This window comes from Manis pentadactyla, chromosome 4 (assembly GCF_030020395.1).
Source record: "Manis pentadactyla isolate mManPen7 chromosome 4, mManPen7.hap1, whole genome shotgun sequence".
Taxonomy (NCBI): domain Eukaryota; kingdom Metazoa; phylum Chordata; class Mammalia; order Pholidota; family Manidae; genus Manis; species Manis pentadactyla.
The window spans coordinates 120161034-120301808 of record NC_080022.1 but is presented as its reverse complement, the minus strand read 5'-3'; the positions used below and the strand labels follow the sequence as shown (position 1 = coordinate 120301808).

Below are 140775 nucleotides of genomic sequence, written 5' to 3'. Positions count from 1 at the left end.
GAATTTAGCTAACAGGTTGTCAATTTTGTTGAATTTTTCAAAGAACCAGCTTTTTGCCTCAATTTTTTCTTTTTTTTCCTATGTTTTCTACTTATTTAATTTCTGCTCCAGTTTTTATTATTTCATTAATTCTGTTCATTTTACATCTAGTCTGTTCTTTTTCCAGTGTCTTAAGGTGGAAGGTTAGTCATTGATTTGAGTTCTTTCTTTCTTAATATAGGCATTTACAGCTATATATAATTTTTATAATTTAAATTCCCTTTAAGCACTGCTTTAATTATAAATTTTTGGTATTTTGTATCTTTATTTTCATACATCTCGAAGTATTTTATGATTTCCCTTTTGATTTCTTCTATAATCCATTGATTACTTAAGATTGTGTTGTTAAATTTCCACATATTTGTGAGCTTCCCAATTTTTTTCTGCTATTGATTTCTAATTTAACTCTGTTTTGCTGGGAAACATAGTTTGTATTGTTTCTGTCCCTTTACATCTTATTTCCTTAGCCCAATTATAGCTTTGCTCTCACCTACCTCCTTTGCTGTCATTGGCAAACATACTGCACACATTAATGTACACATGCACATTTTTATATGCTATAGCCCCAACAACACAGGGCATACATATTATTTTATATAATTGCTTTAGAAATCAGTTAGGAGAAAATAAGCACTTCTACTATCCTTTATAATTACATAGTTGCCTTTAACTACTGCTGTTTGTTTGTTTTGTGGATCCACATTATGATCTGGAGTCACTTGCTTTTATCCTAAAGAGCTTCCTTTAGTATTCCCCCTTTCTTTTTTTTTTTGTAGAAAATTATTTTTTATTGAAGGGTAGTTGACACACAGTATTATATTACATTAGTTTCAGGTGTACAACATAGTGATTCAACATTTATATACATGATAATTCTAGGTACCAGCTATCACCATACCAAGTTGTAACAGTATTTTGACTATATTCCTTATGCTATACATTACATCCCGGTTACTTATTTATTTTACAATTGGAAGTGTGTACTTTTTTTTTTGTGAGGGAATCTCTCATATTTATTGATCAAATGGTTGTTAACAACAATAAAATTCTGTATAGGGGAGTCAATGCTCAATGCACAATCATTAATCCACCCCAAGCCTAATTTTCGTCAGTCTCCAATCTTCTGAGGCATAACAAACAAGTTATTACATGGAGAACAAATTCTTACATAGTGAATAAGTTACATGGTGAACAGCACAAGGGCAGTCATCACAGAAACTTTCAGTTTTGCTCATGCATTATGAACTATAAACAGTCAGTTCAAATATGAATACTCATTTGATTTTTATACTTGATTTATATGTGAATACCACATTTCTCTCTTTATTATTATTATTTTTAATAAAATGCTGAAGTGGTAGATAGATATGAGATAAAGGTAGAAGACATAGTTTAGTGTTGTAAGAGAGCAAATGTGGATGATCAAGTGTGTGCCTGTAGACTATGTGTTAATCCAAGCTAGACAAGGGCAATAAAACATCCACGTATGCAGAAGATTTCTCTCAGAACAGGGGGGGTGAGGTTCTAAGCCTCACCTCTGCTGATTCCCAATTTCTCACCTGATGACCCCCCTGCGACTGTGCCTGTCTTAGGTTGTTCCTCCCTTGAGGAATCTTACCCGTCTCTGGCTAACCAGTCATCTTCCAGGGCCATACAGGGAAATGTAAAGTTGGTAAGTGAGAGAGAAGCCTTATTATTTGAAAGGTTAGCTTTTTACTTCTTTGCATATTTATGCCCTGTGGCTTCTATGCCCAGCATTTGTCTTGAGGTGTCTTTACCACGTGGAAGAATTATGATACTCGGTAAATTCGACATGTGGCACAAATTCTATTTAAGGGTTGTAATTAGGTAGGAAGAAGAAAAGCTATAGAAGTAGCAGGCGGAAGAAAACCTGGGAAGATTGATTATTTCTTTGACATATCTTCTTGTAGAGTAACTTCAGCATGGATAGGTTTTAAACTACTAATTAAATTGTGCGCACACATTAACATAATAGGAGTACACTTATGTAACCAAAGCATACCTGTAATTACCAGCCATCTCCAGTGAAACCAAGAAAACCAGTTAGGCACCTTAGGCATTTGTGAAAACTTATCTATGATATGGTAGATATTGTCCAACTGAACTTGAGCAGTCTGAGAGAATTCAGATAAATTAAAACAACCAATTCCTGGGGAATGTTCACATCCCATATGTTCTTTTAACAGTAAATAGTGTGTGGTTGTAAGATTTTGAAGTGCTACAATTTGCACTTCTCCTAATTCTTGATTGAGTTCCAACAGTATAGATCCAGTCAAATTTTTTCTTTTACTGTATGCACAGGCCAGCTTAGATATCTCCTTCCTCATTCCCATGGTAGGTCCAGGAACTGGTGGGATGAGTGCATCTACAGTTGTAGCAGTGCGTGGATCTTTGTTGGGGTTTTTTGCTGATCATCTTCTGGCATGAGTCTTCCAGAGAGTGCTGATGTTGGAAGTTCTTTTTCATATCATATCTTAGTTCATTTTCGGGGTAGCCCAATTAGGCTTTGATCCTCTGTATAAATACAAACAGACCCTTTGCCTACACTTTTTTTTTTTTAGATAATTATTTTTTATTGAAGGGTAGTTGACGCACAGTATTACATTACATTGGTTTGAAGTGTACAACACAGTGATTCAACATTTATATACATGATAATTCTAGGTACCAGCTATCACCATACCAAGTTGTTACAATATTTTTACTATATTCCTTATGCTATACATTACATCCCGGTTACTTATTTATTTTACCATTGGAAGTCTGTCCTTTTTTTTTTTTCTTCTATTTTTTTTTGTGAGGGCATCGCTCATATTTATTGATCAAATGGTTAATAACAATAAAATTATAAAATTCTGTATAGGGGAGTCAATGCTCAATGCACAATCATTAATCCACCCCAAGCCTAATTTTCGTCAGTCTCCAATCTTCTGAGGCATAACAAACAAGTTCTTACATGAAGAACAAATTCTTACATAATGAATAAGTTACATGGTGAACAGTACAAGGGCAGTCATCACAGAAACTTTCAGTTTTGCTCATGCATTATGAACTATAAACAGTCAGTTCAAATATGAATACTCATTTGGTTTTTTTTTTTTGTTTGTTTGTTTTTTTAATAATTATTTTTTATTGAAGGGTAGTTGACACACAGTATTACATTACATGAGTTTCAAGTGTACAACACAGTGGTAGAACATTTATATACATAATTCTAGGTTCCAGCTATCACCCTACCAGGCTGTTACAATATCTTGACTATATTCCTTATGCTATACCTTACATCCCGGTTACTAATTAATTTTACCATTGGAAGTCTGTCCTTTTTTTTTTTTTTTTTTTTTTTTTGTGAGGGCATCTCTCATATTTATTGATCAAATGGTTGTTAACGACAATAAAATTCTGTATAGGGGAGTCAATGCTCAATGCACAATCATTATTCCACCCCAAGCCTAATTTTTGTCAGTCTCCAATCTTCTGAGGCATAACAAACAAGTTTTTACATGTAGAACAAATTCTTACATAATGAATAAGTTACATAGTGAACAGTACAAGGGCAGTCATCACAGAAACTTTCGGTTTTGCTCATGCATTATGAACTCTAAACAGTCAGTTCAAATATGAATACTCATTTGGTTTTTATACTTGATTTATATGTGGATACCACATTTCTCTCTTTATTATTATTATTTTTAATAAAATGCTGAAGTGGTAGGTAGATACAAGATAAAGGTAGAAAACATAGTTTAGTGTTGTAAGAGAGCACATGTAGATGATCAGGTGTGTGCCTGTAGACTATGTGTTAATCCAAGCTAGACCAGGGCAATAAAACATCCACGTATGCAGAAGATTTCTCTCAGAACGGGGGGGTGAGGTTCTAAGCCTCACCTCTGTTGATCCCCAATTTCTCACCTGATGGCCCCCCTGCGACTGTGCCTGTCTTAGGTTGTTCCTCCCTTGAGGAATCTTACCCGTCTCTGGCTAACCAGTCATCTTCCGGGGCCATACAGGGAAATGTGAAGTTGGTAAGTGAGAGAGAAGCCTTATTGTTTGAAAAAGTTAGCTTTTTACTTCTTTGCATATTTATGCCCTGTGGCTTCTATGCCCAGCATTTGTCTTGAGGTATCTTTACCACTTGGAAGAATTATGATACTCGGTAAATTTGATATGAGGCACGAATTCTATTTAAGGGTTGTAATTAGGAAGGAAGAAGAAAAGCTATAGAAGTAGCAGGCGGAAGATAACATGGGAAGATTGATTATTTCTTTGGCATATCTTCTTGTAGAGTAACTTCAGCATGTATAGGTTTTAAGCTACTACTTAAATTGCACACACACATTAACATAATAGGAGTATAGTTACATAACCAAAGCATATCTGTAATTACCAGCCATCTGCAGTGAAACCAAGAAAACCAGTTAGGCACCTTAGGCATTTGTGAAAACTTATCTATGATATGGTGGATATTGTCCAAATGAACTTGAACAGTCTGAGAGAAATCAGACAAATTAAAACAACCCATTCCTGGGGACTGTTCACATGCCATATGTTCTTTTAACAATAAATAGTTTGTAGTTGTAAGACTTTGGAGCGCTACAATTTGCACTTCTCCAAATTCTTGGTTGAGTTCCAACAGTATAGATCCAGTCCAATTTTGTTGTTTTACTGTATGCACAGGCCAGCTTAGATATCTCCTTCCGCATTCCCATGGCAAGTCCAGGAACTGGTGGGATGAGTGCATCTACAGCTGTAGCAGTGCGTGGATCTTTGTTGGGGTTTTTTGATGATCATCTTCTGGCATGAGTCTTCCAGAGGGTGCAGATGTTGGAAGTTCTTCTTCATATCGTATCTTAGTTCATTTTCGGGGTAGCCCAATTAGGCTTTGATCCTCTGTATAAACACAAACAGACCCTTTGCCTACACTTTTATATGCCCTTTATACCCTTGTGTAGAACTCGTTGGAGGTTACCACACAGGAACTGATCTTTTTTTTTTTTTTTTTTTTTTCCTATCACTAATCTACACTTACATGACGAATATTATGTTTACTAGGCTCTCCCCTATACCAGGTCTCCCCTATAAACCCCTTTACAGTCACTGTCCATCAGCATAGCAAAATGTTGTAGAATCACTACTTGCCTTCTCTGTGTTGTACAGCCCTCCCTTTTCTCCTACCCCCCCATGCATGTTAATCTTAATACCCCCCTACTTCTCCCCCCCTTATCCCTCCCTACCCACCCATCCTCCCCAGTCCCTTTCCCTTTGGTACCTGTTAGTCCATTCTTGAGTTCTGTGATTCTGCTGCTGTTTTGTTCCTTCAGTTTTTCCTTTGTTCTTATATTCCACAGATAAGTGAAATCATTTGGTATTTCTCTTTCTCCGCTTGGCTTGTTTCACTGAGCATAATACCCTCCAGCTCCATCCATGTTGCTGCAAATGATTGGATTTGCCCTTTTCTTATAGCTGAGTAGTATTCCATTGTGTATATGTACCACATCTTCTTTATCCATTCATCTATTGATGGACATTTAGGTTGCTTCCAATTCTTGGCTATTGTAAATAGTGCTGCAATAAACATAGGGGTGCATCTGTCTTTCTCAAACTTGATTGCTGCATTCTTAGGGTAAATTCCTAGGAGTGCAATTCCTGGGTCAAATGGTAGGTCTGTTTTGAGCATTTTGACGTACCTCCATACTGCTTTCCACAATGGTTGAACTAACTTACATTCCCACCAGCAGTGTAGGAGGGTTCCCCTTTCTCCACAGCCTCGCCAACATTTGTTGTTGTTTGTCTTTTGGATGGCAGCCATCCTTACTGGTGTGAGGTGATACCTCATTGTAGTTTTAATTTGCATTTCTCTGATAATTAGCGATGTGGAGCATCTTTTCATGTGTCTGTTGGCCATCTGTATTTCTGTTTTGGAGAACTGTCTGTTCAGTTCCTCTGCCCATTTTTTAATTGGGTTATTTGTTTTTTGTTTGTTGAGGCGTGAGAGCTCCTTATATATTCTGGACGTCAAGCCTTTATCGGATGTGTCATTTTCAAATATATTCTCCCATACTGTAGGGATCCTTCTTGTTCTATTGATGGTGTCTTTTGCTGTACAGAAGCTTTTCAGCTTAATATAGTCCCACTTACTCATTTTTGCTGTTGTTTTCCTTGCCCGGGGAGATATGTTCAAGAAGAGGTCACTCATGTTTATGTCTAAGAGGTTTTCGCCTATGTTTTCTTCCAAGAGTTTAATGGTTTCATGGCTTACATTCAGGTCTTTGATCCATTTTGAGTTTACTTTTGTATATGGGGTTAGACAATGGTCCAGTTTCATTCTCCTACATGTAGCTGTCCAGTTTTGCCAGCACCACCTGTTGAAGAGACTGTCATTTCGCCATTGTATGTCCATGGCTCCTTTATCAAATATTAATTGACCATATATGTCTGGGTTAATGTCTGGATTCTCTAGTCTGTTCCATTGGTCTGTGGCTCTGCTCTTGTGCCAGTACCAAATTGTCTTGATTACTATGGCTTTATAGTAGAGCTTGAAGTTGGGGAGTGAGATCCCCCCTACTTTATTCTTCTTTCTCAGGATTGCTTTGGCTATTCGGGGTCTTTGGTGTTTCCATATGAATTTTTGAATTATTTGTTCCAGTTCATTGAAGAATGTTGCTGGTAGTTTCATAGGGATTGCATCAAATCTGTATATTGCTTTGGGCAGGATGGCCATTTTGACGATATTAATTCTTCCTAGCCACGAGCATGGGATGAGTTTCCATCTGTTAGTGTCCCCTTTAATTTCTCTTAAGAGTGACTTGTAGTTTTCAGAGTATAAGTCTTTCACTTCTTTGGTTAGGTTTATTCCTAGGTATTTTATTTTTTTTGATGCAATTGTGAATGGAGTTGTTTTCCTGATTTCTCTCTCTGTTGGTTCATTGTTAGTATATAGGAAAGCCACAGATTTCTGTGTGTTGATTTTGTATCCTGCAACTTTGCTGTATTCCGATATCAGTTCTAGTAGTTTTGGGGTGGAGTCTTTAGGGTTTTTTATGTACAGTATCATGTCATCTGCAAATAGTGACAGTTTAACTTCTTCTTTACCAATCTGGATTCCTTGTATTTCTTTATTTTGTCTGATTGCCGTGGCTAGGACCTCCAGTACTTTGTTAAATAACAGTGGAGAGAGTGGGCATCCCTGTCTAGTTCCTGATCTCAGAGGAAATGCTTTCAGCTTCTCGCTGTTCAATATAATGTTGGCTGTGGGTTTATCATAGATGGCCTTTATTATGTTGAGGTACTTGCCCTCTATTCCCATTTTGCTGAGAGTTTTTAACATGAATGGATGTTGAACTTTGTCAAATGCTTTTTCAGCATCTATGTAGATGATCATGTGGTTTTTGTCTTTCTTTTTGTTGATGTGGTGGATGATGTTGATGGACTTTCGAATGTTGTACCATCCTTGCATCCCTGGAATGAATCCCACTTGGTCATGGTGTATGATCCTTTTGATGTATTTTTGAATTCGGTTTGCTAATATTTTGTTGAGTATTTTTGCATCTACGTTCATCAGGGATATTGGTCTGTAGTTTTCTTTTTTGGTGGGGTCTTTGCCTGGTTTTGGTATTAGGGTGATGTTAGCTTCATAGAATGAGTTTGGGAGTATCCCCTCCTCCTCTATTTTTTGGAAGACTTTAAGGAGAATGGGTATTATGTCTTCCCTGTATGTCTGATAAAATTCCGAGGTAAATCCATCTGGCCCGGGGGTTTTGTTCTTTGGTAGTTTTTTGATTACCTCTTCAATTTCATTGCTGGTAATTGGTCTGTTTAGATTTTCTGTTTCTTCCTGGGTCAATCTTGGAAGGTTATATTTTTCTAGGAAGTTGTCCATTTCTCCTAGGTTTCCCAGCTTGTTAGCATATAGGTTTTCATAGTATTCTCCAATAATTCTTTGCATTTCCGTGGGGTCCGTCGTGATTTTTCCTTTCTCGTTTCTGATACTGTTGATTTGTGTTGACTCTCTTTTCTTCTTAATAAGTCTGGCTAGAGGCTTATCTATTTTGTTTATTTTCTCGAAGAACCAGCTCTTGGTTTCATTGATTTTTGCTATTGTTTTATTCTTCTCAATTTTATTTATTTCTTCTCTGATCTTTATTATGTCCCTCCTTCTGCTGACCTTAGGCCTCATCTGTTCTTCTTTTTCCAATTTCGATAATTGTGACATTAGACCATTCATTTGGGATTGCTCTTCCTTTTTTAAATATGCTTGGATTGCTATATACTTTCCTCTTAAGACTGCTTTTGCTGTGTCCCACAGAAGTTGGGGCTTAGTGTTGTTGTTGTCATTTGTTTCCATATATTGCTGGATCTCCATTTTGATTTGGTCATTGATCCATTGATTATTTAGGAGCATGTTGTTAAGCCTCCATGTGTTCGTGAGCCTCTTTGCTTTCTTTGTACAGTTTATTTCTAGTTTTATGCCTTTGTGGTCTGAAAAGTTGGTTGGTAGGATTTCAATCTTTTGGAATTTTCTGAGGCTCTTTTTGTGGCCTAGTATGTGGTCTATTCTGGAGAATGTTCCATGTGCACTTGAGAAGAATGTATATCCTGTTGCTTTTGGATGTAGAGTTCTATAGATGTCTATTAGGTCCATCTGCTCTACTGTGTTGTTCAGTGCTTCCGTGTCCTTACTTATTTTCTGCCCAGTGGATCTATCCTTTGGGGTGAGTGGTGTGTTGAAGTCTCCTAGAATGAATGCATTGCAGTCTATATCCCCCTTTAGTTCTGTTAGTATTTGTTTCACATATGCTGGTGCTCCTGTGTTGGGTGCATATATATTTAGAATGGTTATATCCTCTTGTTTGACTGAGCCCTTTATCATTATGTAGTGTCCTTCTTTATCTCTTGTTACTTTCTTTGTTTTGAAGTCTATTTTGTCTGATATTAGTACTGCAACCCCTGCTTTCTTCTCACTGTTGTTTGCTTGAAATATGTTTTTCCATCCCTTGACTTTTAGTCTGTACATGTCTTTGGGTTTGAGGTGAGTTTCTTGTAAGCAGCATAAAGATGGGTCTTGCTTTTTTATCCATTCTGTTACTCTGTGTCTTTTGATTGGTGCATTCAACCCATTAACATTTAGGGTGACTATTGAAAGATATGTACTTATTGCCATTGCAGGCTTTAAATTCGTGGTTACCAAAGGTTCAAGGTTAGCCTCTTTAGTATCTTACTGCCTAACTTAGCTCGCTTATTGAGCTGTTATATACACTGTCTGGAGATTCTTTTCTTCTCTCCCTTCTTGTTCCTCCTCCTCGATTCTTCATATGTTGGGTGTTTCGTGCTGTGCTCTTTCTAGGAGTGCTCCCATCTAGAGCAGTCCCTGTAAGATGTTCTGTAGAGGTGGTTTGTGGAAAGCAAATTCCCTCAGCTTTTGTTTGTCTGGGAATTGTTTAATCCCACCGTCATATTTGAATGATAGTCGTGCTGGATACAGTATCCTTGGTTCAAGGCCCTTCTGTTTCATTGTATTAAATATATCATGCCATTCTCTTCTGGCCTGTAGGGTTTCTGTTGAGAAATTTGACGTTAGCCTGATGGGTTTCCCTTTATAGGTGACCTTTTTCTCTCTAGCTGCCTTTAACACTCTTTCCTTGTCCTTGATCTTTGCCATTTTAATTATTATGTGTCTTGGTGTTGCCCTTCTTGGATCCTTTCTGTTGGGGGTTCTGTGTATTTCCGTGGTCTGTTTGATTACTTCCTCCCCCAGTGTGGGGAAGTTTTCAGCAATTATTTCTTCTAAGATACTTTCCATCTCTTTGCCTCTCTCTTCTTCTTCTGGGACCCCTATAATACGGATATTGCTCCTTTTAGATTGGTCACATAGTTCTCTTAATATTGTTTCATTCCTGGAGATCCTTTTGTCTCTCTCTATGTCAGCTTCCATGCGTTCCTGTTCTCTGATTTCAATTCCATCAATGGCCTCTTGCATTCTATCCATTCTGCTTATAAACCCTTCCAGAGTTTGTTTCATTTCTGCGATCTCCTTTCTGGCATCTGTGATCTCTTTCCGGACTTCATCCCATTTTTCTTGCGTATTTCTCTGCATCTCTGTCAGCATGTTTATGATTCTTATTTTGAATTCTTTGTCAGGAAGACTGGTTAGGTCTGTCTCCTTCTCTGGTGTTGTCTCTGTGATCTTTGTCTGCCTGTAGCTTTGCCTTTTCATGGTGATAGAAATAGTCTGCAGAACTGGGACGAGTGACGGCTGGAAGGACTTCCCTTCTTGTTGGTTTGTGGCCCTCCTCTCCTGGGAGATCAGCGGCCTCTAGTGGCTTGTGCTGCGCAGCTGCGTGCAGACAGGGTTTCTGCTTCCTGCCCGGCTGCTATGGAGTTAATCTCCGCTGTTGCTGTGGGCGTGGCCTGTCTCGGGCAGCTACTCCAAAATGGTGGAGTCGCGTTGGAGCAGGAGCTGCTGGGAGGCTATTTATCTCCGTAAGGGGCCTCCCTGCTCCCTGCAGCCCAGGGGTTAGGGTGCCCAGAGGTCCCGGATTCCCTACCTCTGGATTAAGTGGCCTGCCCTGCCCCTTTAAGACTTCCAAAAAGCACCCGCCAAAACAAAACAACGACCACAGAAAAAAAAACAAGAAAAAAAAAATTTTTTTAATTAAAAAAAAAAAAAATTTTTATTTAAAAAAAAAAAAAGGTGGTCGTTCGTTTTTCTTTATTCTCCGGTGCCAGCCTCAGGCCTCTGCTCACCGGTCTTTCTGCCCTGTTTCCCTAATATTGGGGTCCCTGTCCCTTTAAGACTTCCAAACAGCGCTCGCCAAAACAAAACAGCAAAAAAGCAAAAAAAAAAAAAAATGGTCGCGCGCTTTTCTTATGTCCTCTGTCGCCCAGCCTCCAGTGCCTGCTCACTGTTCTTGCTGCCCTGTTTTCCCAGTATCGAGGGCCCTACACTCTGGCCCGGATGGCTGGGGCTGGGTGTTCGGCAGCCCTGGGCTCCGTCTCCCTCCCGCTCTGCCTGCTCTTCTCCCGCCGGGAGCTGGGGGGAGGGGCGCTCGGCTCCCGCGGGGCCGGGGCTTGTATCTTACCCCCTTCACCAGGCGCTGGGTTCTCTCAGGTGTGGATGTGGTCTGGATATTGTCCTGTGTCCTCTGGTCTTTATTCTAGGAAGGGTTGTCTTTGTTATATTTTCATAGATATATGTTGTTTTGGGAGGAGATTTCCGCTGCTCTACTCACGCCGCCATCTTCCGCCCCCCCATTCCTCATTTGGTTTTTATACTTGACCTTTGCCTACACTTTTATATGCCCTTTATACCCTTGTGTAGAACTCCTTGGAGGTTACCACACAGGAACTGCCTTTTTTTTTTTTTTTGTTATCACTAATCTACACTTACATGACGAATATTATGTTTACTAGGCTCTCCCCTATACCAGGTCCCCCCTATAAACCCCTTTACAGTCACTGTCCATCAGCATAGCAAAATGTTGTAGAATTACTACTTGCCTTCTCTGTGTTGTACAGCCCTCCCTTTTCTCCTACCCCCCCATGCATGCTAATCTTAATATCCCCCTACTTCTCCCCCCCCTTATCCCTCCCTACCCACCCATCCTCCCCAGTCCCTTTCCCTTTGGTACCTGTTAGTCCATTCTTGAGTTCTGTGATTCTGCTGCTGTTTTGTTCCTTCAGTTTTTCCTTTGTTCTTACATTCCACAGATAAGTGAAATCATTTGGTATTTCTCTTTCTCTGCTTGGCTTGTTTCACTGAGCATAATACCCTCCAGCTCCATCCATGTTGCTGCAAATGGTAGGATTTGCCCTTTTCTTATGGCTGAGTAGTATTCCATTGTGTATATGTACAACATCTTCTTTATCCATTCATCTATCGATGGACATTTAGGTTCCTTCCAATTCTTGGCTATTGTAAATAGTGCTGCGATAAACATAGGGGTGCACTGATCTTTCTCATACTTTTTTTTTCCTGGATAATTATTTTTTATTGAAGGGTAGTTGACACACAGTATTACATTAGTTTCAGGTGTACAACACAGTGATTCAACATTTATATACATGATAATTCTAGGTACCAGCTATCACCATACCAAGTTGTTACAATATTTTGACTATATTCCTTATGCTATACATTACATCCCGGTTACTTATTTATTTTACAATTGAAAGTGTTTATATATATATATATATATACACACATATATATATGTACATATGTATATATATTTCTGTGTGTGTGTGTGAGGGCATCTCTCATATTTATTGATCAAATGGTTGTTAACAACAATAAAATTCTGTATAGGGGGGTCAATACTCAATGCACAATCATTAATCCACCCCAAGCCTAATTTTCATCAGTCTCCAATTTTCTGATGCTTAACGAACAAGTTCTTACATGGAGTACAAATTCTTACATAGTGAATAAGTTACATGGTGAACATTACAAGGGCAGTCATCACAGAAGCTTTCGGTTTTGTTAGTGCATTATGAACTATAAACAGTCAGTTCAAATATGAATATTCATTTGATTTTTATACTTGATTTGTATGTGGATACCACATTTCTCTCTTTATTATTATTTTTAATAAAATGCTGAAGTGGTAGGTAGATACGAGATAAAGGTAGAAGACATAGTTTAGTGTTGTAAGAGAGCAAATGTAGATGATCAGGTGTGTGCCTGTAGACTATGTGTTAATCCGAGATAGACAAGGGCAATAAAACATCCACGTATGCAGAAGATTTCTCTCAGAACAGGGGGGGTGAGGTTCTAAGCCTCACCTCTGCTGATCCCCATTTTCTCACCTGATGGGCCCCCTGCGACTGTGCCTGTCTTAGGTTGTTCCTCCCTTGAGGAATCTTACCCGTCTCTGGCTAACCAGTCATCTTCCGGGGCCATACAGGGAAATGTGAAGTTGGTAAGTGAGAGAGAAGCCTTATTGTTTGAAAAGGTTAGCTTTTTACTTCTTTGCATATTTATGCCCTGTGGCTTCTATGCCCAGCATTTGTCTTGAGGTGTCTTTACCACGTGGAAGAATTATGATACTCGGTAAATTCGACATGTGGCACGAATTCTATTTAAGGGTTGTAATTAGGTAGGAAGAAGAAAAGCTATAGAAGTAGCAGGCGGAAGAAAACCTGGGAAGATTGATTATTTCTTTGACATATCTTCTTGTAGAGTAACTTCAGCATGGATAGGTTTTAAACTACTAATTAAATTGTGCGCACACATTAACATAATAGGAGTACACTTATGTAACCAAAGCATACCTGTAATTACCAGCCATCTCCAGTGAAACCAAGAAAACCAGTTAGGCACCTTAGGCATTTGTGAAAACTTATCTATGATATGGTAGATATTGTCCAACTGAACTTGAGCAGTCTGAGAGAATTCAGATAAATTAAAACAACCAATTCCTGGGGAATGTTCACATCCCATATGTTCTTTTAACAGTAAATAGTGTGTGGTTGTAAGATTTTGAAGTGCTACAATTTGCACTTCTCCTAATTCTTGATTGAGTTCCAACAGTATAGATCCAGTCAAATTTGTTCTTTTACTGTATGCACAGGCCAGCTTAGATATCTCCTTCATCATTCCCATGGCAAGTCAAGGAATTGGTGGGATGAGTGCATCTACACCTATGGCAGTGCGTGGATCTTTGTTGGGTTTTTTTTTGCTGATCATCTTCTGGCATGAGTCTTCCCGAGAGCGCTGATGTTGGAAGTTCTTTTTCATATCGTATCTTAGTTCATTTTTGGGGTAGCCAAATTAGGCTTTGATCCTATGTATAAACACAAATAGACCCTTTGTCTACACTTTTATATGCCCTTTATACCCTTGTGTAGAACTCATTGGAGGTTACCACACAGGAACTGCCCCCCCCCTTTTTTTTTTGGTATCATTAATCTACACTTACATAACGAATATTATGTTTACTAGGCTCTCCCCTATACCAGGTCCCCCCTATAAACCCTTTTACAGTCACTGTCCATCAGCATAGCAAAATGTTGTAGAATCCCTACTTGCCTTCTCTGTGTTGTACAGCCCTCCCCTTTCTCCCACCCCCCTATGGATGCTAATCTTAATACCCCCTTTTTCTCCCCCTCCCTTATCCCTCCCTACCCACCCGTCCTCCCCAGTCCCTTTCCCTTTGGTACCTGTTAGTCCATTCTTGAGTTCTGTGATTCTGCTGCTGTTTTGTTCCTTCAGTTTTTCCTTTGTTCTTATACTCAACAGATGAGTGAAATCATTTGGTATTTCTCTTTCTCTGCTTGGCTTGTTTCACTGAGCATAATATCCTCCAGCTCCATCCATGTTGCTGCAAATGGTAGGATTTGCCCTCTTCTTATGGCTGAGTAGTATTCCATTGTGTATATGTACCACATCTTCTTTATCCATTCATCTATCGATGAACATTTAGGTTGCTTCCAATTCTTGGCTATTGTAAATAGTGCTGCGATAAACATAGGGGTGCACTGATCTTTCTCATACTTGATTGCTGCATTCTTAGGGTAAATTCCTAGGAGTGCAATTCCTGGGTCAAATGGTAAGTCTCTTCTGAGCATTTTGATGTACCTCCATACTGCTTTCCACAATGGTTGAACTAACTTACATTCCCACCAGCAGTGTAGGAGGGTTCCCCTTTCTCCACAGCCTCATCAACATTTGTTGTTGTTTGTCTTTTGGATGTCAGGCATCCTTACTGGTGTGAGGTGATACCTCATTGTAGTTTTAATTTGCATTTCTCTGATAATTAGCGATGTGGAGCATCTTTTCATGTGTCTGTTGGCCATCTGTATTTCTTTTTTGGAGAACTGTCTGTTCAGTTCCTCTGCCCATTTTTTAATTGGGTTATTTGTTTTTTGTTTGTTGAGGCGTGTGAGCTCTTTATATATTCTGGACGTCAAGCCTTTATCGGATGTGTCATTTTCAAATATATTCTCCCATACAGTAGGGTTCCTTTTTGTTCTATTGATGGTGTCTTTTGCTGTACAGAAGGTTTTCAGCTTAATATAGTCCCACTTATTCATTTTTGCTGTTGTTTTCCTTGCCCGGGGAGATATGTTCAAGAAGAGGTCACTCATGTTTATGTCTAAGAGGTTTTTGCCTATGTTTTCTTCCAAGAGTTTAATGGTTTCATGACTTACATTCAGGTCTTTGATCCATTTTGAGTTTACATTTGTATATGGGGTTAGACAATGGTCCAGTTTCATTCTCTTACATGTAGCTGTCCAGTTTTGCCAGCACCATCTGTTGAAGAGACTGTCATTTCACCATTGTATGTCCATGGCTCCTTTATCAAATATTAATTGACCATATATGTCTGGGTTAATGTCTGGATTCTCTAGTCTGTTCCATTGGTCTGTGGCTCTGCTCTTGAGCCAGTACCAAATTGTCTTGATTACTATGGCTTTATAGTAGAGCTTGAAGTTGGGGAGTGAGATCCCCCCTACTTTATTCTTCTTTCTCAGGATTGCTTTGGCTATTCGGGGTCTTTGGTGTTTCCATATGAATTTTTGAATTATTTGTTCCAGTTCATTGAAGAATGTTGCTGGTAGTTTCATAGGGATTGCATCAAATCTGTATATTGTTTTGGGCAGGATGGCCATTTTGACGATATTAATTCTTCCTAGCCACGAGCATGCGATGAGTTTCCATCTGTTAGTGTCCTCTTTAATTTCTCTTAAGAGTGACTTGTAGTTTTCAGAATATAAGTCTTTCACTTCTTTGGTTAGGTTTATTCCTAGGTATTTTATTTTATTTTTTGATGCAATTGTGAATGGAGTTGTTTTCCTGATTTCTCTTTCTGTTGATTCATTGTTAGTGTATAGGAAAGCCACAGATTTCTGTGTATTGATTTTGTATCCTGCAACTTTGCTGTATTCCGATATCAGTTCTAGTAGTTTTGGGGTGGAGTCTTTAGGGTTTTTTATGTACAGTATCATGTCATCTGCAAACAGTGACAGTTTAACTTCTTCTTTACCAATCTGGATTCCTTGTATTTCTTTGTTTTGTCTGATTGCCGTGGCTAGGACCTCCAGTACTATGTTAAATAACAGTGGGGAGAGTGGGCATCCCTGTCTAGTTCCAGATCTCAGAGGAAATGCTTTCAGCTTCTCGCTGTTCAATATAATGTTGGCTGTGGGTTTATCATAGATGGCCTTTATTATGTTGAGGTACTTGCCCTCTATTCCCATTTTGCTGAGAGTTTTTATCATGAATGGATGTTGAACTTTGTCAAATGCTTTTTCAGCATCTATGGAGATGATCATGTGGTTTTTGTCTTTCTTTTTGTTGATGTGGTGGATGATGTTGATGGACTTTCGAATGTTGTACCATCCTTGCATCCCTGGGATGAATCCCACTTGGTCATGGTGTATGATCCTTTTGATGTATTTTTGAATTCGGTTTGCTAATATTTTGTTGAGTATTTTTGCATCTACGTTCATCAGGGATATTGGTCTGTAGTTTTCTTTTTTGGTGCTGTCTTTGCCTGGTTTTGGTATTAGGGTGATGTTAGCTTCATAGAATGAGTTTGGGAGTATCCCCTCCTCCTCTATTTTTTGGAAAACTCTAAGGAGAATGGGTATTATGTCTTCCCTGTAAGTTTGATAAAATTCCGAGGTAAATCCTTTTGGCCAGGGGATTTTGTTCTTTGGTAGTTTTTTGATTACCGCTTCAATTTCATTGCTGGTAATTGTTCTGTTTAGATTTTCTGTTTCTTTCTGGGTCAGTCTTGGAAGGTTGTATTTTTCTAGGAAGTTGTCCATTTCTCCTAGGTTTCCCAGCTTGTTAGCATATAGGTTTTCATAGTATTCTCTTATAATTCTTTATATTTCTGTGGGGTCCGTCGTGATTTTTCCTTTCTCGTTTCTGATACTGTTGATTTGTGTTGACTCTCTTTTCTTCTTAATAAGTCTGGCTAGAGGCTTAACTATTTTGTTTGTTTTCTCGAAGAACCAGCTCTTGGTTTCATTGATTTTTGCTATTGTTTTATTCTTCTCAATTTTATTTATTTCTTCTCTGATCTTTATTATGTCCCTCCTTCTGCTGACCTTAGGCCTCATCTGTTCTTCTTTTTCCAATTTCGATAATTGTGACATTAGACCATTCATTTGGGATTGTTCTTCCTTTTTTAAATATGCTTGGATTGCTATATGCTTTCCTCTTAAGACTGCTTTTGCTGCATCCCACAGAAGTTGGGTCTTAGTGTTGTTGTTGTCATTTGTTTCCATATATTGCTGGATCTCCATTTTGATTTGGTCATTGATCCATTGATTATTTAGGAGCGTGTTGTTAAGCCTCCATGTGTTTGTGAACCTCTTTGCTTTCTTTGTACAGTTTATTTCTAGTTTTATGCCTTTGAGGTCTGAAAAGTTGGTTGGTAGGATTTCAATCTTTTGGAATTTTCTGAGGCTCTTTTTGTGGCCTAGTATGTGGTCTATTCTGGAGAATGTTCCATGCGCACTTGAGAAGAATGTATATCCTGTTGCTTTTGGATGTAGAGTTCTATAGATATCTATTAGGTCCATCTGCTCTATTGTGTTGTTCAGTGTTTCTGTGTCCTTACTTATTTACTGCCCGGTGGATCTATCCTTTGAGGTAAGTGGTGTGTTGAAGTCTCCTAGCATTGCAGTCTATTTCCCCCTTTAGTTCTGTTAGTATTTGTTTCACATATGCTGGTGCTCCTCTGTTGGGTGCATATATATTTAGAATGGTTATATCCTCTTGTTGGACTGAGCCCTTTATCATTATGTTGTGTCCTTCTTTATCTCTTGTTACTTTCTTTGTTTTGAAGTCTATTTTGTCTGGTATTACTACTGCAACCCCTGCTTTCTTCTCGCTGTTGTTTGCCTGAAATATGTTTTTCCATCCCTTGACTTTTAGTCTGTACATGTCTTTGGGTTTGAGGTGAGTTTCTTGTAAGCAGCATATAGATGGGTCTTGCTTTTTTATCCATTCTATTACTCTGTGTCTTTTGATTGGTGCATTCAGCCCATTAACATTTAGGGTGACTATTGAAAGATATGTACTTATTGCCATTGCAGGCTTTAAATTCGTGGTTACCAAAGGTTCAAGGTTAGCCTCTTTAGTATCTTACTGCCTAACTTAGCTCGCTTATTGAGCTGTTATATACACTGTCTGGAGATTCTTTTCTTCTCTCCCTTCTTATTCCTCCTCCTCGATTCTTCATATGTTGGGTGTTTTGTTCTGTGCTCTTTCTAGGAGTGCTCCCATCTAGAGCAGTCCCTGTAAGATGTTCTGTAGAGGTGGTTTGTGGGAAGCAAATTCCCTCAGCTTTTGTTTGTCTGGAAATTGTTTAATCCCACCATCATATTTGAATGATAGTCGTGCTGGATACAGTATCCTTGGTTCAAGGCCCTTCTGTTTCATTGTATTAAATATATCATGCCATTCTCTTCTGGCCTGTAGGGTTTCTGTTGAGAAGTCTGATGTTAGCCTGATGGGTTTTCCTTTATAGGTGACCTTTTTCTCTCTAGCTGCCTTTAAAACTCTTTCCTTGTCCTTGATCTTTGCCATTTTAGTTATTATGTGTCTTGGTGTTGTCCTCCTTGGTTCCTTTCTGTTGGGGGTTCTGTGTATTTCCGTGGTCTGTTCGATTATTTCCTTCCCCAGTTTGGGGAAGTTTTCAGCAATTATTTCTTCTAAGATACTTTCCATCTCTTTTCCTCTCTCTTCTTCTTCTGTGACCCCTATAATACGGATGTTGTTCCTTTTGGAGTGGTCACACAGTTCTCTTAATATTGTTTCATTACTGGAGATCCTTTTATCTCTCTCTATGTCAGCTTCTATGCGTTCCTGTTCTCTGGTTTCAGTTCCATCAATGGCCTCTTGCATCCTATCCATTCTGCTTATAAACCCTTCCAGAGTTTGTTTCATTTCTGTAATCTCCTTTCTGGCATCTGTGATCTCCCTCCGGACTTCATCCCATTTCTCTTGTGTATTTCTCTGCATCTCTGTCAGCATGTTTATGATTCTTATTTTGAATTATTTGTCAGGAAGACTGGTTAGGTCTGTCTCCTTCTCTGGTGTTGTCTCTGTGATCTTTGTCTGCCTGTAGCTTTGCCTTTTCATGGTGATAGGAATAGTTTGCAGAGCTGGGACGAGTGACGGCTGGAAGAACTTCCCTTCTTGTTGGTTTGTGGCCCTCCTCTCCTGGGAGAACAGCGACCTCTAGTGGCTTGTGCTGGGCAGCTGCGTGCAGACAGGGTTTCTGCTTCCTGCCCGGCTGCTATGGAGTTTATCTCCACTGTTGCTGTGGGCATGGCCTGGCTCGGGCAACTGCTCCAAAGTGGTGGAGTCACGTTGGAGGGGGAGCGGCTGGGAGGCTATTTATCTCCATAAGGGGCCTCCCTGCTCCCTGCAGCCCAGGGTTTAGGGTGCCCAGAGATCCCCAGATTCCCTACCTCTGGATTAAGTGACCCGCCCTGCCCCTTTAAGACTTCCAAAAAGCACCCGCCAAAACAAAACAACGACCAGAAAAAAAAAAAAAGAAGTGGTCACTCGCTTTTCTGGTGTCCTCTGGCGCCAGTCCTCCAGTGCCCGCTCACTGTTCTTGCTGCCCTGTTTCCCTAGTATTGGGGTACCTATCCCTTTAAGACTTCCAAAAAGTGCTCGCCAAAACAAAGCAGCAAAAAAAAAAAAAATTGGTCGCTCACTTTTCTTATGTCCTCCGTCACCCGGCCTCCGGTGCCCGCTCACTGTTCTTGCTGCCCTGTTTCCCTAGTATCCAGGGCCCCCTGAACACACACTGTGTCTGCACTCTGGCCAGGATGGCTGGGGCTAGGTGTTCAGCAGTCCTGGGCTTTGTCTCCCTCCCGCTCTGCCTATTCTTCTCCCGCCGGGAGTTAGGGGATGGGTGCTCGGCTCCCGCCAGGCCGGGGCTTGTATCTTACCCCCTTCACCAGGCGCTGGGTTCTCTCAGGTGCGGATGTGGTCTGAATATTGTCCTGTGTCCTCTGGTCTTTATTCTAGGAAGAGTTGTCTTTGTTATATTTTCATAGATATGTGGTTTTGGGAGGAGATTTCTGCTGCTCTACTCACGCTGCCATCTTCCCATCTCTCTCCTTTAGTATTTCTTACAGGGTGGGTCTGCCAACAACAAATTCTCTCATTTTTGTTTACCTGGAAAAATCTTTATTTCATCTCCACTTTTGAGCTATCTTTATTGAATATAGGATTTTTTGTTGACAGCTTCTTCTTAAAGTGCTTTGAAGTTGTTATCCTGCAGCTTCCTGTCTTCCATGGTTTCAGCTGAGAAATCAGCTGTTAGAATTATTCAGGTTCCCTTGTATGTAGTGACTTCCTTTTTCTTGCTGTTTTCAAGACTTTTCTCCTTATCTTTGACTTTCATTATTTTTGCTATGTTGTGTCTGTTTGTGACAATCTTTGTATATATTTCACATGCAGTTTGTTGAGCTTCCTGGATATGTCAGTTAGTGTTTTTCAACAAATTTGAGAAATTTTCTGCTACTATTTCTTTGAATATTTTTTCTTCTCCTTTCTCTCATCTCCTGCTACCCCATCATGTAAATGGTGATGCACTCTATGGTGTCCCAGATTTCTCTGAGGCTCTCTTCATTTCTGTTCATTTTTTTCTCTCTATTCTTCAGTTCGCATAATCTATATCAAACTATATTCAAATTCACTTCTTTCTTCTGCGAGTTCATGTCTACCATCAAACAAAATTCTCCCAGGTAAACTTGAAGATCTAATTGGCTTTATTAAGTGATTCATGAATTGGGTGGCATCACTTCTAGCAAGTAGAGATGCTCCAAGGAATTGTGCACAGTCAGAGGCTTTTCCCTACAGGATTCGGCAGGGGTGGGAAGGGGGAAGTTATTAACAAAAGAAAAGAAGGAATTGTTTCAGTCAAGGGTCCCTTTGCCTTAGGTGGAAGAGCAGGGGTTTTATGCAGATTGCCTCACTAGTGATCAGGAAATTCCAGACTGATTGCTTTAAAATTCTACTCCTGGGAGAGGTTGAAACTGTAACTAAGCCACAGTTTGGTGATGTGGTCTAGCAGAAGTGACACAGTGTTCGCCCTGTGTCTTTCATTTTAGCAAGCTCTCTAGTGAATTTTTAATTTTAGTTATTTCCAAATCCATCACTTCATAACTTCCATTTGGTTCTTTTTCATAATTTCTGCCTCTTTATTGATACTCTCTATTTGATGAGTGTAACTCTGGGGGGAAAATCCTGGGGCAAAATATCTTTGAAAACAGAATCAGTCAAAGGGAGAATTAAAGTAGGAGAAACCCATTTATTTCTTACAAGCAGTTGTCCTGCATCTCTCTCTGGACCCAACCCTGCTGCAGAAGAGAGCTCCACCCAACCTCTCCCTCTAGATATGCCCTTGCTTGCCCTTGAAATTACCTATTGATATAGAGTTGCACTAAGGCCAGGCCAGAGATTGCACTTTCACCCACAATGAGATATGTCATCCTACCTTCCTTTACTTCTTTAATCATGGTTTCCTTTAGTTCTGTGAATGTGGATAAAATGAGAGTTCCTGTGGCCGGGATTCTCATCTGGCCCTGGTTGACTAGCTCACTGCACACCTGTGGGCAATACATGGCTGTTGACTCTATAAAAAGAGCTCCGCCCAGTACTCTGAGCACTACATGGTGGCAAGGCTGCAAGGCTGCAGGAGAGCAGAGCAGAGGCTGGAGTGGTGGCAGCAGCGAGGACAGAGGCCCAGAGGATGGCTGTGTGGGATGACTGTGCAGAGAGGCCTGCAGGACGACTGAGCAGACAGAGGGGCCCAGAGGCAGAGACCGGCTTCCTGCATGCAGACTTACTCTGAGTGAATGGGATTTTAGTGACTGACCTTGTAAAAGGAATGCAGGAAACACCCTAAAGTGAGAACCACCCAGTTTCCATAGAAAATACTCCAGGCTAACATTCCTGAACTCTGCCCTAAGCGAGATAACTAGGAGTGGGCAAACCCCTGGGGGACGAAACTCGTGATAAGACTTAAGGAATGCTTGTGCAAAGGTCAGGCAAATGGCGTGTCCCCGTTTCAATTTTATTGGTTAAAGTATGGGATGTGTTTTAAATTCATTGGTTGAGGTAATGTGTGGGCTTTGGTGCAACGGCTGTGAAAATCCTATATAATCTATACCTAAAGTTGCTTGGGGGTTGGCAGCTCGGACTCGACCTGTGTGTCAGGAGAGGTGCTGTCAGCCCCAGCTAGCTGGCTGATTAAAGACTTTGCTTGGATTTACATCTCCGTGCCCATGTGGTTTGTTCTCTGGAGAAGCCCCGGAGTCCTGGACCCTAACATTTTGGGGGCTCGTCCAGGATCCGAGCGACTTCCTGGAGAACAAGGGATGGCTGGAGGCAAGGTCTAACTGTCTGGACGAGGCAGTGTAATTCGAGGGTCGCCCCCTTGTGTCTGCATAAATCCAGTATAAAGCGGGAGTCACCATCCCGTGTCTGGTCTCGGGTTAGTGATCCCGAGCAAGGAAGTCCTGGTTGGTAGTCCCGGCCCCCAGGTTAGTGACCCTGGGTGAAGCCCAGGTAACCAATCCTGGCCCTAAGGTCCGAGTGATTCGGCCTTAGGAAGGGAAGTCCGATCAGCAGGAACCTGGCGCCCGAGGAGGAAAGGATCGAGCTCGTCAACCTGTGGCAGTCCGAGTGGACGCCTTTCGGGAGAATCACGAGAATTTTTGAGGATCCTGAGAGTGGTGAGTGTGGTGCACACCAGAGTGAGAGAAGGACCGGTCCGAGCGAGTGCGATCAAATGTGGTGTGTGTGTTTGGTGATATTGTTGATTATTTTATTGTGTTTTGGTTTATATTTCTTTTTGCGCTTTTCCCTTTAAGTTTTTCTTACTCTGAGGCTCTCCTGTTCCTGTTCTTTCCGTTCTTCCTTTCTGCCACTAAATCATTCCCCTGCAGGCACGGGTCAGGCAATTAAGAGCCATTAGGGCGCCCGCCACTAGAAGACTCCCGTGACAGGATAAGGGGGTCACAGCCGCGAATCCCAGATAAATTCGCATCCCCCACAGAAGAAAAACTGTGCAATGACAGGCACCCGTTCACAAGCACATACACCAGTCATCTTGTTTAAACTGGCACTTCTACCTTTCGCCTTTGTCTTCCTTGTATCATTCACCATGGGCCAGACTCAGGCTACTCCTAAAGGTAGATCCTTTCCCACTTTCCGAAGGTCAAGGAACAGGCTCTAAACATGAGTCTTAGTACCAAGAAAAGTAAGCTTGATACCTTTTGCTCAACCGAGTGGCCCTCCTTTGGAGTAGGCTGGCCAACCCAGGGATCTCTTTCCCTGGACCTTATTGGCAAGGTCAAAGCTATCATCTCCCGGCCAGACCCTGAGGGCCACCCTGACCAGCTTCCCTATATTCTTGTCTGGGAAAATTTGGCTAAAAATCCCCCTTCCTGGCTGAGGCCTTTTTTGGTGGGGAAATCTCACGCTGACCCACTAAAAACCTCTGTCTTAGTTGCCCAGGAAGATCTAAAACCCTCTGATCACAGGGCCAGAAACCCTGTGCGCCCAAGTGCACCGCCTGTTCTCCCTGACAGTTCCCTCTTCTACCCCACTCTGCCGATTGAGCGGCCACCCCCGTATGCAGGAGAAGGGGGTGAGGCTTCCAGAGTGGTAGAAAATGAGGTTGGGGAGTCCAGCAGGAATCAGGCAGTCACAGCCTCCTCAGACTCTTCAGCAGGAGAAGGTAGGAGGCCGGAAAGAGCTTCCTCATGCTCTCCTGCCCTGGCCCCATGTTGGGCGCCAGGTAGAGCAGGAGGAATGCAGTTGAGGCCTCTAGGGGCAAAGGAGCAAGAAGGGGAGGCTCCCTCCTCTACCTCAGAAGAAGCAGTGCCTGTTCTGCACGTGCATGCCATCGGTGCAGGCGGTCTGGGCGGAGGTCAGCTATATCAGTATTGGCCCTTTTCATCTAGTGACCTTTATAATTGGAGGACTCAGAACCCTCCCTTCTCGGAGGACCCTAAGTGTCTTACAGGTCTGGTGGAGTCCATTATGTTCACCCATTGTCCCACATGGGACGACTCTCAGCAGCTGCTCTGCACCCTCTTCACAACGAAAGAGCGAGAGTGCATCCTCAATGAAGCCAGGAAAAATGTCCTCGGAGAAAATGGAAGACCTACTACCCTCCAGCCTATCATTGATGAAGCGTTTCCACTTACACGCCCAAACTGGGACTTCGGGACTGCAGAAGGTAGGGAGCGTCTCCGGGTCTACCGCCAGACTCTGATGACTGGTCTCCAGGCGGCCGCCAGACGGCCCACTAACCTAGCTAAGATAAAAACTATTGTTCAGGGGGTAAAGGAAAGCCCGGCCGCATATCTGGAGAGGCTGTTTGATGCTTACAGGCAATATACCCCCATAAACCCAGAGGCAGAGGAACACAGATCAGCTGTGGTCCTCTCATTCATCAAGCAGGCAGCCCCCGATATCCGGAGGAAACTCCACAAGCGGGATGACTTAGGAGAGATCTCTATTAGAGAAATGCTGCAGCAAGTGGAGAAAGTCTTCAATGCTAGAGAGACTCTGGAAGATAGGGAAGAAAGGCTGAAAAAAGAGAAATGGGAAGTGCAGGAGAAAAATAGGAAAGAAGACAGAGTTTCAGAAGAGGGAGAACAAGAAGCAGAGAGAGGAAATGGCTAGGATATTCTTAGCCGGGGTGAAGGGGAGCCCTAGATCACCTCGAAAAAAGGGACCCTGCCCATCTCGGCTAGGATGGGATCACTGCGCCCTGTGTAAGGGTTATGGGCACTGGAAGAGAGAGTGCCCCAAAAGGAAGGAACAAGGAGGAGGGAACCCCGTTGAGACCCTACACTTAGGAGAGGAGAATTGACGGGGACGGGGCTCAGCACCCCTCCCCGAGTCCTGGGTAACCGTGTGTGTGGAGGGGACTCCCATTGGGTTTATGGTAGATACTGGGGCACAGTATTCAGTTCTCAACCAAGCCCATGGTCCCCTAAACCCAGGATGCACGAGTATAGTCCAGGGAGCAACTGGGTCCAAGAAATGTGCCTGGACTACTAACAGAAAAGTGGACCTAGGAAGGCATCAGGTCTCTCACTCATTCCTGGTCGTACCCGAGAGCCCTGCACCGTTGCTGGGCAGAGACTTATTAACCAAAGTTGGGGCGCGCATCCATTTCAAACCCGAAGGGATAAAGATCATGGACAAAGAAGGGCAGCCCTTACAACCTGTGCATGTGCTAACCCTCTCCCTAGCCGATGAGCACTGCCTGTTTCAGGCAGATCAAGAAAAGGGGGGCCAGGGAGAAATGGACTCTTGGTTGCAGAAGTTCCCTTCTGCATGGGCCGAAACCAGAGGAATTGGTCTCGCCAAACATCTGCCCCCAGTTGTTGTTCAGCTCAAAGCCACGGCCCTGCCCATCCGAGTCCGGCAGTATCCAATACCGGAAGAGGCTAGGAAAGGGATAGCACCCCATATCCACAGACTGTTAGAAGCCGGAGTCCTTAAATCCTGCCAATCTGCATGGAATATGCCCCTGCTTCCAGTAAGGAAGCCTGGCGGCAGAGAATACCGACCGGTGCAAGACTTGCAAAAGGTTAATGAAAGGATCGAGGACATCCACCCCACAGTGCCCAACCCTTACACCCTGCTCAGCCACCTGCCACCCTCACATGTGTGGTATACTACTCTGGACCTGAAAGATGCCTTCTTCAGTATCCCCCTTTCTGAAGTTAGTCAGCCTTTGTTTGCTTTTGAGTGGCAGGAACCAGGGGGAGGAAGAAAAGGGCAGCTTACCAGGACCAGACTGCCACAGGGTTTCAAAAACTCTCCCACTTTATTCAATGAAGCCCTAAGCCAGGACCTGGAGCCCTTTCGCAGGAGCCACCCCCGTGTGACATTACTGCAGTATGTGGATGACTTGTTGCTAGCCACAGAAACCCGTGAAGAGTGCGAAGAAGCCACGGGGAACTTGTTGGCTGAACTAGACGAACTGGGATATCGAGCCAGCGCCAAGAAAACCCACATCTGTCAAAGGTCAGTGATCTACCTGGGGTGCAAAATATCTAACGGAGCCAGGTGGCTAACACAGGCCATGAAGTGAACTATTCTGACTATCCCTGTCCCTTCCTCACCCTGGGGAGTGAGGGAATTTCTTGGTTCAGCCGGGTTCTGCAGGCTCTGGATTCCAGGGTACGCAGAAATAGCCTGACCGCTATATGAGATGACCAAAGAAGGGCCGGGCTGGCAATGGACTCAGGAACAACAAGAGGCTTTTGACAGACTAAAAGAAGCTCTCATCCGGGCCCCCGCCCTATCTTTGCCAGACCCAGAAAAACCCTTCATCCTGTTTGTAGATGAAAAGAAAGGAGTGGTTAAAGGAGTCTTGGCTCAGCAGCTAGGCCCATGGAAAAGACCTGTGGCCTATTTGTCCAAGCGACTAGACCCAGTGGCCTCCGGATGGCCACCTTGTCTGCGTATCCTAGCAGCCATTGCTCTACTGGTAAAAGAGGCAGACAAGCTCACTTTTGGCCAGAACTTGAGGGTAACAGCCCCACATACTGTGGAGGGGATTCTCAGGCATCCTCCAGGAAAATGGATGACGAATACAAGACTCACCCACTACCAAGGACTCCTACTAGACTCTCCACGAATTGTCTTCTCCGACCCGGTGACCCTAAATCCTGCCACCCTTCTGCCGGACCCAGATCTGTTGACCCCCATCCATGACTGTAGAGACATCCTCTCCGGAATTATCCAGATGCGAGCAGACTTGAAGGACACACCATTACCAAACTGTGAGCTAAATTGGTACACAGATGGGAGCAGCTTTGTACAGGAGGGAGTCAGGAGAGCAGGGGCAGCGGTGGTGACCCACGAGGGAGAAGTAGTCTGGAGCGCAGCCCTGCCCCCTGGCACCTCAGCACAGAAGGCGGAACTTATTGCTCTTGCTGAGGCCCTGGAGAGAGCAGAAGGCAAGCGGGCCAACATCTACACAGATAGCAGGTATGCCTTTGGCACTGTCCATGTCCACGGTGCCATCTACCAGGAAAGAGGATTCTGCTCCGCGGAAGGAAAGGAACTGAGGAATTTACAATAAGTCCAAAGATTACTAGCTGCTATCGAAAAACCAAAGGCAGTAGCAGTTATACATGTACCGGGCCACCAATCAAAAAGGACACCTGAGGCCATCAGCAACAAACATGCTGATGCGGAAGCTAGGAGGGCGGCCCACGCGGACTCCCTTGTACTTGCAGCCCTCGAGATACCCATACCTGAACTACCTGCCCTGCCACCCAAACCTGAGTATTCCCCTCAGGATCTTGAGTGGATTAGGAAACAAGTCTCGGGTAAAGTGTTTGAAAAGAGAAATTGGAGTAGGGACCAAGAAGGTAGATTGATCCTGCCAGAAGCATTAGGACAGTACATGCTTGCTAATCTGCATAAGTCCACCCATCTAGGCTGGAAAAAACTGCTCAGCCTTTTCCAGTCTGCGCAGTTGGTGTTTCCCCACCAGAATGAGGCAGCTCGTCAGATCACGAGAGAATGCAGCACCTGTGCAATGCTGAAACCAGCCCCAAAAGGGCCGCACCCAGCAGGTACTCGGGAAAGGGGGAGGGCTCCCGGGAGGAGCTGGGAAATAGACTTCACCGAAGTAAAACCAGGGAAGTATGGGTACAAGTATTTGCTAGTTATGGTGGATACCTTCTCAGGGTGGGTGGAGGCTTTTCCAACAAAGCATGAGACCAGCCAGGTGGTAGCAAAGAAAGTAATTGAAGAGATCATCCCCAGATATGGGGTCCCTGAAGCCATAGGTTCCGATAACGGCCCGGCTTTCATTAGTAAAATCCTGCAGGGATTAGCCCTGGCTTTGGGGTTAGATTGGAAGTTACACTGTGCTTATAACCCACAAAGCTCTGGGCAGGTAGAGAGAATGAATCAGACCTTGAAGGAGACCCTTTCTAAATTGGTATTGGAGACTGGCGGAGATTGGGTGACCCTCCTTCCCTTAGCCATCTTCTGCACTCGGAACTCCCCCTATGTACGTGGTTTAACTCCATTTGAGATAATGTATGGGGCTCCTCCACCCATAACTCGGCGAGTGCAGCTTCCCAGGACAGGGGACCCAGCCCCTGACTATCTGAATGTGTTGCAAGCTCTCGCTAAAGTGCAACAGGAAATCTGGCCCCTGATTAGAGCATATTATGAGGGCAGGAAGACTCCAAGCCTGGAACATGGCATAGTCCCAGGGGACATGGTGTGGGTCAAGAGACACCGAGTGAGGACACTCGAGCCCAGGTGGAAGGGGCCTTACGTTGTATTGTTTACCACCCCCACTGCTCTCAAGGTAGATGGTATCGCTCCCTGGGTACATCATACCCACGTTCAGAAGGTCCTGCCTCATAAAGACCCAGAGGCCCGCAAGGAAGAGTGGAAGGTGCAGCAGCATCCTGTGAACCCCCTAAAACTACATCTAAGCCGAAAATGAAGGGGATTCTGCTGATAAGTGCCTTAGTCATCATCCCCCAGCTCGAAGGCACCAACCCCTCTCAGCCATGGGACCTGACCTGGATGTTAGTTAACGGCGCAACTGGGGAGGTCATCAGTACCACAGAACACAGTGCACCACTTGGAACCTGGTGGCCTGACCTGTTTTTCTGCCTTCGATGGATCAACCAAGGTTACCAGACCCTTTGGGGGCTGGGGCCCTACGCCCCTCCGGCTAGCGCCCAGGGATTTTATGCTTGCCCGAAAGCAGGTGAAGGAGAGTCATGTGGGTGGGGGCCCTTCTGGTGTGCCAGATTGGACTGTGTAACCTCGAACGATGGGGGTCAGAAATGGCCAGTTACAAAAAGGGATGCTGTCAAATTTTCTTATGTCAACCAGAACATCCCACGTCACATGCCCAGGGACAAGGCTTGTGACCAGGACCGGGATTGGGTACGAATTCAATTCACCGAGATGGGCAAAAAGACTGAGGTATCGCGTTGGATAAAAGGGCTAACATGGGGGATAAAGTACTATAAATCTTGGGGACATGAGGAAGAAGGCTCAACCCTCACCATTAAATTAACCGTGTCAACTCCCATGCCAGCTCCCAACGCTGCCATAAGTCCCAACCAGGTTATAACTCCCCAGAAACCTTCACACCAGAACAAGGACCTGGGCCAAAAAGATGAGAAAATGTCGACCAGAACGCTGGCCTCAGAACCCATAAGAGAACTGGGTCCATCGACCTCTGAGTTAGGAGCCCAGCACGCTCCCTCTGGGTTAGATAATCCCATGTGGGAAATGGTGCAGGCAGTAGCAGAGACTCTTAACCATACCACTCCCTCCCTCATCGATCCCTGTTGGCTATGCTACTCAGGTTCACCCCCCTTCTATGAGGCAATTGGGATAAATGGCTCCTACACTATCAGCAACTCCCATCCCACTTACTGGGACGGGAAACCGTGGGGACTTATGATCGCTCAGGTTGTAGTCGCTGGTACGTGTGTAGGCACAGTCCCGACGGCCCAGATCCAATTATGCTCCTCCTATAATAACACTACGTGGGAGCAGGACAAGTGGATTATACCCTCCTCGGGCTGGTGGCTCTGCTCCAAGACAGGCCTCACTCCAGCCCTATCTACCCTTGTGTTCCATGCTAACAGTGAGTTTTGTGTGCTGGTGGCCATTCTACCTCGCCTAATGTATCACTCTCATGAGTCTTTCCTTTCTGATTGGGAAGAACGGCCGAGTTCCGACCGGGAAAAGAGAGAGGTTGTTACCACCTTGACCACTGGGGCCCTCTGCACCCTAGGGATGGCAGGGGCAGGCACGGGGGTCGCAGCCCTTGTAACTTGAGAAAAGGGGCTCACAGCCCTGAGGCTGGCTGTCGACAGGGACCTAGAACAACTTCGACAGACAATATCAGACCTGGAACAATCCCTTACCTCCTTGTCAGAGGTGGTCCTACAGAACCGAAGGGGCCTGGACCTCTTGTTCTTAAGAGAAGGTGGACTGTGCGCAGCCTTAAAGGAAGAATGCTGTTTCTATGTAGACAAAACAGGTGCAGTAAGAGACTCCCTGGCCAAACTGAAGAAAGATCTAGAGAAGAGGCGTAGAGAATATGAAAGTAGCGAAGGATGGTTTGAGTCTTGGTTCAAATACAAACCTTGGTTCGCTACCCTCCTCTCGGCCATTGCAGGGCCACTGGTCATCCTGCTGTTGTTGCTTACAATTGGCCCGTGCATAATTAACAGGCTTGTTAGGTTTGTGCGGGAAAGGATTGACACTGTTCAACTTTTAGTCCTTCGTCAAAGGTATCAGGCCCTGGATGCCACTGTGGAAGATTCCTCAGTTTAATCAAGAAAAGGGGGGAATGTAAAGGAATGCAGGAAACACCCTAAAGTGAGAACCACCCAGTTTCCATAGAAAATACTCGAGGCTAACATTCCTGAACTCTGCCCTAAGAGAGATAACTAGGAGTGGGCAACCCCCTGGGGGATGAAACTTGTGATAAGACTTAAGGAATGCTTGTGCAAAGGTCAGGCAAATGGCGTGTCCCCATTTCAATTTTATTGGTTAAAGTATGGGATGTGTTTTAAATTCATTGGTTGCAGTAATGTGTGGGCTTTGGTGCAACGGCTGTGAAAATCCTATATAATCTATACCTAAAGTTGCTTGGGGGTTGGCAGCTCGGACTCGACCTGCGTGTCAGGAGAGGTGCTGTTGGCCCCAGCTAGCTGGCTGAATAAAGACTTTGCTTGGATTTACATCTCCATGCCCGTGTGGTTTGTTCTCTGGAGAAGCCCCAGAGTCCTGGACCCTAACAACCTGCCACCTGGAAATAAAGTTGGGTATAACCCTTTCATCCCAAGAACGTTTTGCTGTCAATTCCTTTGGTTACACTGAATCCATAGTGAACTTGCCCGGGGCTGAAATCCATTGACAAGACAATTGGTGAAAGTTGGCAGGGTTCACTGTTGACTAAGGAAAAAGGCTGCCCTTATGGGAGGGGTGCTTCAGCAGGCTGCCCCTGTGAATGGGGAGACAGTGGATCATCCCCCAATGGGTATGTAGTCTGAGGTGGCTTGCCTCCTAGAGGACTGGGCCCCACCTCAGGACTGGAGGCAAGTGGAGGTGACACCTGAGGCAGTAGGGGTGGCCCTTGGTATAGTAAGCAGATCCTTTGAGAAGCAGAGTGTCCGGGAGGCAGCAGGGACTGTGGATTGGCTGCTCCTCACAGACTTAAAAAGGTGTACAGAGGAGATCCAAGAAATGGCAGCATGAGGATGCAAGCTGCAAACTTCTGTGGATTCTCTGAGGAAGGAGATGGCATCGATGTGAGAGGAGGCAGCATGAGAACACAAACAGCAAGGTGCCATTGGCGATGATGGCAGTGCTGCCAGGTGCTCTGAAGGAGGAAGAGGCCATCAAGGAAAAAGACAAGCTCCTGAGGGAAGCACAGGTCGAGGTGGCACGAGAACATCAGCTGTGAAGCATTGAGCTGAAGGTAAGATACCTTCTGAAGACTGCGGTTGCATTGCTGCGAGGCACAGTAGAAAAGGTAAAGGTTGTAGCAGAGGAGGCACTTGGGGGAGTGGAGAGAAAGGTGCCATCATCCCCAGAAATGGAGGAGCTGAAGCAGGAAGAAGGGGTGATGCTGGAGGCACTGGACCCTCCTGTATTGAAAGCACACCCAGTGGTTGTAAAGAAAATGAAGACCCAACAGCTGAAAGTTCCCCAAGGAGAGGAGCAGCCCCCTCCCCAGGTCGTGGAGCACTCTATGGTCCGCCCCTATACTCAGGCTGAGCCGGTCGCTGTGGGACTTAGGGGTGGATGGAATTGTTCTGCCGGGATCAGAGATGGGAAAGCTGTCTTCCCTGACAGTACAGCCCACCTTGAGGCAGCGATTACAAAATGCAAAGTGACACGTACAGTAGCTGAAGCAATGAGAACCTGGAAAGAATAAGACCTGTTACTCACAGGAGGAATTTGAGGGGCCCTGTGTGAGTTACGAGGACCCAGACATGGGTTGATTTGATATGGGCAGGAGTAGATGGAAGGAAATTAGACGGGAAGCCAAATAGTGTTTGCAAGACTTTTTGCTGGAGAGGCTGGAGAACAATGTTCAAGCTTCTCTGCATAGGGACCATTGCAGAGGACTAAGGGCACATAGATTGAGAGGAGAGAATCCTGGAGGGGTGGTGTGTAGATAAAATGAGAGTTCCTGTGGCCAGGACTCTCACCTGGCCCTAGTTGACTAGCTCACTGCACACCTGTGGGCTATACATGGCTGTTGACTCTGTAAAAAGAGCTCCATCCAGTGCTCTGTGCACAACATGGTGGCAGGGCTGCAAGGCTGCAGGAGAGCAGAGCAGAGGCTGGAGTGGTGGCAGCGCTGAGGACAGAGGCCCAGGGTATGGCTGTGCAGGATGACTGTGCAGAGAGGCCCAGAGGCAGAGACTGGCTTGCTGCATGCAGATTCACTCTGAGTGAACGGGATTTTAGTGACTGACCTGCCACCTGGAAATAAAGTTGGGTATAACCCTTTCACCCCAAGAACATTTTGCTGTCATTTTCTTTGGTCACACTGAATCCATAGTGAACTTGCCTGGGGCTGAAACCCATTGGCAAGACAGTGAACATGTTTAAAATGACTAAAGTCTTTCTGATAAATCTGACATCTGGTCTCTCTAATAGGTAGTTTCTGTTGCCTGATTCTGTTTCTTCTGAAGTATGTGTTATGCTGTTCTGTTTTTTTTTGTTTTTTGTTTTTTGCATGCCTTATATTTTTTTAGTCAGAAATTGGACATTTCAGATTATTTACTGCTGCAACTCTGGGTATAGGCCTCCCTATTTTGGGTCTTGTTATTGTTACTTGCTTTTTTATTTATATGTGACAGCTGGGTTATTTTAGTGATGTCTCTTTCCTCCCCACAGTGTTCAGCCTCTGGTGGTGTTCCTCAGGGCGGCACAGCTTTGGAGTGACTGGGGATTTGGGAGGGCTCTCTTTCTCTCTTCCCCTGACCATACTCAGCTGTTAAACACCACTAATTTTCAACTGAATTCTCTCTGGTTTTCAACAATGCACAGTTTTCTCTATGGTTTTCAACAATGCAGAGTTAATAAATTACTCTGCAAATAAATCCAATCAACTTCTGATTCCTTTGAAGGAATAGGGTGTGATCCATATTTGATTATTTGTTCTGACCCCAGAAGCACTCATTCTATCTGCATTATTCCTGGATTCTCTCCTGCAAACTAGTCAGCCTAGAGTTCAGCTAGTATTTTGTTTTATGTTTTTGGTTTTTTTATCATATCTTTTTTTTTTTTGATATCATTAATCTACAATTACATGAAAGACATTATGTTTACTAGGCTCCCCCATTCACCAATTCCCCCCCACATACCCCTTCACAGTCACTGTCCATCAGCGTAGTAAGATGCTGTAAAATCACTACTTGTCTTCTCTGTGTTGCATAGCCCTTCCTGTGCCACCCCACTATACATTCTAGTCATAATGCCCCCTTTCTTTTTCCCTGCCCTTATCCCTCCCTTCCCACCCATCCTCCCCAGTCCCTTTCCCTTTGGTAACTGTTAGTCCATTCTTGGGTTCTGTGAGTCTGCTGCTGTTTTGTTCCTTCAGTTTTCCTTGTTCTTATACTCCACATATGAGTGAAATCACTTGGTATTTGTCTTTCTCCGCCTGGCTTATTTCACTGAGCATAATACCCTCTAGCTCCATCCATGTTGTTGCGAATGGTAGGATCTGTTTTTTTCTTATAGCTGAGTAATATTCCATTGTGTATATGTACCACATCTTCTTTATCCATTCATCTAAAGATGGACATTTAGGTTGCTTCCATATCTTGGCTATTGCAAATAGTGCAGTGATAAACATAGGGGTGCATCTGTCTTTTTCAAACTGGAGTGCTGCATTCTTAGGGTAAATTCCTAGAAGTGGAATTCCTGGGTCAAATGGTATTTCTATTTTGAGCATTCTGAGGAACCTCCATACTGCTTTCCACAATGGCTGAACTAATTTACATTCCCACCAGCAGTGTAGGAGGGTTCCCCTTTCTCCACAACCTCGCCAACATTTGTTGTTGTTTGTCTTTTGGATGGTAGCCATCCTTACTGGTGTGAGGTGATATCTCATTGTGGTTTTGATTTGCATTTCTCTGATGACAAGTGATGTGGAGCATCTTTTCATGTGTCTGTTGGCCATCTGAATTTCTTCTTTAGAGAACTGTCTATTCAGCTACTCTGCCCATTTTTTAATTGGATTATTTGCTTTTTGTTTGTTGAGGTGTGTGAGCACTTTATATATTTTGGATGTCAACCCTTTATCGGATCTGTCATTCATGAATATATTCTCCCATACTGTAGGATACCTTTTTGTTCTATTGATGGTGTCCTTTGCTATACAGAAGCTTTTCAGCTTGATATAGTCCCACTTGTTCATTTTTGCTTTTGTTTCCCTTGCCCTGGGAGATATGTTCAAGAAGAGGTCACTCATGTTTATGTCTAAGAGATTTTTGCCTATGTTTTTTTCTAAGAGTCTTATGGTTTCATGACTTACGTTCAAGTCTTTGATCCATTTCGAATTTACTTTTGTGTATGGGGTTAGACAGTGATCCAGTTTCATTCTCTTACATGTAGCTGTCCAGTTTTGCCAACACCATCTGTTGAAGAGACTGTCATTTCCCCATTGTATGTCCATGGCTCCTTTATCGAATACTAGTTGACCATATATGTTTGGGTTAATGTTTGGAGTCTCTATTCTGTTCCATTGGTCTGTGACTCTGTTCTTGTGCCAGTACAAAATTGCCTTGATTACTGTGGCTTTTTAGTAGAGCTTGAAATTTCAGCTAGTATTTTGAACCACCTCCCAATTGCCTTCCCCTAAAACCTCCACTATCCTTGAGAGTGTCCCTAGGCTTGAATTTTTACATTCTCTGTTGCATGATCATTCCTTTGGGAAGAGAGTAGGTGTTATCTGTTTATGGCTGGTTTTTATCCCCAGGCAAAACCTCTGAGCCACAGTTCTGGAGCTGCGGTAGAGACAGTGACAAGCTCCTCCATGAGTGATAACCCTGCTTTAAGAGCTGAGCACTGGTGGGAAGATGTGGGAGGCAGAATCTGAGGTCATATTTGCTTGACTCTCTTGGTGTGGAACTGTTGGGGGGAAGTCAGAGTACAAGGTGAAAAAGGAATTTATTAAAGTGAGAGTGTCAGGGAATGACAGATCCAAATGATAAAGTGTCTTGCCAATGGGTTTCAGCCCCAGGGAAGTTCACTGTGGATTCAGTGTGACCAAAGAAATGACGGCAGAATGTTCTTGGGGTGAAAGGGTTATACCCAACTTTATTTCCACGGTGGCAGATCAATCACTAAAATCCTGTCCCCTCAGAGTGAGTCCACATGCAGCAAGCCAGTCTCTGCCTCTGGGCCTCTGTCCTCGGCACTGCCACCACTCCAGCCTCTGCTCTACTCTCCTGCAGTGTTGCAACCCTGCCACTGTGTCAACCAGAGCACTGGGAAGAGCTCTTTATATAGAGTTAATAACAATATATTGCCCACACCTGTGTAGTGAGCTAGTCAACCAGGGCCAGGTGAGAATCCTGGCCATAGGAGCTTTCATTTATCCACATAAAGGAAGTTCATTGAACTGCTACTCAGCATGGGGCACATCCCCTGCTAACTCCTTAAGCCAGTGTCACCTGGTGTCCAGTGTCTGCTTGGGTCTTCATGGCATGGGAACTGAGTCCCTACTATCCCAGGATTTGGGGCAGCTGCAGAGCACTGGATGGAGTGATATTATGTTCTGTGAACTTCCTAGAGACAAAGAAAGGAGACTTTCAGGCAGATTACTAAAGAGCATGATTGTAAACTGCAGTTCCATCCGGGGCACCAAGGTGATGGTAATTTGTAAGCCCAGATCTGAGCTCTCAGCAGCCCCTTCTTATTTATCTGAAACACAACAGAGAGAGTGAAGCTTTGAGCTAAAATCTGAAGGATTAGAATGAAAAAGCAAAGCAACAAAGACACTGACCACTGGAAAAGTGCAGAGATAAAATGTTATAAGCTGAGCAGGTAGAAATTTATTTAAGGCAAAAAGGTGCACACTCAGAGAAAGAGAAGTGTGGGCTACCTCAGAGAAGAGGCACCCCTAAGGGTTTAGAGTCTGGGATTTTATAGACAGTTGAGGATTTTCAGGAACGTGACAAAGGGCTAGGGGTGTGGTTTGTTAGGGGTCCTAGAATGTTCATCCTTGATGAGACATAAGAAAAAGTCTCTTTTCTTATCAGTCCTCTAGGTAATTCTGAGAAATTAACACAAGAAATTTACTGCTGATTTCTTCCCAGGATAGCAGCTTCCTGGTCTGGGAGCATATCAATCAAGACCATCCACCCTGCCCCCAGGGTGGGCTGAGTTATTGTCTGTTTGCTAAAGAGTATGTTAAGAATCTTACTTCCTAACTTCCTGGGTTTTTTTAAATGCAATTTTAGCTTTAAGATGGAATTTTTCCTGTTTTTACTATGCTGTTTATAGATGAGCTTGTTTGCTAAATTAATCGTGATGCTTATATTTTGCCCAGGTTGCAGATTACTGGATTAGGGGCTAGAGAAGGAGAAACAGCATATAGGTGAAGTTAAAAAAATAAGCTGGGCCTTTTAGCAGGCTAAAGTAAATCTTACAATGGCATGATCTAATTAACACAGTGAAGACATGGGCTATGCTGAGATACTTTTATTTGGGGAATATTCAAACATTCCAGGCCAAGTTGTTCCTGGCCTTTGAGCTTTAACTGATTAACTCATTAGCTCTGAGTCTCTTCTGGCTTTCTAGTTTTAACTGTTTAACTCTTTGTGTGCCTTCTAGTGAGCTTTACTGGCCTTATTCTCTTTCAGCCCTGCTTGTATCTATTTTCCTGCCTAACAGAACCACCACTTCATGAGCCAGGGAATGGGTGATCAGGGCCCCTGTGTTCTCAGCACTTTGTGTTAGGCTGGAGGAAGGAAAAACAAGGACATGCAAACAGAACAGAGAAATGCCATAGGGGGAGAACAAACCAGACCCCAAGGTCCATGCCTTATATGGAAATGGGACACCTCTTCCTGAATTCCATCCTTCTGATGTGCCAACTAAGACCCGGATGTCGGCATCCTCCCTCTTGGAAGGAAAAAAAGTTTCTAGTTGTCTATTATGTCACCTTTAGCCAATCATACCTCTCCACACCCCCTAGGATAGCTTGCCCACCCCTCCCCCTCCTAATCCCTTATAAGCCCCCACCTCCCTGACCGGGTGTGACTTCCCTGGCCTGTAATACCCAGACTGTGGAACATCACCTGGGAGTGGCATTCAAATAAACTACCTGGCCCTTTGTTGCCTCTCTTCACCTGCTTATTTCAGCTAAAATTTATCTTACATTTTGTGCTGAAATCCCAGGACGGAGCATGAGCGTGGGGCCCTGACCAGCCACCGGTGGCCCCGCCCCCTCCTTCCCCGACCCAGGACCTCAGCCTGCTCTTTGCTGCGTGGACTATTTTCTGGTGAGTCCCTCAGTTTCCCCCGGTCTGTTTCCCTTCCTAACTCCATTTCATTTGGTCCATTAGAAATTGTACATAAGTCCAGGTGGGGCATCCAGCCCACCCTCTGCTGGCATCTGACCCGCCCCTGGCCCTGCGGTATGAGAGACGTCCCTCACCCAGGCTCCCAGGACATCTCCCCTGACTTGGTGCACTTGGGACGCTAGGCGCTCCTCTCAGCAGGATTAGTTGGGAAGTGGTGCAGACATGGGGAACCAGCCCTCAAAAGCAGAGGCTCAGACCCCACTGAGGTGTCTCATTTCTAATTTGGCTACTCTACATTTGTCCCAGGAAGTTTGCAAACAGAAGCTAGTCTTTCTTTGCTCTGAGGCCGGGCCTCAGTGTCCCTTGGACAATCAATCTCGCTGGCCCCCTGAGGGCACTTTCAATTTTAGCCTCCTCACCAACTTGATTAATCATTGCCACCGGAGAGGAGAGTGGGGTGAAATCCCATATGTGCAGGCTTTTTGGACTTTGCACTCCCGCCCAGACCTTTATGTTAAGTGTTCAATGACTCAGGTTCTCCTGGCCCGATCTCCAGTTAAGGATTGTCAGCCTCTTACTCTGCCCAGTCCTTCTTCCTTTTCAGATCCGCCGGAGAACCTTGGTCTCCCACCTCTCTCAGCTTGATCCCCCCACCCCTTTCCACCACCGTCTTTAAGTTCTTTGTCCTCCCTCGTATTGCTGCCATCTTAAAGTTCTACATTCTCAACCATGCCATTGTTCTGCTCTCCTCTTCCGGTGGCTGCACCACCCCCTCCCCCTCTCCTTCCGCCTTCACCGCCCTCTTCCCCCACCAGAAAATGCTCCTCCTGCCCTCTGGTTCCAGAAGCCATGGACTAAAAGCTGAAGAGAGAGAAGGCAATTGGATATCAGTGACTCAAGTCTTTATATCAGTTTGTCTGTCTGTGTATATGTTTTTGTGTGGGGAGTGTTGCTGACTGTAGTCGTTGTATCTCAGTTTGTATGCTTGTGTGTCTAGGTGTATGGATGAAAAATATTTTCCTACCTCCGGATAGTATTAATAAAAATTGATTTAAAAACAAGCACTTGTGAAAATTGGGCATTCTAAAACTTCCAGAAAATCTGATAAAAAATGTTAAGCATTAATGCTAATTTGGGTTTGGCTGAGGCAGGCATGTCCTTGTGGTTATCAGCTGCCTAAGTTTACCTAAGGTCATTTAAGTTGATGCTATCTGCTAAATCTTTTAAGAATAAAATGCTTAAAGGCTTGGCTTTGTCTAATATTCAGTAAAGGTCTTGTAAGTAATCTAGCATAGTTGTTAGGAATGAGTGAACTAAATAAGTGTGGCAAGTGAACACCTTTTTAATTGTGTGTTACAGTGTGTATACCTACCTGCAGCCTGAGAATCTTTGTGGTAATGCAAAACCTTAAAGTCTTGCTAAGTTAAGAAGATATACTTTATGTTTAGTGAGAGATTGTGCTGTAAAGCTCATAGTTACAGAAATTATAAAATGTTCATAAATTTGTCAATCTAAAGAATGCTAGTGTAACAGTTTACAATAGCCTGCTTCTCAGTGTTCACTAAAAATTAAGGTACTTAATGGTTTTAAGTTCTAATTAAAACTACTTAAAGTAATAAGGAAAGTATTTCTGCATGCTAAAGAATGTGTCTTTTGATAAAAGAAAGTAACTTTATTCCAAAGTACAGCTGTTTATTTAGAACGAGAAATCTAAATGTAAGAAGGTTGTAGAAAGTTTTAGAAGAATTTAATATGGTCATGCTATATAAAATTAAAGCAAATGAGTCTCAGTATCAAGTACACAGCAAAATCAGAATTTTGTTTTCAGTTAAAAAGACAAAGTTTTCTTAACTGTTAGTCTGCTTCTAATATTGAAAGATTGCAAAAAGTTCTCTAATTATGTCATCAAAGCAGTTTCTCATGCTTAAAGTCCAATGAGTTGTCGGAGTATTTAAGAAAATAATATCTTAATATTAAAACGACTATAAGCTAAAGTTTGCTAACAACTGTGTAACCTTTATTTGCCTTTGAGGTATTTTGTTGTCATTCTAGTTAAATAGATAAGTATTGCTTCATGGCAACCTATAATCCTATTTAAGCAAGTGCCGAATAAACTTTCTTCTGACAACTTCCCAAAATCAAATTCTAAAAGGTACTTTTACCTCTAGTTAACTCTGATATTTTCCAGAGGGCCCCTGGAACATGTCAGAGGAATTTTTTTCTCATTGGAGAAAGTATTTGACTAATTTGGCTTATTTATCTGATATATACTTACCTGCTTAATTACCTGGAAAGCACTGTCAAAGAGAATGATGCTAAACTTTGTTACTGAATGTTTTTTTGTTACAGAAATATTCGAATTTCCTTATGTCAACTGTCTTGCAGTAAGCTCTCATCAAATCTTTAACCATCGTCATTTGTAAGTCGTTTATTATTTATAGTCACTGTTTTATTACTCTTAAGCTAGAAAATAACTAGATTTCAGCAGAACAGGTATTAGTTACATAGGATTAAGTAAACTAAGGAGGATGATTTTGTGGCTTTTTGTTTCAAATGTTGTTGATAAAGTGTTTTAAGCTTTTTCTCTTAAGCTGACAACAGTTTAGTAAATGACTGCCTTTATAAGCAGAACTGAAACTTTATCTTTCTCTCTACCTGATCCCTCCAGAATTTAAAAACTCTCAGTGACTATTTTTATATTTCATAGCAGTATGTTTATTTGCACAAGTTCAATAAGAATCTGCTTTCCTTGTAAGAGGACCAATTAAAAACACTGGTTATATTACCAAGGCTTTGACTGGAACGTCATACCTGAGACACACATGTGTAAACTCAGATATGAACAGACAGCTTTAAGGAACTAAGATTGACTTTATAAAGCCAACAAAGTCCCTTAAAAGAACTAGCCTGGTACCTTGCTTATAGGGTTCCCAGCAGCCTTACCAGGTGAGTAAGGAAGGTCAATTCCTGGCAGGTGCAGGAACCTCAGGAATGTCTTGGGGACCTCGAGAAGAGAAGAATTCACCCAAATGTGCAGGTACTGCAGGCACAACCTGATGGCAAGTCTGGCTTGGCTTTCTGGCCTCAAGAAGTCTTTAAAAGTCCAATCTGAAAATCCTTATAAAAAGTTCCAGCAAATGGTAATTGTAGGTCTGCTTTGGTTATGTAGCTGTATTCCTATTATGTTAATGTGTGCAGGCAATTTAATTAGTAATTTAAAACCTATACACGCTTATGTACACTACAAGAAGATATGTCAAAGAAATAATCTTCCCATGTTTTCTTCCGTCTGCTACTTCTATAGCTTCTCTTCTTCCTTCATAATTACAACCCCTAAGTAGAATTCGTGCCTCATATCAAAATTACCGAGTATCATAATTCTTCCAAGTGGTAAAGATACCTCAAGACAAATGCTGGGCATAGAAGCCACAGGGCATAAATCTGCAAAAAAGTAAAAAGCTAACCTTTTCAAACAATATTGCTTCTCTCTCACTTGCCAACTTTACATTTCCCTGTATGGCCCCAGAAGATGACTGGTTGGCCAGAGACGGGTAAGATTCCTCAAGGGAGGAACAACCTAAGACAGGCACAGTCACAGGGGGGCCATCAGGTGAGAAATTGGGGATCAACAGAGGTGAGGCTTAGAACCTCACCCCCCCTGTTTTGAGAGAAATCTTCTGCATCCGTGGATGTTTTGTTGCCCTTGTCTACCTTGGATTAATACTTAGTCTATAGGCACACACCTAATCATCTACATTTGCCCTCTTACAGCACTAAACTATGTTTTCTACCTTTATCTTGCATCTACCTACCACTTCATCATTTTATTTAAAATAATAATAATAATAATAATAAAGGAGAAATGTGGGATTCACATATAAATCAAGTATAAAAATCAAACGAATAATCATAATTGACCTGACTGTTTATAGCTCACGATGCGTGATCAAAAGTGAAAGTTTCTGTGATGACTGCCCTTGCACTGTTCACCATGTAAGAACTTATTCACTATGTAAGAACTTGTTCACCATGTAAAAACTTGTTCGTTATGCTTCAGAAGATTGGAGACTGTTGAGAATTAGGCTTGGGGTTGATTAATGATTGTGCATTGAGTCCCCTATACAGAATTTTATTGTTGTTAACAACCATATGATCAATAAATATGAGAGATGCCCTCTCAAAAAAAAAGGTGCACATGAATTCCATATATAGTTTTAATTAGTCATCACTAACAATAGAATAAATAACAGCAAAAAATATTGCTTGGGAAAGATCAAACCAGTGAATATAGTCAAGAACAACAATTTAGCAATGTCCTAATTGTACTAACATGATGCACACTCTTTTCTATTTTTATTCTTAAATTAAAGGAAAAGTAAAGAATACAAAAAAAAAAGTTCCAGTAAAGCATATTTAAAAGAGCCTATATAATCAATTGCTCTTCTTGCTGCACTTATGCAAATAATCAAGCCAACTGTTAATTATTTTCTTAATCTGGCTACTTCTAATAAAAATGAGGGTGATTTTAGAGAAAAGCATTGTTTTAATAATGCAGTCTTATCTATACTAAATCCCAATACTAGTCATTGAGATGTAAACTCGATCCAGAATTCCAGTCCCCCATAATGGCCTGGCTAATGCCCCTACTGAGTCCCTTAATAACAGTTTGTGGTTTACTCTTAGTTGCCCCTTGTGTCCTCAGGTTCCTCCAACAGTGGCTAACCCAGATGACCCGGGCCGCCACCAACCAGATGTTACTTCACTGTTACACACCTCTTCCCACTGAACCCCCTCCTTTGGCCTAATACCTGCCTCAAACCCCCACGACACCCCTTGTCAGCCTGATGTAGCCAGATCGAGTCGTCACCCATTATGACCAAAAGGCTGGAATGTTAGGCTGGAGGAAGGAAAAACAAGGACATGCAAACAGAACAGAGAGATGCCATAGGGGGAGAACAAACCAGACCCCAAGGTCCATGCCTTATATGGAAAGGGGACACCTCTTCCTGAATTCCGTCCTTCTGATGTGCCAACTAAGACCCGGATGTCAGCATCCTCCCTCTTGGAAGGAAAAAAGTTTCTAGTTGTCTATTATGTCACCTTTAGCCAATCATACCTCTCCACACCCCCTAGGATAGCTTGCCGACTCCTCCCCCTCCTAATCCTTTATAAGCCCTCACCTCCCTGACCGGGTGTGACTTCCCCCGGCCTGTAATACCCAGACCACGGAACATCACCCAGGAGTTGCACTCAAATAAACTACCTGGCCCTTTTTTGCCTCTCTTTGCCTGCTTATTTCAGCTAAAATTTATCTTACACTTTGCACTCAGGGTAGAACCTCTGTTCCATGAATGGGGGCTGGGCTGAAGAGCCCCCACCTCTTGACTACACTCACCCAGACGTAACCTCAGCTACAGGTACTGGAGCAACATGAGAAATGCTAACACCCTGCTTGCCCCAGGAGGAAAGTCCTTCTACTCTTGCTGGGCAGCTGCATCTGGGGAGGTCTCTCCCAGCACACCAGGTGAGACCTCAACCTGGACAGAGGAGGGTTCTTGACTAGAGATGAGAAAGAATTCTTGAGGAGGTCAGACAATTGCAGGTGAGGAAGGAATTCGTAAAGCGAGAGTAGCAGGGAATGGCAGCTCCTTGCAGGCAGCAGAGAGTGAGGAAGCTGAAGTAGGACAGGACTTGTGCTAAGGTCTAGAAACTAGAATATCAATGAAGTAACAAAGTCACTTGTGGGAGTCCAGCTCCATCCTAGGGGTGGGATGCCCAAAGGTGCAGGACGGAGTCGGCGTATGGAGAGACAGGACATGGAGCCAGATGGAGGTGGTCTCTCGACAAAGTGCCGATGACAGCTTTATTTATACCATTTTGCACAAAGATATGATTATTTTTTATTATTTTGATGATTAACTAGAATACACAGTTGGTTAATAAGTATAGGCAACCTTTTTTCTTTCTTTTACTTTCTAATCTATTCATGGTTGGTCAAGCGTTAGACAGGTGATTGTTTTTCTGTTCTTTGACCAAAACTTTTCCCATTAACATGTACTCTATTGTGTTTCACGTTTCTATGCAACACAGTTTCTAAGAAGTGCATGTGACCATAGGAGCATGCAGTATGTACCAGCGACTATGGAGTCTATCAGCTCAGGGTGTAATACAGGTCACCTAGTGCCACAGTTAGCTAGGATTCTTTCTCACAAAAATATTCTTAAAAGCTTTAATAAATTTATAAGCAATCTAAAATCATAAACTCATATCTTCACCTTATACCCCTTTATAGGGCACAGTAGGCAGCAAACTAAATTTCTCCTTCTTATCTACATTTCTCTTTCTTCTGTGTAGATACCAAAATCTCCCTGACATATGCTACACAGGTCTGCATGACTCCACTACTGCAGGGACTAAACAAGTTCTTACATGGTGAACAATGCAAGGGCATTCATATCATAGAAACTATTTCTGTTTTAACTGCAAACCTTAAACTATAAACAGTCACGTCAATATAATGTATGATTATTCATTTGATTTTTATACTTTATATGTGAATCTAATAAAATGTTAATATAGTAGGTAAATGCAAGATATAGATAGAAAGCATGATTTAGAACTGTAAGAAGGCAGGTGTAGATGATCAGGTTTGTGCCTACAGACCAGGTCTTAATCCAAGCTGAACAAGGGCAACAAAACATCCACAGGTGTAGAAGATTTCTCTCAAAACTGGGGGGGTGAGGTTCTAAGCCTCACCTCTGTTGGCCCCCTTTTTCTCACCTGATGGCCTCCCTGCGACTGTGCCTGTCTTAGGTTGTTCCTCCCTTGAGGAATCTTACCCGTCTCTGGCTAACCAGCCATCTTACGGGGCCATACAGGGAGATGTAAAGCTGGTAAGTGAGAGAGAAGTAATATTCTTTGAAAAGGTTAGTTTTTCACTTCTTTGCAGATTTATGCTCCGTGGCTTCTATGCCCAGCACTTGTTTTGAGGTATCTTTACTTACTGGAAAATTATGGTGCTTGGTAATTTCACGTATGAGGCACAAATTCTAGTAAAGGGCTGTAGTTAGGAAAGAAGAAAAACAAACTATAGAAGTAGTAGAGGGAAGAAAACATGAAATGATTGATTAAGTGTCAACAGGGTTATTCTACTCAATATTTTCTCATGACTCTATTTCTATAAAACTTTCCATCACTAGTTTCACTAGTATTGTAAACAAGGGGAGCATTCTCAGTGGAAATGGGGTGGTCAATGTTTGACTAACTAACAGCAGGTTTCTGTACTTTATGCTAAAATCGCTATTTGGCCCTACGTGTTCTATTCTTCAGGAGCACTGTCCTGAAAAGTTTCTAGGAAGTTTATGTTCTCATCTTTTCTGTGCTGCTTAACAAAGATTAGCTTAGTCTTTGGCAACAATGCAAGCTAAAACAAAGCTAATAGTATAATGGAAAATAACAAAATCAAGGTGGGTAATAGAGGGAGCCAGCTGCCAAGGCACCTGCTTTGCAGGGGTCTTCCTCCAGCCTGAGCTTCACTACACAGTTTGAGTAGCATGGCTCCCGGCAGTCACTTATCCCTGGAAGAGCACAGAGACAAAACAAAGTTAAGTTGAGCAGTGAGAAGGCTGTATTTTAAAAGTACACACTTGAATAAAGGGGAGTGCATGCAACCTCTGAGAGGAGGACCACGTAAGGGCTTAGGAATCCGTCTTTTAAGGCTTTCCAGAATGGGACAAAGGGCAGGGATGGGGGTGTTGGCTGTAGGTTTGACTTGTGGTCTTATGATGTCTCTCTCCGGTGAGAGACATTATGTCACTATGCACAGTCAGTCCTCTAGATAATTCTGTAAGATAAGCTTATCTATCACAAGGAATTTATTGATCTGATTCTTTTCCAAGATAGTGGTTTCCCTCAAGCCCTGGGAACATATCAGTTAAGACTGCTTGCTTTGCCTTAAGATAGGGTGGGTTAATGTCTGATTACTAAAGCATATGTTAGGAATCTTACCTCCTAACTCCCTGGTTTTAAAATGGAATCTTTGCCTTGAGATGGAGTCCCTCCTGTTCTTAGTGTACTGTTTGTATCTTGGCATTTTCATCATAGGCAGGAAAGGTTAATCATGATGCTTGTCCCATGTCTCTGCCCTGCATCACTACCAGAAGCTAGGGGAAGAGGGTCCCTGTGTTCTTAGTCTGGGTGGGAGGAGCCCTATGTTTTTGGTCTGGGGGTAGGGAGCTCTGTATTCTTGGTCAGGGAGGAGAGGGACTCTACGTTCTTGGTCTGGGGAAGGCAGCTCTGTGTTCTTAGTCTGGGTGAGGAGGCAGCTCTGCCCTCTTGGTTTGCGGAGAGGCAGATCTGTGTTCTTGGTTGGGGGGGTTTGCTGTGTTCTTGGCTGCAAGAATCTGGAGTGGAGTCTCCACCTCACTGACCTGGGAGGAGGGCCAAGGGAGGGAGCGATCTTGGTTCAAATACCACAGACTCCCACCTTTCTAACCAAATGTTCATAAATGTCCTTGAACAGATGTTTCTTCATTTTCTGTCCACCTTTTGGATCCTTTCCAGAAGCTTTTAATATTTTGGGGTTTTTTTTTTTACTGGTTTTCACCAAGTTCATGGGGGAGTAGGTCAGCAGACCTCTTCATGCTGTCCGTGCCTATGTCAATCTCAGAAGGCAGAAGTTTTGTTCTTTTTTTTCCCTTGTCACTATTATGTGCACAAAACCATGTAGAGCTGGGCACATAAAAGAGACTCCAGAAACAGTTCTTGAATGAATGAGCAGCAGAAAACTTCTTTCTCTCTACACTCTTGTTAAACTTTCCCTGACAAATGCTTCCCTCCCTCCCCCAGGATGAAAACTCAGGGAGGTCTCTCAGGTGTCTCCTTCAATATCTGAAATTAAAAAGTTCCCCACTCCGCCTCTTTGGAGTGTTCCAGGGTCTAGCTCAGTCTAATACATTGAATCCGAACTGTCACTGACATTGCTGTTCCCCCCTCCCCCCTCAAGCCTGGCCTGCAGGGGAGGTCAGGGTCAATTTCTTCTCTCTGCCCTCACCTCCCTGTGTCAAGGTGCCATTTCTGGCTCTCCCCCACCGCCATAGGATCAACCCCGAGGGAGGGGGGATTTGTTTCCTGTGGCTGTTGTAACAGGTCACCACGGCTTTAGCATCTTCAACAGCACAAGATTATTCTCTACAATTCTGGTGGCCAGCAGGCCCAAACCAGTCCCCCTGGGCTGAAGTCAAGGCATCCGCGGGGCTGGCTCCTCCCGGAGCCCCCAGGGGAGGGCCCGTCCCTCGCCTCTTTCCGCTCTCCGAGCGGCGGTCTTACCTCCCGTGGCTCGCGGCGCCTCCCTCGGTCCTTGGAGCCGCGCCGCCGCGCACCGCGTCACGTGACCTGCTCCCGGGCCAGGTCGCCCTCTGCCTCCCTCTCGTGGCCACACTGGGGATTGCGGCTAGGGGCCACCTCGAGAGTCCGCATCTCCTCCCCAGCTCCGGGGCCTGGACTCAGTCACAGCTGCGGAGTCCCTGTCACACAGGGGCTGATCGCAGGCTCAGGGATTAGCGCCCGGATGTCTTTGGTCAGTATTCAGTCCTCCACAGGAGGTCTCGGTCTAAAGTCTGGGACGGTCTTACATGGCTGGTTCTGTTGTGCCTGGGCCAGTGCTGATGTTTCCTCCTGTGGGCAGCTTTTGAGCGAACCTCCCTTGGAGACCCCAGCTGCAGCTCCACCATGGAGGTTGGCGTTCTCCCAGCTGCCAGCTCTGATACCCTCTCATTCTGGGTCCCAGCGTCCACACACCATAGGGGGGCCTGAGCCCAAGGGGTCCTCTCAGTCAAGTCCCACTTGCAGGGTCCTTTTTGGTGTCTGGGAACTGGGCACACTTGCCCTCCTGCAAAGATTTGATGCTCACTCCCTTCATGGCTCTATTGACCCCCTGTGTGACAGCCCAGGCTCCAGGCTGAGGCCACGTGGCACAGGGGTTATGACATGGGTGCAGGCTCAGGTCTGTTAGGGGTTGAACTCCAGCCCTGCCACTTACTAGCCAGAGACCCTTTGGTGAGCTACTCACTTTTTGTACATGACTTAGAGCAGAATAAGCACTTTGAAAGACATAAACCAGCCACCTGGCCCCCTAGCCTCAGGGAACATGCTGGGCTTCCCAAGGGGAGCACTCCCTATGCTTGCCTCCAAACTCCTCAGATTTGGGGTGAAGGTGGATCCCAACCCCCCTGATGATACTGTTCTGAGGCTTTGAAACCTCAGCTGAAGGTGAGCCGGAAAGAGGCATCTTGTAACATCCTGTCCCCCTGGGGCCTGGGGCAGGCGGAAGACAGGGAGGGCCCCGGAAGGGAAAGGATGAGGGGCCCTGGGGTGGGCTGAGCCGGGGCCTGGGCAGCTCTACCTGTGGCATGCAATGGCTTCTGCCACCTTCCTCTTCTTTCCCCTCAACTTTCTCTTTAAACTAAACGTTTTATTTTGAGATAACCGTAGATTTACATACATCTTATCAACTTTAACAAAGAAAAATTTCAAAGCTTTGGAAAAGCTGTAAGAATAACACAGTGACGCCCATATACCCTGACCTGCACTCCCCAATTCATACCTTACTGAGTTCATGGTTTTTAATCTATTATCCATAGCTATGTAGACACACATTGAAATAAATATGGACATACTTTCTCCACTAGGAAATATATTTCTAAAACCTCATTTATATATAATGAGTTTATATATATATGAATTTATATGTAATTAGTATATATATGATTATTAATTTTTTTCCTTACCTGTCTGTAGAGTGGTTCTAGATACAATGACACCTCCATAGGAGCTCAATCCTGATTTCCAAACACAGCCCTCCATGAAAAATACCATCCTCCATTTCTCAGAGATGGCTGAATCCAGGACTGTGGAGGAAAAAAATCCTAGATGAGGTTGGAACATATTGTCAGAAAGTTTGGATGTACTCAGAGAATGACGGGGAGTCGTTAAAAGGTCAAGGAGGCACTGGTCAAATGTGGGACAATTTGAGCATCAAATATATAAAGACAGTCATGGATTATACCCCACCAACTAACATATGAAAGCATGATAATCACATTGATATAAATGAAGGGGGAGAAACTTCTTGCAGAAAAAACAATCTGATTTCACACTGGTCCATCTAGTGCTCATCCGCCACCAAAAGGTTCTCACTGGCCTTCCCCTCTTCCTTCCTGGGGAGGACATGGTTCCAAACAACATTGCTATGTTTATCCATCTATGCTCTTTCCCACAATTATCACGTTTCAAAATTGCTACACTGATACCACTGCCCATAACAGACCAACTAAGGGAAGGTGAAGATTTACTTGCAGCTCTTTTTGACTGTAGTCTCTCCATCCTGCTGAAGGTGTTTACATCCAGAAGAGGCACCTCCTGAACTGGGCTTTCATGGGTAAATAGGAGTCTCTGGAAAGAGAGCATCATGCAAAAGGACATGCATGTGCCAAAGGCTGGGGATGCAGGGACTGTGTGCTGCGTCCCCCCTGCTATGGCTGGAGGCCAGTGCTATTTGGAGGAAGGGGAATAACAGGATGAGTCTGGAGAGGAGGGGTGATGGATGGATGGGGCTAGTAGCTTGGAAGAGCCTTGAATATCTGCCAAGGAGCAGGGGGTTGATGTAGCCAGTGTTAGGGAGTCATGGGAGGCACTGGAGTCTAGAAAATGTGGAGGACAGATTGGCAAATTGGTGGGGGTGGCTTGGGGCCACAGACACAGCGCCTGAACTGGCAAGGTAGCTTTGCAGCATTTCTACTCTGGAAACTCAGTTTTGTCATCTGTAACATGGGTACAAAAAGGGACTCACTCCCTGGGCTGCCCAGGGGCTCCACATAAGGCAGACCTGGCCCCGACGTCCGAGGTGGGGCCTGGCCAGCGCACATACCGCCCCTGCTCTGAGGGAGCTCTGCTTCCTCTTTCTCCCCTGACAGGGGCAGTTTCAGTCTCAGCTTCAAAAGAACAAACACGCTCTCAGAACAAAGGAAGACGGGCTTTGACTGCAGAGGAAGCAGGAAGCACAGGCCCTGCTCTGAGCCCAGCTGCCGGGGCTCAGGGACTGCAGCATGGAGTCCGTGGCCCTGTACAGCTTCCAGGCCACGGAGAGCGATGAGCTGGCCTTCAACAAGGGGGACACACTCAAGGTAGGGTGGCCAGAGCAGGCTGACCTGGCCCCGCACGGGATGAGGGGCTTAGGAACTAGGGCCCCGGGCAGCCCCCCGACAGAGTCCAGCCTCTGCAAGAGGACAGCCCAGCTTCTCCAGTTATCAGCTATATGATTCTGGACAAGTCACCTCCTCCCTCTGAGCCTCGGCTTCCTTGTCTAGGAAATGTAGAGATAATTAATGACCCCTCTTTTGGGAGCTGTTGTGAGGATTCAAGGAGACCTTAACGGAGTATCTGGCAGGAGTGGGCTCAACCCCCAGTTTTCCAGGAAAGAATTTGAGAGGACAGTTGGGGAGAGACAAAGAGAAAGGGAGGGAGGAAAAGGATAGAGAGAGAAGTCTGAGGAAAGAAGAACACAATCTATAGGGGCTAAAATACTGCGACTTACATGTCGAGAATGGGCTCCCTGAAAAGGTGCAACGAAAGGAAAATAAAGTCACACCGCGGTTCATTCCTCCTCGCCGATGGACATTGGAGCCCTCTGGGGCGGCCTGAGCACTGGGCCTGTGCCATCACGTCTGGGTTGGAAGTGTCCCTGCTTCCAAGTGTGCACATGAGAGCTGAGCTCAGGGGCCAGATTCAGGAGTGGCCACACCAAGGCCCAGCCCTGGGGCTGCCATGGGCTCACGTAAGGAAGTCCCTGTCCCTCTCTGGGCCTGGGACAGCAGGCATTAGACTGCATGTCTCTTCACCCCGAGCCCTGGGCCCTGCTCGTGGCCCCAAGCTTCAAGCACAAGAAGGGACAGGAGCAACCACTCACCAAGCCTGCTCTAGCCAGGTCCCCTGCTCGGCAGCATGCTCCAGCGTCCTGTTCAAAGCTGCTGAGATGAGGAGGGCCAGCTCCCCCATTTCATGGGTGACTAAACTGAGGCTCAAGGAGTGACGCCACTTGCTTGGCATGGGGTCATATTCAAACCTGTGTCCTTTGACTCTGGAACCTGCATTCTGTCCCCCATGAAACTGAACAGGCTGGGCTGGGGGCTGGGGGGTGATGTTCCCCCAAGAGGAACCACGTCCCCTTGAGGAGGTCCCTTTGCCTCTGCCGGGAGGCCAGTACCTGAGCTGCCGTCTGGGGGCCCCATGGGCGTTGTGGCCAGCTGGGGCTGGGGAAGGCTTAGCACCAGTGCTATCTGATCAGGGCACAAGACTTTGGGAGCGCCTGTCTAGTTCAGGGCCTCCTTACCCATCTGAGAACAGTTCGGGGTCTCTAGATGCAGATTTGGGGCTTCAGAGGGAGTGTAACAGGGAGGAGGTAGGAATGGGATGGGTGGTGGACTCCAACTGAGGGTCAGAGTGACCGGCCACTGGTGGGAGGGTGGCTCAGTGCAGGTCCCCAAGGCAGTTATCATAAAGACTGTGATGTTCCCACTTCCCGCCCAGGCTCCTGTGCCCGCCACCGCCACCCCAAGATCAGTCAGGTTTCCCACTACCCTTTGCTGATGCGTCAGCTGACTCCTGGTGTGTTGGCTTCAGACAAAGTGCTGGCTGCTAAGAAAGGAGGGGCCTCATGAGGGCGGGCGCAGCGCGGGAGCACCAGGGCAGAAACAGGCCTGGCCTGGAGTGGGTGTCCGTAGGACATGGGAAGGTTGAAGGCAGAAAGGAAGGATCGAAATTAAGGCTGAAATGAGGTGCCCCTCCCAGTGGGACTTGCACCTCATGACCTTGGAGACCAAGGTGGGGATCCTTCGAGCTTAAAGAATGACAGCAATGACAGGCAGCAGGGGGGCCACCTTTCCCTCATTTACTCAAACAAACACCTGCCAAGCGATGCAGCACCCACTCTGTGCCAGGCACTTTCCTCAGCACTGAGGACACGGCAATGAGCTAAGCAAAGTCCCTGCCTTCCTTGGGCTGGCATTCCAGAGCGTAAAGTGACATCTGGAGGTGATAAGTGGATTGAAGACATCGACACAGGGAGATGGAATGCAGAGTGACAGTGAAGGAGGGGGCAGAGGGACCACTTTAGATGCGGTGGTCAGGGCAGTCTCTCATAAAGAGGTGACACCTGAGCTAAGACCTGAAGGATGAGTGGGAACCAGCCGTGCAAAGAGCTGGGGGAAGAGAGCATGCGGTGGGGGGTGAGTGGTGGGTGAACAGCTGGTGCAAGGGCCCTGAGGCAGGACCATACTGGGATGCTTAAAGAGTTTGTGGTGAAGAGCAGCAAGTGAGGTGGGAGAGGGTGTAGATGAGGTTGGGGGTGGGCAGGAGTCAGGGCCTGTGAAGGGTGTGGATTTCATTCTAAATGGGAGCTGTACTCACTGAAGGGTTTTTAGCAGGGGGAGGACTTGATTGGGTTTATGTTTTGAAAAGACAACAGAGGAGACAGGATTGGGCTTTGCAGTCTACCAGGAATGAAATGAAGGTGGCTTAGATTAAGAAAAAATACATGATAAAAATGAAAAAATTATTAATGTCATTGATATGTAAAGAGGTCTGATAAATCAACAAGAAAATTATATACAGCCTAATAGAAAAATAGAGAAAGGATATGAAGAGGAAAATTGCCAAGAAGCGATACAAGCAAGTGGCCTATTTCATCAGTGAGACAAGACATGCACCTTAAAGCAAGTAACTGTTTTCCATTTGTCAGATCAGCAAAATTTTATTTTAAAAAGAATCTCTTAGGTCAATGAGGGTTTGGGAAAATGTGCCCTTTTATATTCAGGTGGTGGACAGGCAAAGCTACCCAATCATTTTGCAGGGCGTGGGGGGATCAGAAAAAGCCTTCAGATATCCGTGCCCTGTGACCCAGAAATCCTGCCTCTGGGAAATGGAGACATAATCAGAGATGTACATGGCCTCCTCCAGGAAGCATCTGAGGATACGCAGAGCATCCTTGGTCCTGGTCTGGGCATTGGCAACTCAGCAGGCAGAAAACAGACACAGTCACTGCTCATGCAGCTGGCATTCTGGTGGCAGACATGGGCCACAGGCCAGATAAGTGAGTAAAATACAGGGTTTGTCAGATGGAGACAGTGCCTGGAGAACACAGAAGCAGGGTGGGGATGGGGAATGTTGGTAAGAGTTTGCAATTTAGAATCAACCTAGATTACCTGTTCAGGTGCAAAATGTTATGCAGTCCCTAAACATGCTATTTGGGGAAGGTTGCTCATGAAGCAACATTATGTGGCAAAAAGCAGAATACAAATGTGTACACAGAAAATCAACTCTACACAGATAATCAATGGGTATTAATTTTGGGGAAAGAAAACTGGCATTCAGGTACTGGGTTTGGGCCTAGAAAAAAGACTGAAAATAAATGTACTGATCAGCTAGCAGCTGTCAGTTCTGGGAGGTGACTTATGGGCAATTTTTATTTTCTTTACTTTTTCTGTACTTCCTGGATGTTCTACAATAAGCAAGTGTGCCTTCCAGGACCAGATGAAGCAGAGGTGTGGGTGGGGCCCTCACTCTCATGGTTGTACAGGTCCAAGGTTAAATGCTGCCTTTATTTTAGACGTGGATATTTTGGGGGGTTTTTGCATTACTTTTTAAATAGGCTTCATTTTTTAGAATCATTTTAGATTTACAGAAAACTTAAGAAGATAGAACAGAGGGATACCCATCTGCCCTGCACCCAGCTTCCCCTATTGGCCTCATCTTACATAATTAGTGTGTAAATTTGTTACATGAATGGATTGATATTGATATATTATTATTATTTTTAAAGATAATGAATGAGATTATTTTATTTATTTATTGAAATATAGGTTTTTGTCAGGTTTCAGGTGTACAACATAGTGATTCAACAATTATACATATTATAAAATGCTCACTGTGATAAGTATAGTTACCATCTGTCACCAGATTGAATTATGACAATAGTATTGACTATATTCCCTGTGCTGTACTTTTCATCTCCGTGACTTATTTTATAACTAAAAGTTTGTCCCTCTTTATCCCAGTCACCTGTTTTGCCCATCCCCCTGCACCTCCCTCCAACAACCACCAGTCGGTTTTCCGTATTTTTTAGTGTATTTCTGTTTTGTTTGTTCTTAATTTTTTTAGATTCCACATATGTGATATCATATGATATTTGCTCTTCTCTGGCTGACTTATTTCACCTATCTAAATACCCAATGTTCCATCCACGTTGTCACAAATGGCAAGGTTGCATTCTTTTTAATGGCTGAATAATATTCCACTGTGTAATGTACCACCTCTTCTTTATCTGTTCATCTACTGATGTTGTTTCCGTATCTTGGCTTTTGTAAATAATGCTGCAGAAAACATAGAGGTGCATATGTCTTTTCAAATTAATGATTTTGTTTTCTTTGGATAAATACTCAAGTGGAATTGCTGAATAATTTGGTAGTTCTATTTTTAATTTCTTGAGGAATCTCCAGCTGTTTTGCACAGTGGCTGCACCACTTTACACATTCCCACCAACAGTGCAAGAAGGTTCCCTTTACTCCATGTCCTCGCCAACACTTCACTTGTTATTTCTTGCCTTTTTGATACTTGCCATTCTGATGGTGTAAGGCAATCCATTGTTATTAACTAATGATCACATGCAGAGTTTTTGCATTAGTTTTATTGTCTTACATATTGTCTTAAAATATTTTTTATCTCGATTCCTGAGCTTCTTAGGTGCCCCCTTAAATTTTGCTCTTGAGGTGCCTCGCCTGCCTCTTTCTTGTGCAGGGAGTGCTTTCTGTAACAAAAAATGTGGCTGTGAACTTGTGCTGTGTTCCCCCTTGTCTCCCCCACCGGGGCCATGAGTGGGTCTTGTGACCAGCCCTGTTCAGTTGTTTTGGGGTTGAAGCTGTGCCATTCATTTATCCAGTGAGCCTTTCCCGAGTGCCTTCGTAAGCCAGGCCGTTCCCAGCCATGCCACCAGACACCCCAGCCTCTGGGAACCCACAGTGAGCACATCTAAGCTCTGGTCTTGGAGAAAGCTTTGTAGCACAAGACTGACCTTGGACAGATGGCCCCAAACATTGCTTCCCTGGAACAAAGCCCCCTCCCTGATGGGCCAGGCATTTCTGTCTGTGCAGTGCCCAGCTGGAGGAGGGAAGCAGGTGGCGGCTTCACCCCCATCTCTCCATGGATGACCTGGCTCCTAGACCCAGACCCTGGGAGCCCACAGCCTCCTTGACATCTCCAGGGTGAGGGTCAATGGCACCTCAGGCCCCACACAGTCAGCCTTGAGCCATTCCCCCAGCAGCTGATGGCCATCGCTCAGGCCCAGACCCCTGGAGCTGTCCTGGCTGGTCCCCACCCATCCTGAGTCCTGTCAGTGACCGCCAAAACCTACCCAAACCTAAGCACATCCGCGCCCCCCCCCCCAAGTCCAGGCCTGCCTCCTCGCTCACCTGGGCTGGTGCAGAGGTGCCCCACTGCCCCCACTCCCCCTGCTGCACGTGGCAACCTTAACACAGAGCCTGAGCCTCCCCCAACGGCCTCCAATGACTCCTCTCGGCTTTTAAAGTTTATTCTGAACTGCTCCCCATGGCATGCGCACCTGTGCTCTCACCCTGCGCACCTCTCCCCGTTCATCTCACAATGCCGTCCTCCCACCTCAGCTCCAGACACACTGACCTCCCCGTTCTGGGGATGGGCTTGTGCCCCACTCGGGGTCTCGGCGCTGGCTCTTCCCTCTGCCTTGGGCATTTTTCCCCACATCTCACACCTGGTTCTGCCCTGTAATTCGGGCCTCAGCTCACAGGTCACCTCCTCAGAGCAAGCCCCGTCTCCCCTCTGGGCCCCCAGCTGGACATCCTTGTCCTATTTCAGAGCACTTACCACTATACCCAGTCACCTTGTTTAACTTGTTTCTTCCTTCTTTTATAGTCCACCTCTGCCCACTAGAATGTAAGCTCCTTGTTCCCTGCTGTATTGCTAGGGTGCAGCACAGTGCCTGGCACACAGTAGGTGCTCAGGATATGGCAGGGAACAGTGGAGCAGGACAACATCTGGGTGGATGGCACAGTGGGAGCAAAGGCCTGGGTACAGCCCGGGAGGAGCTGGTCTCTCTCCTACATGGGAATTCCAGTGTCTCAGACGGTCTGGGCTTTCGAACAATGTTAACAGTAAGAATTCAGCCAGTGTAACCAATGAGAACATTTCTGGGTTCTTGGAGTGGAGATGACAGGAAAACAAAACAAAATAAACAGAACAGAGTGTAGATCAGATATATTATGTTCACGTGGTCACATGGGCAAGACTCTGTAGTTCACAAGACACTGTCACATTCAGCATAGGCCATAAATGTGCCCATTTCACAGATGAGGAAACGGAGGCCACAGCTAATGGAGAGTCAGAGGCAGACAGAGTGGTCTAGAGTTACAGGGCATCTTCCTTGAATTGGTGGCTGCGATAGGCAGCCCAGGGGTTTACATTTTCTCATTATGTTGCGGAATTGTTTTGTTTTCAGTAAGTTTTTCTGAGTCAGCCATCTGCTTCCGTCTGTCTCAGGGCTGCTGACCTTCCCCTGGCTACAGGGGCAGGAAGGAAGATGCTCAACAGGGCCCAGAGGACGGACAAGGGGGTGCCTGTCTGCAAGGCCGGGGCCTCAGGTCTGGGCCCAAGGGAGCCAATCCCAGCTGCCCTGGCACCGGCCTGGGCCCCCGGCCTCTGCCTCTGCACAGCCACTGCCTGGAATGCTGCTCTAGACCTGATTTTCCCTGTTGACAAACGTCCTCCCTGGGACTGAGCTGGCACCGTGACCTGCTGCGGGACTGGCAGGGGAGGCGGCCCCAGGCCCCCAGCCCCAGAGTCCCTGCGTGCGGTGTTGGCTCTGCCTTGCTCCTGTGGGGCGGCCTTGCTCTCTGCCCCTCTCTGGCCTCAGTTTCTCCATCTGTGGAAGTGCCTTTGGTGATGTTGACCTTGAAGGGTTGTTTGAGAATCGGAGTGACACACGAATGCTTGCTGAGGAAAGAGGGGGAGCCCCCGGCCTGGCCTGCTCCTCCCCACGGCAGCTCGGTAGCTCTCCCGCAGTGACCCCCACCCTGACTCTGGCTGTTTCAGTTCCTCTTGGACAACCTGTAGAGCTGTGGGGGCCTTACCCCATGACTGGGAGCCTGTGTGACCACAGCATGCCAGGCCTGGGCCTCAGCCCAGCTCAAAGGTCTTCCTTATTTGCTCCCGGATGACTGAATCCCCTTTGCCCCCACCCCACTGGATTGTCACCCCTGAGCTCAGACTGTAGGGACTATTGAAATGCAGTGATCCCAGGAGGCCGTCCCTAGGTGCTGAGCTCAGGCTGACCCCCCAGCCTTCCTGACCACCTCAGGCCTTCAGTCCATGGCTCAGTGCATGGCATGCAAATGCTGTGGGACCCACAGAAGCTGGGCCCTCGGGTTCAGCTTGGGAACTGAGGCACCCCAGATCTGCCTCCCAACACCTCTCAGTCTGCTGGGGGTCTGTGGGGCAGAGCCTAAGAGTCCTTCAGCCCCACAAAGTTCAACCCACTGACCAAAACCTCTGGGTCCCCGACTATCCCACCTGGGGGGCTGTGACCCCACTGGGGACGGGCTGTTCTGAGGCTGGGGAGCAAGCAGGACTGTGAAATCACACAGGGCCCTTGTGACTTTGGGCAGGTCCCGAGCCCTCCCCTGTGGAATGGGCCCCAGGACTGGCCTTGGTGCTTCCCCTCTGGGGCCCTCGAGCAGCAGGACCTCAGCAGGTGACAGCTGTCTGTCCTCAGTGACCAAGCGGCCATGTCTCTCCTGCCCACAGATCTTGAACATGGAAGATGATCAGAACTGGTACAAGGCTGAGCTCCAGGGTGCCGAGGGGTTTATCCCCAAGAACTACATCCGCGTCAAGCCCCACCCGTGAGTGGCCACCACCCTAGTCCTGTGTCCTCGAGGCACCCTCTCTGCCCGGCCCTGCAGCCAAATGGCCCTACCTGGCCTGGCCTGGGCTGCACGGAGCTGCCTGTGGGGCCTGGGCCACAGCGCATCCCTTGGGTGTGGGGACCCCTCCCTCCGGCCTCTGTCCCTCTGTCCAGGGCCCCTCAGTCTCTACCCTGAGCAGGCGCAGGGGACGGAGTGTGAGGACCTGCCCGAAGGGCTGGCAGAGTTGGCACCAGCCAGGCTACTACACTGAGGACCTGGACCACCAGACTATCTCCAGGAGAGCCGTGGAGAGGACTGACCCTGGGCCCTTGGCTGGTGGGGCCACCGGCTGCTGCCTGGCTTCGGGCAGGTCCCTGCTCTCCCTGTTCCTCAGTTTCCCTATCTGTAACATGGGGAGAACTAAGGCTCCTATCTGCAGAGGATTCTAGAGCTCTAAGAGTCGGGTTCAGCCCCTTGCGAGGGTTGGAAGTGAGGCGGGGTGTTGGAGGGGTAGAGAGGTGGGCAGGAAGCAGACCCTGTGGGTCCCACTTTGGGGTACAGGGGGGAGCTGGGCGTGGGCTGAGCAGAGTCTGGTACCAGGGCAGAGTGTGAGTCCGGTGTAGGATCCCAGTGGCCCTCCAGCCTCCAAGCAGGGCCGCCCAGTGCTGCTGCCCCGGGAAGGCTGGGGCAGAGCCACAGTGGCCAAGAGCCTATGAAAAACCAACTGGATAAGCTTGAAATGTTGGCTGAGGTAGCCCCAAGATACAGCAGCTTACTCAGTCATTCATCAAACATCAGCCCCAGGGGCCCAGCCCAGGTGAGGCTGGAGACACAGGAGACACTCAGGTTAGAGCATCCCTGCCCTGTGGGGCAGGACGTAAGGAAAGTGTAATTGGAAAGGCAGTCAGCCCTGAGGTAACAACCAGGTAAGGCTTCTTGGAAGAGGTAGCAGTGAGTGGGACTCTGAAGGATTGTAGGAGTTAGCTACATAGGAGAGAAAGGCATTCCTGGGAGAGGGGACAGGTGACCACCTGTCATGGGTTTTCTCATGGTGCTGGGACTGGCAGCAGGGCCTCAGACGACAGGCCCAGGGTGGTGGGGACCCAAGGAGTTGTCTGAGCGGAGGACTCAGTGAGACTTGAGGCGTGACAGGGCTGCGCAGGCTGGGGGGGGCGGGCTGGGGGCTGCTGTGGGTGTGTGGCTGTAGGGGAGGGAGGGGGGCAGCCCGGACAGTATTTTCTCTCCATTTGTCTTCAAGTTATTTTCAAAGCTGTCACCTCCCGTGTCCTGAGCTGGGCGAAGCCCCGTCCTACCTACCGAGCACCGCCCGGATTCCGGCCCCCCCAGCCTCCCTCGCAGAGGCTGTAGCCCTGCGTTCCAGCCCTGGCAGGGTCCCTCTGGGCTCCGTGACATCAGGCAGGCATTGGCTCCTCAGGCCTTACAGCATGAGGGGAGAGAGGGACAGCCCAGCCCAGGGTCACCAGCTGGGCAGCTGCCCAGGCACCTATAAGCCACCGTAGGACACAGGTGGGAGCCGCCATGGCTGGCTGGTCAGGAAGAGGCCACTGGGTGGGGGAAAGCACCTGGGATGCCTGAGGCTGCTGAATGGCCAGAGCAGAGGCTTCCATGTGCTCAGCAGGGGAGAAGAGCTGCCACAGGATTGTGGTGTGGGGCCAGGCCTGCTGGGATGATGCCAGGGACTGAGGCAACACTCCACCAGGGCAGCTGGGAGCCATGGAGGGTTCCAGTCTCTGACACCCCTGGGCTATCAGCTCTGGCCACTGTGTCTGGGGCAGAGCAGGCACAGGGTCAGGCCCCAGCCATCTCGCTAAGCCTGGTACTTTTTTGGCTAACCTCAACACCTGCCCTGGCCCTAAAATAGCAGTGGGGAAACTCCAGCTTAGCACCTGACTCAGCCTGTCAGGCCCTGGGTGTGGGGTGGCGGGACGGCAGAGGTCCCAGGAGGCCTTGTGCCTACAGCAGGCCCACTCCACCCCTGAGCACCCACTGTCACCCCCACCTGCCCAGGGAGCCCCCAGGCAAGGTGTGAATATGCAGACCACGAACTCCCAGAGTGGGCCCCCTGGGCAGGGGCCATGGAAGCTACTGACCCAGACATGTGGCCAGTGGGGGTCAAGGAGGGCTTCCCAGAGGAAGAGCCAGGTCCACTGGGCCTGGAATTTAGAGTGGAAGTGTCAGGGAGGGCAGCCGACAGCCCTAACACAGGGTGGGGGCTGTGGACCACTTCACAGCAGCAGTGCCTTCCTTCTCCCAAGGGCCCTGCAGGCTGGGCACTGTTGTCACATCTCACAGGCCAAGGAGAAAGACACAGACAGGTCGAGTGGCTTGTCCATGGCCACATGGCTGGTAAGAGGCACTGGGATTGCAGCCCAGGGAAGTGGGCCCAGCTGTGCCCACTAGGAGGGGCAGTGGGGGAGCCCGTGAGAGCAGCTATGAGGCTGGGGGAGCCAGCCATGCAAGCTTTTGGGGGATCCCTGCCCTTCTCTGGCCTTAGTTTCCACATCAGTAAAGTAGGGAACTATGCAAGGTGGCCACAGGGGTGGGACGCTGGCGTGGTGGAGAGCTGGGTTCTGCAGGCATCAGGAAATGCTTGCTTCTCCCACGCCCTGTCCTTCAAGTTGCCTGAGGACCAGCCCTACCTTCCCCTGAAGGGGGCAGGGCTGGCCTCCTCCACAGGCCCTGTTGTGGCACCCTTTGACGGTGACAGCCACCCACACACTGACGCCTCCTGTGGGGTTTTGTGGTTCTTTAGAGACACCTGGGCCTTCAGGAAATGCCCCCTCGGGCCCACATCCCCGTCTCCTGCAGCACTGTGCCCACACCTGCTGGGGCTTCTGGGTGGAGGAGTCCCCTTCCTGGTCCCCAAGCTCCAGCCTCCATGTCCCAGCTCCAGCCTGGAGGCATCTGTTCAGGACTCCCAAACTCCAGAGACCCAGGCTGAACTCTCCAGATAGTTGCCTTGAGCCCCACACTCAGCAACCACCTTTGCCCCCTCTGGGGAAACCTGCTGTGGGATGGGCCCACGGTCTCCACCAGTTTGGGGCAGCAGTGGGCTGGAACCCCTCTTCCTGGGGTGTGGGCTCCTGTGACGCAGTGCCCGAGACACGATGTGAGGACAGGACTTTATTTCAGCGTGGGAAGTGGGCCGGGGATGAGCCTTAGGGCTGTGTCACTGACCCGGCTGCTGTCAGTAGCACCTGGTGCCCCGTGCAGCTGGGGGAGCCTGGAGGTGGGGACAGCACAGGTGCCCTGGAGCACCACACCAGGGGCAGGGAGCTGGGTGTTTATCCCTGCTCCCCTCAGTCATCACTGGAGGATATTCTGGGGGCTCAGCTCGACCTGCACACAGGCCAAGTATGGTGGTTCCAGAAAAGAGACCTTGGGCAGAATCTCCAGGGTTTGCATTCAGCAGACGGTGGCAACTGAAGTGGGGACACGGGCAGGACACTGCCGGCATCTCTTGCTGCACCGAACACCCTCTGCTCTTGGCTTCGAGGGCTCAGCAACATCCTGAGACAACAGGAAATTCCCACCTCACATCCGCCTCCGGTGCCAAGCTCACACTCAGGAAGCATTTGCTGAAAGAGGGAAGGGAAGTGCTACAGGGAACAGAGGTGCCGGGCCCCATGCCTGGTGGGCCCCACCATGAGACTGCATCCACTCAAGGCCTCAGTTTCCTCATCTGGACAATAAAGGGGCTAGGCTAAAGCATTGGGGCTGGGAAGTCAGCCAGAGACCACCTGGATCCTCTAGGGTAGGCGAGGCCTGAAGAGGCCAGGGGCTTCCTGGAGCCATGCAGCAAGATGGGCAGCACTGGGAGAGAGGCTTGGACCCCCAGGTCCTGGGGCAGAGGGATGGTGGGGGTCTTGAACAACTCTAAGCACTTACTAGACAACTTCTGAATGCCCAGTTCTGGTTGACCAGCAGGAAAAGAGACTTGCACCTGTGAGAAAATTCCAGATGTCTCTTGGTGTCTGTGAAGTGGGTACCAGGAGAGATCCTTCCTCAGCAGATCAAAGCTGCTATTGTTCTCGTCATCCATTTCTCTATTCATTTTTAAGAACCTACTGTCTAAAACAGAAAAGCTCAGCTGGAGTTGGCTGGTTGAGGTTTACTGAGGTTTGATTCTTCTGCTTTCATGAGGGTATCTGTTTGCCTGGTGTGAGAAAGGTTTGGGCTCGGGAGCAGAATGCTAGGATGGGACCCCAGCTCCCGCTTGCCACTGTGCATGACCTTGGGCTCTGCGCTTTACCTCTGTGCCTCAGGTCCCTCCCCTGTGAAATGGGTACAAGCACATCTCATGCTTCTTGGGACTGCTGTGAGGATCAGTGATGTGGAGCACCTGGTGCATGGGGAGGAGGGCAGCCTAGCCTCCTGCTGCCTTCACCTGGCCCCTCTCTCTGCAGGTGGTACTCAGGCAGGATTTCCCGGCAGCTGGCAGAAGAGATTCTGATGAAGCGGAACCACCTGGGAGCCTTCCTGATCCGGGAGAGTGAGAGCTCCCCAGGGGAGTTCTCTGTGTCCGTGAAGTGAGTGCTGCCCCTGAGATGTGCAGAGGCGGGTGAGCAGGGAGACAGCATCTGAGCCGAGCCTTGAGGCACAGGACAGGCCCTGGAGGGAGGGAGAGAACAGCATCCCTGAGGAGGAGCAGCCCCCGCAGACACCTGGAGGCAGGTGGCTGTCGGGATCAGAACGGCATGCCCGCAGGAGGTGGCAGAGGGCAATGACGATGTATGCGGAGAGCAGGCCTGGACCCACTCAAGGCCTCGAGTGCCAGGCTGAGGGGTCTGGATGTTATTTTGCAAGCAATAAGGAGCATCAGAGATTCATCATCAGGGGAGGAAGAGGGATACCAGCGGAGGACGTGATGGGAATGGCCAGGGGTGGGAAAGCCCCAGGGCACCCAGGGCAAGTGCTCATGATGTGATCTGCACTGGGTCTCACTAAGTGGTGACAGAGTTGAGAGGATGGACCCTGGAGCCTGGCAACCTGGGATCAGATTCTGGCTCTGACACTCCCTGGCTGTGTGACCTTGGGCAAGTCACTTAACCTCTCTGTGTCTGTTTCCTCAAATGGAGGGTATTGAGCAGAGGGAGAGGTGATTGCCTTCTATGTTTTAGCTGATCCTCTGGCCACTGTGAGGAGGATGGGTGGTTGGGAGTAAGTGGGAGCATTGGGAGACCAGTGAGGAGCCAGGCGGAGCGGCCTGCGCTGGGCTGTGGTGGGTGCTGGGTGGCGGGAAGCGGCTGCATCGGGCCAGTGGGGTGGATCCATGAGGGGGGCCACAGCAGTACCGTCAGGGCTGTCATGGGCACAGGGCACAGCCGCATGGTGGAGACGCCCCCGTGCCCGCTCCTGCCGTCACCAAGAGTGGTGTTCTGGCGGCAAAGCTGCCAGCTGGAAGGAAGGGTGAGTGGTGGGCTGGAGCTGGCGGCACGGCCCCTGGGCGGAGGAGGCTGCTCAGTGTGTGGTGCGGCTCCACCAGTGGGGTCAGGGTCCCCAGTGGAGCAGAGAAGGGACTCAGATGGGGAGGGTTCATGGTGCCCTTGGCAGCTCAGAGCATCCCGTGTCAGTGTCCATGTTTGCAGAACAGCATCCCATGTCGGCATCCTCCAGGCCCGCTGGGGCCCTGAGGTGAGCTCTGGCCTGTGCCGTGCTAGCCATCCGTTTCTGTAATGCACTCAGGGTGCTGTGCCCTGCAAGGGGTGATCTCCTATCTGGGCCTGGAGGCACCCGCATGGGGAGGCCCACTATGCTCAGGAAGACTGCTGGGAAAGGAGGTAAAAATGACCCAACATCAAGAGGGTCAGAGCCCTCACCTTGACCCCCTCCAAACTAGGTAACCAGCCATTGCTCTTTTACCTCCTTTTCCCACTGGGAACAGGCTGGTTATCCAAGGGACAGGAATGGCTCTTGCCCTCCTTGAGCCTCTATTTCACCATCTTAAGAGTGGGAGCACTGTCTGTGTGTGGGGGTACTGAGCTCCTAGCCCTGAACCACCCAGGATGGTCGTGGACGCCTGGAGTACACCCTGGCTCCCCTCCCCACCTCCACAGCCCAGCCCCCACTTCCCACTGGGTTCCCTGCAGAAAGGAAGTGGCGGTTTCCCACGTGCTGGTGTCCAGGTACCTGGTCACCTCCTGGGAACGGCACCTGCCAGGCAGCCTCTCTGGCTTCAAATGGCTGCTGGAATCAGCTCCAAAGCCCAAGGCCACCCAGTACAGTAGGGGCACGGGTGACTCACCGGGAGCTCCTGGAACATGAGCTGAGGGGAGGTGGTGACCCTCCAAGCCCACCCATCTCTCCCTCCCCTACTAATAAATCCCACGGCCTGAACCTCCACCCTGGACGCCTCAGTGCACTGCCCTCTTCTGTAAACGCAGCCCCGCCGTGCAGGCACACAGATTCAGACCCAAACATCACAGCCTATTGTGGTGTGACTCACAGGCAGGACAGGGAGAGAAGTCAAACCCAGGGCGTGTGCTAGGGAAGGCGACTTGGCCCAGGGGTCTCCATGATGAATGAACACGGAGGATTTAATGACAGCAGGCACTTCCCACATGGTGAAGGAAGGGGCATCTGAGCTGGGCCCTGACCAGCAAAGGAGATGGGCAGTACTAGGGGGCAGTTCTTGGGCAGGGGAGCCAGCACCAGTGTGGTCCTGGGAAGGGGTCTGAGAAAGCCCCCAGAGGTCAGATCCAGCAGGAGCTCCCTGCGCTGTGCTGGCTGTGGTTCATGCACAGCACCACCAAGTGGTGCCCTCACCCTTGCTCTTGTTCCAGCTGAGCCAGGGCCCCTGAATCTTCTCCCACTCTTGGTTCACTGGGGGCCTTTCTGTGACCCTTGGAGCACCACCAAGCAGTGACCAGAGTAGGAAGCAGACTCAGAGGGTGTATATGCTAGGAGAGTGGGCTCTTGAGCAAGAATCTCAGCTCTGACACTTCCGAGCTGTACACCCTCGGCAAGTACTCCTCTGAGCCTCAGTTTCTTCATCTGTAAAATGAACATTGATGTGAAGTGCTGGAAGAAGCCAGTTATAGTAATTATCACTCTATTGACCTTCTAAGGGCCCCAGAGTGCTTCTCGGTCCCCCTGCCTCATGGATGCGGGGCGATTAGAGCAGAGATGGTGGCAGCGGAGGTGGGGAACCAAGTTCTGGTCCTGGCTGTGCTCTGAACCTGCTGGGTAACCTCAGGCAGATCCTGAGGTTGTCATGTCCTCATCTGCAATGTGCAGGCAGAAACCACAGATGTTATGATGTCCAGGGACCCAGCGGCCAGCTGCACGGATTCGTGTGTGAGAGCATTTCCTCCCTTACTGGTTTGGCTCTTGGGGACTGTGACCCCACTACGCGTGGCATCTCCTACATGCTCATGCCAAGCCCCATAAAGCTGTCAGAAGTGGGGTTTATGGGCCTCATGCTGCTTCACGGAGCAATAGTGGCCACAGCCAGCCACCCCTTATGAGTTTACAAAAGCTGTCCCCTTCCACCTGCAGGAGCTCTTCTGAGCGGGCAGCCAGCAGGCCAGGGGCCAAGGTTAGGGCGCAATGCCTGGGCTGTGTAACTTTTGCCCCACTCTCCATCCCAGGCTGCCAGAGACTCCCCTCTGTTACAGTTTGTTCTCAAGTGAGGTGTGTTGCTTCCTTTCAGACCAAAAGTGCCCTGGAGTCAATGTACGTGTGTCTGCTCTGCCCCTCTGGCCACTGAGCACCTACTATGCACCAAGCCTCATTCCAGGTGCCTGGGATTCATTCAGCCAAGAACAAAATAGGACAGAGTTCTCTGTCCTTTAGGCACTCAACGTTTTACTGGGGTGACAAACAATTAGTAAATTATATAAAATATTGGAAGATGATAAAGGCTCTTGGGAAAACAAAGCAGGAAAGAAGTGGCAGGATGCAGTATTTTGCATGCAAAGACAGGAAGTGATCCCCAGAAGCCCAGTCTGCAGGTAAGGAAACAAGCTCAGAGAGGTACAGTAACTTGCCCAAGGTCTCATAGCAAGGAACAGCAGAGCTGGTACCCATTGACCCTCTGTGCCCTGACAGACCGGGTCTTCCATTCTCCCAAGCCCTCCCTGAGATGCAAAGGCCCTGTGGGAGTCTGTCCCCACTGGCACCCCCAGGTCAGTTTGATCCTATTCATGTCTGCAGCAGTACAGGTATTGCATCCCTCCCTTGCCACAGATGGGAACACCGAGGCTCAAGGAGGGCTGTGCCCAGTGGCAGTTAGTGCCCAGTCCTCCGCCCAGGCGTCACTGTCCCTGGCTGGGCCAGTCTTGCAGCCCCAGCCCTACCCAGTCTTGTCACCTTTGCTGCCGCCATCCAGCCAGAGAAACCTGTTGGGCAGGCCTGGCTGCTGCTAGCATCAGGCCCAACTTGGCCCTGGGGGCCTTCCTGACAGCCCAGGGGCCAGGCCCAGCCCCCTAACCCCCTAAGTAAGGGGGTGTGGGGTCACACACAGAAACCACCACCACAAAAAAAGGTACACCCACAGTCACTCCCAGAGCAGCAAGAGACACACATGCATGCTCCCAGTCACAGTTGAGACAGACACCTAGCACGTGCATGCTGCAACACCTGCACACACAGCCTGGGCACTTCCCACTGTTGCGGACCCAGCAGGTGCCAGGACCAGGCTCAGACACCCTCTGGGCTGCCCTTCCCTCCTCCAGCTCAGGATGGCTTCACCCAGCAGAGCTGTGTACATCCAAGCTTTCCCTCCCAGTTCAGGGGTTATTTGGACCCAGACTTGGTTTCCCCTATGTGCCCTGCAGCTCCCCTGAGCCTGGGGGTGGGGGTTGAGGTCTGGAGAGTCCACAGAGGGCAACCCACAGTCTAAGGGGTTCTCAGATGGCACAAGGCTCCACCTGGGCCTTGAAGGTTAAGGCAGGTTAAGGTTAAGGAAGAGGAAAGGGAAAAGGCATTCCTGGTGGGAATCATGGACAAGGGCCTGGGAGGCTGGGAGACAGGCTGGCTGGGAGAGAGAAAGAGGGCAGGGGGAGGGAGAGACTGCTCCAGATGCTGAGTCCTTGGGGTCCTCAGATGGAGATGGCCCTGCCTGGCCTCCATAGGTATGGTTAATGATCAGGCCAGGGGCTGGTGTGGCAGGAGGGGCCACGTGTGGGTCACACACAGCAGCAGCCTCACCAAAACGGCTGCTCCTGCCTGTGGGCAGGCTCCCCTCTGGGCCCTGCTCTCCTCACTGTAGAACAGGAAGTTTGAACCAGATGGGAGACAACAAAACCTGCCATCTTGCTGAGCACCTACCATGTGCCCCACATAGGCCAGTGGCTGGGACATGCAAGCTTCCCAGATGTGAGAATTCTCCAATTCTCAGGCTGGGAGGTTCTAGGATTCCTGGGTCCCTTGTCCCTTTCTCATCTCATCTTATCTGTTTTCCACTCTCTGACCCTCTGATATGATGAAGGAATACTTTGTTCTGGATAACTTTCCAGGTAACTGAAGATAAACTTCAAGTATCAAAATGTTGAAAGTTGTGGCCTTGGGGTTTGATATCTTTTTCTAACCTGCCACAGCCTTGGGAGGATTTGGTGGCAGTGGGTGAGAAGGCTGAGCAAAGTCTGGGAGCTGAGGAGGGAAGGGGCTCGTTGCACCAGAGAGTGTCTGAAAGAAGTGAGGCTGGGTGCATGATCAGAGCCAGCTCTCCAGTCTGCAGGACAGTGGGGGACCGTGGAAGCTCCTGGAGGTGGGGCTTGGGGGCGACCTGAGCACCCAGCACACCTGTGCTCACACCAGCAAGCTTGGGTCTGAGTCGGGACTGGGAGGGCTGGGAGGGGACGGGGGATGGAGGAGAATGTCCAGGACCAGGAGGGCCAAAGAGGCGTGAGAGGAGGCTGTCTGATCACCACTCTCGGAGGAGCCCATCTAACGCTGCTAGGTAACCACAGTCAGCAGTTATCCAGAAGGGAGGTGTTATCATTACCAGGAAACTGAGGTCCAGAGAGCTTAAGTGATTTGCCTAAGTTGCACAGCAAGAAAGTGGCCTTGCCCAGTGCCCACCCCCTCAACTCCACACTCCATTGGGAGGCTCTGGGGGGACTCGCCAGGTCTTATATGGAGCGGGGTCTTGCGGCATGGTACCCGCCTTCTCATACCTGTCCTTCTGTCTCAGCTGGGGAGAGCAAGGCCTGGCTGCAGGTGGGGCTGGGCTGGGCTGGGCGGGGTGGGCGGGGCTGGCCGGCTGAGGTGCCCCTGGTCCTCTCCCCAGCTATGGGGACCAGGTACAGCACTTCAAGGTGCTGCGTGAGGCCTCCGGAAAGTACTTCCTGTGGGAGGAAAAGTTCAACTCCCTCAATGAGCTGGTTGACTTCTACCGCACCACCACCATTGCCAAGAAGAGGCAGATCTTCCTGCGGGATGAGGAGCCTCTGCTCAAGGTAGGCGGGTGGGTGGGCCAGTGGGCCTCCCTGCCTCCTGCTATCTGTAGAGGCTGGGACACCTGATGGGGGCAGGCCCTGCCTGGCCTCCCCAACCTCTCCAGCAGCCCATGTGTCAGGAGGAGGGGTCCAGCACAGGCTCTAGAGTTCTACTTTGGTGGTGCTGCATTGAGACAAGGAAGGGTGGGAAAAGAGAAGAGGGTAAGAAAAGGAAGGATCAGAAGAAATTCCGTGGGACAAACTGTCTGGCTTGTCCTCAGCTCTTAGAGCAGTACACAGCACAGAGTAGGTGCTCAATAAATGTTTCTTCGCTGAATGAATTAGCCTACCATGTGCCACATACTGAGCTGGGCTCTGTATGCTGGGTGCCACATCATCCTTATTGTACAGGGTAGGAACCTGAGGCTCAGAGAGTGAGGTGACCACCTGCCAGGTAGGTGCAGTCCTGGTTTCTGCTCCCCAGGAGCTGGGCTTGCTGGAGGTTGGGGGGCGTTAGTGTATTTGGGGGCAGGGTCCCAGCGGGCACAGGGTGAGAGGGGCTCTGCTGTCCCTCAACCTCACAATAACAGCAGTTTGCCAACCAGCCCTTTCATCAAGGGGCCCCGAGGACCAGCCCTCGCTCTCATTAGGATGACGACACCAACCAGCAGGGCTATGAGCCCCAACAGGCTGTTTTCCTTGGGAGGGGGTGTCAGCAAGGCCTGGGGCTGGACGACAGGAGCCTGGGGCGGCCCAGCTGAACCTGGGCTCTGCAGAGGATTTGGGGAGCATGGTCATTGCCGAGGCCTGGGGAGGGACCAACAGGCTGCCACAGAGAACCCCCCATTCCTATTCTAGTCCTGTCCTCTTCCTAGACCTCCACCTCCTTGCAATGTGTGACCTTTGGGCCAGTTCATCCCTCAACTGGGCCTCAGTTTCCTTTCTGGCCAACAGGATGAGCCCTGGAGACTGATATGCCAGGAGAATCAAACAGTGCCTCGGGAGACCACACTAATGTACCCTCTGTCCCACCAGGATGCCTGGCCTCCTCAACCTGACCGTGGGGACCTCAGACTGTGAGCTCTCAGTCTTAGGGACTCTTCTCCACTACTGGTCTCTGTCTCCCGGACCTCCACTCCCTCCCCATTGCTGCCTAGGCCAAACTCTGCCCTTGGAGGGTGTGAGGGAGCTAGGATGGAGCTGGGGGGCCACCTGGGGGCTCCCTCACACCCACTGCCTTGCTCTGGCCTGGACCTGGGATCACCACCCAGTGGGGCAACTCCAGGGCTGGCTATCCCCTGGAACTCAGGCGGCCGCCTCCTTCCTGGGCAGAGAACCGCTGATTAGAGCCTGTTCACTGATCCTATCACCCTTCCTGGAAAAGATCCCGCAGGCTCAGAGCAGAGATCCTGGTGGGGCAGGGCCAGGGCACTGGGCACAGCCGTCATGGCACCAGGCTGATGCACCTGCGGAGAGCTCACATCCAGCTGCCATTCACAAGTAGGGGGACTGAGTCCCACAAAAGGTAGAGACTTGCCCAAAGTCACCAGGGGCATAGACAGGATTGGAATCCATGTCTGAGAGCTGGGAGCAGCTCTAAGCGATGTCCTCTCCCTTAAAGCCTGGACAAGGGTAACAGCAGTAAATTTTGCTCTTAGCTACACATCACTTTACAGTTTATAAGGCCTGTTCCTGTGGTTCCAGGACCTGGAGTGCAAAGTCATCATGGCTACTGCAGACCGAGGGAAATGAGACCCCAAGAGGGGCAGGGCCTAGCCAGAGTCCCACACTGAGGACCAGGACTCAGGTCCCCTGACCCACCAGCCCTGGGGCCCACCAGTCCCAGCTGAGCCGCCAGGACAGGCATGTTACTCTATGTAGATGCAGCGTCTGTGTGGCAGACACGCAGCGGGCAGGCATCAGGAGGCCCACGGGGTGGGGTGGTGGCCATCTGTCTGGAAGTGGAGGCACAAGTGAGTTTGGCCTCAGTCCTTCCCAGAATTCTGCCTCCCCAACCTGTGGCAAATACTTGTCCTGTTGGGCCTGCCTCCTAGAGGGCTGCACTAACTGCTTCCTGCCCTTGCAGACGCCCCGGGCCTGTTTTGCCCAGGCCCAGTTTGACTTCTCAGCCCAGGACCCATCGCAGCTCAGCTTCCACCGTGGCGACATCATTGAGGTCCTGGAGCGCCTGGACCCTCACTGGTGGCGGGGCCGCTTCTGTGGGCGTGTTGGCCTCTTCCCTCGGAGCTACGTCCAGCCAGTGCACCTGTGACCGGAGTGGGGTCCTTGGGGCAGAGCCTGCAGACCAGCCATCCACCCAACAGGTCCGGAGAAAAGAACAGGGGCACCCCCTTCGTGGGTCCCACAAGGCTCAGTGGAGGGCGTTGGACTGGAATGTGGGCCTCCCAACTGCCAGGCCCAGACTCCTGCCACTTCACACAAACTGGGAGAGGCCCCCAGCACCCCCCAACAGCAGTGTTCGGTGCCCCCCAGGCAAGGGAGTTCCCCAGGCTTCCCTTGATCTCCTCCCATTGGCCACCAGCTGTGTGATGTCAGAGGTGGGGCAGAGGCTCCGCCCACTCCAATCTCAGGGTGATTCAAGACTCCTAGGTTCCTGCAGTTGGAGGCTCAACCCAGGGGTCGGTGGGCTTGGTGGGCGGGTTCACCACCTGCAGGCCTACCTGCCTGCCCTCTAAGAGGCCCCTCAAGGGGTTCTGGCTGTTGAGGAGGTGGCCTAGCCGTGAGGGACAGGCAAGGGGCTGTGCGCCTATTGACCTGGACTCACCGGACAGACTCCAGCTGGGGAGACTTCTGGCAGCCCCAAGGTGACTGCAGGCTCTCCCTGGGCGTCTGACACCCCCACCCCCGACAGACGCTTCGGGTAGGGGCCAGAGGCCCTGAGGAAGGGGCACACAGTGGTGAAGGACATGCAGGCAGGTGCTCCCTTCCAGTTACCTGCCCCCACCACCACTGATGGGGAGCTCTGAGGGGCAGGCCCCAAGGCCACCTGGAGGGTCAGGCCACACCTGCTCTTGTTTGTTCAAGTTCTGCCTGGACCAGGGACCCGGTGAGCTTGGAGAATAGGCCAGGTAGGAAGTTGGGACCAGAACTGGACTTTGAGGTCCAGCATGGGCTCCAGCTTGCAGAAAGGCAGGGTGTCCACATGGAGTGTGCAAGCTGCAAGGGGTACTGGGCTGCACCTGCCCAGGGCCTGGGCACTTTGGGAACAGGAAAATCAATGGGGACTTGGAAAAGGCCTTCAGTGCCAGGCTGATGGTGGAGGGAGGAGGGAGAGGGAGCTCTTGTGGCAGCTGGGAGCAGGTAGGACAAGGTTGGGGGACAGGGCTGCAGGTCCCTGTCATGGGCACTGGGCTCTCCCTCCACCCAGGGCTGGCCTGTGGCCCTTCAAGCCAAGCTGCTCTTGACTGGGCCGGTGTAGTCAAAATAAAAACAGTAAAACTAGTATAAGGATATTCATCAGAAATCTAGTTTTCTTTCCATTTATGACTACTATGCACTATTTTGAAATGTCACATTCTTTCTCCCCGCTGCCCCCGCCCCTGATTTTTCAGGGTACCTGCTTTGGGAGCTTGGTAAGTTCCTTGGCACTGACCGGCCATGCAGCTGCGAGGGGAGCCGGCCCCTCTCTGGGCCTCAGTGTCCTGATCAGGGAGGTGTCTGAGGACGCTGAGAGCTCCTGCCTTCCTGCCCAGGTGGCAGAGTCAGGCGAAATAGGCATAGAGGAAGATGTTGGCACACAAGAGGATGACAGCATTGAAACCACAGACGCGGGCCCAGAAAGTGTGCTTCTGGGGTGTTTGGCCATCACCTGGAGGAGGTGGGAGAGGGAGATGAAGGCCACAGGGCCCCTCCACAGGGTGGGAGGGAGAGACAGAGTCCAGGATCGTACGCTACCTGCTTTGGCTCCCAGGGCCTTGTCCCAAGCCAGGGTCCACCAGGTCAGGTTCTCAATCTGCAGAAAATGGTAGTGATGGGAGTGTGGCAGGACCAGGGTGGACCCACACAGGGTTGGGGTCAGTGACAGAAGGCAGCTGAATTCAAAAAGGGACAGAGGCCAAGGCCAGACAGAGTTTGGGGTCAAGGGCTAGAAAATTCTCCAGTCAGGGGTCAGAATGGGACCAGAGTCAGGAATTATTAAGGGTCAAGGATAGACGTGGGGGTTGAGGGAGAGGGTGGGCTCACCTGAACAGCCTGCGGGGGTGACGTCAGCAGGCTCCCAGCCACCACCACAGCCCCACTGAGCACAAAGAGGGCGATGGCGAAGTGCAGGTAGTGAATGCCCCCAAGGATGGCAGGCCGCGTGTCTGGCTCACCGCAGAGCGGGGCCGGGTGCAGGAATCCCAGGACCAACCTCGTGGCACCCATGGCCAGCCCCACCATCAGGCCCCAGAAGGCCCCCTGGGGAGGAAGATGCAGGGCAGGTGAGGCTGTGGGAGGCCGGCCAAGGTCCCCAGCACACACTGGTGTCTAGGGACGATGAGAACAGCTACGGCTCATGTGCAGGGAGGGAGCCGAGCTGACCCCACGTCCTGTTCCTGCCCAGCTCTCCCCACCACCCACCCACCTTCTCATTGGCACGCTGCCAGAAGACGCCCAGGACAAAGACGGAGGTCACTGGCGGGGCCAGGGAGCTGGTCACTGACTGCATGTAGACGAAGAGCTGCCCACTGCTGGAGCCCTGCAGGACGGGGATCCAGGCCACACTCACACCGACGAGCACCACGATGACCAGCCTGCAGGCAGGCACCCAGCGGCTCATCCCTCGAGGCCCTTCCTCCCTCCCCCACCTCCCCCACCATCACTAAGGCTTGATCTCCATCCATCCCCTGCTGCCCCAGCTCCAGCCTTCTCCCTGGCCTCTGGTCCACTCCTCCAGGCTGCATGCAGCCAGCCTGCCCTGCTCCAGACACTTCTGTGGCTCCCTGCAGCCTGCAGGTACAATCCCCTGAGTCAGCCCATCTGCTCCTCCTTGTCCCTGGGGTCTCCACTGAGGCAGCCCTTGGAGATGCCCCCCAGGGTCTCCTGCTTGTCTTCAGGGCACCTGGCCCAGACTCAAGTATATTTGGATGTTTACCTGCTTACTGTCCATCTCCCCACAACAGCTGGGGGCACCAGGAGGACAGGAGCCTCATCTATTTAGTTCACTGCTGTATCCCCTGGCACACAGTAGGTGCTCAGTAAACATTTGGTAACTGTGTGAATGACCTGCCACCCTCTAATTTGGGACAGACTGATCTTCTGGCCCTTCTTCTAACACTGATGGGCCTTTATAGGAGCTGTGGCCTCTAGCTGGCGCAGTCCCCAACCATCGACTCACATCCATCACAGGGCAACCTCCATCCAAAAGTGTGTGACTTGGGGCCAGGAGGTCTGGGTTTGGGTCAGGACCTGGACTCCTCAGCTGTGGAGCCTGAGACCTCAGACCAGTGTGAACCCTCTGGGCGTGGCCTGCCACCGCAGGGATGTGATTTACTCATTCATTCAACAAACCACTCATTAGGAGCCCACCTGAGAGCAGGGCACTGTGCTATAAGCCCAGACTTGGGGATAAGTGGGCCTGGTCCCTGCCAGCACTCAGAGTTGAACAAACAAAGCAAATGAGCCTGTTACCCTGTGCTCAGGGCTGTGCAGAGGGAATCCAGAGGAAGCATTAATCTAGGAGAGCTTCTCGGGGGAGGGGCCACGGAGACTTAAAGAGGTGTGGGGCCAGCTAAGGGGATGAAGCCGGGGTGAGGAGGCCTATCTGCTCCTCCCTGGCTGAGCACACCTCACCGGTGTCTTGGGTCAGATGGGCAACTGCACTCCCGAGGTGGGTGCTTGGGGAGACGCTCTGGGACACTGGACAGGGCAGCAGGGCTGAAAGGGCTGTGTGTGCAGCTGGGGTGGGTCCTCCTTACTGCCTGCCTGCCTGCCTGCCTGCCTTGCTGCCCTTCCAGGCCTAAGGGAGAGGGTGGAGGAAGGAGGTGCCACCTTGATTAAGGCTAATTAACCCTTAGCCTGGCAGGTGGGCGGGCACTGCCCTCTTCAAAAGCAAAGGTGGGCTCCATTAACATCCATCCCACCCCACCCTCCTCACACAGGTTATCACTTCAAACCCCAGACTCAGCATCTCTGCGCAAGGCCAGGGCTGGGAACCTCGCCTTCTTACTGCTCTCTGGGGTTTCCTCTTCCAACCCAGCTGCCACCAGGCTGCCCCCAGAGGGACCTCAAATCCAGAGACTGCTCCTCCTGCCTGGAATGCCAGTCTCCACCTCCTGCCCCACTACCCCCTCCATCTTCCAAGGCCCAGCTCCAGGCCCTCCTCCCACAGGAAGCCTTCCCAATGCCCCCCTCAAAATACACACATGTACTGCTAGTGGGATGGTTGTCCCCCCATTGCTCCTGGGTGGCAACTGTGGTTGAAAGGGAGCCCCTTAAGGACCATGGGGGCCTCTGAGATCTCTTTGGGTCCCTCATATTCTCCACCTCGATGCAGGGAACCAGGGAGGACTCCGGCACTCTTTGTGGACTGAGTAGAGAATGGACAGAAGGGGCTGGCAGGGGAGGGAAATGAAGAACTAGGGGGTGGGTCCTAAGGCTGACAAAGATCAGGGACCCAGATACGGGGTCATCACTGCCACCAGGCCTGTGGTGGCTCCTCTGGCACCAGCCCGACCTTATAAACTTCTGGGGTCACTGGCATGACCCTGACTGTCTCGGCCCCACAGTGACCTCATCCCCAGGTTTCTGGGCATGCTCTGCTGTCCTCTCTGTAAGTCCCATATGTCTTTGATTCAGAGCTCTGAAGACCCAGGACTCCACACCGCCTAGGAAATACAGCTTAAACGATGTTGCTGGGGGAAAGAGGAGACTGGAGGTGTTAGGGATGCCCCAGTGCTTCAACGAGGAGGCAAGGCAGAGATGAACCCTGACCTTACACCCAGCACTGAGCCCTTTCCACACCGCCAGACTGGCAGCTGAGAGAACTGGGACCAGAGAAAGTGAGCAACCTGCCCCACATCCCCCAGCCTTGTGCCCATGGTCTGGCTGGCAGGGCCGGGGGTTTGGGGCTTGACTTGGTGGAAGAAGTGGGAAGGAGGACCACGGGTGCCATGCTGGGGGTGAGCTGGCACAGAGGAGAGACCAGGTCAGGAAGGAGCAGGAGAGAAGCCTGCTTCTGTGCAAGCAGAGAAGTAGTGGGCAGGGGACATGGAGGCCACCAGGCAGGCACTGAGGCTGCCAGTGTCCCAGGCCAGGGGTCCGAGGCACACGCTGGCAGCAGGAGGGCATCCAGGTCCCAGGTCCCATGGAGGAGCTAGGGGTCTCCATCAGACAGGGGCTGGCTCCCCGGGGCCACACGGCTGCGGAGGAGGGACAGGGGAGCCACCTGGTGGGGAGAGGTGGTCGAGGGGCCAGGACATGCTGACACAGAAGCACCCTGTGAGGCGGGAGGGAGGGGCTACTTGTTTTGCAGGAGGCTGTGAGCCTGAGGATGAGCTCACACCGCCTGCTGTCAGGCATGTCCCAACAGCGCCCTTCCAGCAGGAGCCCAGCAGTTGTGCATCACTGGGACAACTGCCTGGTGCCCCGGGAAAGACGCCCCCCTGAGAACAGGCACCACGGGCTCCCTGCAGGTGGGGAGCATTGTGGGCCAAGCTAAGCTCCATAGGGCTGGGCTCCTCAACCAGCAGAGTCACCCCGTGGCTTGGGGGGAGCCAGGAGGGTGGGACCCGGGAAAGGGCCTGAGCAGACAGACACAGGCACACACTCGGAGACACCAACTCCTTGCTGTCCATTGCTGAGTTCACCCCTAGAGGGTTCCTGGGTGCTTGTCTGAGTATAGGGGTGGAGGGCTGGGCAAGACAGCTCCCCACGAGGAGAGGCACAGGAGCCACACTGGACCCGTGAGGGCAACAGTCTGTCGTACAGCCCTCTACAGGAGGCCCAGAAAGCAGAGAGGCTCATTCTTTGCTTAGGGGTGCCAGGCTGCACGGAGGAGGGCACACGAGCAGAGTCTGCAGTGACCAGGGTGAGTCATGGAGGCAGTAAGGAGGGGACAAGTGGGCCGGGAGGAAATGGGCAGACGCTCCGTGGGGCTGAATGTGGCCACCCAGTCCTGGCTCTGGGCGCTCTCTGGGGCAGCTGGGAACCACCAAGACGGCTAAGGGCTCAGATGTGGGGAAGGCGGAGCTCTCCCGGCCGGCTGCGGGAGGAGGCCCTCCCCAGCAGACATGCCCTTGGAGATTCAGCTCAGGGTAAGAGACACATCCACGATGAGGGCTGTGCCTGTGCGGGGTGGCCCGGAGAGCAGTGAGGGAGGTGGGACAGACGGCGTTCTCTCCTCACCTCCCCGGCATCCTCCTTTCTCCAACTGGAAAACTCCTTCTTACCCCTCAAAGCCCACCTCTGAGGGGGCCTTGGGGGCGGGTCCTGGGGCCGGGGCAGCCACAGCCCGGCCCTCCCCATCGCCCAGGCCCCGTACCGGCCCACCAGCAGCAGCTCCCGCTCGCCTGCGCGGGGCCGCAGCCGCCTCCAGATGTCCATGGTGAAGAGCGTGCTGCTGCTGTTGAAGATGGAGGTCAGCGACGACATGAGGGCGGCCATCATCACTGCGATCATCAGCCCCCGCAGACCTGGGGGCGGGGGCCACCGTGACCCTCCCGCCCAGCCGCCAGCAGCCTCCGCCGGTCACCTGACCTTGAGAGCAGGGCTGGGGGCTGGGGGGGGGGCAGCGGCAAGGAGGCTGGCGGCAGGGGGAGCCAGGAGGAACTGGGGGGCCCCTGAATCGCCGCTCTGGCCTGCATCCTGCTGGCAATGGCCGTCACGACTGTTCCTGCTCCTATTGTTGGTGGTGCTGCTATCAGCCTTCTCATTTCTACAGAGCCTGGCAGCTGACAAAGCACTTTCACACCCATGACTTCATTCACAGAAGGGTTGTTAACCCGTTTGACAGATGAGGAAGTGGGAGCTCAGAGAGGGCAAGAGAGGCGCCCAAGGGCTCACAGCAGGCCGAAGGCAGAACTCTTGGCCAGGGCAGTGGGGGTGGGGGGGCCTCTGCTTGGAGGTAACAAGCAGGGCAGGTGCAGTGGGCCAGTGCCTGGGGTGTCCTGACACTTCCTGTGTGTGGCAGGCCCCAGCAAGCACAGGGGGTCCCCCTTCTTGTGACCTGTGGAAAACGAGATGTGGTTCCCCAGGGAGGAGAGAAAAATCCACCCCATGATTGGCTGAAAACAAGTGGAGGGCCCGCACTGAGGTGGGCTAGGCACTGCTTTGCAAGGCCTTCTGGGAGTCATGGTCTGGAGAGGGCCTGGGGTGTGGGGACCCCCAAGAGGCAGAAGGATTCTCAACTTGCAGCATAATGCTGTATGGGCTCAGGCTGATTGCCTCCCCTCTCTGGGCCTTGGTCTGTCACGGAGGACTCTCATGCTCTTTCTTCGAGAGCCTGAGCACCGCCCCACCAGTGCAACCTCCCTGCGGCCTGCCCTCCGCCCCGCCTCCCCCGAGGGCTCACCTCACATGTGGCATTTGTTGCCCGGCCAGGGTGCTGGGCCCTGGTTCTGTGTCTGGCCTGCTGTGACTTACAGGCAGCCCGTGCCCTCTGTTCACTTACCAGGCTGACTGGGATGGGACCCAGAGGAAAGTGAGTCAGTCAGTTTTCCCCAGAACATTTCTCTACCCTCCTTCTCTTCCTGAAGGAGGGAGATAAACTTGGGGGCTTATTCAACACCCATTTCCCCGATGGGAGCTCAAGGCCTAGAGAGGGGCTATGGCCCAGCAGCAGCTGGGTGGCAGCACTGGGGGGCTTAGTGAGACCCCCCAGAACAGAGGGGAAGGCGAGGCCCAGAGCTAGGAACCCACAGTGAGGCCAAGCCTGTGCTAGGCAGTTTCCCTGCGTTATTACATTTAATCCTAGCAACAACACCGAGGGATGGGTAGGTGTCATTATGCCCAATTTACAAATGAGGACAGCGAAGCTCCCAGCAGGGAAGTGACATGTCCCGAATATCTTAGCCAGCAAGTGGTAGAGCCAAGATCTGATCCCTGATCTGTGCACTCACATCCCCTGGGCCTTGGCATCCCTGGAGGGAGGGAAAGTAGGGTGGGGCCAGGAAGGGAGGGAGGCGGACACTCCAGAGTCTGAGACTCTGGAGCTGGAAACAGGCTATAGAGGCCTCAGAAAGCGGCCTCCTCTTAGTTGAGGGATCTCCACATCCCTGGCCATGTTGCTTCTGCTTGCATACCTCCTGTGACAGGGACCTCATCACCCCACATCAGACTGGTGGGGCTGCTGACGCCAGGAGAAACACAGGCGCGGCTGAAACCTGCCCCATAGTTGCACCTGCTGGGGGAGCAGGCGGTGTGGGCTCTGGGGCTTGAGCTCCTGATTCTGTCAGAGCAGGCAGTGGGCTTGGGGCCCACCAGACCGTGTGTCATGGACTCTCTAGCCACGAACAAGTCACTGTCCCCTCTCTGTGCCTCGGTTTCCCTATCTATAAAATGAGCTATAAGTCTATTGCCTAGCCTTTGATGGGAAGCAGTTTATGAAAGGGTCTGGCCTGAAAGGAGGTGAGAGTGACAACCTTTCTCAAGGGATGGGACAGCACAGGTTAAGGATGAGCTCCGGAGGCAAATTACATCCAGGTTGAGACCCCAGCTTTGCAGCTCACTTGCTACATGACCTTGGCCAGATCTCAGTTTACCCCTCTTTAAAGTGGGGTCATAATAAGAGCACCAAGGGTTCTTGAGAAGAAGGGGCAAGTCATTCTCATGTGGAGCCCTTGGGACAGTGCCTGGCACGTGGTTGGTGCCTTATGAGTGTTTTCTAGTATTATTACTTTCCTCTCTTCCCTTATGAGCAGAATGTCCCACTTGGATGTCACACAGCATCACCAGATCCAGAGTGGCCTCCTGGGCCCCCAGAGTCCCTCGCTCTCATAGGTCTCACCCAGGGTTCCACCCGCACCCCACCTGGGACCCACCCAGAGTCTCACCTACGGGCATCAGCTCCATGACCAGCTTGGGGTAGGCGACATTGGAGCAGCCGATCTCAGCCCCACAGGCCCGCAGACACTCAGCCGGCACCACGCAGGCCACATCATCTGGATGAGAGGGATGCCCAGGGTGTCCCACGCTTGTCCCACCCACCCTTCTCAACAAACGTGAGCACCTGGGGGCAACACAGGATCCCTGCTGGACCTGCTCTGTCACCACCTCTCAGCAGCTGCTGCTCAGCCCTGGGCCTCAGTTTCCCAGTCAGGGTCACCAGGAGGGGGTTGGCCTCTGAGAACCATTCTGCCCCCAAGGCCCTCACTCTTCCCTGCCTGCTGTCCCCCATCACGGAGCCTCCTGCCTGTCTCCACCCCACCCCAGACCAGGCGGCTGGCCTGCCGTGAGGCCATGCCATGGGAGCAGCCCCCTTCTATGCCTCCCTTACCCCTCGAAACCTTTCTTGGGGGCAAGAACCTCAGCACTTCTCCATGGCCGTGGTGCAGGGAAACCCCCTTGATGTTCCCCATTCTGGTGCGCCCCTCCATGTCCACAGCCACTCAGGGGCCATCTCTGCTGGTCCACACTCACAGCCCCCCAGGGGGATGACCAGTGAAGGCAAATTCTGGCGCGCTAAGACCCCCACCCCTTAAGATCTAATCACCACCGACCAGATGGCCGCCCCCCATTAAGACCCAATCACCAACGCAGAACACACCCTACCTCTACTCCTTAAAAACGTGCTTCCTCACCCAGGAGCTGCTGCTCCCTCTCCCTGGGGGCAGCCATTTTCTCTTTCAGATAATAACACCTCTGTGTCTCCTGAGTTGTTCGGGGGTAAGGAGGGTCGCAGCAAGATACCTCTTCACCCAGCACAGTGGGGGTGATGGATAGAGGCAGCCCGTGTTTGCTGGTTCTGCCAGTGAAATGCTTCCTAACACTTTGGCCCTTGTACCCCTGGGATTTTCAGCAGGGGCCCACAAAGGGCAGAGCAAATGAGGGGATGAGACTTGGGGGATAGTTTAGAAATGGAAGCCACCCGCAAGAGGGGGCAGGGATGAGAGCCTCTGGGCCGGAGGTCCTGTTTGGGGGTAGAGTCATGGGGAGGCGGGCATCAGCGTTTCCACGACTCAGTGCCCCGTCTGCAGACTCAGCAGTGCTCAGTTAAATACTGTCCCCTCCAAATGACCCCTCTGAAAGGCCCCTCCTGAGATGTCTTTTCTCTAGGCTAGGGGCCTGGAGCAGCGTCACCCCCATCCAAGGACCCCCCCATCCCAGTTTCTGTTCAGCCCCTCTCTTGAGCTCCACGTTTGCAGGACATCTGTTCCATCACCTCCAAGGCGCCTCCTGTGCAGTGTGTCCAGCAGACTGCCTCCTCCCTGCTTTGTCCAGGTAATAGCCTGTCTTCCCCCCTTCTCCCCGCCGCCAGTCTCCCAGCCCGGTGGCTTCTCCTCCCATGCCAAGACCCACACCATCTCTTCTCGGTACATCCTGGGCACCAATTCCTCACTGCCTTCCTTCCATCCTCCTCATCCTTTCAAAATCACCACTTTGCTGTGTTAAAAAGAAACACAGAGGCCCAACGTGGTGTCCCTTCCACTGGGTGAAGCCACTAAACCAGGTCTGACACTTAACCTAATTGCTGCTTCAACCTCCCCTAAAAAGGGAGTCAGTCAGGAATTTTCTGTCAAGCATTGATAAGATAATGTCACATGTGCCCTCTCTATTCCCCAAAGGAATCCACCTAATAAGACCATTTTGTCACCAGATGAAGGTGGCCTCACCCAAAGTAATCCTTTTCTTTGTTTGACTTCCTTGTCTGGCCTTTAAAAACCTCCCTCTCTCTGTTGCCCTTAGGGGCATTTTTCTGTTTGCTAGAGGGGATGCTGCCCAATTCATGGATTGCTTAATAAAGCCAGTTAGCTCTTCAGATTTACTTGGATGAATTTTGTTTTAACATTTATATCACTGACTTCTCAGAAAACCCTCCCACCCCCATCTCTAGGACCCATGGCATTTTGGAATTAAAATCCTTTCCATGGCATTTGAGGCCCTTGACAGCTGATCCCAGGTCCTCCCACTCAGCGTCCTGCACCAGCCACCTGACCTGCTTACATCTTCTCACACACGCCCAGCCCTTTGAGACACAGTCCCCTCCTCCCCCTTGTTTACCTCCTGCTTCGTGGCCTATTGCAAAGGGTTTGTCTTCTGAGGCCTTCCTTGACCCCACCACCACCAGCAAGGAGGGCAGAGCAGCTTCCTCCCAAGAGCTCCTATGGCCAAGGGCTGAATCATAATTGTTTGTTTGCATATTTTACCTCCCCCACCAGACAGGGACCTCCCCAAGTGCAGACACTGGGTTTGAATCATCTCCTAGTCCCAGGTATCACCCAGTTCAGGGCTGGGTCTAGAGGGGACAGCCTGTGAACATTCGTGAATGAGTGAGTAAGCCAGCGGACGGCTGGGAGGTTGCCGGAAAGGCACAGGGGTCGAGGAGGGGAGGGAGAAGGAATCCCCGAGGAGCTGTGAAGGCCGGGCACCGTCTGACCCAACTGTGCTGCCACCACCTCCTCTGCCACCACCGGCGGTGCAGATGACAGAAGCTGGGCCAGACAAGGCAGAACTCGCCTGGGACACACAGTCAGACCCAGGACGGAGCCCAGGCTCCATGGCAGGGCTCAGGCCACTGGAGCCTAGCACTTGGAGGGCAGTGATGGGCCCCTCCTGACAGGTTCTGGGCCTGGACTGCCAGCTCTGGTTCTTGGAGGACCCCGCTCTCCCGGAGAGACAGGTGAGGAGTTACAGGCACATCGTGTCTCAGAATGCCTGTGCCAGGAGGTTCTGGCCGAGTTTATCCAGCCTGGCCCAGGCTCCCAGCATGGGGCAGCACCTCTGGGTACCACTGGCTCACTCACCTGAGTGTTTGTACTGAACAGCAAGAAAGAACCTCTCCTTTATGACAGCAGCAGAGGTGTCTCCACTTAAAGTCCCCTGAACATGCCAACTCAGGAGAGAGCAGCCCCAGGCCAGTGAGGGGCTGGGCAGGGAGCTTCCAGATTTGCCAGAGCACCAGTTTCTATGGGCTTGGGGGCTCCCCAGTTGAGCTCCACTTGTGCAGCAGCACCCCAGTCCAGCCAGGGCCCACACCAGAAGATAGGGAGCTGTCCCTCTCCTCATCCCCCACGTGCATCGTGCTCCCAACCAATGCTGAGTTCAGCCACTGGGCTTGGTGCCCAGGTGAAATGCACCATCTCCTAGCTGCACCACCTGGTGTCCTCTAGCCCACCCTCCCTGCAAGCAGCAGAGAGAACTTCTAAAACAACCAGTCTGTCCACGATCCACCCTGATCACACCTTTCTGAGGCTCTCTATACCCTGCAGGGAGGATCATGACGCTCTACCTGTGCCATGCCCTGCCCTCCACCCACTTGGCCACCCTCTCCGGGCCAATTTCACCCACACTTCTGGGCCTCTGTGTTTGCTGTTTCCTCTCCCTGGAACAGCCTCTCTCCCTCCATAAATGCAGGGAGCTCATGCTCATTCCTCTCAACCTGTTGAGGATGTGTGGGCTTCCCAGGCCTTGAGCAATATCCTCCATGCCACCAATAACTGTGATCTATGGCAGCCTCTGCCGGTGTTTGTGGGTTGACTGAATGACCCTGTCCCAAGGAGACTACTGGACACTGGATGGTGGAGTGCTCCCCACTCCCCACTGAGGCTTGGCCTAGCCCTGAGACACAATCCAGAGGCTGACGTCACAGCAGGCAGCAGGAGAAAAGTACACAGACAGGGTTCAAGTCCACCTCTGCTAACCCCTTACTGTGTGATCCAGGGTGGTCATTTAAGGTCTCTGAGGCTGTTGCCTCTTGTGGAGACACCCAGAGGCCAAAAGCACCGCCTCAAGCTAAATTTCACACCCAACACAAAAGTTAACTCAAAATAGATCATAGATTTAAATGTAAAATGTAAAACTATCAAACTTTGAGCAAAAAAAGAAAAAAGGGAGAAAATCTTTGGGATTTAGGGCTAAGCAGAATTCTTAGACTTGACATCAAAGGCATGATTCATCAAAGGATAAATGGATAAACTAGACCTAACCAAAATTATAAACTCTTGCTCTAGGACACCTGTGAAAAGGATGAAAAGAAAAGCTATGGAACAAATTCAGCAAAGTTGATTTTGCAGCATACAAAATCAGTACACAGAGGAAACTGCGTTTCTGTATACCAACAAAGCCATTGGAGAGAGAAATTAAGAAAACAATCCCATTTATAATAGTATCAAAAAGAAAAAAACACCTAGGAATAAATTTAACAAAGGAGGTGAAAGACCTGTTACCTGAAACTATAATACATTGATGACAAAAGTTGAAGATGACACACAAATAAATGAAAAGATATTCTATCCTCACAGACTGAAAAAAATTTATATTGTCAATATATCCATACTACCCAAAGCAATCTTCAGATTCAATGCAATCCTATCAAAATTCCATTGGCATGTTTCATACAAATAAAAAGAAAAATCCTAAAATTTTCACAGATCCACACAATATCCAAGGCAACCTTAAGAAAGAAGAACAAAATTGAAGACATGACACTTTCTGAATTCAAACTGTATTACAAAGCTATAGTAATCAAAACAGTAGGGTATTGGCACAAAAACAGACACATAGGTCTGTGGAACAGAATGGAGACCCCAGAAATAAACCGGTGCATATGTGATCAATTAATCTAACAGAAGAGCCAGGAATATATAATGGGAAAGGATAATCTCTTCAATAAATGGTGTTGGGAAAACTAGATAGCTGAATGCAAAAGAATGAAACTGGCTCCCTATCTTGTACCATATACAAAGAAACCTCAAAATGGACTACAGATTTGAATGTAAAACTCCTAGAAGAAAAAATGAGGGGTAACCCTGATTTAAAATGGGCAGAGGCCCTGAATAACATTTTGCCGGAGGAGACATAAAAGCAGCCAATGGTTACATGAAAAGATGCTCCACATCACTAACTATCAAGGAAATGCAGAAAAACTCACAATGAGATACCACCTCACACCTAGTTAGAATGGCTGGGAGATAGCACTCATTGGCAGGATGTTGCGAAAGGGGACCCTTTTGTTTTTTGCACTGCTGGCAGGAATGGAAAACAGCACAGAAGTTCCTCAAAAAACTTAAAAAAGAACTACCATATTATCCAGAAATTCCACTTCTGGGTATTTAATGAAACACTACTTCAAAGAGATATTTGCATTCCATGTTCATTGCAGCATTATTCACAACAGCTAAAACATGGAAACAACCTAAGTGTCCATCAATAGATGAATGACTAAGTACACACACACACACACACACACAAACCCAGAAGTAGACTCGAGCACAGAGAGGAGCCTGGTTGTTGCCATAGGTGGGGGGTTAGGGGTGGGGCACATGGATGGTGGTAAGGGTCCTGGGGGAGAGGGATTCATGGGCCCAGGCCCAGGGATGTCACCAGCCAGCCCTCACCAGTGCAGAGCAGTGCCCCCAGGGCCCCAATCCCAGCCAAGGCATGCAGCTGCTCCCTACAGATCCAGGGCGAGTGGTGCAGGACAGGAGGGAAGGGCTGTGCCAGGTGCCTGGCTGACTGGCTGTGGCACGCGTTGGGGTGGGGTCTGGTCTATTTGTCAGGCCAGGTTTAATGAGCTTTGCTCTCCCTGCCCTGAGTTGCAGCCTGCTTTCAGATGTGGTCCCCACGTCCCGGGGCTCCCAAGCCTTAGGGTCAGGGAGCAGAGAGCTGGGCCTGACCCCTAGCCCACAACAGCCCCTTCCCACTCTCCCCGCCCTCCCCACCCCAGGGTTCAGGTGGGGCACCGCTCTTCATGAGTTACCAGTCCTGGAGGGGAACCCTTAGGGAGCAGCGCTGGGGACTGAGTAGTGGGTAACTGCCCTGTACACAAAGGCTCCTGAGGTTGGTTCAGACCTTGCCCTATTCCGAATTGAAGGCAGTCAGCCCAATCCCCAACTCTATTTCCACGACTGGACGCCTGGGCATCTATCTGTGCGGACTTCCTTTCCCACGTGGGATACTGCGCACAGGTTGGACCAGGGTTACCAACAAGCCCTAGAGACACGGGGAGGTCCCAAGGCCGTTGATCAGCTGTGTATTCTCTGGAAGAACACTGCCCCTCTCTAGGGTGCAAAGACCTTGAACGTTGGTCCCTGAGCTTTTAAAATTAAGCCACCCGGAGGTAGGGGTATCAAAAGAGACAGGGGCACACACACCAACCCTAGGTCTGTGTCCCTCTGAGAGGTGAATCAGCTTCCGGCCCCGCCCCGGGCGGCACGTGACCGCAGGTGGCGGCGGCGGGGTGGGCGGGGCGGCACTTAGTCACCGGCCAGCAGCCGCCTGTGCTCCCTGCTCCGCCCGCGCGGCTTCCTCGCCGGCTCTGCGCTGCGCCTCGCCCGCGCCCACCCGGTAAGCGAGTCCCGGTCCGCGCTCCTGATCCCGGGCTCCCGGGGCGCCGCCGCCCGCCGGCCGCGCATCCCCGAGCCTCCTCCGGGTAGGCCTCTGGGGTTGCCGATCGTAGCGCCCAGGGATTTAAGACCCCACCCCTTCCCGGAGGCCCTCGGAATGTGGGGGACGCCGCTGAGCACGGCCGGAGGCAGTACGAGTTCGTCCTTCCAACTTCCACTCTTGGAAACTCCTGGGAAGTTCCCTACTTGCCCTAGGCCCTCCCACACATTGCCCAGGACTTTAGGCAGCTCCAGAAATCCTCTGGATTGTGGGTCCCATGACCCATACGGAGGCAAGCACACCGCGCCCCGGGATGCGTCCATCCCCGCCCTGTCTCTCCCACTGCCGCTGCCCTACGCCCGGCCCCACCTCAGCCCTGGAGCCCCTCCCCAGTCCTGCCTGCACTCTGACCTGACCCCAGCATTCACTTCGTCTCTCCCGCAGGCTCCATATGGGCAGAGGAGTGGAGGCAGCCTTGAGGCCCCAGAACCACTGTGCCCTGTTGGGCTGGAATTAGGATCCGACCGTCCTGGTCTCGCGCCTGCCGGCAGTGGTACCCAGCCAACGGCACCATGGCCTTCTCTCAGGTACAGTGTCTGGACGATAACCACATCAACTGGCGCTCCAGCGAGTCCAAGCCCGAGTTCTTCTACAGTGAGGAGCAGCGGCTGGCGCTGGAGACCCTGGTGGCCCGCGGCCCTGAGGCTTTCTATGAGGTGCTGAAGCGGGAGAACATCCGCGACTTCCTCTCCGAACTGGAGCTCAAGCGCATCCTGGAGACCATCGAGGTTTACGACCCGGGATCCGAGGACCCACGGGGCACTGGCCGCCCCCCGGGCCCTGAGGAAGGTCCTGTTGGTGACAGTGAGGAGGCCAGCAGGGGTGGTGGGGCACCCACCGAGGCAGATCCGCCGCCCTCACTGGAGTACTGGCCCCAGAAGTCGGACCGTTCCATCCCACAGCTGGACCTGGGCTGGCCAGACACCATCGCCTACCGCGGTGTGACCCGGGCTAGTGTCTACATGCAGCCCCCCATAGACGGACAGGCCCACATCAAAGAGGTGGTGCGCAAGATGATCGGCCAGGCCCAGAAGGTGAGCCAGCGGCTGGCCGGGAGGCCCTGAGGGGAAGCTGGCCCGGGGAGCCTGAATGGCTCCCTGCATCTCCGCCACCTTAGCGCACACTCACTCAGAGCCCAGCACAGCCATCCCGCCATGGTCCCCTAGGGGACTCTTGGTGTCTTGGCTGCCTCCTATCCTACCTTCATCGGGTTCCTTCCTCTTCTTGCAGAGGTATATGTACCTGGGTCCTCTGGCAGGTGACAGTGGGCTGTGCCATCTCAAAGGGCCTTTGTGCATTATTGGTTGTTCCTGATTTCCTGAGACCTGGCAAGCAGGTTCCCCAGAAGAAGGTGCTGTGATGGGTGGGGAGATGAGGAATGGGGCTTTCACTTACTGCCCCTTGGATGGCTCTGATTCACAATCCCTGAGAAGCAAGAGGCTCTCACACCATGAGCTCTCTGGTGCTCTTTTTGGGTGTGGAGAGAGTGGGGTGGGGTAGGCATGGAGACTGAGAAGTAGTCTGAATCCATCTGAGACAGGTCTGGAGGTCTGAGTTCAAATGTGCCTGTTTCCTGGCTGTGCTGGGCTACTGACAGCAAGTTGCTCACCCTCTCTGAGCCTCTTTGTGAACTTGCAATGGCTGAACCTTTCCAGGCTCGGGGGTGGGGATCTTGAGGTCCTCGGAGATGGAAGCAGAGTGAATGCAGCTGAGGGCTGTCTACATAGGTTGGATTTCGCCACTTGAAGGGACTTCAAGCATTGCCAGGATTTCCACTTCCCAGCTCCTCCTGAGCTGTGCTGGGTCCCCAGAATGGATGGTCATTCTTAGCTGATACATGGACACATTCTGAGAGGGGTGCTCACCACTTGCAGAACTAGACCATCGCCAGACAGCCATGACCATGAGCAAATGGCCTGCCTGCTGAGTGGAAGTGCCATTTCATGGTCTCAAAGCAAATCCTGACAACGGCTGATAAAGCCTTCCTAGTGAGCTGTGTTGAGAAGGATTCTAAAGCCAGGTCTGAGCTCAGTAGAGAGTAGTGAGTGGTTAGTTCCAGGTATTTCTAGAGGAGTCTGGCCCCTTCGCTGTTCCCGGCCGAGAGCAGGGCAGCAAATCGCGCAAATAGAGCACTGGCTTTGGGGACCATCTGGCTGCCAGACAGAGCCTGGGGCAGCTCTTGGGCAGAGAAACCAGCAGTGGGTCAGGAGCAGACAAGGTGGCCGTGGCTGAGGTTTCCAGAAAGGTGAAGTCTCTGTTCCCCAGGGGGCTGGCCAAGTCAGGTCACCTGTGTCAGGGAGCCTGGCTCTTGGCCGACCTCAGGCAGCTCTGGGGCTTTGAGTTTCTGGTCTGCCCAGTGGTGGTGGTGAGGGTAAAGCTGTTGTGAAGATAAAATCAGGTATGGAGCAGCGAAGAGCTGGAGGAAGAGGAGGGAAGGGGTGGAGGAACGACCTTCACAGGTCTTGAGCTGAATGACCCACTGCACACCTGCTGTGGGGTACAACAGTACTGCTGACTGTCTTGAGGTGCAGAACCTAATCCCCTATGAGGACCTGCTGGGATCCCATTACATAGCCTCCACCCCTTTTTTAAAAATGAGTAAACAGAGGCCCTGGCAGGGAGTTTGGGGGGTGTGCCAGGGTCTGCCTCCTTCATGCCTCTCTCCCCAACCCAGAGCAGGAAGGAGGCAGGCGCTAGACCCCAGTGGGGCACTGGGACAGCCAGTGAGTCTGATCTCCCCCAGACGGAAAGACAGACCGCCGCCAGACCCTGTGATGGGGCCAGGTAGGGGCGCCTAGGCCCAGGCTGCACACCGGGGCATCCTCCCCACATCTCTATGGCCAGGGCAGTCCCATGGGCCCCTGTAAGCTTATTTGCTCCCATGAAGGCCCCATAATTTGGTTAGTGGCGCCTGTCTGAGGCAGCATAGCCAGGAAGCAGTTGCTGCAGGTTTGGATACTGTGTGTGTGGCACTGCCATTAGGGCATTCCTATGTTCCCCAACAGGCTGGCATTGCCCCCTGCTTCCATCCCTCTGAAAATGGGGGCTCACTGCTGGGGGCCCATAAAGGCCATAGAGTCCAGGCATCCCTCCTTTCAAACAGGGACACAGAGGCACAGAGAAGGACAGGGTATGGTTCCTGCCCGGCAGCACTGAGGTGAGCAGAGCTCCAGCTTTCCAGCCCGCACATGTCCCTGTCACATTCATCCAGCGAGCCATGGCCAACGCGATGGGGGGTGGGCGTGCTGTGGGCTGTAGTAACAGTAGCTACTGTTGACTGAGTGTGAGGTGCTTTCCAATCTCAGGTAGTGTTATATGCCCCGTTTTTTAGATGTAGAAGCTGAGGCCTGCTCCTGCCAAGGTCACCTAGCTAGTTCTTGGGTGGAGGGGTGGGGACAAGGCCTGTGCTGTCCTCAGGTGCTAGGATGAGTCCCCTGCACATCCTGCCCTGGCCTTGGCAGGACAGAGTGACAGGCAGGGCAGGGAGGGGCAGCTCACCCTCGCCACCTGCCACTCTTCCAGATGCCCCGGCTGCTCTCCAGGCTGGTAGGGGCTGGGCTGTGATGCTTACAGATGCTGACAGATGCTGATGAGGTGCTCTGCTGGGCCCTGGGCCCTGCCTCATCTCTCCCTGTGAATCAGCTTGTTTCCCCTCACCCCTGTGTCTTCCTCTCCGCTCCAGGGCCGACGCAGGGAGAAGCAGGCCTGGGATGGGGTTCCATGGCCTGGCAGCCTGGCCGGAGCACTGGCCCCCAGCCCACCGGGCACCTGGGCCAGGACTGCTGGCAGTGAGTCAGGGAGCCCAGCCTGCCACCTCCGCAGCCCGGCCTGTTGTCAGTACACAGGCAGACCCTGGGGCAGGGAAGTGACGCAGCACACACTCAGTCCGCCCCAGGTCTGCCGCCGGGTGCGGCTACGTTCCCATCAAGCCTTCTATCAGGTCTCCCTTTTCCTAAAAGACTAGAACGGAACGAATGGGCCACAGTACTGGGAGCCAAGAATGTAGGCACCAGGTCCCTTGCTCTGCCTCTGCTGCTGTGTGACCCAGGACAAGCCCCAGCTCCTTTCTGAGCCCCAGTCATCTCATCCATAAAGTGGGTACAGGCATCAAAGGCTGTTAGGGTTCTTTCAAGTCTGCCACCCTGACCCCCTGTGATCCTCTGGGACAATAGACAGGTGTGTCCTGTGTCTGATTCTGCTGGCCATTTGGCCCTGAGCAGGCAGCCTGTGTCCTGGGAGCTGTCATCTAGCCCCAATGGGCTCCAGCTCTCCCGGATGGAAGGTCATCTGCCTGCCCCTCCCTCAGCCCCTGGGAGCCAGGGATTTATCTGGGGAGAAACCTGCTGTGGGGTTCCATCTGCATAGCAGAGGCTGGGCCTGTAGCCTCACACCCAGGAGGGTTGGCCTCCCTGCTGCAGCCTCTGAGAGACAGGGTGAGGCTGGCTGGGAGTGCCCCTCTCTCCTCCTGCCCACGATGTGGGGGCAGAGCCCCCAGCATGACCCCTAGACCCAGACAGCCCGGGGCAGGCCCCTGGGGCAGGGGTGGATGTCTACAGAGGAAGGAACTGGGTTGATACTAGACTAGAACCCAGACTTCATGACTGCCAGGCTACAGTTTGGGAACAGAGACCTAGAGAACTTAAGTTTCTTGACTATGGCCACACAGCAGGAAGGGTCTGGACCCTGGTCTCATGATGCCTGATTAACCCCATGTCTTTTCTGTCAGGCCCCTGCCTTCACATGCTGAGGCCCTGGTTCATGGCTTGGCTGTAGGAATAAAAGCAGCTTAATGAGGCATTTATTAAATGCCAGCTATATGCCAGGTGCTGAGCAGGCACTTCACCTTCACTGTAATCCTCCCAGTAACTCTGTAAAGTAAGTATTGTTTCCACGGTGGAGATGAGGAAACTAAGTCTTAGACGAGCTTGGAGAGGGCAAATAACTTGCCCAAGGTGATAGAGCTCACGGCTGGAGGATCTGGACCCAGAACTCAGGTCTGCAAGCCCTATGCCCCTTTCCCCCACCGCTGGTCCCCAGCTTGACTCAGGACAGTAAAAGCATTTTCCTGTGGCTCCTTGTCTCCATCCGGCTCCCAAACACGAGGGGCCAGGAGGGCAGCAGCAGTCTGGCTACACTGGGACTGGGGAGAACAGGGCAGCGGGGAGCCAGGGCCACTGCCAGTCCCTGCAGACCAGGAGGACAGGCTCTTGTTTGCCCTGAGCTAGGCGGCACCAGGACAGCCTCCACGCCTCAAGAGGCCCCAGGGCAGCCCAGCCTGGCTGTTCTCAGAGGGAGCGGTGCCAGGACAGGCTCACGCAGTGGGTCCGGGAGTGTCTGCCTGCTCTGGCAGTTCCCAGCCCGGTGCCCAGGGCCCTCACCTGCCAGGTGGGGAACCATCTGATAACATAATCCCAGGTGTTGGCTCTTGTTTTCTCCACAGGCTTCCTACCCAATGGTGTTTGTGTCTTAATTGAGAGTTTGGGGAGAGTCAGGAGCGGCTGTGCCAGGAAGGAGGGCTGGTCCTTCTGCGCTGGGTGGGTGCCCAGCTCCTGTTCATGTGGGCAGCCTCACACCTGCTGTCACTGTCCCGTGAGGTGGGGCCATTGTGCTCCTGTCACAGTTGAGGGTGCTGAGGCTCAGAGGCCTGAGTGGCTGAAGGGCACATGAGGGTCTTCAGCGTGCCTGGCCTGCACCAGGCTCCACAGAGCCCCGGTCTCCTGGCTCAGCAGGGTTCTCCCCCTGGGCCAGCAGAGAGGGGCCGGTCCTCTCAGAGGCCCCTGGCTCACTTGCGCAGCTCAGCCATGCCCTTGGGCCTCAGTGTCTTCATCTGTAGAAAGGGGCTTGGGCACTTGTCCTGTGGCAGTAACACTTGTGAGCACCCGCAAGATACTGAGCACTCTGAGGATGCTCGGTAAGGGGTGGGGACCCTGTCTCCTGCAGGCCTGACTGGGCTGGGCTACATCAGGCTCCTTCCTAGGGTCCACATGCTCCCCAGGCTCAGCACCCTCCCAGGCAAAACACCCCTTGAAGCAGTGGAAAGGTGGCGTGCCGACCACGTGGACCCAGGCCCGCGGTCCTGCTCTGCTCTGCCCTTGCCGTGCCGTCCCAAGGCAGTCACTTTCCTCCCTGAGCCTCTGTTCCGTCCTCCTCTCTGCTACTGCAGGTGATGGTAACACCTGCCTCAAAGTCATGGAGAGATTTAAATGGAGAAAAAGCATTTTGTGAAGCACTCGGCGTGGTGTTTGGCACACAGCTGGCTGCGTTCAGTGAATGCCAGTCACCTTCCCTCTACCTCCACCCTTACCCCTCTCCTGAGGGCTCCTCTCTGGGGGCAGCCTGGGCTGGGGTGGTGGGTGCCCCATCCGGAAGGAGTTCAAGCAGGGCTGAGTGGGGTGCAGTGGAGAGGATGCAGGCATTCAGGGCCTCAGGCCTCCCCTGGTTGGCTGTGTCCGTGGGCAAGTCCTTTCCAGGCCAGGCTTCCTGGAGGATTAGGATGCTCAAAAGTGTCTGTCACTCTTGGACCCTGGAGAAGCTAAGGTTTTAAAGGCTTCCAAAGTTATGATTCTGAGATCTTTCAGTTTGAAAATTGTCAGTGTGTACCATTCACACGTGGCTGGCTGGACCCCGTGCCCGCAGATCTGGAAGCTCGGAGGACTTTGGGGCGGGCAGGAAGAGGAAGGGGCTTGTCCTCTTGTCTCATCCACAGGGTTCAGCCCTGCTCACCTGATGGCCTGCCCCCACGCTTTGCCTTCTCCTCTCTTTACAGCATTCCTGAGCCATGGTGAGGAGGCTGACGTCTATCTGGGGAAGGCTGGAGAGTCAGGGCAGGGCCCCACGCTACTGGGCTGGGCTGGGGCAGGCCCGGCCTCTGGTCAGAGGGCTTTGGGTGTGACCAGCATGTACTTCTTGACCCTACACTCCTGCAGCCATTTGGTGTTCAGGAGGCCTGAGCCTCCTTTAGTAGGCCTTAGTGAGTTTTCTGTCTTAATAGTTGAGAGGGCGGGAAAGTGCCAGAGCTTCTGAATGTCAGAGGGGAGAGACCTCAGACCAGCTAGTCCGACTGTCTATGCTCTCGAGAAGAGAAACAGAAGTACCCTGCCATAGCCTCCCAGGGAAAGAGTGGCAAAGCCAGAAGGCCCTGAGACATTACCCTCCTGACAGTGCTGGTTTTCAGGAGTTTGTTTCAGGACCCCAGCTGGGCTCTGGGAGTCACAGCCAGAATGTACACAGGCAGCCTCTGCCACCAGCTGATAGTGGCTCTGGGGCAGTGATGACTTCCCCTCTGAAAAAAGAGGGGTCATTGCCACCCCTCCTTGGTCCCTGGAAGTGTCAGAAAGCTGGCCTGGGTATGTTGACTCTGGCATGGGTCAGCATTTGTTACCATAGACACAGAGTTCCTCTGTACTGTCACTCCAGGAGGCAGGACCAGATTGTTACCTGAGTGACAAGCCTTTGGAGCCAGAGGACAGGCAGACTGGTTTGGAGGGTGCCAGAAGTCAGGGGCAGTGCTGCTCACTCAGGGCCAGGTGCTCCAAGAAGGCCTCCCCTGTGCCTGGAAAACCTTAATGCTTTTCAGTCAGTGTCTCATTAATCCTGACAGCACCAGGAGTGGGAAACTGAGGCACTGCAGCCAGGTCTGCTCTGTCCTGCTGCTGGAGGGGGTACTGGGGGCAGAAGAGTTAACTCTTCCTGCCTCTATTCCACAGCCAGTGAGCAAGGGGAGCCTGGGCCCCCACATGGAAGCACCTGCTGCCCCTACAGCCTTAGCCCTCCACTCTATAATAATGTAGTACAGGTCTGCAGGGAATGAATTCTTTCAGCTTTTGTATGCCAAAAATGTCCTACTTCATTTTTAGTTTTGAAAGCTATTTTCACTGGGTATGGAATTCTAGGTTAACAGCTTTTCCATTTAGTACCTTAAAGATGTTGCTCTTATATCCTCTGACTTGTGTTGATTCCCAGGAGAAGTCTGCTTGTTTTTGTTTGTCAACATGTAATGGTTTTTTTCCTTCTGGCTACTTTTAAGATTTTCTCTTGATCACTGACTTTAAGCGATGTAATTATGATGTGCCTCGGTGGGGTCTTCTTCATGTCTCTCTGCCCATGTTAGGGCTCTTGTTTTTTCAAATGTGTTCCTGTCTTCTCCCCATTCTCTGCTTTGGCACCTTTTAAGACTCCAATTACACATATACTAGACCTTTGAAATTGAGCACAGTTCACTTATGCTCTGATCCTGTTTTTTTTTCAATCTCTTTCCATGTGTGACTTTGGATAGTTTATACCAATATGTCTTTAAGTTCATTAATCTTTTCTTCTATAGTGTCTAATTTGCTATTAATCCCATGCAGTGTATTTTTCATTTTATATGTGGGATTGTTTCACTTCTTGAGGTTCACTTTGGTGTTTGTTTGTTTGTTTTTAATCTTCCATATCTCTAAGTTACTTTTTGAGTATGTGGAATATAGTTATAACTGTTTTCATGTCTTTCTGTGCCAGCTCAAACATCTGTGTCTGTTCTGGGTTGGTTTTGGTAAATTTTTTTTCTCATGTGGATCATTATTTTCCAGTTTCTTTGTGTGTATCTGTTCGTTTTTGATTGGGTACTAGACAAGGTGACTTAGATGTTGTGGGTTGCTTGAGTTTTGTTTTTCTCTTTAAATATTTTGAAGCTTTGTTCTGGAATGCAGTTAAGTTGCTTGGAAACAATGTAATGCTTTTGAAGCTTGCTGTTAAGCTTTATTAGGTGGCACCAGAGCAAATTTAGTCCAGGGTAGGAGTTGGCAAACTGTAACAGTAGAATTGGGCAAATGGCTTGCAAAGCCTGAAATATTTACTATCTGGCCTTTATAGAAAAAGTTTGCAGGTCCCTGGTCTAGGGCTTTTTTTTACCACTACTTGGGTAATATCCTTCTGAGGACCTTCCTGCAGGCCCTAAGTGGTGCTCTAACTGGGAAATCGTAGTCCTGTGTGAGCACCAGCAATTGTTCCAGTTGATCCTTTTGGCAGTTATGTCCTAGCCTCAGTGGTTTTCTCCCCTGCTTGTGGGGCTCGGTCACCAGCTGAAGGCTCAAGGAGAGGCCCTTGGCAGATCTCAGGCATTTGCTCTGTAGCCCTCTCGCTTCTAGTGCTCTGTCCTGAAAACTCTGACTGCCATGCTGTGAACAAACTCTGTTTCCTCAACTCAGGGAGACTGCCTGACAATACCAAGGCCCCCTGCCCTGGCTGCAGCCTGGAGGTATCTGGGGCATTCCCGGGGTTGAGGTCGTTTTGCTTCTTTCAGGGATCCTTGCACTAGCTGCAATGCCTGTTGGCCATAGTCTCATAGGTTTTGGCTGTTTTTTGTTCTTGTTGTTGCTAAGGCAGGAGGTAAATGGCAGGCTCTGTTATTCCATCATAGCTGGAAATGGAAGTTGAATCCAAGTTCTTGATGGCCATTGTCCCAACCTTTAGGAACGTCTACAGCGTTCCCTGTGATGTTCCTGTGAGTTACCACCTTCCACCAGCCTTCTAGCTGGCATGGAAGGAAGCAGCAGACGGGGGTTGGCAGAGAGGTACTGATTCCTGGCCTGTCCAGCCTGGAAGGTGCTGTGGGTCTGGAGGACCAGGACTCAGGCTGGTGCAGTGAGGAGGCAGGGAGGTGGAAGAGGAAGGTACTGAGCTGGCTCTGCACCTACATTAATTCACTTTACCCTCCAAGAGCCATGCAGGGTGGGCGCTGTCAGCACCCCGTGAGGAAATGAAGACGCTTCCCAGAAGGACAGTCCGGAACCCACACTGCTGCCTTCTGGGTGCCCATCAGAGCTTTAGGGTTACAGACCCAGACTCCCTACCTCCCACACTGTTCAGGCAGCAAAAGTGAGGCCCAGTGAGAGCCAGGGACTTGCCTGTGTCTGTGGCCACTTCTGGGCTCCAGGGCGGATGGGGTGTGTCTGTCTCCCCTGTCTGTTCTGGGGCACTTTGAGGGGAGAAACCATGACCGGCTCTCTCTGAGCTGCTTCTAGGCATCTCGATGGTCAAGGAGGGTAAGGAAAGAGGGGGCCCCGGGTGGGAAATTGCCCCACCCTGACCTGGGTCTCAGGCTCCAGGCCTTGGGGAGACAGTGTGTCCCTCAGTAGGTTGCTGTCGGATCTCCAGAAATGCAGAAATGATAGATGCTCAAATGGCAGAAAGGAGCTGGGGCAGCATTTAAGTTGGGGTTTGAAGGATGGGCAGAAGTTGTTGGCATAGAGGAGAAAAGCGAGGTGGCCTGGCCAGGAGAACAGTGTGTGTGGCTTGAGGCAGCATGTTTTAGGGAGCAGTCCATGGTGCCAGAAGCCCTGAGAGGTCAGGGTTCCCTGGGGCGAGATGGTGCTGTAGAGGCCAGGCCCCACCCTGCAGCCTTCCAGCTGTGTTCAGAAGCCCTGGGCTGCCTCACGCCCACCTCACCCCCTGCAACACTGCCAGACCTACTCTGCCCCAGGAGGGCATGTCTGCTCCAAGAGTGGGTTCTGTGGTCACAGGGAATCTAAGAACCAGTTGTGGGGGTGTGGGAGCTGCAGGCTGGATGTCAGCCTGGCGAGACAAGCAGCCCCACACTCTTGGTGCAGAGGTGGGGGGTTGCAGTGGCGGCCAGAACTGGCTCTCCTGGGTCCCTGGACACAGCAGGATGCTCTGCTAGCCCACGCAGGCTGGACAGGGCACCCAGGCAGGCCATAGTAAGCCAGGGATCCCTGGGCAGTGGCAGCCTTGGGCATCATGTCAACCTTCCCCATTTTGCAGATGAGAGATGCAGCTCACACAAAGCCAGACCCAGTCTGTAGCCTGCACCTCCGACTCTGGGCCCGCTTTGCCCTTGCCCACACTGCTGCTGGGGCCCAGGCAGAAGCAGAGACACCGACTCCACCCCAGGCCTGTGCCACCGGCGCCAGCAGCCTGTGTCACAGGGCGTGCAGCCATGTGTGTCAGAGGCTGTGCTGTGGGTCTGGAGGACCTGCAATTGGAGGGTTGCTCTTCCCCTGTGGCTCGTATGCTGGCCCCCTTGCTCAGGCTCCCTCCCCGCCATGGCCTGGATGAGGAGGTGCTAGTGGTGGGATATGGGGGGCCTGTGCCAGAGGCCTGTACCCACCAGTCCACTGGCTCAAGGTGGTCCCGGGTGGGGGGGTCCCCTCCTCTCTGTGGGCCACCGTGTCTGTATCTCTCATGTTGGGGTCGATGTCCATCCATCCCAATGATATTTTGGGGATTCTGAAAGTATGGGGAACTGGCAGGGGGACATGAGGAGGCCAGAGGGCTGTGCCTGCAGCATGGAGAGCTCTGGGGCACTGGGGACCCAGCCAGGAGGCGGGGCGGGGAGACCTGAGTAATGTTGCATTGGGGGGGGGGTGGTGAGGGAGAAGGTGCCAGGGAGGCCCTGCCGGAACACAGTTCGGGGCTTGTGTATACTGCACAGCCCCTGAAGAGACATGGGGAAGCATTTGGGTACAAGACAGGCTCAAGCCCGGTGCTGACACCAGTCCCTGCCGCTGGTGCCCGTCTTGGGCACGGCCATCCTCTCACACCCCTGAGGTAGCATCGAGCTCCCACCTGCAGCTTTTTGGGACTGGGAACCAGGGTGGTTGTCACAGATGTTTGGCCTTGTCTGGTTCTGTCTGCATCTTTGAGAAAGGGCTTTCCCATCAATAAGACACGTGGGACCAACAAGCTCCCTCCTTCCCAGTCTGTGCAGGTCCTGGGCTCTGGGCCAGAAGAGCCTGGAGTGTGGGGCCCACATGGGCCTGCCTACTCTGCCCCCTGGAAACCAGGCCGTTGCTCCAGCCACTCTGGGGACATGGCCAGTTTCTGTGGTCCTGGGGAGTGAGCTCCAGGGCTGGAGCCCAGGCTGCCTGCCTCTTGTGCCGTGCAGTCTCCTACCACATGGGGCGAGAGTGGTCTTGGTTCCAGACTGCCCTCTGTCTCCAGTGCTTTGGCCCTGGCTCTGCCCCGACTTCCAAGGGCTGGTCTACAGAGGGCAGCTGGTGTTTCCCTTCAGGTGGTGCCAGCAGCTTTGTGCCCAAGCTGCTGATGTGTGGGCTGGGTGGACAGGAGCGAGTCAGGCTGACACCCCCATTAGCAAATAGGGACACCGCAGCTCGTGGAGGGGCTCTAGTTTGTCCCACACTGCCGTTAGTCCTCGAACCCCAACCAGTTGGTTGCATTGTCCCGGACAACAGCTCCCTGGGCCTACCTTAGTCCAGCCCACTCTGGTCCAGAAAGGGGCTGTGCTCTTGATGAGGTCACAGTGTTGTGGGCAAGCTAGGCCACCAGATAGTCAGGCAAGGGAGTGAATCCCTCCATGCCTCAGTTTCCTCATCTGTAAAATGGGAACGATAGCGGCGGCCTCATGGTGTGTTCGTGAGGACTGAATAAGCTATCGGTTGTTGGGGCTCCTTATTGACTGCCACATGGTGCCAGGGCCTGGGACTGGATCCCACTCTCTGAAGCAAGAAGGGGCTCTGGATGGGGCGCCAGACGGTAGGTTCTAGTCTTGAACTTCACCCAGTTCTCCCGTGTACAAAATGGGAAGGGCAAGCGGCACTCCAGGGCACCAAGGAACAGTTGTGCCTCCAACTGTGGATGAGGTGTAGGCCTCCTGGGGATCACCAAGCGTCCCCCGGCCCCCAGCGTCAGCTGGCACCTGTTACAGGCCTTCTTCGACCACCCCTCAGCATCAAGCCCAATGCCTGGGGAGAGCCTGTGCTGGGCCACAGGACCCCGTCAGGGCCTCTGCCGTGGGGACAGGCCCTAGCAGATCAGGCCCAGCAGCCGACAGTCCCTAGATCAGGTACCCTGCCTGCAGGAGGGCAATATGGGGAAAGACACATGGAGCAGTTCCCGCTGGAGCACGTCCCCCTGCCCAGGCCCAGGGCAGGTGCCTGTCTCCTGCAGCAAGCAAGGCCCGGAACCAGGCCTGGCTGATCTGGGGTGGGTAGCTACCTCCAAGAAAAAACATGTTGACTACACCCTTTTCAGGGTGGCACGTGAGGCTGTTGGCCTCTATGAACAGCTTATCCAAGGGGATCCCAGGGCTGGAGTTGCTCTGGGTTTCTGGGGTCCAGGCAAGGAAATCCTTGCCACTATCCTACCCACCTCAGGGTCTCGTCTCCTTCCACTGCTGAAATCCAAGGCTGTTGTAAGTGCACACAGCTGATATTGTGTCTCATTTGTCCTCTCACTTGCCCCCTTGCTAAGCAATCTCTGGCATTAAATACTTCCTGGGACAGGGAGCTCACTCCCTTTCAAGACCCCTGTCTAACTCTGGGTCAGAAAGCACTTCCTCATCTGGTTGCCAATGTCTGCCTCCACTTGGCTTTACCCCTGCTGCTCTAGCCCCTGCGTAGACTGTACCTGTTTGCTCTGCCCCACCTGAAACAGCCCTTCAGAGTCTCAAAGCCAGTGAGCACTTGTCCCCCAGACAACGGAGTGAACCCTGTGACTCAGCCATCAGGGAGCCCTGACTGGTCCCTCAGCTCCACTCTACCTGTTGTACTGATGAGAAAACAGGGGTCAGAGCAGCTGTGTGTCTTGCTCAGGGTCACACAGACATCATGTCTGTGGCAGGGCAGGGCAGGGCGGAGCCCGATGGGCCTGCAGGGGCCAGCCGGGTAAGCTTCCTGGAATGTGCAAACTCGGCCCCAGCAGGCCCCAGGCTGCCTGCTGGTCACCTGGCGTCTGCAGATCCCATTGAGAGGGTGGGGGTGAGCTCAGCTCCCTGGTGGGCCTGGGTAGGTTACAGCCTGTCCCCAGCATGTTGTGGCCCAGAGCATGTCCCTGGTCTCTCTGTGTAAGTCTTCTCCAAAAGGCCTTTGGACTCAGGATTGGGTGGTGGCTTGGGCCTTGGAGGGTGGGAGGGGCCAGGCATCCATTTGGGTCATCAACATTGGGCCCTGTCTCAGGTGCTTCCCTTGGCTGCCCAGTGGGACAGAAGGTGTGGCTGAGAGACTGAGGGCCAGAGCCTGCTGGTCGCCGAGCTCCTGCTGGCCACTGCAGATACCCTGATGCAGGCGAACTTGTCTCACAGTGCCCCATCCTTTCCCTGTGCCTCTTCCCTCCTCGTGCCTTGACCCAGGCCAGTGCCCCTGCCCACCAGCCTGGCCTGGTCATTGCCCATTTTGTGCTGTGGCTGGGCTGAGGCGGAATAGGTGCACTCTGACCTCTGGGGTTCCACTGTGAGCCAGGTCCAGGAGCTGGATGTCAGCTGGTATAGGGACAGATGACAGGAAGGGCCCACATGCTGGTTTGGGCTCTGTACAAACCAGAGGAGAGGTGGCAGTGAGGGAGCCTTCCAAAGTTCACATCAGCCCAGTGACACAGGGGTGTCCTTGGCCAGCTGCCCGCCTCCCTGGCTGTTGACACATCTAGCTCGTCTTGGCATCCTGGGATCCTGGTGTAGTAGATGGAGGGCAGTGGTGTGGTCTGCCCTGGATCGGGAATAAAACCCAGGAATGGAATGAAACAGGGCTCCTGGGCTGAGCCCCGGTACCCACAAGGAAGGAGGGCACCCTGAGAGATGGCCCCAGCATGCTGCACACCTCAGGGCAGGATGCAAACCCTCCCTGACACCATGACCAGTGGGAGCCAGAGCCTCCCAGGCATCCGCCGCCTTCTGTCTCCTCCATGTGCCTTGCCTGCCAGGCCCTGGGCTTTGTTTTCTGTGGTCTTGTATTACGGAAATAGCCCTCATGTTCACCATGCTTTTCCACTTCTGCTGCCCCAGAAAGTCCAGTCTCTGCCACACCAATTGAGAATCTTGTATCCTAAGTGGTGAATCCTCAGCCTAGAATTTCAGGGCCAGAGGGGCCTGCAGGCTGTCACTTCCCAGTCTCAGTCCTGAAGCTGTGGGGAGCAGAGAGAGTGGTCACCCAGGGAGGGTGGTGTGCACATGTGCCCTGCCGATGCACTTGTCCTTACTGCTGCACTGCCTGACAGCTCACCTCTTCCTGCCCACAGGTAATCGCTGTGGTCATGGACATGTTCACTGATGTGGACATCTTCAAGGACCTGCTGGATGCCGGCTTTAAGAGGAAGGTGGCTGTGTACATCATCGTGGACGAGAGTAACATCAAGTACTTCCTGCACATGTGTGAGCGGGCCTGCATGCACCTGGGGCACCTCAAGGTGAGCTGGCTGGTCATGATTGATTGCTTATTCGCCAGTCAACAAACACTTCAGGCACTGGCCTTCTAGGGATGGAGCCCTGTTCCAGGCACATAGAGTTCAATAATCCTAGAGCCTCCTGCCATGTGGTCACCTGGCCTCTGCCAAAATACCCTGAGGGACAGGACACTACCTCCAACAGTCAGAGATAAGATGATGTTGATGAAGGGCCTGCTGACTAGCTGCTGGAGCCCACACCAGATGCTACATTGTGTGTTATTTCAAAGCAGCGCATGCCGTATTGGTTACCTGTCTGCCTGCATACCCCTGTGATGGGGTGCTCCCCAACCCAGCTCCAGCAGCCCGCATCCTATCTAAAGAGCTCTGACTCCCAGGAAGTCCTTTCTCAGACGTTAAGCCAAAATCTGTCTCTGTGTAATATCTACCCACAAGTTTTAGGATCTGGCTCCAACAGAGGACGCTCTCTCAGGCTGAGGTCAGGGAAGGCTTCCTTAATGGCTGCAGAGTTGAAATGGACTGGAGAAGCAAGAGCAGAGAGGAAGGGGCTTTTTGGAGGGACACCATGGAGCAGAGGTGGAAGGTCTGGAGATGGGCGTGGGTTCTCAGCACTCTTTGCTGTGTGTCCCTGAGCACATTACCTCCCTCTCTGGGCAGATGGGCCAGTGTGGCCGGGCTCCTCTGCTCAGACACCCTGCATCTGGCCTCTTGCATGGGAGCAGGAGGAGCCCTCCTTGGCCTCTAGTCTGTGCAGCACACTCCCCAGAGAATACAGATCAGTATGCATCATGACGGCTAATACTTTCAGAGTTTGACGGGCTCTGAGCCCTGTCCTAGGCACTGTACACAGTTAACTTATTTACTCCTCATGGTAACCCAGTGGGATAGAGCAGTTGTTGCCATTTTACAGATGGGGAAATGGAGGTGCTCGCCCGCCCAGGTGTCACTCCTAGGTCCAGGTAGGGGTGTGAGCCAGCAGCAGGCTAAGCTCCAGCCTCCAGCAGGTCAGAATTCCTAGGGCTTCAGGCCTGTGATCTCAATCCCTGGGAAAGGGGAGGCGCCAGGCTGGTAAACAGAGGCTGGGCTCCCACGCCTATAATTTGTCAGCATTTGTCAAGTGTCCCCCCATCAGTCCCCTTCCCTGCTGAGTCCTTTCAGGTGGCTGTGAACACTTGGGGCAGCGAGTCTCTGGCCACTGGGACATTTTATGTGGTCTGCCTGGTGAGTTGGCCCCAGGCCCCACACTCACCCACCACGCTGTCTGCCATGTAATTAGCACTGAGAGTCAAGTCCCAGGGCAGACAGCTCATGCCAGAGAGATCTAGAGTATGGAAAGGGCATCTTTTGGAAGGTGAGCAGAGGCCATCTAGACTAGGCTTCCACAGGATAGATGGGGAAATGTGACTTGCCCATTGGCATTCCACTAAGTCAGACTGAGCCTAAAAGCCAGTACTGAGAAGTGGGCATGGACCCTTGGTGTCCAGTGTCCCTGCCAGCAGGGCTCCGTGGCTGCTGCCCCGCAGTGGGACGTAGACATGTGGCTCCTCCGGTCTGAGCCTGAAGCTCCACATGGCTGTGATGATGCCTCACAGGGTTGTTTGAGGGTGAAATTAGAGGAGACAATGGTTGTAAAAGCACCCTGTGAGCTAAGGGGAGTTACACAGCTGCTGGCAATAGGAAATTATAAACCCCGGGCTCTGGGCAGGGGAGGGGGTGGGTGTGAGGGCTCCCCACCCACTTCAGCTTGAAGTGAGGCTATAGCCCAGAGCATGGGAGGGACACCTTGCACCAGGGGTCCCTGGCCCAGTCTGCCCCACTCACCACCTCCCTGCTCTAGGGAAGGTGTCCAGGAGCCTGACACCATGGAGGGCCAGGCACCTACATGGGAAAGAACATGTAACTCTGGCCTCGTTCTTGCCTTTGAGCTTGTCCTCCACTGCCTGGGCAGGTGGCCAGAGGCTCCCGTGCTCCCAGCCCTGGCCAAGTGTCACCGCGTTGAAAGCCTGCCTGCACAGCCTGCCTCCCTGCCTGCAGGCTGGCTGGGCCCGGGCCTGTCTCAGAAGCACTTCCTTTGCCAGTGATCCCTGGGCCCGCCTTCGATCGCCTGCCGCCCCTGCCTGGCTCTGCAGCGACCTGCCCTCAGATCCCATGAGCCCAGGGTACAGGTCTTGTTTGGTGGAGTCAGACTGGTGACCACGGGGTGTCAGCACCAGCTGGGGGGTGCCAACACTAGGAGCCACGCCTGAGCTCCCAGCTCTGCCACCTGCACTGTAATGTTGGACAGAGACACAGAATCTTTCTGGGTCTGTCTTAATTGAAAAATGGGAGTGTGATCATTTATTTGGCAGGCTGTGGTGAAGAGCACAGGAGGACATATGGGGGCAGGGCATTCAGTAGTGAACTCTATTCCCATCATGACTTTGGCAGAGGACAGGCGTGGCCACTCCCATGAGACCCCAGCTCTGGTCTGAGTGCCAAGGAACTTCCCTTCCCCCCACCCCAAGCTGTGGTCTGGCTGGGAATCACCCTCATGTGCACCTGCGGGGCAGCACCCCCTCTTCTGCCTCCTGAGCTTTGAGCTCACTCACACAACACGTTCTGGAAACAGCTGCTATATTGCTTGGGCCAACCTCACTCCTGGCTTCCAGGTGAGCTGAGAGGACATGCGTCAGCATCTCCCTGGGTGTGAGGTTCCCAGCCATCCCCAGACACCCTGGCCCACCAGCTCAGCTGGCCTCCTACTCCTTCCGGTGGGAAGTGTGGGAATGAGCACTTCATATTACAAGTGGGAACAGGCCTTGAAAAGAAGACCCAGCCCCCTCACCCCTCAAGCCCAGGGCTGGGCCATATAATCGAGCCACATTTGGGGGTGAGACTGGGTGCTGAGGGGTGTCCCAGGCCAGTGGGAGCCACGCTGGGCCTCAAAGCTCATCGCTCAGGATGGGAGCTGTGAGATGTCAGGCTGATCTGAAAAGCCAGTTGCCTTTGTGCCACCAAACTGGAAAAACCAGCAGCCACCTGGGCAAAGGCCGGACCTGTTTCTGAGGAGCACAGAAACCCCAGCCAGTGTGGCCACAGGAAGGCGCTGGGGAGGATGTGTGGATTCAGCCTCAGCTCAGGGTCTATGCTAGGCAGGACAGGCCTGGTCTGGCGCCCAGAGCTGCCCTGCCCCCATCCTGCCTTCTCCACTCTCGGCCTGGGTCTGCAGTGGATTAGGTATGGGGCAGTGCTTCTCCATCAAAGGGGATTTGCTGGGCTTGGGACATTTAGCAATGTCCGGAGACATTTTTAATGTGTTGAACTGGGAGAGGACTGGCCTGTGGTGGGTTGGGGCCAGGGATGCTGTTGAACATTCTAGGATGCACAGGACAGCCCTCCAACAGAATCGCCTAGCCCAGAAGTGCCCATGCTGAGCAGCCAGGGGAAGGGCCAGGAGCCCCTCAGACAAGGCCCTGGAGCCCTGCCCTGTCCCTGCCACAAAGCTGCTTCCCATCCCAGGGTCACAATAGCCCCACAGGAGGTCAGAGTCAGTATCGACCCCCTCCCCCATTACAGAGGGTAAAATAGGCCCTTCAAAGGAGCAGAGGCTGAGCGGGCACCTAGCACATGGGGGCATGGGCTCTCCATTCCCCTTGCTCTTGCATACCTGGCCTGATCTCACTGTCAGTGGCCAGGCCTGGTTAGGATGCATCTCTGATACTCCTCACACCCCCACGGGCCCAGGAGATGCCAGCCAGCTCCTGCAGAAGGTGCGGCTGAAGAGCATCCATGGTGCAGTTGCAGACTGTCCTCAGTCCCAGGAGGCTGGACCCCCCCCCCTGGGCCTAAGTCCAGGCCATTCCAGATATTTTGAGGTTCCCCACTTGCCCCTGGAACAGAAGGGATCACACCCCAGTGCATTGCACGGCACATGACATCACAGCCCACTTTGTCACTTAAAATTTATGGAGCCCACAGAGTGCCAGGCACTCGCCCGGCCCTGGCCCGCATGCATGGAGTTTCAGACAGTCTGACAGCAGCCCTGAAGCATGAGGGTGGTTAGGCCCATTTCACAGGAAAGAAAACTAAGGTGAGGAATTGCCAAGCTGGCATCCGTTCGGTGCCAGGACTGGAGCTGTGTTTGACCAGAGCTTGAGTGACCCACCCTGCTCTGGCGCAGCCTGGGCTTGGCCCCTTTGCCTTCCACAACCCAGGCCTTGGCACAGGGTCAAGGCACATCTCTGCCTAAGCACGGAAGGCCCAGGCATGGTGTGGGGCAGGGTGCTGCAGGCTTGCCCAGCCTCCTGCCCCGTGCACCTCAGAGCCGGTGAAGCACTGCCCAGCCACCCTTCTCTGGCGTCCTGTCCAGGACCTATCACTGAGCCCTTTCTCACATGAGCAGACTGAGGTTCGGAAGGACACAGGGCACCCCGCCTGGGTCAGCCTGCCCACTGCCCACTGCCCACTGCACTCTGTGTCCCAGGGCTCAAGAGACAGTGCAGCCATGTGGAATCCTCCGCCGCTGCTCATCAGAGCTCTGACTCCTGAGACATTACCTCACCCTGGCCGGGCCCCATGGGGCGGGGCCCTCCAGGAACAAACAGGCAGGGGAGCTGCCGTGGTGGGAGGATTGCCACAAGCCCCCACCTGCTGCTGGCCCCAGGGTTGGATGGCCCTTAGAGTTTGAGGCCAGCCCCAAAGTATGGACAGGGAAACTAAGGCCCAGAGAGGGCCAGAGACTTGCTTAGAGTCACACAGCAAATCTGGAACAGCCAAGGCCTGCTACTCACACGCAGAGTCGAGTCACTCTGAAATGTAGGTAGTAATCCTCTAAGCCCTTCATCCATAAGCTTTGGAGCAGGAGCGGGCAGGCACGGGCGAGGGGAGTTGAGGCTGGCGGCCATTCTTCCACGCCAGAGGAGGCATGTGGTCCCAGCATGTAGAACTCTGAGCCAGGAGCCCACAGAAGCCACGGAGCTGGGCTGTGGTTGGGCACAGGTGATAAGGGAAGGCCTCACACCACTTCCAGAATCTTTGTTCCAACCTCTGGTCCCGAAGCATGCTTTGTGTTGGGTGCAGTCATGAGACCTAATTGTCCTGGGCTGCGGCCAGCTTCCTGCTGAGCTGGCTGTGTGCAGACAGGTAGCCTGCAGGGTAGGGGAGCCAGCCCTGGAAGCAGAGGCTTATCTGCCTTCTAGGCCCACAACAAGATGATTGTTCAGTTCACGGCTGGGTGGGCATCCACGGGGACCCGCCCCTCAATCTCTGGACACTGTCTGGGGCAGCCCTGAGCAGAGGAGTCTGGGACGCAGCACTGAAGGAATGGACTCGGGAGCACACTGGGCCATGGGCTGGCTTGAAGGGTAGATGCCAGCTCCCTCAGCCCCGTTTCCTTTTGCTGTTGCCCTGCCCTGACTCAGGCCCACCTCCTTCACCCACGAAGCCCCCTCCCTGTCCTCTGCCTCCCGCTCCCTGCTCATCCCGTGCATCCTGCCACTGGATCCCAGAACTGTTGTTGAGGTACAGCTCCAAGTCCATCACATCCTGTTCTAAATCCACCCATGGCTCTCTTCTGCCCCCAGGGCCAAGCCAGGCCCTAAGCAAGTGTAGGGGTCATCCAGCTGGGCCCGCTCTGCAGGCTCTGTCGCCCACCCTCCTCCCCCAAAGTCCTCACGTGTCTTAAATAGGCTCCAGGCCTTTGTGTTCCCACATCTGGCATGCTGCGCCTTCTTCCCACCCGAACCCACTCTTCCTGGTCTGTCGCACCAGATGTCAGCCTCCCCCAGGAGCCTCCCCCCGAGCCCCTGTGCTGGATTCTTCCTCATCCACTCCCCTGCCTCTGATGTCCCAGTCACCTCTATGTCTGCAGCAGGGGGCCTTGGCAGGTTGATAAATGATAGCCCAGAGCTCTGCGTCATCCCAGAGCCCCTCGGGAGGGAGGGAGATTCACTGGGGCTGGTGTTAAAAACGTAATTGCCAGCCTGACCCCAGTGCTTCCTGAGTTGAATCTCTGGGGCTCCCAAGAACGCGTTTCCAGCACACAGCCTGGGCCACCCCTGGGTGAGTCCAGGTCTCCTGACCACGTGAGGGTCTACTTTGGGGTAGCCTCAGCCAGGTTCGCCCTGAGCTGCCTGGGCTTTGCCATGTCCTACCACCAGCTTTTCACAGCTACCCTCAGTGCTGGGAGGGGAGCCAGATCCCAAGCCACTCAGTGCCCCACAGACTGCATGCCAGGGAGGGAGAGCCCTGATGTGGCCAGACTCCAGAGACAGGCGGGAGCAACCTGGCCTTGGACACGAGTCGTGGTGGGCCCGGCTCTGCTCATGATGCCTGGGAGGCTCCTCCCTCGGGGTCTTAGCTCCCCTTCCCATGATCTCTTTGGGAGAGCCAGAGAGCACAAGGCCAGTGAAGGCTGGGATCTGGCCTTTTCCAGCCCTGTTTCTGGGTAACAGGCAGTGGGCTGGCCCAGTGGGAGCAGGAGAGTTTGCTGGGAGGCCTGCCTCAGGGCTTGGCGGGGACAGTGAGACAGCAGCATGGAGAAGGGCAGTGGAGAAACCCAGCCCGCTCATCCTGGGAAGGCCACAGATTTGCAGTGCATGATCCATGCCCCTCAGGGCAGGGCCCCACACCCCCTTCCCAGCTGCACAGTCCCCAAGGGCACCTTTCCAAAATTCATCTGCAGCCCTCCTGTTGAAGTCCCTCCAGCAGCCTTCCACCCTTGGCAGCAGCATGTCCCAAGCTGGCATGGACACCCTTAGGCCATACCCACACCATCCTGCCCCCTTTGTCACCAGGCCCCACCTTCCTCTCCCACCTTGGCCCCCCCACCCTGCAGTGTCCACATATAGCATCCCCTTTCTCCAGGCTTACCATCTTATCCTTCCTATCCAAGCTCCCAGAAGCCCTCCCTGAGCCCTGGGCAGAGGTGGCCACCGGCCCTACCATGTGGTCAGTGCTGTGGTCATGTAATTCTGTCTCCTGTTCCCCACACACAGAACCTCAGGGTGCGGAGCAGCGGGGGAACAGAGTTCTTCACACGGTCAGCCACCAAGTTCAAGGGTGCCCTGGCCCAGAAGTTCATGTTTGTGGATGGAGACCGGGCCATCTGTGGCTCCTACAGGTGACTCTACAGCTTTCTGGGGGCTGCAGGGCGGGGAGTGGCTCCAGTTCCCAGCTGGTTTCTGCCCTTAATCCTGCCTTATGACACCCTGGTTATTCCGGTTCATGGTCCCAAAACTGCTGAGCCATGAGCGGGACTGGGGCCTGCCTGCACGCCACCCGCCTATCACAGAAGCAAGCAGAAGAGGGCTCTTGTCCATGAGACTATTGTCCTAGCCTGGAGGTGGGTGTGGGCTAGGCCAGGCCATGCCTTCCAGGCCCACAGGGCGGTCACTCTGAGAGCCACCCTTGGGAACGGGGCCATGATGAGGATGGCTGTGGTCCAGCCCTTGAGCCCCACCTTGCAGAGACAGCAGGGCAGAGGCTGCCCACGGCCATTCAAGGGGTTAGTGGTGGCAGAGAGCATGACAGCGCCAGCCACTGTGTGCTGGATGACACAGGTGTCCAGAGCTGCTCCGGGCACTCTGAGCGGCCCTACAGAGTGCTGTAATACCTGACTGCTGTTCACACAGTGGGGAGTGAGCTCGTGTAAGTACTTGCCCCAAGTCCCAGATGCACGTCTGACCCAAGGCTTGTGCCCTGTCCTCTGCCCCTACTCACTTCTCGATCCCATCCAGGGCCCTGTAGCCACAGTTTGATGAACACCCGCTGCAGGGGGACCAGGAGGATGCCCTACACAGGGCCCAAGGGAGGAGACTGGCCCCCATGTGCCTGACCACACTGACCCTCCTGTGTTGCAGCTTCACTTGGTCGGCGGCGAGGACAGACCGGAATGTGATCTCTGTGCTGTCCGGCCAGGTGGTGGAGATGTTCGACCGGCAGTTCCAAGAGTTGTACCTCATGTCGCATGGTGTCAGCCTCAAGGATATCCCCATGGAGAAGGAGCCAGAGCCAGAGCCCATCGTGCTGCCCTCCGTGGTCCCTCTGGTGCCCTCGGGCACCATGGCCAAGAAACTTGTCAACCCCAAGTACGCGCTGGTCAAGGCCAAGAGCGCCGATGAGATCGCCAAGAGCTCCTCAGAGAAGCAGGAGGTCAAGAGCCCCCCAGGGCTGCGGGGCCCAGGGCTGGCCGAGCAGCCGGGAGACTTCCCCGAGGCACCCCCACCAGTGCACCCGGGCCTGCTCAACCTAGAGCGGGCCAACATGTTCGAATACCTGCCTACGTGGGTGGAGCCAGACCCGGAGCCAGGTAGCGACATCCTGGGGTACATCAACATCATTGACCCCAAAGTCTGGAACCCCCAGCCTAGCCAGATGAACCGCATCAAGATCCGAGACACATCCCAGGCTAGTGCCCAGCTGTGGAGGCAAAGCCAGGACTGCAGCCCCGCCCTGGAGCCCAGTGCCACCCAGGATGGGGTCCCAGCCGAGAATGGCCTCCCCCAGGGAGACCCCAAGCCACAGCTCCCCGTGCCTGAGCCCAGGACAGTCCCTGTGGCTGAGCCGCTTTCCCAGGATGGTGGTGGTGTTGGCTGGGCCCTGGAGACCCCAGAAGAGGAGGCACCCCAGAACAGAACAGACCATGAGCTGCCCAGGACACCAGGCCCAAGCCATACCCCACTCCAGCGGCAGCTGTCCGTGACCCAGAATGACCCTGACAGCCAGGGGGCAGCGGTCCCCAATGGGCTAGATGGGGAGGGGGAGGAAGACGACGATGACTATGTGACCCTCAGTGACCAGGACAGCCTCTCGGGCGGCTCCAGCCTCAGCCCTGGCCCCCGCCGGCCCTCGGTGGCCTCGTCTGTGTCAGACGAGTATTTTGAGGTGAGGGAGCGCTCGGTCACTCTCCGGAGGCGCCACTCAGAGCGCATGGCTAATGGGCCCGCCCAGCCCCCACGCCGGCAGTTGAGCGCACCCCACATGACCCAGGGGACCTTTGGTGGACCCCTGGGTGGCTCGCTGTGGGCCCAGGATCGGGAGAGGGAAGAGGCGAGCACTCCGAGGAGGATGCAGGCCCCACATGCCTCGGATAAAGAGACACAGGTGGGTCGGGGCTGGGGGTGGTAGGGGGAGTCCCGGCACGCCAGGGGTCCTGGGAGGCCCTGACCCAGGCCTGAGCGCCCCTAGCCACCATCTGCTGGGGACCCTGGCTCAGAGGGCTTTCCTTGTTACAAATGTGGGAACGGATGAGCAGTGGAAGGAGGTGGGTAGCAACCACCCAGGCCACACATGTGGCAGGTCATTGCCAATGTAGGAGCCCAGTGTCCTCTAAAGGCAGCCGAAGCCAGCTACCTGGAGCCAAAAGGAAACTTAATATATACAGGGTTTCAGACGTGAGGTGTTACAGGAAGCTGACTCTGCCCTACCATGTGGGTGGTCTGCTCCCTAGTTTGAGGACAAGGAAATGGCGGCAGCACAGAGGTGTTCCTTTACACACCTGCAATCACCCAGCAGGAAGTGTCCCTTGTCTGGACCTTATGCCAAGCCACCTCCCTGTTGATCCCTTTAATTGTGGCCCTGGGGACCACTCTCTGTCTGGATCTCCAAGGCCAGAGCACAGCTTGCATTCATTGTTTGCCTCTCCTCCTGGTGACTCTTGCAGGTCAAGGACCCAGAACCCTGGGGACCTTGTAGCCCCAGCGCAGCCCCTGCAGTCTGTCCTACCTGGGAATAGTGCGCGGCTGATCATGCCCGGCATGATCATCAGGCCCATGGGCAGCATCTTGAGGTAGCTGGCCAGGATGGAGCCCGCCTTGGCATGGTTCAGGTCCCGGGCAGACAGTGATCGCTGCACGATGACCTAGGGCAGGAGACGGAAGTGAGTCCCGCCCCCCTCAGGGACACCTGTGGCAGGATCTCTCCTTGGTGGGCCTCAGGTAGAGACATGAGATCCCATAGCCCTAGACGCCCAAGACTGCCGCAGTCTGACCCTGATTCCTGCAGCTTTCCCACCAGAAGCAGAGCATCCCCACATATCTGAGCATCCGGGGCCAAGGTACTCTTGTTTCTGGACTCGGTCTCCTTGTCCATCGAATAGGGAAGTGCGGGTCCTGCCCGGCCTGCCACACTGGCAGTTGTCAAGCCTGGAGAGACCCTGGGTGGGATGGTATCAGGGGACCCCCCCACCTCCTGCACCCTCACAATTGTGGCTGGCATGCAGGAGCAGATGCTGGCACCAGCTGTGTTTTGTGTCCCCAGCAGAATCAGAGCTTTAGGACCTGGAGTTGGAGAAGGTTGCAGTTCAGCAGTGAGGGATGCTAGTGCCCCTGAGGGCGACTCCCCATGTAGGTTTAGGCAAATCCTAAGTGGGTCTCAGTTTCCAGATCTTCACAATGTGAGAAGGAGGGAGGGGTAATTGGAGCTGATGGTGTCTTGACATCCATCCTGGCCTTGATAGTGTTCATTCTACTTCTTTTTTTTAAAGTGTAACTTTAAACATCTTTGCCAACATATAATTCACATATAGTTAAGCCACGTAAAGTGCATAGTTCAGTGGCTTTTAATATGTCCACAGAGTTTTGCAATCTATAACTTTTAAATACATTTGACCCTTGAACAGCACAAGGGTTCAGGGTGCTCCTTCATGTAGTCGAAAATCCACTTTTGACTCCCCCAAGACTTTACTTATTAGCCTACCATTGACAAGAAGCCTTAATGATAATATGAATAATTAACACATATTTTATACATGTATTATGTACTATATTCTTACAATAAAATAAGCTGGAGGAAAAATGTTTTTTCAAATTGTTGCAAATCTCCAAAAACTTTCTAATATTTATTGAAAAACATCCACGTATAAGTGGACCTGCGTGCTTCAGACTTGTGATGTACAAGGGTTGACTGTGTAACTATTTACTGTTCTGCAGTTTAAATCGCCACCTGCAATTCAGAAATAGGTTATCTGTGATTTTAACTTCTTTTCCAAACATGCTAATTTAATGGATAGCTTGCTGCATTTCCCTCTAAGACATGGTTCTTGGTGAAACATCCATCACAGGGTGCCAGGGGTGGCAGCATTGGGCATGCAAAATAAGGGATTTCAGTCTGTGACTTGGGACAAGACCTTGCCTCACTTTGGGTCTCAGTTGCCCTCTCTGGACAATGAGAGGGTTAGGATACAATTGTCTGTAGACGCTTCCCTTCTGGTGTCCTGTGATTGCAAGAACCTGGGGCTGCACTCCTCACGGGAGAGATGAAGCATTTCCCTAAGACCCTACATGATATCCCATCATTTCATTCCATGCTTGCGGCAGCCAGTCCTATGAGGTGGGCGGGAGAGCTGCTGCCAACCTGTTCTACAGCTGGACAAACTGAGGCCTGGGGCCCCAGCAGAGCATCCGCAGCTCCCCTGTGGTGTCAGTGGGCTCCTGCCTCACCCGGCCCTGCTGGAGGCTGGCACTCCCTCCCCACACTCGGCCACTTAATCTCCCTGAACCACTGTGTTCTTGTCTGAAAAATGGGATACTTCCTGACCTGTAGGATTGCTACAAGGACTGAGCGAGGCCTCTGTGTAGATTGCCGAGCCTGCATCTGGCTGGTCTCAAGCTCCCCTGGTTTAGGCTCCATTAGATGCAACCTCAGGGTCAGCCATGGCTCAGTGCTGGCCCAGGAACATTTGGACCCTGACGCTACCCTTTTGGGGAAGTCCTAAACTGGCCTGGGTGTCTGTCTCCCCGGCTGTGAGATGGGAACAAGGGAACTGTCTCATAGGTGAAACGAGGTTCCTGACGTGCAGCAGGAACCAAAAAAGTTGTGGTTGCTGTTAGGATTGGCATAACCGCTACTGCCAAAATGAGACACTGAGACTGCAGCATGCCCGAGCAGCAGGACCCTGGGAGGCTAGGCTGTGTGCCTCCCTGTTTCACAGACAGGGACACTGAGGTCAGGGAGGGGTGTGGCAGCGCCCATGCCAGGGCTCTCTGCCCATGAGGGCTTTGGCCTCCTGTTTTACTTGTTTTGTTTGTTTCTGATGACAAGAATGTCACCACAGGTTGTGGATGAGCTGGGAAACTGAAAAGTCTAAAGCAGAAAACGGAAAGTGCTCATGATCCCAGCATACAGAGCTGTCTCCTGGCACTGACCAGACTGTGGGCATCTTGGAAGGTTGCCTTGGCCCAGTGGCTGAGTAGAGTCCTGCAAAGCCCCCAGATCAGGGCCCAGCAGAGCAGGACCGGCCAACACCGGGAGTGGGAGCCAGCACACCAATGCCTGTGCCATGGGGCATCTGGTCCGAGGCCCAGCCATCTCCCAGGCAGACCCAGCCTGAGGTGGAGGAGGACCAGGAGGTTAAGGATGCAGCCAGGCTGTGAGCCTCCAGTACTCTGAACTGCCTTGGGGTGGGTAAGTGGTGTACAGCCTCTGCCTCTGTGTGTGACACCTTTTCTGGGCAAGGAGGCCCGTCCAGCCCTGACCTGGAGGCCGGGCCATGTGCTGACTCAATTGGCCTTCATGGGGAAACATCCTGAATGGTTCCCACCCAGAGATACCAGTGCCATGCCAGCCTGTCCTGAGTAGGGAGTAAACAAGAGGTGCCTTGGCTGAAGGGGCACTGGATGGCCCAGCGGGGCAGTCCACCCACACCCTCCACACCTGGCCTTTCAACCAGCCCCTTGCCCATCCCTAGGGCATCTGGGCAGGCACCTGCTATGAACCCACACATTCCCTGGAGGCCCAGCTGACGTGGGAACCTTGGGGCATGTTACTGATGGTGAAGTGGGCCTGGCCTTCCCGGGGTTCTGGAAGCCTCCCAAGCTGGGTCACTTCCCACTGTCACAGCCCAAGGAGGAGAGAGGCAGCTACTCCTTGGGAGAGCAAGAGCTGGTGGCCAGCCCAAGTACCACTCCCCCCTGCTGGCTAGGCAGCCGTGGCCCCAGGAGAGGTCGCTCTGTGTACAGATCCCAGCTCTGCTCTCTGGGCCGCAGTGTTCTGGCCTGTGAATAGGGTTGGCTCGGCTACCTCGCAGCAAAGGCCGTCCCTGTTCACCCCTGGTGCCTGATTGTTCACCTGTTGGCTGCCTCCCTCCCGTGGTGGGGCCCTCGGGGGGCGGGTGCAGGGGTGGGACGGTGGTCAGGCCCAAGGCACTGCTGCTTCACACGCCTTTTCTGTCCAGTGCCGCCTGGAGCTGCCCATGGCCTCATGAGGCAGGCAGTGTAGGGACATCGCCTGCTTCCACCTGGAGAGGGAAAGTGGCTGCCTGAGGTCACCTGGTGTGTTCACAGCTTGGAGCACTAGGGCCCCCCAGGCGAAGACCCACCCCCAGCAGTGCTCGAGCTCCAGGCCAGATTGAGGCCCTGCCTCGGACACCCATCCAGCCCCATTTACAAATGGAGGAGGCTGGGGCAGGGCCAGCAACCAAAGTAGAGACTTGCCTTACTGTAACTGCAAAAGGCGGGGCTCTTCCCACATAACACACAGGGAAACTGAGGCACAAAGTGGTGAAGCAGACTTGTCTAGGCCCACCAGCTGGCGAGTGGCAGGGCCAGAAGGCTAACCATGTGAGCTGGCTGCAGCCCACTTGGTCAGGATCCACAGGAAGGGATGGAGCTGCCCAGCCTGCCCCAGCCCTTGGGTCTCCTCACTCTCTGCTCTCTCTTCCAGGGCCAGCAGTTCCGTCACTATGGAGTCCCTGCCTCGGGGACCAGGGATAAAGATGGCTTCCCACGACCCTTGAGGACCCTGGGACCCCCGCGGTACCGCCCTGCCGCCACCGGTGCCCAGAGCTCTGCCCAGAAAGTGGGCCCAGCTGCAACAAGCCCACACCACTGGCAGGCCAAGGGTGGCCCCCTGTCCCGCACGCTGCCGGGTCCTGGGAGCCCGAGGCCAGCCCAAAATGCCAGGCCCCTGGCCGGGGAGTGTCCAAGTCCTTTCGGAATCCCATACTCCAAACTGTCCGAGTCAAAGCACCTGAAGGCCAGGACAGGTGGTAGCCAGTGGGCCTCATCTGATTCTAAACGGAGGGCCCAGGCCCTCCGGGACCACAAGAACCCCTAGAGCCCTGTCCCCAGGCCTGGAGCCCCGCCATCCACAGCCTCCACCCCAGCCCAGAATCTCATGCAGGTGTTTGTGGTGCCCTGACAGGGGTCGGTAGATGGGCCGCTGGACCCCCCGGGAGGCGGAAGGTGGGGCAGGCAGCAGTGCCAGCACTCACCTGGTCAGTGCACCAGTACCAGGTGGCAATGATGGTCAGACCGAAGGTCATGCCGGTCCATGGGAGGTCCCCTGTGTAGGGATCTCGGAACATGTGCATGGCGTCTGTGCGTGGCAGGTGGCAGCTCGTGTTGGCGATGGTTCTGGTTGGGATGGCCTGGGCATAGACTGCTGCCAGCTGCTCGTACCCACCGATCTGGTTGAAAGCTGGAGGGGTCGGGGCAGGGCAGGGGTGGGTTGGTGGCTGGTGGCCCTGACTCCCTGCCCCCCATGGCCCTCATCTCCCATGTAACTTCCTAATGCATCAAACTTGACTTTTTCCCACTTAACCTTTCCCATATCTGGAAAGGTGTGGAGGGTAGAGGGTTTTAAGAAAAAGGTAAATTCAAATGACTATTTTATTTGGATTTAAAATAATACTATTAAATAAGCGTTTTTCACGTGAGCACCCAAGTATCCTTTTGCCCTCTGGATGCCTGTGGACCTCGGGCAAGGGGTTCCAGTCTTCAGACTGTCAATTCAAGGAAGCAAAATTATTTTTTCCTGGCATTCGAGGACCTTCCTGAGGAGTCTAAAGTGTTAAAGTCCTGACCCAGTGTTTCCAAAGGACGTGACTTTGGCAGAGCTGAGAATGGCTGGCAGTGATGAGGTGGTGAGAACGGAAACAGGTCCCAGGACGGGCAGGGGCGTGACCGAGCCCCGTGGCTAGCTGGACGGGGCTCAAGCTATGAGTCTTTCCCCTCGAGCCCAGACCACATTCTCCCCTCCCTGTTCCTGTCTACCTCGGGGTCAGGGCCCCGCATGGCCATGCCCTGGCCCATCTAGCTTTTGCTGTGTCTGCAGCTACTACCCTCCTGTCCAGGTTGGGCCTGGCTGCCTGGGTTCTACTGAAGTGGCTTTTGGGACCCAAGAGAAGCCCCTGAGCCCCAGGCCCCACTCCCCACCTTTCCCAAGCAGGGGGCCTGCTGCCCGGCCTCTGGCCCCAGGCCCACATCCCTGCCACTTGGAGCCCAGGCCAGGCCAGGTGCTCAGAGCAAGTGTCTGAACACTACACAAGGGTGGGGAATTGCCTGCCACAGGATCCTAGAATCTGTGTCTGGAAGAGAGCCCTGTGAGGCCCTCCCGATCCGCCTGCACTTCCAGGGCCGGAGCTCACTCAGCCACCCTCGGGCCGCCTCCCTGTCCCCAGAGATGGCAGTGGAACTTCTCAGGATTTTGTACATGGTTTTAAACAGTAGGCGCAGATGCCCAAAGCAGTTTTGTGGCCTCCTAAGTGCGTGTGCACCCACCAGCCCAGAGCCAGGCCAGGTGTGGCCTCCCTGCGTTCCTGAATTAGTCGGCGCCAGATCAGATCTGAGCCAGCCCAGAGCCAAGGCAGAAATGCACTGGGCTGCATGGTGGGGGGAGGGGGCAGCCTGCATCCCCCAGGGGAGCTTGGCAGGGGGCTGACTGCCTCAGGGCTTGACCCTGCGAACGCACCTTCCCCAGCGCTGACCCCTTGGTCCCCAAAAGGCAGCACCCAGACGCTGAAGGGCTTGTTGCCAGGACAGCCCCACCTCCACCCGCAGCCCCTCACCTCTGATGGTCAGGACAACAGCCCCCACCACCATGATGAGCGTTTGAAGGGCATCCGTGTAGATAACAGCAGCCAGGCCCCCTGCAGGTGGAAAAGGGGGAGTTGGAGGGGGCCCTGGCCTCAGGGAGGAGGGGCCGGGGGGTTACCGGGGCTCCGGGGAAGGATACCTGTCCTAGTGCATAGCTCTGCCCCCTCACAGGTGGGCACGCTGTGGCCAAGGCAGTGGAGCCGGCTTCAGATGCCACCAGACTCCAAACCGTCCACTTCCCAGGCTGGGGGAGGAGGCGGCCTCTGCTGCTGCTCATGCCCCAGCTCCTGCCAGCCTTTGGGGTCCTGCACGTTCCTGCCTGGCTCCACTGATGCCCAGCCCAGTGGTCAGGTGCCCTCTCTGCGAGACCCCCACCCGACCCCCGTGGGTATGCCGTACCTGCGATGGTGTACAGGGCCGTGATGACGAGCATGAGGATGGTGGAAAGGTAGAAGTTCCAGCCCAGGCAGATGTGCACAAAGAGCGCCCCTGCGTACAGGTCGATCTGGGGATGGGAAAGGAGCTCATACAGAGGCTGAGGTGACCACCGCAGGACTCAGAGTGCCACTCATTCCACCTGGGGCCTCAGTACCCTACGGATGAGGGGCAGCTCCCCCACACCCAGCCCAGACCAGGGGCTGTTGTGAGGGTGGGAGGAGGTCCTGGCTGGGCACAAGTGGTGTGCAAGTGACATTACTCATGTTAATAAAGTCCTAAGTGGCCGTTGCCAAGCAGGGAGCAGCAGTGTTATTGAATCTGGCTGCTGCCCAGCGAGGTAATGGGAGGAGCCCTGTGCCCTTGGTTCCCAGGGGTCCTTGGCAAGGAGGAGTCCAAGAGGGCTTCCTGGGGGAGACCCAGAAGACTAGTGGGCCTCAGAAAGCAGGTCAGTGTGCCTTGGTCTCCAGGTCTGCATCTGTCTGGGTTCAGCCCCCCATTCTCCCTGAAGACAGGAGCAGAGAGGCTGAGGCTAGATCCAGCCCCCGCCATCCCAGTCCCCGAGGCAACATACGGCCCTGGGGCTAGCCGCAGAGCCTCAGCCCTGGGATGAGCCTTACAGGGCCTGATTCCACCCCCCACCACACAGTGGCCACCCAGGGAAGGTGTGGAGGACCCCATCCTGAGGGCGGGAGGGGCTGGGCAAGGGTCTCCACTCCCCCAAGTTTCCAAACCTGCCATTCTAGGCTTGCTTAGAAGAGGGGAAGTAACAAGAAATACAACCAAGTGCTTCCTGAGAAGGCTGGTCAGCTGAGCTCACTGCTGGGCAGGACCAGTCAGCATAAGGCCCAGGGGACACCAACCCCTCTGAGCTGCCCCAGCACCTGGCCCAACTCGGAGCTGACCAGCACTGCTCAGAGCCAGGCTTGGGCCCAGGGGCGCAGAGTCCAGGCAGAAACAGGGCCTCACTCCAAAGCCCGTGTTCCTGCCCCTGGCCCTCCAGGCTCCTCTGCCCTCTTGGAGAGGCCGGCCAGTGTGCAGATTCTGAGAGGCAGCCCCTCACTCTGGCCCCAGCTTCTGCTGTGTGTGTTGGGAGGGGTGGGTGTCTACCTCCAGCTCAAGCAGAGAAGCCCAGAGCTGCTAAATGTCAGAGCAGGAAGGCCCCTTCAGGAACATTGCTGCCCCATCAGAACAGAGGAGAAACAGGCACAGGGAGGGGAGCCCTAAACCCAGAGCCACACAGACCTGGGTCTGTGTCCCTGGTCACCTGTGTCCCGGCCACATGACTTTGGACAGGTCACTTCACCTCAGCCTCAGTAGCCTTTTTCTGCAAAATGGGGGAGCAGATGTAGAGAGACTCAGGTGTTAGGGCCGGCAGGACGCCTCAGCCCCTTCCATGCCTGCTGGCCTCGCAGACCCCAGTGGCAAGGGGAGGCTGGGGAAGGGCCTGGAACCTCTCAGGGAGCTGCTTCACTCCACAGAGTAAGTGTAGGTGCGAGAAGTGAAGCCACTCGGCTGAAGCCCCAAGGTCCTGAGGCAGGCCCCAGGCTGCTGGGCTGACCCTTGGGGCTGTGGGCTCCCAGGCCCCAGGGACAGCAGGCCCCGCTGCTAGTGCCAAGTGGGTGCTGCGGCTGGGAGCCCAGGACTCGGGAGGGAGCTGTGCAGGAGGGCGTGGAGGGCTGACTCCTGAGCTGCCTTGCGGGCTGGGCTGATCTGCTGGGACCCACACAGCTTCTCGCCTCCCCGTTCACCATGAGCACGTGTCATCCTTCACTGGGGCCCTTGCCCTGACTCCAGACTAGCTGCCTCCCTACAGGGACTCCTTTTCTCCCTCCCTCTGTGGGGAGCAGGGAGGCTGGGGTGGTCCCTACACTGGCATGACTACAAGTTCACCATGCGATCCCATGTCCCCTGCTCCCAAACCTTGCCAATCTCCATAGAGGCCCTCACTGTCCCTTCTGAGTTCTAGAAACTTCTCACCTTTGCCACAGTCCCTGCACCAGACCCATGGGCCAATTGATTCTCTCCAAAATACTACTACCCTCCACTGCCTCCACCCTGGGCTCCATCCCTTTGGAAACAGCTCAGCCGCCCGTCCTCACTTTGCTCGGAGGGGAACTGAAGGCCTCTGCATTTCCACAGAATAAAATCCACAGGCCCTGCCCAGAAGCCCTGTGCCATCTGGCAGTGCCCTCCCCTCCCCACCTTTGCCCACCCCCTCTCTCCAAGCCTCATGGCTCCATGTGCTCCTGCCCCACCAGCTTCTTTCAGCTGCAGGGCCTGGGAACTTCTTCAAGCCTGGCATTCTCATGCCAAACCAGTCAGTCCAGCTCACTTCGTTCTAGATCTCAGCCCCAGTTTGCTTCCTTTGCCACACTTTTACCATTTCTTATGATTGTATTGTCTGTTTACAGTGTTCAGCACACGTAGGTGCTCAATAAATAGGCATATTTGCATGTGTCAGGGATTGGCACACTAGAACCCCCAGACCACCCCAGTCACACACGTGGGTATTGTCTTTTGCACTCCAGCAAGTCAGTCCCACAAAACTGAAAATATCTGGTCCTTCACAGAAAAATGAGCTGAGCCTGGCATATATTAATTCAGTCCCATGGTGTGCTGAGTGCATAGTAACATCAGTGAGGTAGATAACAGGCATTCCGAGTAAGTTATTCAGCATGCCAGAAGATATTGCACGTATGAAAAAGAGGGACAGCAGCTAAGGGGTTCTGGAGCTGTGGGGGCATGTGTGATTTGAAAGACTTCCCCAGACCAGGGGGAGAAGTTCCCAGGCAGAGAACACAGCGAGTGCAAAGGCCCTGAAGGGCAAGGAGGCTGGTGTGGCTGGAGTTATGTGGGAGAAGAGGGGAGGGAGATCCATGGGGTGGCAAAGGCCACATCTTGGAGGATCTTGTAGGCCACAGCTGGCTTTGAATCTAAGTGGCCTGGGGTTCTCATGACAGGTCTCTATTTTCCAGAGGTTAAATGGCTGGCCCAAGGTCACACAGTGGCAGAGCTCAGTTTCCCCCAACACTGTCTGAGGATCAGAGTGGTAATCTCTGCACCCTGCCTTTTCATGTCCTCTCTGCAGACCAGTGTCCCCACCTCAGGGATGGCAGCAAGCAGGCCCTGTGGTCTCTGTTCAGACAGACCACAGCTGGGATGGGTTCTGGACATACAGACACGTGGGGCATTCCGGGGGCTCAGCCCAGGGAGGTCAGCGCCTCTGGGAGCTAGCTAAGCACATGTACTTCCAAAGCCATCAGCCGGGGCAGCTCAGTCCCTCGCAAACCAAGCCCAGCAATTAGGTTTCTGCAGTTTCCATCTCTGCTGCATCCTGGCAGCCGCAGCGTTAGTGCTGAAGCCCCAGCCTTAATCAGTGGGTTGTTCCACCATTTTATGGGTGGGTAAACTGAGTCATCCCCATCACAAAGTGGAGTTTCAAGTGTCACATCCTGGCTGCTTCAGCACAGCAGGGCAGCAGTTGGGCCCCTGGGCCAGGAGGGAAAAGCCTGGGTTCTAACTGTTCTCTGCCTGAGTCACCGTGACCTTGAGCAAGTCACAGCCACTCTCTAGTCTCAGCTGTCTCATCTGTAAATAGGTTGCGGGTACAAGGTAGTCTCTAAGGACTCTCCCATTGAACGCTCTGGAAGTCCCACCCAAGGCACCACTTTAAGCTTGCTCTGAGTGTGATACAAACCCTGCTGCAGAGATACCAGCCGACAAACCTGCAGTAAAGGAGCCCTGTGTCCACGGCTGGGCCCCACCGAGCACCCCCGCTGCCTCCAGCCTCCCTCTTCTCACCTTTTTCTGCCCCAGTCTGTTCACGGGCAGATGCCGGAGGCCCTGACGTGAACCTGACCCTGTCACTCCCCTGCTTAAAGCCCTCAGTGCCCTTTGGTTATGTGGCCCCGTAGCCTTATCTTTCACTGCAGCCCTCTGGGCCTGGTGGGAAACCAGTGGCCTCAGTGGCAAACGCCCGCACAGGTCTGTTTCGTGTGACATGGGAGCACGTCCTCTGGTTAGCCTCAGTCCCCACCACCCCCTCCTTTCTCACCCCCTGTTCCTCCTCACACTTCCCTCTCTGGTCCCAGAAGTGGCAGGCACCCCAGACCCATCTACCCCACCTCACTTCGCTCCTTGGCATTTGTCCCCCTGCCCCACCTCCCTTAAGTATCCCTTTCTCCACTAGATCCCCCAGTTTCTCAAATGCCACCCCCAGAAAGTTCTGTCACTAAATCCTGAGGTCCACACTCCACTGAGGACCCACAGTACCATGAGTCCCTGGAGCACAGCCGCATCTCTTACTTGCTCCTGTGTTCCTGTCTCCCAGGGAGCAGGCTGGTATAGGGGGCTCAGGAAATACGGGAGGGGGAGGAAGGGCGTGAGGGATGACCCTGACCTGGGCCTCGGGCAGCCCGGCGCTGTGGCCCTCAGGAAGCTGAAGGAAGACCTCTGTGACACTCTGAGAACGCCGAGGGAAGAAGGCACTGCCAAGCTTGCTTGCTAACTACCCCTGGAAACCTGCCGAAGGACCACAAACCACTGTCCCTGCACCCTAGGTGGGGAGAAGGCAGGTCAAATGCAGGTCAGAGCCCCAGACGGGGCCCAGTGAAGGCTCTGGATGGACCCAGGCTCACACCAGGGCCACTGAGCATGCTCCCTCTCATGGGCAGGGTGCCATAGACTCAGGAGTGAGACCCCCCAAAGGCTAGACATTGCCATGAAGTCACCAGGAGGCTTGCTACAAGTTATCTTCCCTCCCTGGGCCTCAGTTTCCCTATCTGTAAAATCAGGGCTTGGGGCAAGACAACTCCTAGGCAAGCCCTGACTGACATTCAAGGCGTCCTTTCTGCTCTTCACCTTCCAGTAAGACCAGCTCCAGGCCCCCAGGGGAAAGAGGCCTGGAGTACACACTGGGCTTGACCTCCAGTGCCAGGAGGGTGCACGTGGGTCACCTCAGGAATAGAGATGACCAACCGTAGGCAAGAGGCAGAGGCCAGCTCCCTGCAGCCGCTGCACAGCCGAGACCACATGGGCTCTCAGCGCCCCTTAGTGGGCAGTCCTGGCTCCCCTCTGTGCTGGCTGGAGGAAGACGCCCAGGCCAACCCCGGCCCTGCCACTGACCCATCATACCAAGAACCCCCCTACACCTCTATATCTGGAACCTGGGGCAAAGCAGGAGTCACAAGGCCTGTACTCTGTTTCCCACTATGCCAGCTGCCAAGCCTACATTCCGGGAGCCCTGGACCGGCTATCACAGAATCACTGTGTGTCCCTTGGGCAAGTCATTGTCTCTCCCTGGGCCTCAGTTTCCCCAGCTGTTAACCAAAGCAAAGACAGTGAGAGGCTGTCAGGCCCATTTGAGGGGCCCCCAGAGCAGGGATATTTGAAGGCCATGCTGGCTGGAAGCTGGGGGTGGGGACAGCTCACCGATATCTTGGTGAAGACGGACAGCAGCAGGGACAGGACAGACAGATACATGCGGATCCGCTGGCCTCCATAGCGCTTCTGAATGTATTCAGGCATGGTGACGATCTGGAGGAGGTAGGGGGCGGGGGGCTAGCACTGCCCTGAGACCTTGCCCCACATCCAGGGCCTGGGGCTTCTCAAGGGCAAGGCCCAGGCCCACTGACTCATATAGTCCCAGCACTGAGCACTGAATCCCTGACAAAGGGCTCTGACCAGAGCCTAAGGGTCTTAGACAGGGTCGTGGCAGGCGGAGATCAGCTCTTCAAGGCTGGTATGAAGAATGGATTGGAGGGGCTGTGGCTGGGGACACAGAGAAAAGTTTGGAGCCTATGACAAAACCAGATGAGCTATGATGAGGCTAGGAGGGAACGTGGCTGTGACAGGCTGAGAGGTCCAGGAAAGGAATCCACTGGACTTAGTGACCACCCAGCTCGGGCCAATGGAGTAGGCAGAGTCCAGGACAGTGTTGTCCAGGTGTGCCACCTAGGTGTGCAGTCCAGGTGTGCAACCTGGTGTGCTTTGGTAGATGGAGAATCATCTCCAAGATGAAGCATGCAGGGGCAATGGAAACCAGCAGGAAAGGCACCTGGCTACGTCTGAGGGGACCTGCATTCATGGGCTGATGGGAATGTTAGTTGGACTAATACCAAACCAGCTCTGAGAGTTGTGAGTTCACTCACCAACTTGTGAGTGAAGCCAGGGGCTCCTGCTTATCACCACCACCAACTCAGACCAAGGCCCAGACCCAAGTGAGGCCGCCCTGAGGCCCCTGGAGCACACTCACCCCTGAGGACATGTAGATGGGCACAAACACCCATGCCAGGGCCAGCAGCACATACGTGGCCTGAGGGGAACAGAGGCAGAGTGAGGGCAGTGACCACAGCTCCCACGAGCCTTATTCCAAAGATGCAGTGGGCCCAGTGGTCTGGACGCCTGACCTGCTATGAGAGCCTGAGGCTGCCCCTTCCCCTCTCTGTGCCCGGGCCCAGGCCGACAGCCCCCTTCCCGCTGGCCTACCCAGCACTCTGGCATTCTGAAGACCTGACTTCCCTAGGACCCCCACCTGTCTGGACATCAGCTGCCCTGAGTTGCTGGGAGCTGCCCCTCTGGCCCGTGAGGGACACACTCTGGCAGAGCCCCCATCCAGTGCCTTTCAAGGTTCCCTTCAGCCACCCTCTGGGAGCTCACATTCCATTCGAAGCCTGCCACAGCCACCCCTCCAGCCGCGCCCGAGCCTGCCAATCCAATGAAGAGGCCTGAGCCCTCGCTGCTGGCAAACAGGGAGGCTCCGATCTGGAGGAGAGAGAGGAAAAGATATTTGCTGCAGGCCCACCCAGAGCACAAAGTCCCCACTCTCTACACAATTCCCAGCACCCATCCCTACACCCTCAGCTCAGGGACCCCTGCCAGCCTCGGCCTGCTCCATCACTCCTGCTTGGCCAGCCTGGGTGGTGAGCTCAGGGCTGCAGATGCTGGCTGACCTGGAGGCCAAATGTGGTACCACTGAGAGGAGGAGTGGGAAAACTCAGTGTGCACTTACCGGCCACCACAGCATGTCCCGGCCTGCCAGGAAGTAACCTCTCACTGTGTTCCTGCTGGCCCGGCAGGAGGACTGCAAGAACAGAGGCACACAGTGGGACCCTTGTGCATCACTGGGGGGAGCTGCTTACTATTTACAATAGCCAAGAAATGGAAGCAACCTAAGTGTCCATCAGTAGGTGAATGGATAAAGATGTGGTACATATACACAATGGAATATTATTCAGCCATAAGAAGAAAACAAATCCTACCATTTGCAACAACATGGATGGAGCTAGAGGGTATTATGCTCAGTGAAATAAGCCAGGTGGAAAAAAGACAAGTACCAAATGATTTCACTCATCTGTGGAGTATAAGAACAAAGGAAAAACTGAAGGAACAAAACAGCAGCAGAATCACAGAACCCAAGAATGGACTAACGGTTACCAAAGGGAAAGGGACTGGGGAGAATGGGTGGGAAGGGAGGGATAAGGGGGGGGAGAAAGGGGGCACTACGATTAGCATGTATAATGTGGGGGGGTGCACAGGGAGGGCTGTGCAACACAGAGAAGACAAGTAGTGACTCTATAGCACCTTACTACACTGAGGGACAGTGACTGTAATGGGGTATGTGGGGGGGACTTGAGGATGGGAGGAGTCTAGTAATCATAATGTTGCTCATGTAATTGTACATTAATGATACAAAAAAAAGATGGTGCAGCTGCTGTGGAAAATGGGCTGTGGGTTCCTCACAGAATTAGCACCCTATGACCCAGCAATTCCACTCCCAGGTTTATTCTCAAAGAACTGAAAACAGGTGTTCAAACAAAACTTGCACATGGATGTTCATAGCAGCATTATTCACCATAGAAAAAAGTGGAAACAACTTGTGTGGAGAAAATGGGAATTTCTGACCAGGATTCCTGCCCGGCCTTAATAGCACCCATTGTATATATATATATAAGAACCTGTTTGCACATCTGTGGGATGTTTACCGGGGACAGGGAGGCTGGGCAGTCATGAGAGTACCAGCACAGGGGAGGGGTGGAGAGGAAACACCCATTCTCTCTTCTTCTCAGCTTCTGGTACATAAGGTCAGGCATGCACCAATCACTAGAGACCCTCCCACAGAGTTCCTCCCAGTGCCAGGGGTGGGGAAGCAGAGAGCAGGGAGAGTGGGGGGAGAGTGGTGTGAGTGTCGGATCCAGGGGAGCCTGGAGAGTGAGGAAGGGAAGCCTGAAGGGGAGAGCGGCAGCTGGTGGAGGGAAGCCGTGGAGCCCTAGTGCTAGCAGAGGATTAAGCCAGTGCTGGGAGCAGGGGGTAGCAGTGTCCAAGCAAATAAACATGGTAGGAACCCCTTTTGATGCCCCACCTTCTTGCCCTTGCCTTTATTAGGTCTGATTAAATTCATTGAGAACTTGCCCCAGGTGGGCAATTCCCTACTCCCAGATCAACATTATTGGCACAGTTGGCAGGATTTGCTGAGACCAAAGAACTGCCCAAATAGGAGCGATGCTTCAGTGGGCTGAACACCTGGGTATCCCCTAATAGGGGTGTGGTCTGGGGTGGCTTGCTTCCTAGAGGATTGAGCCCCTCCCCAGGACTGTGGGGAGGTCATGATACCTGAGGCAGTGGAGTTGGCCCTCCACAAAATAGGGGACCCCTTAGAGAAACTGAGTGCCCATGAGGTGGTGGGAAACATGAGTTGGATGTTTCTCAGTGTTGGAAAGGGTTACCCGGGAGAGAGATGCGCTTCTTCAGGAAGTGGCAGACTGGGAACACGAGTTGTGGGATGCTATGAGGAAGGAGAGAAGGTTGTTAAAGACTGAGCACTGCTGTAGGATGTGACAGTGACATGGGAAGGGGTAGCAGGAGAATGCAGGCTGCAAGATGTTATGGGGGGATGAAGGAAGTAGTGGTTCCTTCAGCTACAGAAATGGTAGAAGAGACCTCAGAGCAGGAGGAACCAGGGGAGGGCGAGGGGGTGGTGCCTAGGGAAATGCCATTGCTGGTCTGCTGGAGGCACCAGCCCCTCCCCTATTGAAAGCCAGCTCAGTTGTAGTTAAGAAAGTAAAGATGCAACAACGTGGGGTTCCTCAGGGAGAGATGCAGCCTCCTCCCCAGGTGGTGGAGCACTCTATACCCCACCTCTATACCCAGGCTGAGCTGGTGGATTTGAGCTCCCAGTTTCAGCAGAAGCCCTCAGAGCCTATGTCAGTCTGGCTTTTGTGCCTTTGGGACTTAGGGGTTGATAGAATTGTTTGGTCTGTGTTAGAAATGGGAAAGATGGCTTCCTGATGACTCACTCTGCTCTCCTGCAGAGATAACAAATGCTTATTAGACCCCGGGGAACCACCTCCTTCTTGACTGGATTATGGCCACTATTTGCACAGTATAGCCTATCAGGGTGATTTGCCATCTTGCCCTGCTAGATGGCAGACATACGCTGAGCTCCAATAGGTGTTATGGGAATTGGGCGTGAAAAATGCCATTTATAACCCAGAACATCAGGACCCAGATAAGGAGTTGTTTACAGTGTGAATGAGGGATCTGGTGCTTCAAACAGCTCCCCTATCCCTCTTTGGGTCCCTAGTAGCTATACTTGCCCCACACATTGGGCAATGCATAAATGAGGTTATTTGTATTGTAGCAGATCTGGGAGAGACAGAAGCAATGAGGGGGTGGAAGACAGTGCAATCTGCTACTGAAAGGAAGAATTTAAAGGGCCCCATGAAGCTGGTGAGGACCCAGATGTGGGTTGATTTGATAAAGGCAGGGGTGGATAAAGAGAAATTGGATGGTAAGTTAAAATAAAATCTTGCTGGAGCTGTGGCAGCAATTGAAGCCAGAGCAGCAGTTCCGGCCACTGGGGACCAAGAAATAGAAGCTGGAGACAAAGCCATATGCACAGCCCATATATCTCTAGGACTTCCTGAGGGAGAGTAAGCTGACCCTGCCTGGAGTCTCACAGGGAGACAATTGGGTGTTATGGTTTGACTGAGGGGAGCGTCAAGGCACCCACCTTGGGGACTGGACGGAGATCAGAGGCCACATGTAGATCAATTTATTGGTCCCAGTGAATGTCCAGTGTGTCCTGGCTCTGGTGCATACAAGAGCTGAATGCTCCCTGATTTACTGTGACCCTGAGTGGTTTCCTGGGACTCCACTGTGACAGATGGTTATAGAGGTGGAGCTGTCAGAGAGGAATAAGCCAAAATCCCATTGGGAATAGGGCATCTAATACTGTGTATGATACTATGCTTACTTCTGATTCTCTTACCGATAACTGTGGCATTACTGCAAGAGGTTTTGGGTCTTGTAGGCTATTGCAGAGTGTTTATCCCAACTCTCGGCATAAATTCTGAGGCCCTTATGCTATTTGGTATGAAAAGCCATCAGGTGGGGCTGGGATGAAACATGTGCATTTACATTTGCCATTGCAAAACAGACAGTCAAGGCTGTGAAGGCCTTGAGTGAGACAGACCCATCAAGGCCCTGTGAGCTGGATATTCATGTAATGACTGAAGATGGCTGTGGCTGGGGTCTCTGGCAGCAGCTTGCAGGCCATTTGCCTTTGGCATCCCCAGGAAATGATGAAGCAGACACACTGACTCAAGTGTATTAGCTAGAAGGACAGCCTGCCTTGGGGCAGAAGACAATGTGAGCTGTGGCCTGTCAGTGGGGCCTGCCTTTGACCTTTGGAGAAGTCAGCAGAACCTTGCAGAAGTGCATTATATGAGTGAGTCCCACAGAAGCCCTGGAGACTCTATTCAGTGGACGTGGCCCTGGACATTTCAACACATGGGCCCGCAATGGCTGGCCCTTCTGGCACCTTGGGGACAAGGCCTGAAATCTGGCCTCCTGTGTGTTCCTGAAGTAACATGAGAGTGACCCCCAAAGATTACAGCAGTGTACCCTAAATGGACAGAAGATAAGAGCATCTTACTAGGGAGTTTTGTCTTATCACAGTACATGCACAGCCATAGCACTACATACAGCCTCTCAGTAACCTCCATGGGGAGGGGGTTGAAGGCCCAGTATACTAGACCAGGATGGGACCCCCTTCCTGCCACTGTCCTATCCTACCTAATAAACAAGATTTGTCTGTGCTGGAATCATTAAAACATGTGTCTTATTGCCCTTAAGGTTAATCTCCTGTATACCTTCTTTGGTTTGGCCCACCCCCTTGGCTGCAGCTGCTGCTTGCTGAGTGTGCGTGGGGCCCCCTGCCAGCTCAGCTGTTGGCCTCCTGTGGAGAGTGCCAGCTATGGACTCAAGCTGAGGAGGACTTTGAATGCAGCTGGATCCTCAGGCTTGAGGATTGTCATGATTTTGTTGTTATCTGTATCATAATTTCTGTTGTTATTTGTCTGTGGCTAATAACTCCTGTTGCTATTGTGGAATCTGGTCACAGTGCTCCAGCTTCCTCTCTCAGGGACCATTGTGGGCACGTAGACTGTGAGGCAAGAATCCTGGAAGGTGGAATGTGGAGAAAATGGAAATTTTTTACCAGGATTCCCACCTGGTCTTAATAGAGCCCATTTTGTGTATACGTATATATGAGCCTATTTTCACATCTGTGGGATGTTTACTGGGGACAGAGAGGCTGGGCAGTCATGGGAGCACTGGCCAGGGGAGGGGTGGAGAGGAAACACCCATCCTTTCCTCTCCTCAGTTCCTGGCACATAAGGTCAGGCATCTGCCAATCACTAGAGACCCTCCAACAGAGGAGCCGGGTGTCAGGAGAGAATGAAGCCTGTGTCAGAGAGCAGGGGAGCAGCATCAGAGCGAGACTCATAGTAGGAGCCCCTTTTGATGCCTCACCTTCTTGCTCTTGCCTTTATTTGGTCTGATTGAGTTCCTGGGAAACTTGCCCTGGGTGGGGAACCCTCTCCTCTTGGAGCAATAACATGTTACGAAGAAACACACAGGCCCACCATGGAGTCACTTCTGCTTGGCCAAGTCAGGGAACCAGGGCCTAATATTTAAACCCAGTCACAGTTTCAACCTTCCCCAGAAATGCAGTCAGGAATTTTCTGGTCAGCATCATTGATAAGATAACCTGCCACACATACCCTCTCCATCTGCCCTAAAAGAAGTCAAAGTGATCTGCATTATAAGGTCCCCTGCTTTTCCCTCTAAGAAAGTGGCCTGGCCTGAAACAACCCCTTCTTTTCTTTTGCTAATAATGTTTTCCCCACTCTCCTGTCTATAAAGACCTCCCATTGTGTACAACTCTTGAGGAGGATGCTGCTTGATTCATGAATTGCTTAATAAAGCCAATTAACTCTTCAGATTTACTTGGATGAATTTTGTTTTTTAACAAACCCAAATGACCATCAGCTGATGCATGGATAAACAAAATGTGGGCCATCTGCACGATGGAATGTTACCCAACCACAGGAAGGGATAAAGCTCTCACACATGCTGCAAAGGGGTGGCCCTGGGAAACACTAAGAGAAGGCAGTCACAAGGGACCGCCTGTGGTAGGACTGCATTTGTATGAAAGGTCCTCAGGAGGCAAATTTGTGGAGACACAGGAGAGGAGCCTTGGCCTAACAGGCATGGGGCTTCCGTGTGGAATGAGGAAAGATTTTTAGAACTTGATAGAGGTAAAGATTGCACAACATTGTGCATGTACTAAATGCCACTGAATCATACACTTTAAAATGGTTAAAACGGTGAGTTTTATGTTACATGAAATTACTCCAGTTGAAAAAAAGAATAGAGGCAGCCAGATCCCCATCCACAGCCCATCACCCCAGCCTCTGGGCCCAGCAGTCTGGCCCCTCCTGGGCTTCATTTATTTCATCTGCTCCGGACCATGGGTCAGGACCCTGTGTGGCTCCCCTCTGGGGAAGCTCTTGGCCCAGGCAAGGGACACGCACAGACACACAAGGAGCTTGTGACCATGAGCACGGCTGCCACAGCCAGGGACCAAAATGCCTGTGCTGGCCCACTCATCTGTGGAGTATAAGAACAAAGAAAAAACTGAAGGAACAAAACAGCAGCAGAATCACAGAACCACGAATGGACTAACAGTTACCAAAGGGAAAGGGACTGGGGAGGATGGGTGGGAAGTGAAGGATAAGGGGGAAAAGAGGAATCATGATTAGCATGTATAATGTGTGTGTGGGGGGCACAGGGAGGGATGTGCAACACAGAGAAGACAAGTAGTGAATATATATATATATATATAGGCCTCTTTCTACCTGACTTGAATTGCTTCCCCACCCCCACCCCCCATATTCAAGATGATTAAGATTAACTGTCTGGATCCGCTATTCAAAGCTTTTGGTATGGCTCTTGCTTACCTTGCCCACCCCAGCTCCACCGCTTTCTCCCTGTGTGCTGTGATCCAGACATACTGGATTCAGTGCAGTCTGAAGACTCCCATGGCTTGGCCAGGCTGCCACATCTTCTACTGCACAACTTCCAGAGCGGCTCTGGTCTCAGCCCATGCTTTTTCCTAACATGTTTTCACATTGTTCAAGGATGTACTGGGCATTGCCAATTGCCTCCTTACTTCCCTTTCCCTTCCTAAGAGGCCTCATGTTTCCTGGTAATTGGCTTGACCGGTGCCAACCCAGTCTCCAGCTGCAGGGGTCCTGAGTCATTTAAGCCCCAGAACCATCACATTCCTCAGTTGTCACGTCTGGTTCAGGACAGTCATGGGTCAAGAAGGTACAGAGTGCAGCTGTGGTTGCTCCTGGCCTCCTGGGATGTGGACAAGGAAACCAGGACTCTAGGCTCTGCTGGCAGCCACGTGTACCTCCATGGGGGAAACTGGGCTCAGGACAAAGGCACACATGTGTGGAGGCTACGAGAGCCACAGTGAAAAGCAGCCATAGCCTTGATGATGTTGTGAATCCCTGGATCAAACTGTAGCTGCAGCCTCCCTATTGTTGGACTTCTCAGTATGGATGTCAGTATATTTCCTTCATTGTTTGAGCTCATTTGAAATAGGTTCTCTGTCCCTTGTTAAACAGATACCCAAAGAGATGCAAAGGCTCAGTTCAAGGGCCCTCCTCCTGGAATACCTCCATAAAGGCCCTCCCCTGGCTCTCCTAACTCCAGTGCCAGGGCACCTTTGCAGGGCTGCCCCTGCCCAGTTCGCTTTGTCTGCATTTGGGTTATGAGTGCCTGCGTCTGATGGCTGTGGAATCCAGCTCCAGCACACTCCTCTCACCCTGTTCTTTTCTGCACGTGCTCACAGCTCTCTGGCCAGCTACAACCTGCTTGGAGGGGCAGCCTGCAGTGGAAGGCTGAGGTGAATCCAGGGCAGGAAATCTCTGGAGTGGGGAGGAGCAAAGGGCCTGGGCTCAGATACCCAAAATACTTTTTTAGAGGTACACGTTCATGTAAATTTCCCAACCCATGCTGGCCAGAAAAGACTTCCCTCTCCTCTCTTCAGAACTTGCTAACTTCCAGCATCTGCTTCTCACTTCACCACATCAAAAAAGTCTCTCTTCATGGACATACAATGGCAAAATGACAGTCTCTTCAACAGGTGGTGCTGGCAAAACTGGACAGCTACATGTAGGAGAATGAAACTGGACCATTGTCTAACCCCATATACAAAAGTAAACTCAAAATGGATCAAAGACCTGAATGTAAGCCATGAAACCATTAAACTCTTGGAAGAAAACATAGGCAAAAACCTCTTAGACATAAACATGAGTGACCTCTTCTTGAGCATATCTCCCCAGGCAAGGAAAACAGCAGCAAAAATGAACAAGTGGGACTATATTAAGCTGAAAAGCTTCTGTACAGCAAAAAACACCATCAATAGAACAAAAAGGATCCCTACAGTATGGGAGAATATATTTGAAAATGACACATCCGATAAAGGCTTGACATCCAGAATATATAAAGAGCTCACACGCCTCAACAAACAAAAAACAAATAACCCAATTAAAAAATGGGCAGAGGAACTGAACAGACAGTTCTCCAAAAAAGAAATACAGATGGCCAACAGACACATGAAAAGATGCTCCACATCGCTAATTATCAGAGAAATGCAAATTAAAACTACAATGAGGTATCACCTCACACCAGTAAGGATGGCTGCCATCCAAAAGACAAACAACAACAAATGTTGGCGAGGCTGTGGAGAAAGGGGAACCCTCCTACACTGCTGGTGGGAATGTAAGTTAGTTCAACCATTGTGGAAAGCAGTATGGAGGTACATCAAAATGCTCAAAACAGACTTACCATTTGACCCAGGAATTCCACTCCTAGGAATTTACCCTAAGAACACAGCAATCAAGTTTGAGAAAGACAGATGCACCCCTATGTTTATCGCAGCACTATTTACAATAGCCAAGAATTGGAAGCAACCTAAATGTCCATCGATAGATGAATGGATAAAGAAGATGTGGTACATATACACAATGGAATACTACTCAGCCATAAGAAAAGGGCAAATCCAATCATTTGCAGCAACATGGATGGAGCTGGAGGGCATTATGCTTAGTGAAACAAGCCAAGCGGAGAAACAGAAATACCAAATGATTTCACTAATCTGTGGAATATAAGAACAAAGGAAAAACTGAAGGAACAGAACAGCACCAGAATCACAGAACTCAAGAATGGACTAACAGGTACCAAAGGGAAAGGGACTGGGGAGGATGGGTGGGTAGGGAGGGATAAGGAGGGGGAGAAGTAGGGGGTATTAAGATTAACATGCATGGGGGGGTAGGAGAAAAGGGAGGGCTGTACAACACAGAGAAGGCAAGTAGTGATTCTACAACATTTTGCTATGCTGATGGACAGTGACTGTAAAGGGGTTTATAGGGGAGACGTGGTATAGGGGAGAGCCTAGTAAACATAATATTTGTCATGTAAGTGTAGATTAGTGATACCAAGAAAAAAAAGGGCAGTTCCTGTGTGGTAACCTCCAATGAGTTCTACACAAGGGTATAAAGGGCATATAAAAGTGTAGGCAAAGGGTCTATTTGCGTCTATACAGAAGATCAATGCCTAATTGGGCTACCCCGAAAATGAACTAAGATACGATATGAAAGAGAACTTCCAACATCAGCACTCTCTGGAAGACTCATGCCAGAAGATGATCATCAAAAAACCCCAACAAAGATCCACGCACTGCTACAGCTGTAGATGCACTCATCCCACCAGCTCCTGGACTTGCCATGGGAATGAGGAAGGAGATATCTAAGCTGGCCTGTGCATACAGTAAAACAACAAATTTGACTGGATCTATACTGTTGGAACTCAACCAAGAATTAGGAGAAGTGCAAATTGTAGCGCTCCAAAATCTTACAACTACAGACTATTTACTGTTAAAAGAACATAAGGGATGTGAACATTCCCCAGGAATGGGTTGTTTTAATTTGTCTGATTTCTCTCAGACTGTTCAAGTTCAGTTGGACAATATCCACCATATCATAGATAAGTTTTCACAAATGCCTAAGGTGCCTAACTGGTTTTCTTGGTTTCACTGGAGATGGCTGTTATTACAGGTATGCTTTGGTTATGTAACTATACTCCTATTATGTTAATGTGTGTGCGCAATTTAATAATAGTTTAAAACCTATACATGCTGAAGTTACTCTACAAGAAGATATGTCAAAGAAATAATCAATCTTCCCAGGTTTTCTTCCGCCTGCTACTTCTATAGCTTTTCTTCTTCCTTCCTAATTACAACCCTTAAATAGAATTCATGCCTCATATCAAATTTACCGAGTATCATAATTCTTCCAAGTGGTAAAGATACCTCAAAACAAATGCTGGGCATAGAAGCCACAGGGCATAAATATGCAAAGAAGTAAAAAGCTAACCTTTTCAAACAGTAAGGCTTCCCTCTCACTTACCAACTTTACATTTCCCTGTATGGCCCCGGAAGATGACTGGTTAGCCAGAGACGGGTAAGATTCCTCAAGGGAGGAACAACCTAAGACAGGCACAGTCGCAGGGGGGCCATCAGGTGAGAAATTGGGGATCAACAGAGGTGAGGCTTAGAACCTCACACCCCCGTTCTGAGAGAAATCTTCTGCATACGTGGATGTTTTATTGCCCTTGTCTAGCTTGGATTAACACATAGTCTACAGGCACACACCTGATCATCTACATTTGCTCTCTTACAACACTAAACTATGTTTTCTACCTTTATCTTGTATCTACCTACCACTTCAGCATTTTATTAAAAATAATAATAATAAAGAGAGAAATGTGGTATCCACATATAAATCAAGTATAAAAACCAAATGAGTATTCATATTTGAACTGACTGTTTATAGTTCATAATGCATGAGCAAAACCGAAAGTTTCTGTGATGACGGCCCTTGTACTGTTCACCATGTAACTTATTCACTATGTAAGAATTTGTTCACCATGTAAGAACTTGTTTGTTATGCCTCAGAAGATTGGAGACTGACGAAAATTAGGCTTGGGGTGGATTAATGATTGTGCATTGAGCATTGACTCCCCTATACAGAATTTTATTGTCGTTAACAACCATTTGATCAATAAATATGAGAGATGCTCTCACAAATAAATAAATAAATAAATAAATAAATAAATAAATAAATAAATAAGGACAGACTTCCAATGGTAAAATAAATAAGTAACCGGGATGTAATGTATAGCATAAGGAATATAGTCAAGATATTGTAACAGCTTGGTAGGGTGATAGCTGGAACCTAGAATTATGTATATAAATGTTTTATCACTGTGTTGTACACTTGAAACTAATGTAATGTAATACTGTGCATCAACTACCCTTCAATAAAAAATAATAATTAAAAAAAAAAAAAAGTCTCTCTTACGAGCATTCCCTCTTCTAAACTCCCAACCACCAACTCTCAGAGGAACATGCATACTTGGTAGGTAGCATATTTTCACATCTATAGGCCCCTTTGCTCCTAGGAATGGTCCTGAAAGGTGGGTAGCACAGATTATGATGTGTGTTTGATGAAACAGGCCTGGAGAGGTTAAGTAACATACTCTAAATACAGAGTTAGAGCCAGGAAAATAACTCAGCTTTGCTGGTGATTTTCTATCTGATAACTTAAGAACTTTTTCTAATTATTGCTGCTGCTACAATCATCACCTCTACCATCACCTCCACCACCAACTCTACCGTCACCTCCTCCTCCTCCCCCCCACTTCCTCACCATCACCTCCCCCTCTCTCACCATCACTACCTCTACCATCACCTCCACCTCCTCCACCACCTCCACCTCCACCACAACCACCAGTACCACTCACATCACTCCCACTATACAGCCAGCAGCAGCAAGGTCCGCTCCTGTGTGAGCACCACAGGTAGGGAACCTCCTCCACTCAGAAACTTGGGACTTGGGACAAGGTAGGTGGTACATCCCTATTATAGATTAAGACCCCCAGGAGAAGACCACCATGTGTCAGGGCTCATGCACACTGCCTAGAGACCTCTGGGGACAAGGAGGGGGCTTGACCTCTGCAAACCCAAATAAGGCTGGTTTCTTATATCTTCCTCCCTCCCAGGAAGGTCTCCAAGGTCAGATTATAAGTAGACAGGAAGAGCACCACCCTCTGGGCAGGAGCCTGGGGTTTGCTGGGCAAGTCCCAGCCCCCAGATCTCTGAGATTCACCTGTAAACGGGGCTGGCCTTTGCTCTAGGGCTGCAGGAAGATGGGCAATGTGCACAGTGCCTGCACAGCACAGGCCCTGCTGCCACTGGGGTCTGGAATGGCCTAAATCACTTCTTTTTCTTTCAAGGGTGAGAGAAACTGGCTATGAACTCTGCAGTGGACACAGAGCTTTAAAAAATAAAAATCCCCAGGCCCTGTGTGCTGCTCCCTGCCTCTGGATTCTGACCCAGCAGGTGTGGGATGCGGTTAGGAACCTGATTCCTCTGTTCAGGCAGATGTTCGCCCTGTGGGCCTGCCTGACATCATAGAGACAGATGCCAGGAAGACAGTGTGCTGCACTGGGCCCTTGCTTGCCAGCTGCACAAAAGCCTGGTGAGTGAGCTTCCTGCTCAGCCTGCCCATTGGCGAGGCCTTCCTGTTCCTCAATTCGTCGGCTGAGAAGCCATTGCCCAAAGAAAGGGGCTTTATTAAGGTCTCCAATGAATCGACCTCAGGGCTGGAAGGAGGCCCCAGAGCACATGGTGTCTCCAGGGCAGGTGGTGTGCATGCTGCAGGCACATGTTTGCCCTGTCCCCACACCCCAGCACCCACCCCATCTGGCCGCCCACCATGGTCCTCTCACCCATATGCCCACGGCCACATTCAGGGCAAAATACACAGTGATGATGCTGATGTCGGTCACACTCAGCTGAGGCTGTGGAGTGTGGGCGCCGCTGGTAGCGTTGTCTGCCACCATCCTGCATTAGGCACCAGCTCTGAGTGGGAAGGACTGACACCCGAGCAGGTCAGAAAGTGCTTCTGGGCAATAAATTGATCATTAAACCAGGAGGACCATGGCTCTCCAGGCGGTGTGGCCACATGCAGGGAAACCACGTCAAAGTACAGCTCCATCTCTTCTGCCCCTGGGGGAGTAAGTCCTAAGCAAGGGAGTAGGGCAGAGCTTGCAGGGGGAGGTGGAGGAGCACCTCCTTAAACTCAGGGGTGGTCTGGGAAGCATACAGGGTTTAGTGGATCAAAAGGCAACCAGAATACCCCAGAAATAATGGGCTCAGTTGTGCCCATTTGGTAGCACATATACTAAAACTGGAATGATACAGAGGCTACCATGGCCCCCACGCAAGGACGGCATGCAAATTCACTAAGGGGTCCATGTTTTTATGTTGACAGATAGTACCTGTGCTAGTGGGAGCGAGGATTTAATAATACGGGTAATTGTTGAACCACTGTGTTATATACTTGAAACCAATTTAAGGTTGTATATATCAATGATACTTCAATTTTTAAATATCACAAAAAAGAAAAAAGAAATGGCTGTTACCTAATGGGTGGCTGGACATATATTTAACTCATATAAGAAGCATGGAGGGTTGGGAGCAGATGCCTCACCTCTGGGGAGACCACTGTGATGGGCAGCCATGTCCTGTGTAGCCTCAGGCCAAGAGTGGACTGAGAGGGACTTGGGAGGGTGACTCCTGCATTGTGTAGTTCACTTCCAGCCATGACAGTCCCAGTCCCAGAATATCCCCGTGTTAGACAATAAAGGCCTGTCACCAAATTTTCTAGACCGGTGAAATAGGCCTACTCACTCATCTTGACCATCTGTTCAGGTCCCCTATCTCCTCAGCACCACAGAGGGACCTAATATCTAGCAAGCACCTGCCAGGGGCTGAGGACCACACTTAGGTTTTCTGCACACTGCTCCATTTTGTTCTGAAAGCAACTACCCAGAGCAGGTGATGACACATCATATCGAAGAAACAGAGGCTGGGAGTCCGAGCCGCCTGTCATTTCACAGCCACGTACAGGGCAGAGCCGACATTCAGCTCCAGATCTGGCCCCAGATCCTCCCTGCTTCGCAGCTGTGACAGGACAGGTGCCACTGGATCCCACAGGGTCCTTCCTGCCCAGATGCTCGTACCCTCATCAAGTCACTGTGCGCAGCTGGGTGGGCATCTTGGCGACATGGGCTGAGGCTATGGGAGGCACTTGGAATTTAACCAGGACACACAGCCCTCCCAGAGTGTTAATGAGTGAGCAGCTGCCATTAGGAATTCAGTGGCCTCAAAACCAAGCATGTCTGTTACTTGGTGACCTGAGACGCACAGTTTAAAGATTAATCCTCTCACATGCAGAACTAGACAGAGAGGAAAAACTAAGTCAATGCCTATAGTAAACTCAGCAGGCTCAGTCTGGTCTTTCCCCAACTACCCTAACCTTCAACCAATCAGCTTCTCAGATGGTGTTTACACCCTAAGCCATTGCCAGAAATGCATCGTGACTCAAAAGATCACTTTGTACTGGTCAGAAGGACCCAACTGGATATTGTCCAGATTTATTAAACCAGCCTCCTAAAGATAAAGTAGTTGAAAAAGCAGAATTTGGCCCCTCTCCTCAGCCTGGGTCTCAGGAGGAAATAAACCACTTAGAGATAAAGCCCCCTGCCTTCTGATAAAAGTCCTGGGGACAGGAAGTCATGAGTCACTGATGGGCAGGGACAGGGAGAGGGTAGCAGCAGAGGACACAAGGGGGAAATTCCACTCCCACCTGACCCAACAGGACCACCTAACGGAGCCAACTCTCCGGGTCCAACTCACTCCAGGGCAGGAACAAGGGCACCTGCTAGCTGAGAAGCTACCCATGTCTCACCCTGTAATCTGCACCTATCCCAAGAGGAAGCCCCTATTTCATGTTTTCAAACACCACTTCTGACACCAAATGTATGGGGTTTTTCTTTCCCAGACCAGCCAATTCTCCATCACTCTGGACACCAATTGGGTGTCCTACAATTCGATTCAATTCTGACACTACCCTAGTTAGCACAGAACATACAGGTTCAGGGCTCAGTCTGAGAAAACTGCCCCCACTTCAGATGCCAGGTGCAAGTCCCAGGCCTCTTGTACTTCTGACCAACTGTCTATAAATTGGGGGTTCCCCTCCTCAAGTTTCATAATTAATGAGTGTAAGATAAATTCCAATGTAAGATAAATTCCAACCAAAATAAGCCGGTGACGAGAGGCAACAAAGGGCCAGGCAGTTTATTTGAACTCAATTCCCGGGTGATGTTCCTTGGTCTGAAACACAGGCTGGGGAAGTCACACCCAGCAGGGCAGGCAGCAAGTTTTTAAAGAAGGCAGAAGGAGGGAGAGCAAAGGTGTACAGTGGCATGAGGATTAGCTCGCCTAGGGTATGTGGAGGTCTCTCATTGGCCTTTAGCCAGGTACTGGAAAGTTACCACTAATCCTTTAGCTCAGGGGAAGGGCTCTAGTTGGGAGTGTAATCCGATCAGGCTCTGGAATGTTGTCAGACTGGAACCTGTTGGTCTCTTTGCCTCGTTTGGTGAGGCCTGAGCTTGTCCATCAGGCTCACCCCTTCCCCTGGTACCTCCAGCCTTACATTCCAGCCTTTTGGTCATAATGGGTGATGACTTGATCTGGCTACTTCCGGCTGACAAGGGGCATCGTGAGGGGTTTTAAGGCTGGTTGACAGCTGGAAGAGGCTCAGTTGGGAGGGGTGAGTACTTGTACAGCAATAGTTGATTAACTTTTATGTGTGAAATTTCTTCCATGCGCTGTTGAAGGAACTTGAAAACACATGGGGCAATTAAGAGTAAACCACAAACTGTTATTAAAGGGCCTAGCAGAGGCATTAGCCAGGCCATTATAGGGGACTGAAGCCACCCATAAGGGCCGCCTTCAGGTACTTGTGTTTTGTGGAGGTCTCTTTGTTGTTCTTGTAGTTTTTTCACACTTTGTTCTACGACCCCAGACTCATTGATATAGTAGCAGCATTCTTCCTGCAAGAAAATACAGGTCCCACCCTTTTCTGCAGTAAGCAGATCTAAGGCCCGCCGATTTTGAAGGGTGACCTGGGCAAGGGAAGTAAGTTGTCGCTGGAGGGAGATAAGGGAGGTCAAGGTTTCTCCCAAGGTTAGGCTCACTCTATCGTCTAATGCCGCCAATTAACTTGCCAGACCCTGTGAGCTGACTAAGCTATGGTCTAATGCGCCTGCCCCTGTGGCGGCCGTGGTCACTGCAGTAACTAGGCTCACGCCCATTAGCACAGGTAGAAAAACAGCCCTCTTCTGTCTAGTGTTTTGATATATAGACTATTCGTCTAGTGCCTGTCTTACCTCAGGTTTGCTGTACAATGTTAGTTGGGGCACTAGCATCACTGAAAAGCAGGTTCCTACCATGGTGCTGTTGATGCATTGGGTAAGCGTATTATTGCACTAGAAGAACCCACCCCCTTGAAGGGAGATTGGGGTGTCTGGTTACTCATCATCAGCATTGGTTTCCCATGGACAATTCTGAGATGGTGGAATGCTGGGTCAGGTAGCAGCTCACTGGGGATGATGGTTCTTCGTGCCGTTTTCTGGTGGCTCCAGACCTATGTCGAGCTTCGGGCTTAAGGCTCGTTTTCCACATCGGTACCTCATTTAAAGGGTGGCCGCAGTCTTTTTCAGAGTTTACTGGTTGAGCCTGGAAAAAACTAATGGGAGCTGCCACCACCGGGGGGCGTTGGAGGGAGGCGCAGAGGAAACAATCAGACACATTGCTGAGGATATGTGAAGCATTAAGAAACTGCACTGTTTCTCTAATGACTCCAGCCCAGGAAAGTGGTGCTCCTGCTGGTCGTAGAGAGTGGGGGTAGGGGTCCGACTGAATCTTCTGTTTTAGTGCCTGTTCTGTTTTTAGAATATTACTTGATACCTGTGTCTGGGTGTTTAGAACTTCCATTAGAGTGGGATTTACAGTGGTCCATTCCCTCTTGATGTATACTGTGCCCTGTGGGGACCATTGGTAACTATTGTATAGCTTGCCCTATACTTCTTTTTCCCAGCATGGATCCCATGGGTCACTAATGGTAATGTATAGCTTATCTTGTATTCTGAAGAACATGTTGTCAGAGACTCCTCTTGCTGTTTTTTCTACTGCATGAACTCTACATGTGTCTACTTCAGGATGACATCGCCCACACATGTCGGACTGGAAAATACATGTATGAGAGATTTGGTCATATGGAAAGCACAGTGTAGGGTTTGAGAAAGTGTTTAAGATGTCTGTGTGTACCAGGATTTGTGCCTGACAACCTACATGTAGGCAATTTGGGTGCCTACTTCTCGGTTCATTCCATAAAGAGTTAGTTGGAGCTTAAACCTCCATGCAGAATAACTCTGCCTGCAGACCACCGGGCTATTCATCTGGCTGGTTGTACTTGACATGACTAACCCATAGCTTAAGAGGACCCACCTCACAAGACACCCAATCATCATGTCTGGGTGCCTGTTTGAGCCTAG

At 51.4% G+C, this 140775-nt stretch overlaps 3 protein-coding genes and 1 non-coding gene across 8 annotated transcripts; 3 read left to right on the top strand and 1 right to left on the bottom strand.

Moving 5' to 3' along the window:
• Positions 1–49605: 49605 nt before the first annotated feature.
• Positions 49606–71470, top strand: GRAP (GRB2 related adaptor protein). Of its 3 annotated transcripts, XM_036894070.2 has the most exons (5): positions 49606–49796; positions 57499–57596; positions 62027–62149; positions 67852–68020; positions 70086–70383. In XM_036894070.2, exons 1-5 carry the CDS (start codon positions 49719–49721, stop codon positions 70269–70271), a joined length of 654 nt encoding a protein of 217 aa, XP_036749965.1. In that variant the 5' UTR covers positions 49606–49718; the 3' UTR covers positions 70272–70383. The 3 variants fall into 3 exon arrangements, with proteins under 3 accessions (XP_036749965.1, XP_036749964.1, XP_036749966.2); XM_036894069.2 differs by lacking the exon at positions 67852–68020 and having other exon boundaries at positions 70086–71470; XM_036894071.2 differs by lacking the exons at positions 67852–68020; positions 70086–70383 and adding an exon at positions 66799–67781.
• Positions 71471–71497: 27 nt separating this feature from the next.
• Positions 71498–136260, bottom strand: SLC5A10 (solute carrier family 5 member 10). 2 transcript variants are annotated; one of them, XM_036894067.2, is made up of 15 exons: positions 136102–136259; positions 123908–123979; positions 123556–123660; positions 123152–123211; positions 122329–122433; positions 116860–116965; positions 116433–116513; positions 114858–115063; positions 110372–110507; positions 78991–79098; positions 76482–76632; positions 72585–72753; positions 72203–72418; positions 71915–71972; positions 71498–71828 (listed from the first exon to the last, which is right to left on the bottom strand). In XM_036894067.2, the coding sequence occupies exons 1-15, from the start codon at positions 136213–136215 to the stop codon at positions 71722–71724; spliced, it is 1794 nt and encodes a 597-aa protein (XP_036749962.2). In that variant the 5' UTR covers positions 136216–136259; the 3' UTR covers positions 71498–71721. The 2 variants fall into 2 exon arrangements, with proteins under 2 accessions (XP_036749962.2, XP_036749963.1); XM_036894068.2 differs by lacking the exons at positions 71498–71828; positions 71915–71972 and having other exon boundaries at positions 72287–72418; positions 76482–76696; positions 136102–136260.
• FAM83G (family with sequence similarity 83 member G) lies at positions 85292–115301 on the top strand. Of its 2 annotated transcripts, none has more exons than XM_036894066.2 (6): positions 85292–85441; positions 85925–86574; positions 100505–100672; positions 107644–107768; positions 108508–109750; positions 114308–115301. In XM_036894066.2, exons 2-6 carry the CDS (start codon positions 86053–86055, stop codon positions 114698–114700), a joined length of 2451 nt encoding a protein of 816 aa, XP_036749961.2. In that variant the 5' UTR covers positions 85292–85441; positions 85925–86052; the 3' UTR covers positions 114701–115301. The 2 variants fall into 2 exon arrangements, with proteins under 2 accessions (XP_036749961.2, XP_057356780.1); XM_057500797.1 differs by having other exon boundaries at positions 85347–85445.
• Positions 136261–136533: 273 nt separating the features above from the next.
• On the top strand, positions 136534–136636 carry LOC118916814 (U6 spliceosomal RNA). Its single transcript, XR_005026547.2, has one exon. It is a non-coding gene; the product is annotated as a U6 spliceosomal RNA (small nuclear RNA).
• Positions 136637–140775: the final 4139 nt, after the last annotated feature.

What these genes read in the sequence shown, in the direction of transcription:
- FAM83G (XM_036894066.2), top strand. Translation starts at nt 86,053, where the DNA reads ATGGCCTTCTCTCAGGTACAGTGTCTGGACGATAACCACATCAACTGG. An exon ending in TGCACCTGGGGCACCTCAAG is followed by an intron (nt 100,673 to 107,643) that starts GTGAGCTGGCTG and finishes CCCCACACACAG; the next exon opens with AACCTCAGGGTGCGGAGCAG. An exon ending in GCCATCTGTGGCTCCTACAG is followed by an intron (nt 107,769 to 108,507) that starts GTGACTCTACAG and finishes CCTGTGTTGCAG; the next exon opens with CTTCACTTGGTCGGCGGCGA.
- GRAP (XM_036894069.2), top strand. Translation starts at nt 49,719, where the DNA reads ATGGAGTCCGTGGCCCTGTACAGCTTCCAGGCCACGGAGAGCGATGAG. An exon ending in ATCCGCGTCAAGCCCCACCC is followed by an intron (nt 57,597 to 62,026) that starts GTGAGTGGCCAC and finishes CTCTCTCTGCAG; the next exon opens with GTGGTACTCAGGCAGGATTT. An exon ending in GAGTTCTCTGTGTCCGTGAA is followed by an intron (nt 62,150 to 70,085) that starts GTGAGTGCTGCC and finishes CTGCCCTTGCAG; the next exon opens with ACGCCCCGGGCCTGTTTTGC.
- SLC5A10 (XM_036894067.2), bottom strand. Translation starts at nt 136,215, where the DNA reads ATGGTGGCAGACAACGCTACCAGCGGCGCCCACACTCCACAGCCTCAG. An exon ending in CCATCTACATGTCCTCAGGG is followed by an intron (nt 122,434 to 123,151) that starts GTGAGTGTGCTC and finishes TACCTCCTCCAG; the next exon opens with ATCGTCACCATGCCTGAATA. An exon ending in GGCAGCGTGCCAATGAGAAG is followed by an intron (nt 72,419 to 72,584) that starts GTGGGTGGGTGG and finishes CTTCCTCCCCAG; the next exon opens with GGGGCCTTCTGGGGCCTGAT.